The sequence below is a fragment of the Lithobates pipiens genome, unplaced genomic scaffold, assembly GCF_037356315.1.
Source record: "Lithobates pipiens isolate NorthernLeopardFrog02 unplaced genomic scaffold, aLitPip1_a1.2 Scaffold_22, whole genome shotgun sequence".
Lineage (NCBI taxonomy): Eukaryota > Metazoa > Chordata > Amphibia > Anura > Ranidae > Lithobates > Lithobates pipiens.
Window position 1 is genome coordinate 180,742,347 of NW_027507784.1, and position 144,179 is coordinate 180,886,525.

The 144,179-nt window shown below is 43.1% G+C and overlaps 1 protein-coding gene across 1 annotated transcript; it reads right to left on the minus strand.

The window, feature by feature from the left end:
* Positions 1-3,728: 3,728 nt before the first annotated feature.
* On the minus strand, positions 3,729-110,650 carry SLC40A1 (solute carrier family 40 member 1). Its single transcript, XM_077448700.1, has 8 exons — positions 110,345-110,650; positions 110,009-110,076; positions 66,872-67,031; positions 57,612-57,727; positions 55,467-55,593; positions 49,796-50,038; positions 35,548-36,213; positions 3,729-6,070 (listed from the first exon to the last, which is right to left on the minus strand). Exons 1-8 carry the CDS (start codon positions 110,382-110,384, stop codon positions 5,754-5,756), a joined length of 1,737 nt encoding a protein of 578 aa, XP_077304826.1. The 5' UTR covers positions 110,385-110,650; the 3' UTR covers positions 3,729-5,753.
* Positions 110,651-144,179: the final 33,529 nt, after the last annotated feature.

A 144,179-nucleotide genomic window follows, 5' to 3' on the forward strand; every position in this document is an offset into this window, starting at 1 on the left:
TATTATACTAGTGGCAATGTTATTGCCAAATCAGCAGGCCCATAGCAGAAAAGGCTAAATTTGTTGTGGCTCAGAAGTGTAGGAAGCTAAAGTGCAGACCTTGCTGTAAAGTGCAAGGTTCACTAATATACCTGTGCCCATTGCTTCATCATACATAGCAGTGGTAAAGTAAAAAAAAAAACTGTAGTCCAAAAAGCAAATAAATATACTTACTTTTCCCCTGGTTTCCGTAATGCAGGGGATGACATCACGTTCTTCCAACAACATCCCAGGAATTGTTGAGTAGCTCAATTCTCATGAGATGTTGCAACAGCGCAGTGAACACATGAAATCTGGGCTACTGAGAATTCTCTTGTTGGAAGGAATGTGATGTCACTCTCACTGCGGACGGAAGTCAGGGGCAAGGTAAGTCTAAAGGCACACTCCCTAGAAATTGTTGACTTTTTTAACATATTTGAAAAGTTACACATTAGATCTTTATTCATATAATGCCTACAGATAAAGACAACATACAGAACTTAATCAAATGACAAAGTGGCATCATATAACAGTTGGTGTCTTAGCATATGGGGTTGATTTAAATAACAGTAAAGGGAAGTTGCCCCAAAGCTTAGTGAATGAGATGAAGCTTTGCTGATTTCCATCATCCAATCCTTTGCAAGCAAAAATGCTTTTTTTCTTGCACACGATTGGGTATTTTTTGCAGAGTGAAACTTTGCCACATACACTAAACTCTGTTGCAAATTCACTTTGCAAAGTGAAATCCCTAGTTGCCTCTAGTAAATCCCTACGTATCTATATGTATGAAGGAGACTGTACTAAATATGCCAGAAAAAAGGCCTTTGCTGTTTAAAAAGAATATTAGATAGAGCAAGACTGCAGTTTGCCTTTGAACATACAGTATATGTTGAACATATAATATGCTGTGGACTGTGCAATGTTCAATCAAGGAAGGGTTAAAAAAAAAAAGACTGACTTTGAGGGTTATGTCCTGAGTTCAACTCCATTGAAATGTTGTGTGGGGATTTAAAAGGAGCAGTTCATGCAAGAAAAGCCACAATCCACTGTATGCCATTATATCTATTGACATTTTTGTTGAATGAATGATTTAAACGCAACCTTTCCTTATGTTTTTATTCAAGTTACCTTTGTTTATCTATCAGCAATATTTGAATGGAGATCTAATGTTTGCATGTTCAAAATTTGTTAAATAAAATGAAACAGAACCCACCTTACATCTCTAGATGGGAAGCTGATCTGGGAGTCAGCCTATCGAACCGACAAAAGGAGCATATTATTCGATTTAGTTACATGGCATCTATCTCCAATGCCATACAAGAAACTGGCTTTAAAATGTCCTGTTGGTACAAGGTTCCTACATCTCTTCACAGGAGCTTTCCTCAAATCTCCCTCCAAATGTTGGAGATGCTTTACTCAAGATGGCACTTACCTCCATATTTTTGGGGCTGCCCAGTTTTACAGCTGCTTTGGACACAGGTCCGCAAACTGATCTGCAACTAGGGGACGACCCTAGTGTTCTTTCGCTATTCATCTGCTTATTGCAGTCAAGGCATGTATTCTTTTAATCTGGAAGCAGATGACACCAACCTCTATGGGGGTTTGGCTTAGAAAAATTCAGGAAATCTGTACAGTGGAAGATTTTCTGGCCTCTTCTAATCACAAAGAACAATTCTGTGAAAATAGTTTCTATTGGTTTTGGCTATACCTTCTCTGCAAATGACCCTACTGATTTAGCTAGTTGATTCCCCCCCCCCCCCCCGATGATGGTGACCCTGGGGTCCTGTGGACCTAGGAAACGACCGACCATTCTTCTCACTCTCTATTTACCAAGACATTGGGGACCCACCGCCAGGAGGGCACCACATCAGGTACCTGAAGGGAACCTGACAACCCCCTTGATTCTTTTGCTTGATTTTTTTTATTTGTGAAAACTTTAAATAAAGAATAAAAAAAGAAGGGGGGGGGGCAATATCCATGGGATGTACTTACTTTATCACATGACTGTTTAACCAGTAGAGAAAAAAAACAACTATTTAATAAAGTAATAATGGGATAGAGGGCCCACATGCAGTATTGGGCAGACCTTGCATTTTTACAGCAGGGTGCACCAGTTGTAATAAGAGAATCATTAGCTCTTTTCAGCAATTTAATTCAGCAGTACAGCAAACCCTTGCAAATCAAACTGAGCATATGATAAAAAAACAAAAACAAAAAAAAACTGCAAAAGCAGACATTACAGTTGGTGAAAACCTCATATCTGGTGATCTAGGTATATAGGCAGCTGAATGTATATGTGCATGTCAAGCTTTCTTATAACAATCAAGCTTTGTCTCTCCACTTGCACATCCTGAGTGTCCCTATTAGTCACTGAGACCATCCACTTTATTAACTGCTTCAACCCCGGAAGATACTACCCCCTTCCTGACTAGAACACTTTTTTGGATTCGGCACTGCGCTGCTTTAACTGACAATTGCACGATCATAAGACGTTGCACCCAAACAAAATTGACGTCCTTTTTTTCCCACAAATAGAGCTTTCTTTTGGTGGTATTTGATCACCTCTGTGTGTTTTATTTTTTGCGCTATAAACAAAAAAAGAGCGACAATTTTGAAAAAAAACGCACTATTTAACTTTTTGCTATAATAAATATCCCCCCAAAAAATATAAAAAAAAATATTTTTTCCCTCAGTTTAGGCCGCTATGTATTCTTCTACATATTTTTGGTAAAAAAAATTACAATAAGCGTATATTGATTGGTTTGTGCAAACGTTATAGCATCTACAAAAAAGGGGATAGATTTATAGCATTTTTATTAGCATTTTTTTTTACTAGTAATGGTGGCGATCTGCGATTTTTATCATGACTGCGACATTATGGCAGACACAGCAGACAATTTTGACACAATTTTGGGACCATTGGCATTAATACAGCAATCAGTGCGATTAAAAATGCATTTATTACTGTAAAAATATCACTGGCAGGGAAGGGGTTAACAATAGGGGGCAGTGAAGGGGTTAAGTGTGTCCTAGTTTGTGTTCTAACTGAAGGGGGATGGGGACTGTGCAGGGAAGATAACAGATCGCTGTTCATACTCTGTATGAACAGACGATTTGTCACTTCTCCCCTTTAGAGAACCGGACACTGTGTGTTTACACACACAGTTCCGGGTTCTCCGTGTCTCAGCGGCGATTGCCTCCTAGTATCCACAGGGCGAAGCGCCGTTACATAACGTCGTTTCGCCAAGCTGTACCATTCTTCCGCAGTACAACTGTGGCGACTGGCCGGCATGCGGTTAAAAGGTACTAGAATTGGGAGGCTTGGAAGGAGGAAGGAGCAAAGCCAAGAGAAAACGTATAAAGTATCTATTAGGATTTGCGCTGTCATTTTGTTTGTTATTCATCTGATGTCTTATAATGGTTTGGTCACTTTTTGCATCTTGAATGCATAATTGTATCTTATATGCTTGTTGAACTATTCATTATATTTTAGATTTATAGATTCTCCCTCTAGTGGTTGTATATCAGATAAGGGAAGTGATCACCTTTGCTGCATGAAGCACATTGTTTTCAACCAGATATTGCTTCCTGCCCACCTAAAAATCCCACATCATCGATGTACTTCTCCCAGCAACCACTTGTTACAGTCAAGTATCAGCTCTTGGGCTGCACTTAACAACTTCACAAGAAAAGACACCACACTCCAAGTATTCGGCTAATTAAGTTTATTTATGGTGGCTGCTATCACCTTTCCAGGATACTAAATATTTACCACTTGTAGCCTGCAGGTGTTGCTCTATACAAGTCCTGGAAATTTCTTCCTCGCTCTGATGTACTGACAAGATATCTGAATGACACAGAGGAAGGACACACTCCTCCATTGCAAGCAATGATCTTACCTTGTAGATTAAGACATTCTGCTACAAATCATGAAGGTTTTGCTTGGATTTCATATTACAAAGCCCAGTATACTTTTAAAAAATAATGCCATATATACTTCCTATACGAACTATTTATACAAATAATTTTAAACATTATATAAAATATACATTTATAAATGTGTAAACCTAAACATGCAGTAAGTATCCAAAACCATCATAGTTTCCCTTTAATATGCTAGCTGAGTTCACACAATTTAAACTTGCATAACATCATTTATTTTAGGGTTAGTAATACACTGGTCTAAAACAAATATGCATTACACGTGACAGTACGGTCCATAACAGATGAACCATAGCAGAAAAAAAGGAGAAATCAGAAATAAAGTAAATGTTCCGGCTGTACATAGTGGGATGATTCCCATTTGCTGGTGTCCTTGATGGTTGCACTGTTCATTTGGGAACAAATATTGCTAACTTAGGGAACCAGCTAACAGAACAAAACAAAATCAATGACATATAATAAAAACAAAAGTACGGACATGGCTTCTATTATCTGAAAGTATGGAACCTTTAGATTTGCATTTAAAGGGAATGCTTCATCAGGAATACAGTATTTAAGAAAGTGAAGGAGGTAATGAAGAAAACTGTATTGATTCTTATGCAATAAAATGCTGGTGCTTTTATATAATCCAAGGCGTACTTTTCATACTTTTACTTTTACATTCAATTTGGTGTTAGGCGCATTTGGTGCTTTACTATTTTCTTCTTTGTTTTAAAAAGCTTTGCTGTTAGTTTTAGCTGTTGCTGAATATTTTGACAAATCCAGTACTTAAACTCCATTAGAAAAAATAATCAAAAATTCTAAATGTCTTTTTAACACCATCACTGTGTCTCTAATGCTACTCTAGAAAGGTTCTATAATGAGATCCTTTCATTCAAAATATATATATATAACATATACCACATATATTCTATAGCTACTACAGAAAACACTATTGTAGGATACAAAGCATGGCTACTCACTAGCTTACTGGGGCTTTAACTACATGGATGATTTTGATTACATGATTTCACCATTATAAGTTGACCATAGATATAACAATAAATGATCAATCATAAATTCATTCATTTCAAACTATTGTTTTTAATTGAAAGACTGATATGGTTAAAATGGAGTAGATTTGTCCTCAAGAGGACCATTCCTTTCTCTTTTTAAAGACAACAGTCTATTAATGCTTAACTCACCTACTTAGGACTTGTGTAAATTATACTTATATCTATGAGTGATGTCAGACAAGAACGTTTCATGCAAGCACATTTAATATAGGCAACCATCCTGTAAAAACCACAAAAAAAACTGTAGAGTAATGGCAGTGAAATAAATCTCACTGGACAGGACATAAAGTTAAAATAAATTCAATGACCTCCTAATTCAGTAATTAATTACATGTGGCAACTGCAACACCGGGGAATCTAGTTGCGACAAATCTTAGCAGTCTTTTGATGTCTGCAATCCTGCCGGAAGATTGAGAATATTGTCTCCCTTGCAGTGCTGTGTATTAAAGCCCTTGTACTGCTTCCCCACTGAGATGATGTACTGAACACGAACAAAATGCTAATTTTTTACAGGATGATTGTCCTCACCAACAAGAAAAGCTGTCATGTGACCTCGACACTGTGGCAAATCAATTGTGGATACTGGAGACAAAACATTCCTATGTCTAAAGGCTAATTTATTTCCATAGTTTTGACATTCCACAGCTGACTGCCAGTGATTTCAGTGGCATAAATGCATGGTCAAAAACAACCATGGTAGCTTAGCCCTAAAGGGTACCACACATACGTAAAGCTCACTCAAACAACAGAGGTATCCCTTTGTTGCTCACCTGAATCAATTTTTGGTTCAGTGTTAGAACAGGATAACAGCCATCTTCCTAGATTTTTATAAGCAAATCGAAAATACATCATGTGGCCCATGGCAACAAAGGAAACAGAAATTAGAACAAGTAGACCAAAAGCCTCTGGATTGGGTCCTAAGATCACCATAATAAAATGCAGAAGGTCAAGTAGATAATTCATGGAATTCTGGACACCATTGATGACTCCTCTTTCAGATTCAATCACATTTTCTTGAAGGAGCTGAGTTACTGTTAGATCAAATGACCAGAGCCCTGGGAAAAAAAAAAAGAGATGTTTATTTAATCTATAATACTTAAAAATACTGTTAAAACAGATTCTGAAATACATCAAGAGAAGGAATCCAAAGCTAAGGTATTTAAATTCCATATTATTAAAATAGAATTCCAGCTATAGCTTAAAGTGGAAGTAAATTATTTTTTTTTACATGTACCTACAGTTAAGCCTATAATAACGGGAGTGAGGTCATCGTGGCTCCTGCCACTAAAAGGGCCGGAGCCCGCGAACCCCGAAGAAACACCGGGGAAGATGTCAGCCGTCTCTGCGGTGTGCGGGTGCTGCTGTAGTGCTTTGTTCTAAGATAAGAATTTCATAATGCATTGCATACTAGCTCATTGTGCCTTTTTCTTACTGTTTTTTCTTTTTCCCCAGGGTTTACAACCGCTATAACTAGGTTTAAAAATGCCCCCCCCCCCCCCCCATCCTAACCTACACTTACTAACCTATGTAAAAAAAGATGTATATACTCACCTATTTTTGGCCTACTCTGATCCAGTTATGTGATCTGGCTACCCTGTCTAAGCCAGTGATGGCTGGAGGGGAGAAGAGGGACTGCCGACAATAGGTATACCATAGAAACCTATCGGAGACATCATCGTTCCTGGTTTTCCCAGCCATTGTTGGGCACTCTCCCCATTCCCCTGCAGCTGCCACTGACTGACACCAGAGATCATGTAGTCAAACCGAAGCAGCCCGAAAATAGGTGTGCATATACATTTTTTTACAAAGGTTAGTTAATATTCTAGATTGTAAGCTCTAACGAGCAGGGCCCTCTGATCCCTCCTGTACTGAATTGTATTGTAAGTGTACTGTCTGCCCTCATATTGTAAAGCGCTGCGCAAACTGTTGGCGCTATATAAATCCTGAATAATAATAATAATAATAATATAGGTGTTTGGAAGGGGAAGGGAGCATTTTTAAGACTAGTTAAGCTTTAGCTGGACGTTTACTATAAGCCCCTTACATACTAATGTGTTGCGATAACACATGGTGCGTTCATTTAGAATGGTACCCCAGTGCATAATACAGTAAGTGGCAATAGACCCACCATGCAGCATGCCACAACCATTCATAATGCCATGCAAATCATTGGACCAGATACTTCATGTTGATGTGATAAATCAAAGGAAGAGGTGGGTTTGAACGGGCCCTTGCAGCAACAGTCAACATTTTTTCTTGATATTTACTAATGTATTCATTGTGACTCTATGTAGATTTAAGGCTGTGCTAGAGAGATGAATCTACATGCATGTAAACATATTAAATATAGAACTAAACTCACAAATACTTCAATTTGAAAAACACTGTCAGTAAAAGGGATTGCATTTTTTTTGTTACTGAAATACAGTTTTATCCTATCTTTGTTCATACTTTCTTTTCCTGTGCTATACACATCCTGTAGACTCTGCGTATGAACTTCCTGTGGACGCGCACCCTCCAGCAGCAGCAAAACATCACAATTGTACTGTGGCGACTACAGCAGAAAATGCCAGCACACTGCGGGTGTATATGTACCTGAATGTTTTTAGTGTTGGGTGGAGTTGGGAAGGATTAAACCCCTGTTGGTTTATTTTTGGCTGTCCCAATGCAGGGATTTCCCTTCAATGCTTGCCCCGTAGCTAAGACAGGAAGGTGAATTAATATCTTAGATACTTGTTACTGGAAAACATGTTCCCTCACCTCTTGTTCTGATAACCAGAAATTTTGATTTTTCATCACTTTTTTTATATCTTATTGACAGATCACCAGAACAAATAAAGATGATAAATCTACTTAGCAGGGACACAAACAGCTATATAAACCTGACAGGGGTTCTAATAACCTACAACGTTAGCGAAAACGGCAAAAAAATTTTTTGTCTATAATACATGCACTTTAACCGCTTGCCGACCGTATAACTTACATATACAGTGGCAGTACCTAGTACCGCGTGATTCTGCGCGATCCAGATAGTGTCCTTAGTACAGTGAGTGACAGGGCATATTTTTTAGGACTGATCACTGTATTAGTGTCACTGATCCCCAAAAAGTGTCAAAAGTGACAGTTAGTGTCCGATTTGTCTGCCGTAATATAACAGAACATGGCCGCCATTACTAGCCGCCAACAAAATAAATAAATAAAAATTCCATAAATATATCCCATTGTTTGGAGACGCTATATCTTTTGTGCAAACCAATCAATACATACGCATATTGGGATTAAAAAAATAAAATAAAATAAAATATTTAATATTTATATTTAAATATTTAACCAAAACATGCAGCAGAAAACATAATGACATAAACATAAACTGACGAAGAATGTATATTTTTTTGAAAAAATTTTGTTAGATATGTTTTATCGCAGTGTAAAAAAATTTAGTTTTCTTTTCAAAATTTTCTGTCTTTTTTTGTTTATAGCGCAAAAAAAATAAAAAAATGCAGAGGTGATCAAATACTACCAAATGAAAGCGCTATATGTGGGGAAAAAAGGACATACATTTTATTTGGGTATAGCGTCGCACAACGGCGCAATTGTCAGTTAAAGTAATGCAGTGCCGCAACGCAAAAAATGGCCTGGTCATGAAAGGGGTAAATCTTCCAGAGGTCAAGTTGTTAAAGTATAACAATTAATTTTTCCTAGGGCCCATTTACATTTGGGCTGTTACGCTTTGGCCGCGTACACACGGGCGGACTGTTCGCCCAACTTTGTCCGCTGAACAGTGTTTGGGCGGACAGTCCGCTCGTGTGTGGGCTTTCAGCGGACAGTTTCAGCGGACAGTTGGACGGACAAGGTTTTTCGGAATTTCCGAAAAACTGTCCGCTGCAACCTTGTTTGAGCGAACAGTCCGCCCGTGTGTAGGCTTGTTCGTCAAACAAAGTTGCGCGCATGCTCAGAAAGGATTTTCACGCCGAAAGCTATAATGCAGTGTATAGGACGTCGTATTTTTCGTCCCGTTGTTCACGTCATCGCGCACGGTTTCAGCAAACTGTTCGTCCGTCGTGTGTGGCCATGTCCGTCCATGCTAAGTTTGAGCGGACTGTTTGCCGAAACTGTTGGACGGACAAAGTTGGGCGAACAGTCCGCGCGTGTGTACGCGGCCTTAGAGGCTTTGGTTTATAAATGTTTTCATCATATTCAACACCTTTTTACAATTCAATTTAATAGGAAAAATGTGCAAATCCAGGGCGAAATTGGTGTGAATCTCGGTTGAAAACATTTATAAATAGACCTCTGGATTTACACTTTAAGTGTCTGGATTTAAATACACTTTAAGACCCCTTTCACACTGAGGCGCTTTACAGGCGCTAAAGCACTAAAAGCAGCACCTGCAAAGCACCTGTAAAGCACCTCTCCTCTCACTCCAGTGTGAAAGCCCAAGTGCTTTCACACTGGAGTGATGCACTGGCAGGACACTCAAAAAAGTCCTGCAAGCAGCATCTTTGAGCCACTCCTGCCCATTGAGATCAATGAGCAGTGCCGCTTTGCAGGTGCTTTTAACCCTTTTTTGGCCACTATCGGGGTGCTTTTAACCAAAAAGCGCAGCTACTACTGGTTGAATCAAAAAAAAAAAAAGAAGATTAAGCTATGGCCAGCTTAAAGTGGTATTAAACCCCAAAAAAACCTTATTCCAAAAGAAAACTGTTTCTAAAGTATTAGCTGAATTTTTCCTTCAATTTGTTTGTGTATGTGCTAGCTAGTGCATGTAATGCCGCGTACACACGATCGGACTATCCGGCTGACTTCGTCCGGCGGACCAGAGTCCACCCATGTGTGCGCTCAGAAGAAGGCGGCAACAGAAGACCGGGCCACCGCTAGTAAAAGAGCTATAAGATAGCGGAGGCCCAGCAAGAAGAACCGAAGAGGGGGACAAGACCCCTGAAGAGGGGGGACAAGACTCCCGAAGTTGGAAGAAGACCCCCGGACGGCAGCGGTGACAATGAAGAAGAAAGTCGGGCTCCTCCGCTAGTAAAAGAGCTATCAGAAGATAGCGGAAGAGTCCGGCGAGTAAACCCCCCAAGACGGAAGACCACCGGAGCTGTCCAATAAATTATTTTAAAAACATGTGTTGTGTTTTTTTCTTTACACTTCTTTTCACCAGGTGAATGGGTAGGGGTACATGGTACCCCAATACTCATTCACATAGGGTCTGGGGCCGGGATATCTGGGTGCCCCCTTATTAAAGAGGGCTCCTTGATTCCGATAAGCCCCCTGCCCGCAGACCCCGACAACCAAAGGCCAGGGTTATCGGGAAGAGGCTCTTGTCCTCATCAACATGGGGACAAGGTGCTTTCCCCAAAGCACCCCCCATGTTGAGGGCACGTGGCCTGGTGCGGCTCAGGAGGGGGGGCACTCACTCGTCCCCACCCCCTTTCCTGACCGGCTGGGCTGTGTACTTGGATAAGGGTCTGATATCGACCCTGGGGGTACCCACGCCGTTTTTTTAAAGTAGGGCTTCCCATTTAAGTCCATACCAGGTGACGGGGCCAGCGAGGTGTCAATCTTGCCGATGGAGGCAGCGACAATGACTTCCTGCGCTAGTCCTGTCTACCTGGAGCCACGTTCAAAATGAACAGACTTTTCTCTGTGTGTGGGCAAGTCCGTTCATTTCAAAAGTCCGGCAAACTCCCGCCATAGTCCGGCGGTATGTCTGCTGGAAAAGTCTGGTCGTGTGTGGGCAGGTCCACTCGTTCGGGTGTTCCGCCGGATTAGGTCAACCGTACTAAGTCCGCCGGATAGTCCGATCGTGTGTACGTGACATAACACTCCCCTCCCTCAGACTGACAGAGCTGCTGTCCCTTCTGTGCTGATTCATCCAGATTGGAGGCACTTCAATACCGGAGGTGTGTTATTGGCCAGATCATCAAGTAAAAATAGACTTGACAAAAATAGACTAGAATAAACTAGGAAAAAAAACAAATGCAGCCACCACATCTAAATGATTGGGAGCCTGCAATATATTACATTTTGGTTTTGGGTTTAATACCGCTTTAATAGAAAGCTCCTATTAGTCAGAAGGTATTCGGTATGGCTTCATTTGACATGTTTTGCATATTGCTTCATCAGGAATAGGGTACTGAAAGTGTAAATCATAACAGTAAATATACACTTATACAAACCTGACAACATGTGACACATTGCTGAGGTGAGACAACAGCGTGAAGGAACAAACAGCCATGACTTACAGAACAATAAATGTAATGGTGATGTGTTGTGTCCGTATACTGGGGGGGTGTACACCGGAGATCCCCCAACACTCTAGGACCATAAATCCAAAAAAATAGGTAAAAGGAAGGGGAGGTGGTGGAGCTATGATGACCAACGACATTTTTAACTGGCCAATGTGGCCTGCTCCTGGCCGGAGGGGAAGATGACATTTTTCAGACTTTGCCTTTGTAGGATAACTTACCTACCATATATTATATGGGGGGGAATAAGGGTCCCATTTAACATACTTGGCTTGTTTGATTTATTCATTTATTGTATTATTTTTGTAGAAGTGTGTATCATCTTGTGCGGTGAGGTTATGACCTTTTCAACCAGGGTGGCCAGGCACCCTGGGGTGCCTTGAGGGTTCTTCAGGGGGCCTTGGCAAATGCCTAAAAACTAATCAAAAAGTGTATACAAGCCAGCAGGTGGATCAAGCCTGCCTTTAGTTACACAAAGTCACTGGTTTTCATTAGGCACCATTACGACTTTCTAGACACGGGCATCCTAACAACCAATGACATCATCAGTTAGTAAGGAGGTTGTCTGTTGCCTCCACATCCTCCTCTGCCTCTCTCCCTCAGCACTTGGGTGACATTAGCTGACTGATGGAGAGAAATTGAGGGAGAAGAGAAACATAGGAATACTAGTCAGTACCAGTGTGCAAAAATGTATTTGCTTTGGAAGCATAAATCACCTCTAGCGTTGGGCATCTTACGTGTGGATGTTGCTGCATTATATAAAGTTAGACAAAGAAAGAAAGGGTTTGGGATTTTAGATGAAGCATGTCCCTGGACGCAAAATGCACTGTGGGGCTGTAATGTGTTTTTTATTACATATACTAATACAGATAGTAAGTAAAACCACAATGCAGGTAAAATAAGTATTGATGTTACATATAATTCAATATATATGCATTGTAACATAACATGGAGGTGAAAATGGTGTTGCATGTAATGATGTAGCTGTGGCATCAGTATATGTAATAAAAAACACTTTACAGAACCACCATGGGTTTTTGTGTCCATGGACATGCTTCATCTAAAGTCCCAAACCCTTTCTTTCTTTGTCTCACATATCAGGGATGGACACATTGGACTTGCACGTCCTACACCTCATTTAAAGTCCCAAACTCCCTTCTTTGCATACCATTATTTAAAGCTATTACAATAGTTTTTTACATTTTAGAATGGGGTGCCTTGAGACTGTCCATAATTTTAAAGGGCACCTTGATTGAAAGAAAGGTTGAGAAAAACTCTGGGTTATGAGAATGAATCCCACTTTTTACTCCTATTAGGGAATGTAAATGTATTGCATACAGTATATCCCCTACTTAAGGGTAGGTTTTATATAACTATACTTGTATATCATATTGAATTTTAAAGGATTGATCTAGTTTTTGGATTTACCGTATTTTCCGGTGTATAAGGCGACCCGGCATATATGACGACCCCCTAATCTTACAGGACAAAAACGCTTTTAAAACTGTACTTACCGTATAAGACGACCCGGCTTTCGAGGCTTCATATTTCTTCCTTCTTCCTGCATTTGCTGGAGCCAATCACGGCGAGCGATGTATTCTATTAATGAATACAAAGCCTGCTTGGATTGGCAGAGGCTGTAAGATCATCAGCCCGCGCCTCTCTGACTCTCCAAGCCAATCCGAGCAGGCTACAGAGATTGGCGGAGGTCGTTACTCCAATCCGAGGTCGTTACTCCAATCCGAGCAGGCTTTGTATTCATTTGAATACATCGCTCACCAGGATTGGCTCAGCGGTATATACTGTATGTAGCCGAAGCTTCATACAGTATTACCGAACACCAAGCAGCCATCCGAGGGGCTGACCCGGCGTATAAGATGATCCCTGCTTTTTGGCCAATTTTTTTACATGTAAAAGGTCGTCTTATACACGGGAAAATACGGTATGTTTTTTTTATTATAATTTTTTTTTTTCTATGTGGCAAATATAGCATAGTACTGCCTTTCTCATCTACTCTGCAGGGGTTAGCTAGAGTGTTGGGGTGTCTCCTATGTACCCACCACCAGTATATGTAGTCCCAAAACCTTTCATAAGCATCACAGTTATGGTTATTGTTCTGTAAGTCATGGCTGTTTGTTCATCTACGCTGTTGCCTCACCTCAGCAATTGTGTCACATGTTGTCAAATTTTAATAAATGTATGTATCCTGTTATGATTTACATTTTCAGCACCCTATTCCTGATGAAGCAATATGCAAAACATGTTGAATGAGGCCATGCTGAATATCTTCTGACTAATAGGAGCTTTCCATTAGTCCTGGATATGTCATTTGTATGATTAATATGCAAATTGGTATTTGGACTCATTAAGGGCTTGTTAATAGCTTTTGATTGATGCAATAATCATTGTTGTTTTTTTTTTAAATAAAAGTCCCACCGTATATTTTCTTTCATTAGACATACTTGTTTTGGGATATGGTGTAATTTAAAATTCTCTGGGAGACCCTTTTTTATATCTGAACATGGGTAGTAAACACTATATAGGGACAATTCAGAGAATGCATCTCAACAAATAAAATTTTCTAATAAAGCATTTTTAGATATTTTGGAAATGTATATGTTGAATATATGGGTTTGCAATAGAGAAATTCTGTGGACAGGAGGTGTTAGGTTCATAAGCTTCTTGCACACAGTACTGATGTTTGAGCATCTGCTTTTTTTGGATATAATTTCAGGAGTCTGTTTTGCGCATTCGCGAGCACAACACATTCCTAGCGAAAATTAATTAATATCAATGCTCATATGCGTGTATTTGTGCACATTTGTGTGTGGCGGTGCAAAACACTGACCGAGAACTCAAGAATACTCATCGCTTGTAAACAATGGGCTGTATTTTAGATCAGTAAAAAAAACTGCTGTACTGAGCTTTTTCAAGCTGCAGTGTACAAGAAGACTTATTTACTGTATATCAAGTGAAGAAACTTCTTGTGAAAAAAAAGCAAATCTATTTTCGCACATGCTTTTTTTTATTTATTTATTGCAGGTATTTATATAGTGCCAACTATTTACACAGACCTTTACCTCCACAGTATATATATATTACACATTCACATCAGTCCCTGCCCTCAAGGAGCTTACAATCCAAGGTCCCTAAGACCCCTTTCACACTGGTGTGTTTTGCAAGCGCAATAGTGTTAAAAATAGCGCCTGCAAAACGCCCTATAACAGCTGCTCCATTCACTCCTGTGTGAAAACACAAGGGCTTTCACACTGGAGCCGTGTGCTGGCAGGACGTCAGAAAAAGTCCTACCAGTAGCTTCTTTGGAGCGGTGAACTCACCACTCCTCCACCGCTTCTTCCCATTGAAATCAATGGTACAGCGCTGCAATACCGGTCTGGCAGCATTTTGCGGGTGGATTTAACCCCCTTTCGGCCGCTAGTGGGGGATTAAAACCGCCCCGCTAGTGGCCGAATAGCGCCGCTAAAATGATGGTAAAGAGGCGCTAAAAATAGGGCCACTTTAGTGCTGACACCAGTGGCGGCTCAGTGTGAAAGGGGTCCAACTGACATTTATATATACACATACTAGAGCTAAATTAGACAGAAGCCAATTAACCTACCAGCATGTCTTTGGAGTGTGGGAAGAAGCTATATTGGTAAAGGCTGTGTACAATGGGGCTTAGAATACAATTTTTTCCAGCACTTCCTTGGGTAAGTTCTGAACTAAAGCCAGTGTAGAAGGAAAACTTGCAAAACTGCTCCATTAGAATGTTAAATCTCTTAAAGCAACATTACTCAAGTGAATAAACATTTTGGATAACCAAATTCAAGAATTGGCACTGAAAAATGCTGCACCAAAAACTTTACCTGAATTTGAGGAACAACAAATAAAGTCACAGGAATACACTGAGAAATATAATAGGAAGATTGTTTTATGTAAAAATAGAAAAATTTCAAGGGATCCATTGTCCTATAGTACGGGATAAGTATATAAACGCCAAAATACCCAAAGGTCAAAGACGTGTGTTCTGAATCGAATCTAAAGCATACTGGTCAAAGATACAGATTCTGATAATGATGTTTCCTCTATTTCCTTTTTTTATTCACAGCAGACCATGGTTATGGAATCAAAGGCTACAGAACACATGGTTTGAGGCAAATATAAAGGTGATGGGTATAGCGCACATAATACACACACCAAAAGATCTAATTTACAGAAAGAATCACCAAATTTTTCTTTTCTCAACCATTTTAACATTGAGGAACCATTGAAATAGCTTTCTACTCTATGGGAACCCCTCCTAAGCATTGCTATATCTACAATTCACAGTACACAGCCTAATGGTCAGTGAGAAGAATGCTCCTTATGTTGGTAGTTAGTGGGAAGAATGCTCCTTACATTGGTGGTCAGTAAGAAAAATGCTGATTATATTGGTGGCCAGTGCGAAGAATTATGCCTTCATTCATGGTCAAAATAAATTTAACAGTTTCCTCCACTCACACAAGTGAATGGACATATCCCACTACTGTGCTAGTTGATTCTGGCAGCCAATAGCGCCGGCTGTCAGAACACCTGAATTGTGCCTGCAGCTGATTTTCTGCAGGTTCTGTTTGGATGCAATTTTCATCCCAGTTTCTTGGACAAAAGTCAATCCAGTAATCAACTTTTGACCAGCCAGTAGGGCTGGTTAAACTTTTGGCTGATTACCTGACTTTCTAGCTGTGTATAGCCAGCTTTATTCCTGCTTCTAATTGTGACAAGGATGTCCCTTTAAAGCGGATCTCCACCCATTTGTGTGACTTGGCTCCTCTGTAAGTCATCCACCCTCCGCTGCACATTTAGGGTTTTTTCTTTTTCATTTCTGCCCACCTAGGCGAATGATGTTTGTGCCCCCAGTGCCTCCTGTGATATGTGATGTTCATATCCCAGGAGGCACCGGGAGCCGTGAATGTTACAAAATTCACTAACAGAGGAGGGGACGGACCTAACGGCACGACAACCCGAAAGCAGCCGGAGTAGCCTTCTGATGACATCACAAAGGAACATGAATGGTCCACGACCTGGCGACAGCTGCAGAGAAGAGGATCCCAGCAGGACAACACTGGATCCTGTGTGGGTGAGTATCGCAACTGCATCCATATCAGCATCAGCTAAGCAGTGGAGAAGAAAAAAAAATAATAGGGGGGAAGGGTGAAACGCCTCTTTAACTACATAAACGACTTAAATTGTGTGGACTTTAATGGCTTGCCAATGTATTAAACTAACAATGAATGTTTAACAGCAAGTGGATAACTACAGAACATTTAAACTTATTGCCAAACATCGTTATATAATATCTCTTCCTGACTTTCAACTTTGTTCCTTTTTAACTCAGTTTCCTGACTGCTGATTTCTGCAAAATTGTGCATGCCACGCTGTTACTCTCAGCGCCTTCTTAAAGGGCCCATCATATTTTTATTTTATTTTGCTACTGTGATTCCCTGATAAAAATATTTTTTTTAAATTTATAAACAGTTGTTACTTTATCCCTGTCACCGTGGTTGCAGGAAAGAAATTTGCTCCATCTATGGCCGGGCCTTAGAAATAACGGTAGTTGTTGCCTGACTAATCCTAGGGAAATTACTATATAGCCAATGGTTAGGAAAATGCAAACTGGCTAATTGACTTTTCTCACAATCAACCTGGTTAGGGATGCAGGGCCACAGCCAAAGGTGCTTACAGCGATTACTCTGCTTGTTTGCCAGCCATTCTCAACTAGGGCTCCTTCAAAGGTTGCTAGGATTTCCATGAGCTGTGGGTGATGAACCTCTGATCTGATGGTGCTTGTACAGTTCCAGGTCTAACGTCAGATAGGGGGTTAAGCAGCCATTATCAACCAGGGTTCCTTTAGAGGCTGTTAGGGTTTCCTTGAGCTGTGGCTGATGAACCTCCAATCTGATGGTGCTTGCACAGTTCAAGGTCTAATATCAGATAGGAGATTAACCAGCCGTTCTATACCAGGGTTTTTTCAGAGGCTGCTAGGGGTTCCTTGAGCTGTGGCTTATGAACCACCGATCTGATGAGTCTACATAGTTTGGGATCTAACACCATTTGGCAGAGCCAGCGGCATTAAACCAATGATCTATTTAGCTGACTGTAAGGGGGAATTCTGACAGCTAACGAAGGGGGCTTTCTTCCCACTGATCAACAATGGGGGCATTTTTCCCAATGATCCCAGAAAATGTATTTAAGCAGGGGTTTCCTGAGACCCTGAAACTCATTGTAATGGTTCTTCTGGGGTAAAAAGGTTGATACAAGCTGCTTTATGCTGTAGAGAATAAGAAAGTGTAATGGTTTAAGTAGTTTAGTAAAAATACAACTGGGTAGGGCTGACACCATTTAGACCACAAAAATGTTGTGTGTTGGGGACAGGCAGCCCATAGAGGAGTGAGTTTTTTCATTCAAGCAATGGGTTGAACAAGAAAAACTGCCTGGATTCCCCCATCCCCACACTTAAGTCCTCCCCACTGAGCTATAGTATTCTGATGCTATAGTATTCAGCCTGCAGTGCTGATTGAGCAAGGAAAATCCAATAGGGCGGTTGTACAGAAGTAGATTGGCATATCACCTTCTGTACAACTTCACCTGCCCATACATTGATAGAAATTCTGCCAGTCCCTGCTGAACTGGTCGAATTTTGATACATGTTTGGCTGGCTTTAGGAGTAGAGTGCATTTCTGGCAGATCAACAGATATTTTTATGTACTTGCATGAACTTTGTAATGATACAACACCGGGATATGTACTTGTATTTCAGTGATGTACTGTGGTTGACTTTTATTTTTCCCTGACATACACTTCAGAGCACCATTCCAGGCATGAAGGAAAAAATACCCCTGCAGTGAACATTGACGGGAAGGGTAAATTATGTACGTTAAAGGGTTTGTAAACCCTCATGGTTTTTCCCCTTAATGATTTCTATGCATTAAGTTGAAAAACCTTCTGTGGTGCTGCAGTCTACTTACCTGACCCCGATCCTTCTCTGGCTGGAAACTAGCACACCAGCTCTACCTGGTGTCTTGTGTCCTGACTGGATAGATTGATAGCAGCGCAGCCATTGGCTCCCGCTGCTGTCAACCAAATCCAATGACGCAGCACCGGGGGTGGGGCCAAGTCCTGCATTCTGTGTGAATGGACACAGAGGCAGGACTCGGCTGTCCACCAAGGAAAGTGCTTCTCCAACATGGACACTCAATGCAGGGAGGAGCAACCAGCACCACTGAGGGACCCCAGAAGAGGATGATTGGGGCCACTCTGTGCAAAACGAACTGCACAGTGGAGGTAAGTATGACATTCCTCTTATTCCTCACTCTGGAAGGCTTCTTCTGCGACCAGTCCCCTGAAGCCTCTTCTCTAAGGTGTTCCAGCTAGCGGTCACATCAATACAAAGCAGAACCAATAGTTCTGCACTGTACGTGAACATGCTGAGGACCCACCTACAAGCAGGAGCATCAAGGAGAGCTCCAGCAGTCAGCGGTAAGGTAAGCTCATACAAAGACATTAACCGTATAAAACTGCATTGTTCAAACTAATTTACTGTGCTAGCAAGCCCTGACATCAGCAGAATTCTGCATGTCTTTATATATTTCAATTCTGGCACACATTGGGAACCAGAGACAAAGCAAAACTATTCCTAAATTCCGAAAGGGGAAGCAAAATAGCAAATAATGACCTTACTCTGCAGACAGAACTAGGGTAGAGGTAAGAATCCTTAAAATGTATGACTGTTGGTCTTTATTCAGTAACGTTGCAAACATAAAGGTGATGCTGGGGCATAACATTATTGTGATTGACAGCTATCTTATTAGAAAGAAATTTGTGACATGGTTTTGTCTTGACATCCAGTATATGTAAATGTAAGCCCTGGACAGTAAGTGGTTATACCAGGAACATGACTGCAGCTGCAACCATGATCCTGCTATTTATTTATTTTTTTAGTTGGCAATTGGCTTTCTTATAAAAATGATTGGGTGGCTCTCCAGCTACCTCCAACTCCTTTGTAGCCGCTTCTCTACTGTGATAAATGAAGAAAGAAGCTCTGATCAGCTGCTTTGGAGGGCAGAGGAGAGATCAGGGGTCCAACAGACCCCTGATCTCTCCAAAAAGAATACCTGTCACTCTTCAAAGCTGTCACAAGCAGTCTTGTTCACCCCTTGTAATAGCAAAAGGGTAAATTAAAAAAGAGAGCGCAATTTTAAATATTGACATGTTTGGTATCTATTTACTTGATGCAACATCATCTTTCATATTTTACCAAAAATGGGAATTATATTATGCTTGTGCACACTAATATAGATTTATGTGTATTTTTAAGAAAATTTGCTTTTGATAAATGGCTGAAGGTTCCAAGTAATTTTCTAGCAAAAATACAGTGCCTTATAAAAGTATTCATACCCCTTGAAATTTTCCACATTTTGACATTTACAACAAAAAACGTACATTTTATTGGGAGTTTATGTGATAGACCAACACAAAGGTGAGCATTATCTTATAGAAATATAGAAGTGATCGAACACATAAAGTGCTAAGTGCATATAATGAACAAAACAGAAAAAAAAACAGCAAAAAAACACACACACAATAGTCCAACTGGGTGAATGTTGTAGTGAAGGTTCAAATGCAGAAATAAAGTGACTTAGTGCTTGCAACATGCAGAAAAAATGTATTCTTTCTCGACTTCAGTGATTCACCGTGTTTGCTAGGCACACCAGGTAATTACCTCACCGCTGTAAGGTATACAGCGTATCAATAGCCTTTTCAGAGACACACAAGGAATCAGGAAGGGGACTTCAGATACTCCTATTGTTATCACCATCCATAAAATTGCTCCATAGGTGGATTCAGATGTTTCTCAAGGAATAGATATAAAGACGACCATAGTGTAGTAAAATTAAACTTTAGCGAATTTATTCAACAATTAAAACTACTCACAAAACAGCAAGGTGAGTCACACATTAACAGCAGACTATGAGCAGACCGCTCGGGTGTAGGCGTCACTTCCGGTCTCCGTATCCTATGCGTTACGTCACTTCCCGTGACTTCAACTGGGATGAGAGGATGATAATCGGAAGTGGCATTAAGAGTACTGGGCGGGAGCGGCTCCGCCTAATATTTAAATACTAAATATCTAACGAATAACCCCATAAAAACTCAGGTAGTAACATCCAACAAAGTTGTACATAGTTCCTTAACCACTTCCCGACCAGCGCACGACGATGTACGTCGACAGAATGGCACGGGCAGGCATATTGGCGTACATGTACGTCCAATATTCGTTGCCGCCGTGCCATCGGGAGCGCGCCGCCGGCGGCGCGCTCCCGCGCTGGTCGGGACCCCCGTGAGTCCGGTCGCGGGACCCGCGGACTCGATCGCCGCGGGCATCCCCGCGATCGTCTCACGGAGCAGCCGAATGGAGGAAATGCTGTATAAACAACATTTTTCCATTCTGCCTAGCAACTAGTGACGCTGATCTCTGCTCCATGTGATTGGAGCAGAGATCAGTGTACACTAAATGAAAGCCCAACCCCCCCACAGTTAGTAACACACCCCTAGGAACACTTAACCCCTACACTGCCACCCACTGGTTAACCCTTTCACTGCCAGTGTCATTTACACCGGAATCACTGCATTTATATAGCAGTGATTACTGTATAAATGACAATGGTCCCAAAAATGTGTCAAAAATGTCCGATGGGTCCCCCACAATGTCGCAGTCACAATAAAAATCGCAGATCGCCGCCATTACTAGTAAAAAAAAAATAATAAAAAATTATTAATAAAAATGCTATAAAACTATCCCTATTTTGTAAACGCTATAACTTTTGCGCAAACCAATCAATAATCGCTTATTGCGATTTTTTTTACCAAAAATATGTAGAAGAATACGTATCGGCCTAAACTGAGGGAAAAAAATGTTTTTTTATATATTTTTGGGGGATATTTATTATTACAAAAAGTAAAATATAATGCGTTTTTTTCAAAATTATCGCTCTATTTTTGTTTAAAGCGCAAAAAATAAAAACCGCAGGGGTGATCAAATACCACCAAAAGAAAGCTCTATTTGTGGGAAAAAAAGGACGTTAATTTTGTTTGGGAGCCACGTCGCACGACCGCGCAATTGTCAGTTAAAACGACGCAGTGCCGAATCGCAAAAAGTGGTCTGGTCTTTGACCAGCAAATTGGTCCGGTCTGAAAGTGGTTAAGAAATAAGTCAGTATTCAACCCTCAGATTAATAATAATACATTTATAGATGTTTTTAAAAAGGTCGTAGTAGAAGACTTAAAAATGTTGGACATTAAGAAGAAACAGGAACCCAACCACATGAAATGTGGAATCAAGAGGCTAAGTGAACGTAAAGACATAGTAATCCATCCAGCCGATAAGGGAGGAGGCATAGTGATTCTGTCAAAATCCCAATATAATGAAACCATGGTAAACCTATTAAATGACACAAAAACTTACTATCAATTAGCAAGAAATCCTGTCTTTAAAGGTAGGAAGGAGTTAGAGCTGGTGGTTCACTTGGGCCTGAAGAAATAAATTTTGAATAAAAAGGAAGCTGAATTCTTGATACCCGAGTCCGTTAGAACCCCAGTTATCTACTACCTTCCCAAATTACATAAAGATAAGATGAATCCCCCCCCAAGGCCTATAGTGAACGGGATCGATTCACTCACCTCTAGAATGGGAGCATATATTGATAACTTCCTCCAACCTGTAGTGAGAAGCACCAAAGCTTATCTCTGGGATACGAAACATATCCTACAGATCTTGGGAGAATTTTCCAGCGAAGGTCCATACATTCTTGCAACAGCAGATGTATCTTCGCTGTATACTATAATCCTTCATCATGAGGTTTATGAAGCCGTGAAATGGGGCCTCAGAAATCATTCAAACTTGATTTGTGCACAGAGGAAATATCTGGTCAAATATTTAGACTTCTGTCTGAAGAATAACTACTTTTGGTTCAACAAAAACTTCTATCATCAAAGTACAGGCGTGGCTATGGGCGCCAAGTTTGCCCCAAGCGTAGCAGGCCTTTTTATGGCAAAATGGGAGGATGACATGGTTTTTTTCCGATACACCCATTGAGTTGGTCATGTATAAACGGTATATAGATGACATCATAATATTGTGGAAAGGTAGCACCAGTAGCTTAAAGGAGTTCCAAGAGAAACTAAATGTGAATGATATGAATATAGCACTCACATGAAACACTAGCGAACAACAGGTGACCTTTCTAGACCTAGAGGTGATACAAGAAGATGTATACCAAGACGCATTTTAAGAGTGTAGACAAGAATAGCTACCTCCCAATAACAAGCTGTCATCACCAAAATTTAAAAAAATATTTTAATATTCCAAAGGGCCAGTTTATGAGATTGCGCAGGAATTGCAGCAAACAGGATGCATTTTTGGAACAAGCCAGGCTTATGGGACAAAGATTTCAAGATAAAGGCTATGAGAAAGATCTCATTGATGAAAAAATACTAGAAGTTGAGGAAATGGACCGCTCAGATTTGATCAAGGATACAATGAGACAAGACAAAAGTCGCACATGACAAAATGAGGGGGCTATGATCTTAGATTTTAATGTCCAACATAAGAAAGTGGAAAAGATCATTAAAAGACACTGACATATCTTGTTAAATGACAAGGATCTACAGAATGTCTTGCCACCAAGGCCTAAATTTATATATAGGCGTGCCCCCACACTGCGGGACAGGATAGTTAAAACTATCCCAGATCCACCAACAAAGAACTTCACGTTCTTTACAGGCAAAGGGTTCTTCCCCTGTAAGCGGTGCTTCGCTTGTACGAGAACAGGTAAACCCAATAAAGTGGTCCAGTTTTCATCTACCAGCACAGGCAACATACACGAAATTAGAGACTTTAAATGCTGCAATACACAAGGGGCCGTATATGTGCTGGAGTGTAGTTGCGGCCTACAGTACGTGGGTCGAACGAAAAGGCCCTTGAGGGTACGATTAAAGGAACATGTGCAAAATATCATAAAGGGATTAGATAAACACAGCGTCTCCAAACACTTTGCGATACACCATAAGAAGGATCCCCGAGATTTAAAATTTTGGGGTATTGTAAAAGTGAGGACGCTTAGTCAGATTGAATCTAAGTGGATTTTTTCTCTCGACACATTTGCTCCTAGAGGACTTAATGTCGAATTCGATCTGAACTGTTTTATTAGTAATTTCTAAAGCTCTTCCCTCTCCCTTGGCCTTCTCTTCTGTCCTCCCTTCCCCCCCTCCCCTAGTTTAATTTAATTTAATTTATTTTATGTCTTCAAACTCTGTAATGTATGCATCACCTCCAAGATCCCAGTGTGAGATCCCATGCAGAAAATTAAGTTTTTTTCGAACTGGGTAATTCTAAATAAATTTTAAATCAATTTTAATATTTTAAGTCTTAGGTTTTAATATTATGATTATTTTGAGATTTATATATATATATATATATATGGTCCATGAGGATAATGATCTTATCCCATTTTTATTGCTTTAGGTGCTTTTTTATGTTTGTTTTCTTCTTTTATTTCTTTTTTCTTCAGTTCAGCATATATTGCTGACACCAACATGGCAGGTCTATTTGGAGAATTTTTTTTTCATGTTTACCTCCAAGAAAATGGCCGCAATGCGCATGTAGGAGACAGATATATGGTCTCCAAGAAAATGGCTGCGGTACGTGATCTGTAAATAATTGTACAATAGCCAATTCAATATAGGGCGTTGTTGCTAACTTCCTAAAGATGTACCCCATAAAGATTACATGTCTATTGTCCTTAGGATGTAGGATTGGGTGTTCCGTTCCGGCCCCCCCCGACCCTCCTCCCTTTTGTTTGCCTCTGTCCGAGACACTCCGCTGTGTTAGTTTACACGGGGAGTGTCCATATTTAAATATTAGGCGGAGCCGCTCCCGTCCAGTACTCTTAATGCCACTTCCGATTATCATCCTCTCATCCCAGTTGAAGTCACGGGAAGTGACGTAACGCATAGGATACGGAGACCGGAAGTGATGCCTACACCCGAGCGGTCTGCTCGTAGTCTGCTGTTAATGTGTGACTCACCTTGCTGTTTTGTGAGTAGTTTTAATTGTTGAATAAATTCGCTAAAGTTTAATTTTACTACACTATGGTCGTCTTTATATCTATTCCTTGAGCAACATCTGAATCCACCTATGGAGCAATTTTATGGATGGTGATAACAATAGGAGTATCTGAAGTCCCCTTCCTGATTCCTTGTGTGTCTCTGAAAAGGCTATAGATACGCTTTATACCTTACAGCGGTGAGGTAATTACCTGGTGTGTCTAGCAAACACGGTGAATCACTGAAGTCGAGAAAGAATACATTTTTTCTGCACGTTGCAAGCACTAAGTCACTTTATTTCTGCATTTGATCCTTCACTACAACTTTCACCCAGTTGGACTATTGTGTGTGTGTTTTTTTGCTGTTTTTTTCTGTTTTGTTCATTATATGCACTTAGCACTTTATGTGTTCGATCACTTCTATATTTTATCACGGACGATATTTTGTTAATTGTTTTTGCATACTTACATCGGTTATGTGTTTTTTTACATACACTTGAGTAATCTTATATATTCACTTGAGCACTTTAGTGGGGGCTACCCCTTTTGATAGTGGACTAAATCACGTTTAATATATGGTGTTTGACACTTTAATTTTAAGCGGATATTTTTTACCTTGGCTTTTAGATACACATGTATGAAGAGTTTATATATATGTTTTTTGGTTAGCCCAGAGTATATCTATACGTACCATAAGGGGTTAAAGGTTTTATATAAATTTTTCCTTTTTTTCACTTTGGTAGCGCAGCACTATTCCTTTACTATTTGTATTCAGCCCCCTTTACTCTGATACCCCTAACTAAAATCTAGTGGAAACACAGAAATCCAAAGCTCAATGGGTCAACAGCAGCAGTCCGCAACAAGTGAAAAAAAAGATGGAATAAGGAAGGGAGAAGGGGCAGCCGCCTAAACCCCTGCTGAGTTTAGGTGGCCGCGACTCACAGATGGGCAAACACTCACGGATGGACGAGCACACCAGCATGCAGATAGTGATCCGGCATATGGAGAGATGGACCATCCTGCACAACAGACTGGTGTTTACTATGGCCCATGGTAACTCTGGAGGAGCTGTAGAGATCCACAGCTCAGGTGGGAAAATCTGTCCACAGGACAAGTATTAGCCGTGCACTCCACAAATCTGGCCTTTATGGAAAAATGGCAAGAAGAAAGCCATTGTTAAAAAAAAAGCCAAAAGAAGTCCCTTTGCAGTTTGTGACAAGCCATATGGGGGACACAGCAAACATGTAGAAGAAAGTCCTCTGTTCAGATGAGATCAAAATGTAACTTTGTGGCCTAAATGCAAAAAGCTATTAACATTGAATTAAGATACCTGTGCAAAGTGAAGGAAATCCTGAACATATGATCGTTAGGGGGTACTTGAGGACTGAGATTTGGAACTACTGCTCTACAACATAGAAGTTAATTGTTCTGTGGTTCACAATAAGAATTGGGAGGGCTAATTACATTCCTTGAGAAAACACATGAAGTGTGCACAAGACAGCTCTGAATTTCTGACAAGATCAACAGGTATTTGTTTAACCACTTGAGATCCGCGCTATAGTCAATTGACGGCTACAGCGCGGATCTCCTTTTCCGGGACTACGTCTATTGAGGTCGTCCCGTGTACGAGCGGCCTGCGCGCCCCCCTGAGGGGCGCGCGCGGCGCGCTCTGTGATCGGCGAGTCCATGAGACTCGCCTGATCACCGATCCGTGCAAGGGGTCGATCCCGACCCCTTATCACGTGATCAGCTGTCAGCCAATGACAGCTGATCATGTGATATAACGGAGCCGGTAAGAAAAAAAAAAAGCCTATCACCAGCGGCCGTGATCGGGACATCAGTCCCGATCATGGCCAGCCCTGCTAGCGACCACCTGCCCCCTGCAGTGCCCCACTTATTAAAAGTAAGTGCCCCCCGTCAGTGCCACCCAGCAGTGCCCACAGTGCCACCTAGTAGTGCCCACAGTGCCACCCAGCAGTGCCCACAATCTGCCTCAAAGGTGCTGCACCCCAGTGCCGCCCATCAGTGCCCAGCAGTGCCGCCCATCAGTGCCCAGCAGTGCCACCTATCAGAGCCACCTATCAGTGCCACCTATCAGTGCCCATCAGTCCCATCTATCAGTGGTACCTATCAGTGCCCATCCGTGCCACCCATCCGTGCCACCCATCCGTGCCATCTTATCTGTGCCCATCTTTGCCCATCAGTGCCGCCTTATCTGTGCCCATCGGTGCCGCCTTATCTGTGCCTATTAGTGCCGCCTTAACTATGCCTATCAGTGCCCACCAGTGCAGCCTATCAGTGCCCACCAGTGCAGCCTATCAGTGCCCACCAATGCAGCCCATCAGTGCCCACCAGTGCAGCCTATCAGTGCCGCCTAATCAGCGCACTTCAATGAAGAAGAAAAATGACCCATTTGCAAAATTTTATAACAAACTATTAAAACATGATTTTTTTTTGCATCTTTTTTTGTTTGTTTAGCAAAAAATAAAACTCCCATCTGTAATTAAATACCACCAAAAGAAAGCTCTATTTGTGGGAAAAAAATGATAAAAATTTCATTTGGGTACAGTGTTGTATGCCCGCGCAATTGTCATTCAAAGTGCATCAGCGCTGAAAGCTGAAAATTGGTCTGGGACTGAGGGGGGTTTAAGTGCCCAGTAAGCAAGTGGTTAAACTTATCAAACAGATATAACAAAATGCTTTAATGGTATATTTAATGGACCAAAAGGTAGCAATTTGGAGAAGTTCATTGTTAAAGTGGATGTAAATCCGATTCATTAAATTTGAGCTGGGCACATATATCTGCAGTGTTTTTTTATCTCTCTTCAAAGCACTATGTCCTGTAGCCGTCTCCTGCCCCGTTCTTCTGTTATCAGCATTAGAACTTCTGACAAGCTCTCTGACACAGGAGATAAAAGCAGCTGTGAGTTTTGTGTTAGGAAGGATGCTATACATAGATTAGAAGAGTGCTGAACGATTCAACGAACATTGCTAAAAGTGTCTACCTATGAGGAGAGGGGGTGTGTACCTTTCCTCCAATCAGCTGTCTTGGCTGTATGCCCAGGCTTCACTGCAGTGCTAACCAGGAAGAGAAAATCTCCTAACACGATCTGAACTTTCTAAAGAATATATAAAGCTGAAGACAGCAGATATACAAGTAAAACGTATGTAGGGAGATTTGTTTCATCTCTGTGTACCATCTCAGGCTGTTCACTTCACTGGGTATATGTGAGGGTTTACATCCACTTTAAGGTTTACATACAATTTAAAGCGCATATATAGCCAAAATGTCTTTCTTTAGTTTTGCATTGTATGGGAGAGTTTGAAACCCTGTAAAGTTTTATTGTTCTGACCATTTCTTGTATAATGTTTGCAATCTCTGACCATCTCCTGTATAATGCCCACAGTCTCTGACAACTTCTTGTATCATGCCCTTAGTCTTTGACTATATCCTGCTGTCTCTTATACTGAATATTAACTGAATTCTATGTGCACCCCTTTGATGCCATGAACCGCACTTGAGGCCCCCAATATTAAGAAAGTTAACCATCACTGCCTTGGAGGGACAAATGGCTGCTACTGGTACATTTAATGAGGGTAATCATCATTACCAAAAGTCCTAGAAAAGCTGGCAGTGGCCAGTGTCAAATTTGAAATGTATAGTTTTGTTGCATCTGCCTTCTATTGGGTCACCACGGGACACCACTCGATTAATCTGGTGCACCCCAATCAATTGTACTTGGTACTAGGTTTTGAATAACCCAATACTTTTAAAGGTGGACCCAAGCTGTTTTTGTGGGAGCCCTTTGCTCTAGACCCCCCCCCCCCCATTTCAAGACTGAAAGCATAAGGACTGATTCCCACGCAACAAGTAGTCCTGCACAATCCTAGTCTTTTATATATTGTATAAATAGTGATAAAATATACTGTCTAGCCATGAATTAGTTGTCTCCAGGTCAGATCTGAGTGCATCCAAACTAGGATATCTCTGAATTATCACAATCTCGGTTGGCCACAGTTTTTTTCAATTTTTTTCTTTTTTTTTTTTGACCACATGCTGAACCTGCAGACTGTATCACTGTGCCAACATTGCTAAGTTTAGAACACAAAAAAAGGAAAAGGAAACAGTCTAACTATTAGTCAGATACTTGCCTTTGTATTCTAGTAATCTTTCTTGGTATTCAAAACTGTGATCACACGATTTAAAGAAAGTTAAATGAATTATACAAATGCAATAGATGTTGTGAAAGAACCCAGACTGGTATGATTGACCGCAGAAAAATATATAAAGAGGAAACCTTGCTTTGTCTTATTAGGCGAGTTTAAAACAGAATTAAATCTAAAACCAAACATATAATTTTTGCAGCTTACCAACTCTTATGCCGCGTACACACGACCGGACTTTTTAACAGATTTGGTCAGGGGGACAATTTCGACCGACTTTGCAGCTGAGGTCCGCCGGACTTTCAAACAAACGGACTTGGCCACACACGATCACTCCAAAAGTTAGTCTGTCGGACTAGCACACAGATGACCAGATTTTTCGACCAGACTCGGAGTCCGTCGGAAAGATTTGAAGCAAGTTTTATTTATAGGTCCGCCGGACTTTTGGGAAGAAAAAGTCCACTGGAGCCCACACACAATCAAATTGTCCGACGGATTCCAGTCCACTGGACCAAGTCCGTCGAAAAAGTCTGGACAATTAGATGTGGTGGCTGTATCAGTTTTCTGTTTTAAGCTTTTTTCTTTTATTTTCACCTGGTGATCTGGCTAGCAAGTCTGTTATTTTTCAACTTCTTTAGCAGACCAAGCTGCCCAGCAAAATTGGCAGTTAGAAGGTTGAGACAAACCATTTAACACTGATGTGGTATTTACAATGGTCAGCTTTTACTCATGTATGTAAAACCTTTGTCACATAAGGTAACTGCTTATAACCTGGAGTCTGGCTTTATTTGTTTGTCATGTTCATCTAAACCTGTCATCTAACACTACCCTCTCCCTAGACAAGCGATGGCGAACCTTGGCACCCCAAAACATCTGGGGTGCCAAGGTTTGCCATCTGCCCTAGACTGACAATGTTGCTGTCCAAAGGTGTCTTTATTGCTCTTCCATCCGTAGTGCAGGCACTGTACAGTCACCACATTTAAGAACTGGTAAATTACATTGTGGCTTTAATACCATTTATAAGTAACACTAAACAATATCCTCACTCTACCAAATAATCCATACACATGCACTTTTAAAGCGGGAGTGAACCCGGTGACTTTCTTTTTTTCTACACCTGTAAGGTAAAAGGCATAATGAGCTAGTATGCATCGCATACTAGCTCATTATGAAATACTTACCTTAGAACGAGGCGCCAGCATCTCACTCGGTCCACGCCGAGGGAGCTGACATGTTCCCTCGGCATGTCTTCCGGGTATCGCGACTCTGGCGCTGTGAGTGGCCGGAGCCGCAATATCATCACTCCCGACAGGGTCTGGCGTCTGCCAGACTTTCAGCCGAGAATCCCCGGAGCGCATGTGCTGTAGAAGTCAGCGGCTCATTGCAAGGGAAATATCTCCAAAACCGTACAGGTTTAGGAGATATTCTTTTTACCTACAGGTAAGCCTATAATAAATAAGGTAAAAGTTAAAAATATGACTATACAACCGCTTTAATGGGCCTGTAATCTATTTTTCACAAAATTGTTTCTTGCTGTGTTTTTTTCCCTCCTTGTAATGTCCTCTGTAAGCTCCCAAGCCTCTCTTTTTCCTTTCTTCCTTTTGTTCGGAATGAGCAGTGCATGTTAGTTGCAGTCATGTGCTCTATGCACACTACACACCTCCTAAAACAAAGTCCCATAGCCTCTAATCTATCTTGTAAGTAAAGGAAGAGAGAGTAATTACATTCCTACAAACAGTGGGACCATGGAGAACACAAATAGCCACACTCTAAGCCTTTGTACACACGGTCGGATATTCCGATGGACAATGTCCGATAGGACCGTGTTGTCTGATAATCCGACAGTGTGTGGGCTTCATCGGACTGTTTCCGTCAGAGTATCCGATGGACCAAGTTTTCCAGCTGGGCTATAAAATTTTCCGACAACATGATCCGATTGGACTTTGTCCGATCATGTGTAGAGAATTCCGATAGGACAAATTGCCACGCATGCTCAGATCAAATTCCTAGACCAAAGCTATTGTCTACTAGCCTGAACGTAGTCCCGTCCTAACGAAATAACGTCATCACGTTAAGTACGATCGGATTTTCTGACAACTTTGTCTGACTGTGTGTATGCAACAGTTTCGGACAAAATCCGACAAATTTGGTTGTCGGAATGTCCGACCGTGTGTACAAGGGCTTACAGGAAGTCAGATCATAACAGCATAAAAAATGAAATTTGGAGATTTGGAGGAGGCTGAGAGCATTTAAAATATACTTTTATTGATATAGGAATAAATAGTTGAATATAGTTTTTCCTTCAAACCAGAGTTTAGTGTCACTTTAGGTTGAATACCCCACTTTTATGTCTCGTGTCTTAGAGCCTTGAGCCGAGAGAGCGAACGTAAGGAAGAAGTCCCAGAGGAAAAAAAGAAACAAGGGACTGGATGCAAATCTTCAGCCAGTAGAAAAAGTCAACGTATGAGCCCGATAACTTGGTTTAGATGCTCTCCACAAAACAGGGGGCTCCCAAAAAGTGGAGGTTACCCAAACTGTCTTGGGAGCCCATTATTTTTGTATTATTTCCACAAGTGGCAACAAGAAAACAAAAGGCAGCCAACACATTTCAGGGGTCACAAAAGCCCTTCATCAGGGCTTAAGCCAATGTATTAAAGTGTTTGTTTAGTGGACTCAAAATACAGAGCTCCTGGCAAACCAATCTGTGTCAGGAAATGAGTCAATGAGTAATTTTTCCAACGTCAAAAGTAGAATATATCTTATAAACAAATAACAATGATAAAGTCAAAAAAGCATACTGGGTAAATCAAAACCTACTGAAAGTGTCAATATTATGACACAAGCATCCAAAAGTGCTACATATACACACTACAATGACAATCAATATAAAATAATATTATTTGGGTATTACACCCTGGAGGTCCTGGACCTGTACACCCCAACATCAAATGTCTGCTTGAGACACAACGCACAAACTCTCTACAACATATCTACTGGAAATATCCACTCATTAAAGTTTAACTAAAGGCAAAACTTTTTTAGTTTAGGGTAGAGTGGAGGGAGATTAGAACATCTGTCAGTTTTTATTGTTGTCTGTGCCCCCGTTAACCACTTGCTGCCCGCCCTATAGGCAAATGACGGCTGCAAAGTGGTTTCAAAATCCTGACTGGGCGTCATATGACATCCTCAGGATTTTGAGGCGCTGCGTGCCCCCGGGGGTGCGCATCGTGGCTTCGTTGTTGCGGGGTGTCAGTCTGACACCCCGCAACCACGATCTCGGTAAAGAGTCTCCGATGGAGACTCTTTACCATGTGATCAGCCGGAGAGCCGATCGGCTGCTCATCTGACAGGGGGGATCTGTGCTGATCAATTATCCCCCCCGAGGATGCCCACACTGGATCACCAGGGACGCCACCAGACCACCAGGCATGCCCAGCACCAGGTATGCCACCCTAGACCACCAGGGAGACCAGTCAGTTCCCACAATGGATGCCAATCAGTGCCCACAATGGGCATCACTGATTGGCATGCATTATTGTTTGGTACTGATTGGCATCCATCAGTACAAAACAATACAATGCCGCCTATCAGTGTCCATCCATGCCTCCTATCAGTGCCCATCCGTGCCACCTATCAGTGCCCATCAATGCCGCCTATGAGTGCCCATCCATGCCCATTGATGCCGCCTATCCATGCCCATCTGTGCCATCTATCCATGCCCATTGATGCCGCCTATCCATGCCAATCTGTGCCAGCTATCAGAGCCAGTTTGTGCCACCTATCAGTGTCCATCCATTTCGCCCATCAGTGCCGCCTATCAGTGCCGCCTATCAGTGCCCATCAATGCCACTTCATTTGTGCCACCTCATCAGTGCCGCCTTATCAGTGCCCGTCAGTGCAGCCCCATCAGTGCCCATCAGTGAAGGAGAAAACGTACTTATTTACAAAGTTTTGAAACTGCAACAAAAAAAATATTTTTTTTTTCAAAAAATTCGGTCTTTTTATATTTGTTTAGCAAAAAATAAAAACCGTAGAGGTGATCAAATACCACCAAACGAAATCTCTATTTGTGGGGAAAAAAATGATAAAAATTTCATTTGGGTACAGTGTAGCATGACCGTGCAATTGTCATTCAAAGTGCGACAGCGCTGAAAGCTCAAAATTGGTCTGGGCAGGAAGGTGTTTAAGTGCCTGGTATTGAGGTGGTTAAGGAGATTCACCCTCTCTATTTGTCCTGTTTACCATTATCATTGAAAGTGAAAGTAAAAGAAAATCCCAAATTTTGGGTTGTACCCAGTAAAGTAACAGAGGGGAAATATTCCAATGGGCCCCCCACCCCCCCCCCCCCCCCAAGGAATTCCCCTAATTTGCAAAGATTTCCTCTCACTTCCTGTTTGGCTATGGGACAGGAAGTGAAGCGAAATCTCAGCAATGGGACACAAATAGCGAATAAAAATCTGGCAGGTGTTATCATCCTCTCTTGCTCTATCCAAAATAGCAAAAAAAAGTTTTGCCTATAGTTCTACTTTAAGCCTGTCTACTAGAAGGTCCATAATCTATACTATATAATATATATAATATAGTAATATATATAATTTATTCAAGCCAAAGATACCCTTAGAACTCTTAGAACCCTTAACAAATTTTTTTGGACTTTCACCCAAAGACTTTGTCAATACATTAAAAAGACTACTAGGGCATATCCTCACAGCCACCCAGTGCTTAAAGCATGCCTTCACCTAAAAATTAAAGTATTTCTAACCCTCCTCCTAGCCTGTTACATAAGTATATACAGTATATATTAGGGTTGCACCAATACCGTGCATTTGCACGAGTACTTGTGCAAATGCTCAGCTGCCTAATCCATGATCAGTGCTTGTAACGGCCCCCACCGGCGCTCCGATCACCCTGGACTGTCCCCTGTGTCCTCCTCCATGCTCCTAAGGTCCCCCACTATGTCCTCCTCCGCTCCCCCTCCGTGTCCTCCTCTACTCCCCCTCTGTGTCCTCCTCTAGTCCTTCTCCACTCCCCCTCCGTGTCCTTCTCCAGTCCCCCCGTCCCAGATCTGTCAGGATGTAGAGCAGAGGAAGGAGCAGGTAAATCTGTAATTTACTGGCTCCTTCCTTTTCTGACTGCACACTGAGTGATCACTGACTGTCCATTCATAACTGAGCATTGTACACTGTTTATGATTTTTCAGTTTATAGTTACATAGTTAGTCAGGTTGAAAAAAAGACACAAGTCCATCCAGTTCAACCACAAAAAAAATAAATAAATAAATAATAATATCATATAATATCATATAATATGAATGAACAGGAGCCTCTTAAGTGCAGCCTCACTGCTAAGGCTGCTAAGAAAGGGACTAGGGAATCCTCAGTCCCTTTCCCTGTCTCAAAGGGGAGATATCAGGGGTTTGTTTAGACCACTGATATCTCAACAAACCCAACAGGGTTGATAAAAAAAACATTTAAAAAAAATATTTAAAATTAATATTTTAAAAATAATAAAAAATAAAATAAAAAACTGGCTATTGTCCAATCACTGTTATTGTCACTGTCCACCCACCCTTCACAAAAAAAAACCATAGTATATATGTATATATTGTAACAGTGCAAGGCCCTTCCTCCTGTGAAAACATAGGATGAAGTGACACACGATTCGCACATATACATAGTGTGACACTCCAAAATGTCAGCTCTAAGCAGAGAAAGGTGTTTTTTTCTTTTGGTTTGGTAGTCCTGCATCAGGGTCCAGTGTTTGGGGATATCAATAAGATTTAGGTTGGAAGAAGTCTCCAAGGTTGGAACCCCTGCAAGGCAACTTTTTTGTATGGAACTTTAATTTCATTTTCAATAAAAGTGGTCTGCCACACCCTTAAACTGAAGTTTGGACTGACACATCTCACTAAAAATGCATGTACCACATGAGCTAACAATCCACCATATCATAATATAAATATACTGTATATATATATATATATATATATATATATATATATATATATATATATATATATATATACACAGACACACACATATTACTAAAAGTATTGTGTTATTGTGTTGCCTGCCTTTACACGCATATGAGCTTTAATGGCTTAATGGCATACCAGTCTTAGTCCGTAGGGTTCAATATTGAGTTGGACGACCCTTTGCAGCTATAACAGCTTCAACTCTTCTGGGAAGGCTGTCCACAAGGTTTAGGAGTGTGTCTATGGGAATGTTTGACCATTCTTCCAGAAGCACATTTGTGAGGTCAGGCACTGGTAAGGACGAGAAGACCTGGCTCGCAGTCTCCGCTCTAATTCATCCCAAAGCTGTTCTAATGGGTTGAGGTCAGGCTAGGGTGCAGGCCAGTCAAGTTCCTCCACCCCAAGCTCACTGATTCATGTCTTTATGGACTTTTCTTTGTACACTGGTGCACAGTCATGTTGGAACAGGTTTGGCTTTTCTCCGTGTTTTGCACCTTGCTCACACAGATTGACCATTGTATTCTGTATATTTATAATGTATGTTTTATACTACGCATTCTGGCCACATATTGTTCTGATACCTTTCTCTTTTATATCAATAAAAAAAGTAGTTAAAAAAAAAAGTTTGTTTACATGTAAAGGCAGGCGTCCCAATACATTTGGTAATATAGTATATTATATAATACACAAACACAAACACCCACACGCACACACACACAGTATATATACACAGTTTCTATATTCTTTTTTTCAAGTATCTTTCTTTTTTAGTACTCTCTTCAACTTCCTTAATCCTCACCTAGCAAGGATTGCAACCAGAAAGTCTGGTCGAGAAAGTCTTGCTTCCAACACAAACTACTTGAATTCTTAAGAATTGTAATCTGAGTGCATTGATCTGTTCAATATAATAACTAGATCCAGAAGAGGACTTTAGTAAACCTGAAAATCACAACTAGTCAAAAGTTTGTTAATATCCAAAATCATAAGTATATTTAATTTCTACTTACCAACTCTGGCAGCAATAACACCAGCAAAGAGTAGAATAACTGAAACCAAAGGTATGGGGTTCTCTTCAGGTCCAATAGTAGTCGAATTGGAGCTAATCAGCAGATTTGGCATAGCAGTTGTAAAGTAATCATGAGAAACACCACCTGGAGAAACCGTAGGCAGAGATTCTCCCTCAAGGAAGCGAGTGCCGATGTCTTCAAATGGAGAAATAGAGAGATCCAAAGGACTTCCAGGCATGAAGACAGATACAACACAAAGAACAAGGCTGCTTAGCTGAGCTATCCCTGAAATTAATCCAGTACGAACTAGGCCACATTTTTTTCTCAGCCAGGTGAAAGCAACAGTTCCCATGATTCCAGAAATTGCAGATGCTCCCATGAGGAGGCTAAGAACAAAGCCACTCAATCCCTGTGTGTAAGCATAACCGGTAGTGATGCAGTCAAATCCAAGGACTGTCATGTAGAGGAAAGCAAGACCCATACCAGCCCAGAAGACAGACTGGTTGTAGTAAGCTATCCATCCATTTTTGAAGGTGAGGAATGGTTCACGAATTCTGTCACTACAGCTAGGCTCTTTAGGAATTTCAGCAGTGACAATCGCTTTCTCTGTCACAAGGCAAATATGTTCAGTTGGTTTTTCATTGTTGTTTGAGTTAGCATCTATAACTGAAAAAAACATTGTCACAATATTACATTTATATAAAATACTATTGCTATACAAAAAAAGAAGCCAATAACAAAGTATAGAACTAAATATGTTAAAGTGAATTAAAAAAATGACAATTTAAAAATTAGCTGGATTTTTGCAGGGAGAGGACATACAATGTCATGTTAACATATCACTAATGCTACTTTTACATACCACTTTAATACCCCTTCATTACCAGGCCAGTTTTCAGTGCTGTGATAATTTAAAGCTACGTGTGTACGCGGCTTTAAATTATCACAGCACTGAAAACTGGACTTCCCGCCAGACTGTCCGTCGGACTTTCCGAACGGGGTACTTGCCCACACACGGCACTTTTTCAGCGGACTAATACGGCGTACTAAGTCTGCCGTACTATCCGCCCTACTTTTGAAATGAACGGACTCGCCCACACACGCGGAGGAAAGTCCGCTCATTTCGAGCGCGTCTCCAGGTAGGCGGGGCCCGCGAAGAAGACGCCGCTGGCCCCGCCGCCTGGTATGAACTTAAAGGGGAACCCCAACGCCGAAAAAAAATCGGCGTGGGGGTTCCCCCAAAGTCCACAACAGACCCTTGTCCGAGCACGCTACCCGGCCGGCCAGGAAAGGAGGGGCGAGCGAGCGCCCCCCCCCCCCCTCCTGAGCCGTACCAGGCCGCGCGGCCCCCCCACCCCAAAGCACCTTGTCCCCATGTTGATGAGGACAAGGGCCTCTTCCCGACAACCCTGGCCGTTGGTTGTCGGGGTCTGCGGGCGGGGGGCTTATCGGAATCCGGGAGCCCCCTTTAATAAGGGGGCCCCTGGATACCGGCCCCCCACCCTATGTGAATGAGTATGGGGTACAATGTACCCCTACCCATTCACCTGTAAAATAAAGTACAAAAAAAAACACAACACACAAGATAAAATAATTTATTGCACAGCTCCGGGGGTCTTCCGTCTTTGGGGGGTCTTCTCGCCGGACTCCTCCGCTATCTTCTTGTAGCTCTTTTACTAGCGGAGGAGCCCGGCATTCTTCTTCGTCGCCGCGGCCTCTTCTTCCGACTTCGGAGGTCTTGTCCCCCTCTTCGGTTCTTCTGCCGGGCCACCGCGCCTTCTTATAGCTCTTTTACAGGCGGTGGCCCGGTCTTCTGTCGCCGCCGCCGCCTTCCGTTCTTCTTCTTCTCCTTCTTCTCCTGGAGATGTTGACTCGACGTTCTCTCCGGCCGCAATGCCAGGGACGCGCTGCGCTGCCACTTATATAGGGACAAGGGGCGGTGTCACATGGGTTGATGTCACATGGGTTGGTGTCACATGGCGACAGTCCCAGCATCCTCCGGGACTGTGACATCGTAAGGGGGCAGGGTCACCATGTGACACCAACCCATGTGACACCAACCCATGTGACACCGCCCCTTGTCCCTATATAAGTGGCAGCGCAGCGCGTCCCTGGCATTGCGGCCAGAGAGAACGTCGAGTCAACATCTCCAGGAGAAGAAGGAGAAGAAGAAGAAGAAGAACGGAAGGCGGCTGCGGCGACAGAAGACCGGCAGAAGAACCGAAGAGGGGGACAAGACCCCCGAAGTCGGAAGAAGAGGCCGCAGCGACGAAGAAGAATGCCGGGCTCCTCTGCTAGTAAAAGAGCTACAAGAAGATAGCGGAGGAGTCCGGCGAGAAGACCCCCAAAGACGGAAGACCCCCGGAGCTGTGCAATAAATTATTTTATCTTGTGTGTTGTGTTTTTTTTTTGTACTTTATTTTACAGGTGAATGGGTAGGGGCCTGGTACGGCTCAGGAGGGGGGGCGCTCGCTCGCCCCTCCTTTCCTGGCCGGCCGGGTAGCGTGCTCGGACAAGGGTCTGCTGTGGACTTTGGGGGGACCCCCACCCGGATTTTTTTCGGCGTTGGGGTTCCCCTTTAAGTCCATACCAGGTGGCCGGGCCAGCGGCGTCTCCTTCGCGGGCCCCGCCTACCTGCAGACCCGCTCGAAATGAGTGGACTTTTCTCCGCGCGGGAAAAGTCCGCTCATTTCAAAAGTACGGCGGACTGGCACACACACGGCCGGAATGTCCGCCGAAATGCGAGTCCGGTGGGAAGATTGGAGTGCAACACTACCTTCTAAGTCCGCCATACTTTCGGGTCAAAAAAGTATGCCGGAGGCTACACACGGGGGGATTGTCTGGCGGACCAGAGTTTGCCGGACTTTTCCACCCGCTTGTTTGATCGTGTGTACGCGGCATAACTGACACTTATTCTGTCATACCACACTATAGTCAAATTAATTTTATATCATTTTTTGAGACAGAGCTTTCTTTTAGTGTTTTTAAATAACCATTGTTTTTTTCTCAATAAAAATGAAAAATAAAAAAAAAACATGGCACATTTTTGTAAAATAGACCCCCAAGGTGATTTTTTTGTCAAATGTTTTGGAAATTAAGAATCATGTTGGTATTAGGGGGTTAAACACAGAGTTTGGGAATGGTGCACCATTCCCACTTTGCATGCAGCCGCTGACGTCAGCGGTGCATGCGCATTGAAGGCCCGGCTGAAGGTCCGGGAGATGCTGCTGGACCTTGCTGGGAAGAAGGCTCCCGTGCGTATGTGTGAGAGTGACATAATCGCGGCTCCAGCTACTCACAGCAAACCTGGAAGAAACGTGGAGGGTAAAATGTCAGTTCCCATGGAGTGGACCGGGATCAGATGCCGGCGCTTCGTTATATACTAGCTGTATACTAACTCATTATGCCTTTGCCTTACAGGTTTTGTTTTTTGCTTTGTTTTTTAAATTGCTGTGCGGGTATACAACCACTTTAATATACAGGACACAAGATGTTAAAGGCACAACGCTAAAGGCTTATCCAAGGGCCCCAGCATTATTTATCACATTTTTCCTATTTCTGTTACATTACTAGAATGTATTAGCTTTAGAATGTATTAGAACAAAATAGTTTAGATCACATGTGGGTTTATTCAGTAAAGGAAATATCAGTGTAACCAATCAGAATACTTTTCTGTTTTGATGATCTGACTTTTGGTAAGGTCAACCAGGTAACCTTTTTTGATTCCCCAAAGTTTATACCTGCATCTGAGAAATACTTAGTTGAGGAAAGATGTAGGAATGTTCTGGGTTTATCAGCTTGCCATGACAACGCTCTGTTCAATTTTCAGTTTGCAAAAATGAATAGGATGTTTTGTGTGGTGATTTAGACAAATATAAGAGAACTTGGTTTTGAGTAAATCCTTAGGTTACCAAGCATGTTGCACAACAAAAACTACCCATTCTCTTTAAATGCTAATGGAAAATCAGCCGCATACACATGATCGCACAGTCCGACTACAAAATCCATGAGATTTTTTCCGTCGGATGTTGGCTCAAACTTGTCTTGCATACACACGGTCGCACAAAGTTGTCGGAATTTCTGAACGTCAAGAACGGGGTGACGTACAACACGTACGAAGGGACTAGAAAAGGGAAGTTCAATACCAAGTGCGCCACCCTTTGGGCTCCTTCTGCTAATCTTGTGTTAGTAGAAGTTTGGTGAGAGACAATTCGCACTTTTCAATACGAGCAGCAAAACAACTTCGTTCTTCTAGCATTATAAAAAAAAAGAGAATGCGCTGCATTGAAAGATTTCAAAATTTGCAGCGTGACGAATGTGCTATCTCCATTATGAACGGTAGTTTTACCAGACCGAGCGCTTCCGTCTCATAATGTATTCTGAGCATGCGTGGCACTTTGTATGGCGGAATTGTGTAGACACAATCGAAATTTGCACGAACGGATTTTGTTGTCAGAAAATTTGAGAACCAGATCTGAAATTTTGTGCGATGGAAATTCCGATGGAAACTTTCCGATGAAGCCTACACATGGTTGGATTTTCTGACAACAAGCTCCGATCGCATATTTACCGTCAAAAAGTCAGACCGTGTGTACGCGGCATTAGTGTGAGAGTAGGCTTGCATAAAAGTAACTAAAGCACTGAAGTAAAGGGAGCCAAAGTGACAAACAGAGAAATTGTGCACTGTGACTCTTTGGAGCATGCAAAGCTATACTAAAGAACTAAAAGTTCTTTCCCCTTTGTGTATGTGCAGCTGCACTGCGGGAAATGTCCCGGACACAGTTGATTGGTCCAGGAATGAGAGCTTACTTCCAGGTCCAGCTGAATCCAAGAATCAGAACAAACTCAAGAATGTCACTACTCGCCAGAAGGTATTAAATCTAACTTCAGCATTTAATGTTTGAGTCTTGGTACAGTGGCCAGTTGCATGGGCAACAGGTTGGAAAACCATTTAGAACATTAATTTTTCCAGCGCAACATGTATGTCAGTTGTTAATTAATTCTAAAGAGGATTATAATGCCTTTTTTTTTTTTAAATAAAACATAATATTTATTGTGTGCACGATGCTGTGTAGTGCATCTACTGAATGCAATTGCATCTATGGTATGATGTTCAGTATGTATGTTCACTACTGACCATTAGGATTGCATCCCAGAAAATTTCTGTTTCAATGGTTTTTATTAATTGTTTACGTAGAATGTTAAAGAACAATCAGTAGAACAGCGAACAGTCCTCGCTTGCTCCATGTGTTTCAGATAAACTGTTGAACATGAAGGCAAACATCCAAGCATGGAAACAGACAAACAATCAAACAATTGAGTGCTAGGCTTAATACAGACAAATGTAGACCCGACTCGCAGGTTAGGCCCTCTTTTGCCACTCCCCCAACATATTTTAACTAAAATGGGAGGCAGGACAGTGTCTAATGCTGGAATACTGGCAGAACTCAGAATCTACCTGTACTCTGCGGTGCAATCATTCTATCAGCCACCCTTGCTTTGTGTGTATGTGGGACAACTTGGTCTCTGATAAACATCATTACTAGGGTAAAATCACAGCAAAATAATCTGAGTGGCTTAATAATGTAGCGGCTAAGATTCATTCAGCAATTGTTTAACATGACTGTCCCCCCATAGGGGATCCTATACTCAACAATATACCTAGGAGAGTCTTGGTTAGCCAAAAGTATGGAAAGCGAGAAAATCGTGGAAACCAGAATGCTAGCGGTAAGCATGAAAACAGAAAATTGTTTCATACTTACCGTAATTTTCTTTTCTTGGTGCCTATCCATGGCAGCATACCTGTGACAAGCTCCACCTTGGGTCCTCCCACAGGACCAATGAATATTATAACTGAAAAGGATTAGTTCACTCCCACCATTCTACGTAATACCAAAGGTGGGATTGTATGCTGCCATGGATGGGCCCCAGGAAAAGAAAATTACGATAATTATGAAACACTTTTCTGTTTTTCTGGTGCCTCCATGGCAGCATACCTGTGACAAATAACTAGCTGAAAAAGGTGGGATGATGCATAGTAAAAGATGTACTTGAAAAATAATTTAAAATAGTCAAATACTGGCCCAATAGCCTGTGTGCCAGTTTTTACAGATGAGAAAGCTGGGTTTACTCTGTAACATCTCGTAAATGCATGTTGGGATGCCCATGATGCTACCCTTTAGATTATTTTGATGGATATGTCTGCTCTGGCCATCCAAGAAGCAGAAAACAACCGGGTGGCATACAGCCTAACTAAAAAGGGGGTTCTAGTCCCCTATCCCTGTACACCTTCTTAATCAACTTGATTATCCATGAAACTATTGTACTAAAGCAAGGATCTGCAAACTATGGCTCCCTAGCTACCGCAGAACATGACTAGGCATGATAGATACTACAGTTCCTGAATGGCCGGAGGGCCCCAAATGATGCTTCTTTGCCCCTCTCTTTTTTTTTTTGGAGTATTACAAGATTGTATCTTAGCACCGACTTAATATCATCTTCATGAAGAAGGTCAAAATTGGATTTGAAAAGATTGGCAGGACCCAAGGCTCCGAGATAGTAGAGGAAGAGGAGAACTTAGGGATGAATCTATGTTCCACTCTATCTGAGTACAAAAAATAATATTATTGTCTTCTGATCCCAGAGCCTGAAGTTTTGATACTCCCCAGCCCGATGCCATCGACACAAAGAAAAATTGTTTCCAGGTGACATTCCACCAGTATGCTGAATCAGGGGAAAAAGGCTGTTTGGATAAGGGCTCCAGAGTGATAGAGAAATCCCAAGTGGGAAAGATTTTTAAGGCACAGAAATCATTTGGGAAAAATTTATCTAGTTTGAAAAATATTATTGGATGTGGCACAACCCAATGCTCAAACATAGCCGACTCACCACTTGCAAGTGGGAAAGATTTGTTTTAATGGGTAGGCTTATCTTCCTGACTGTTTAGAAGAATTGGATTATTAAAGGATCTTCGGCCCATCTCTTGTCACAGCAGAGATTGCCACCAGCTGTACCTTTAAGTTGCTTAAAGTGATTGTAAAGCTTTGATTTTTTTTTTTTTTTTTTTAAATAACAAACATGTCATACTTACCTCCACTGTGCAGTTCGTTTTTCACAGAGTGGCCCCGAACACCGTCTTCTGGAGTTCCTCGGCTGCTCTTGCGGCTCCTCCCCACATCAGATAACCCAATAGGAGAAGCACGCTCCTGTGGGGTTACCTTGCGGGCATGCTCCCGATTCCAGCATTCAGCATTCATAGCTGACAAATGTATTATTCCAAACCTTGTCACACGTATTGTTCATTGAAGGCTCCTGTGCTTTGAGCAGAGTTGAAACAACTCTGGAGGAACATCCTAATGATTAAAGCCTATGTTTTAACATTCTAATGTGAAGGTTCAATCTTTGAGGATTCTGATGGGTGTGATGCCTTGAGCCAGAAGAAAGGGTATCAGAGAAATATTTACCGGAGGCTGGACACCAAAAAATATTGCCCTAGGAAACCATGGGTCTCCCTGCAAATATGGCAGAACTGTTATCACCGTTTATTGTTGATATTGCAAGTCTCGAGAGAATTTGAGGTAGGAGGCCGGAGGAGGACTAAATTAAAATGCATGCCTAAGGACTTGGCAGGGCATCTATTGCTTCTGCCCAAGGGTGAGGTAGATGTGAAATAAACCTCTGTAGCTTGGGATTGCTTGCTGTAGCAAAGGATGCGGTTTAGGAAAGGTCCACTGGCCCACAATCCAACTGAATAAGTTTGGTTGTAGGGACCATTTGTTGAGATCCAGGAATCCTTGGGACAGGTGATCAGCGTCTGTGTTTAAGTGGGCTGGAAGACTACTCTTAAGTCCTTCAGATTCCCCTCTGCCCAAATGAAGATGGGTTCCACTTCCCTTATTAAGGAACTGTTGTTGGTTCCCCCTTGGTGGTGTATGTATGATATTGCAGCTCTATTGTCTATCTAAATCAAAATGATTTGTCCTTGCAAATGCTGTCAATGCGAGATAAGCCGCCTGGATTTCCAGGATATTTGCAATGATGTCTGCCGCACTGAATGCCCATCTCTCTTGAACCAACATCTGGTTGCAATGTGCCTCCTAGCCTATTGCATTGGCATCTGTGGTAACTGTGGTGCAGAAGACATGCCTTAATGGATGTGGCTTTACAGTCATCTCCCTCTTTGTCCACTAGTGCAGACCCCTGTGCGTCAAACTTGTATATGGACTGGGATAGACGGTTTACTCATTGCTTCAAGAATTCTAGCTAAAAAGGTGCCTGAGGTATCCATGTGTCCATGGGACCATCTGGATACAAAAAGACGAAAATCCCTATTAAGTTGAGTTAGTTAGAGGCTGTTATGTAGGACCATGTCCTCACTCTCCTTACTTTCTGAGATGGCAGGGACAATGTCCCTTTTGCAGTGTTGAATATGGCACCTAAACTGGAGAAAATAAGATTAGTTTGATGAGTTACCATCCAACCGTATCTTGATGGTGTAGGCTACAGCATCCACCTGCTCCACTAGTTGGGCTGAATCTTTTGATAAAAGGAATATCGTCTAGTTAGTGATAAGAACTGAGACCCAGTTCTCATAAAGAAGCTTGGATAGTGATCTGAGCCCTTGTGTTGTACAGTTGTAGTATGGGTGCATGCAAGTAAGCATCCCTGAATCCCCAAGTATGTCTAATTCTGCTGTTCTGGGGAATCAAGTCTGACTTTCCTCCTGTGACATGGAAAATGGCTTTCTGTAACCTTTCTGCAAAGAGTGATTTACTATAAAAAAGGGTATTTATACTAATTTTGTTTTGACGCAGTGTCAGCTGCCCGTAGTTCTGACCAAAATACCCATATGGCTATCACAAGAACAGACATTGATCTTGCGAAGTAACGAATTGTATCCATCGCCGCCCCACTAGTGAAGTCTGCCGAGAGCCATAATTCATCCAAAGCCTTGACTATATTTCCCCTAGGAACATTTTGATGAATCACTGTTTCTATGTTTTTGGTCCATGCCCACAGGGCTTTGGATACAGATAAGGCAATTACTGACTTCCAGGCGTTTACCCGCCATTTGGTAAGCTCCTTTAAGTCAGGGTCTATTCATCTGTCTAAAGGATCCTCAATTGAGGCTGCATTATCGATTTGTGAGATGAAACTCTTTGTTATACAAACCACCTCCGGCAGACCACCTGGCATTGCAGAATCTTGTTCCGACCATGGATAAAGTTTTCCTAGGCAATTGAGAGGAAAAAACAGTCGCAAGTCGCATGACAAGATGCACTTGTGGAAACTGAGCCCACAGAAGGAAACCTGCTTCTTTAGAAATGGGAAGTACATCTTTTGACTACTCAGATGTAGTGTCGGCTTTCTCCTAGCCAATAGCTGGTTTTACAGCCTGGACATAGGGTTAGGAAAAGGTTGAAATCAGAGGACCAAGCTCTTCTGGGGTATCCTCAGATGGCCCCCCATCATCCAGATGTCTAGGAGGGATACTTGCTGTGTGGTAAGGATTCTCTCAAGGATTAGCCAGGAAGAGTTAACTTCTCTGGAGGAGATTGAGCTAATTGCTGCAATGGAACTGCTGTTGCTTGTTCTGCTATGTATCCCCTGCCCATCTTTTGAGTAGGACAGCTTACCTGTCACCTGACTCTCTGTCTGCTGCATAGACTATAAACCAACTTTCGCAGACCAATTGGCTGGTAATGGGATGACCCTGCATGCTCAGCATTTAAGGATTTGAGAGTTTGTGAATGTGAAGAACTATGCCTTTTCACGGATGAACCCTCGCCGCTTGCATGGTATCCAGATCTGGATGGTGTGCCCTAGCTGGGGCCTTCATAGGCTTGTTTATGTCATCTTGATGGCCGCTTGGACTTCTTCTGGTGTATAAATACATAAATGTACCAGCATAAGTGCTCTCTTTTTTTTTTTTACTCACCTGGATGATGGTACATGCCTTAAATGTTGGAGAGGGTCTTGTTCGGGTGGCGTACTGCTTATTTAAGGCAAAAGACAGAAAAAGCAGCTAGAGAATGATAAAGGAGTTAGCGACTAGTATTTAAACTGGAGCAAGGAGACAGTATTCCCGGGTAAAGAAAGGGAAAGAAATTACATTTACTGTTGGCAAAAAAACAGGGTCCCCTCCAGGAGCTCACCACACAGGCAACCTCCTCAGATGACAATAGGCTGCCATGCTGAAAGCCCCCAGCAATAAACAATGGAGAGGGGAGGGACAACTGTGGAAGATACAAACCTTTAAAAAATTATTTTGACAAACAAGGGCAAAAAATTAAATATTTGCCCCTATTCAAGATGGCCACCACGACCTCAGGCCAGACCACGCATGTGCAGCCAGCGGCAATAGGACCTAGGTGGCCCACCCAACTCAGCCCGGCCCACCGAGCCAGATTCTGACGTCTGCGCATGCGCAGAGTGGGCAGGAAGACGCTGAGAGAAAAGCCTGTGCAAGGTGCACACAGCCCACTATAGTAACCAGGAATGAAGGTGCAATATCACAAGGAGGGGAGGGTGGTGGGGGAGGAAGAAAGTGAAAAAGAGAGAGAGGAACGCAAAGAAAGGAAAGTGAGAGAGAATGGATGACAGGAGGGAGAAATATAGGCTAAGTGAAAAATAGATATAGCTGCTTTCTCTGCTGCAGGCTGGAGCAAATGCCAGTATATAAATGCAGATAGGAGCTCTTAGTTAAGAGACAACTGCTGTCCCAAAAGACCCACAGAAGGGACCCCCTATCTTATCAGCACATTTACAGTGCCTTGCGAAAGTATTCGGCCCCCTTGAACTTTTCAACCTTTTGCCACATTTTAGGCTTCAAACATAAAGATATAAAATTTTAATTTTTTGTGAAGAATCACCAACAAGTGGGACACAATTGTGAAGTGGAACGAAATCTATTGGATATTTTAAACTTTTTTAGCAAATAAAAAACTGAAAAGTGGTGCGTGCAAAATTATTCGGCCCCTTTACTTTCAGTGCAGCAAACTCACTCCAGAAGTTCAGCGAGGATCTCTGAATGATCCAATGTTGTCCTAAATGACTGATGATGATAAATAGAATCCACCTGTGTGTAATCAAGTCTCTGTATAAATGCACCTGCTCTGTGATAGTCTCAGGGTTCTGTTGAAAGCGCAGAGAGCATCATGAAGATCAAGGAACACACCAGGCAGGTCCGTAATACTGTTGTGGAGAAGTTTAAAGCCGGATTTGGATAAAGATTTCCCAAGCTTTAAACATCCCAAGGAGCACTGTACAAGCGATCATTTTGAAATGGAAGGAGTATCAGACCACTACAAATCTACCAAGACCTGGCCGTCCCTCTAAACTTTCAGCTCAGACAAGGAGAAGACTGATCAGAGATGCAGCCAAGAGGCCCATGATCACTCTGGATGAACTGCAGAGAACTACAGCTGAGGTGGGAGAGTCTGTCCATAGGACAACAATCAGTCGTACACTGCACAAATCTGGCCTTTATGGAAGAGTGGCAAGAAGAAAGCCATTTCTCAAAGATATCCATAAAAAGTATCGTCTAAAGTTTGCCACAAGCCACCTGGGAGACACACCAAACATGTGGAAGAAGGTGCTCTGGTCAGATGAAACCAAAATCGAACTTTTTGCCCACAATGCAAAACGATATGTTTGGCGTAAAAGCAACATAGCTCATCACCCTCAACACACCATCCCCACTGTCAAACATGGTGGTGGCAGCATCATGGTTTGGGCCTGCTTTTCTTCAGCAGGGACAGGGAAGATGGTTAAAATTGAGGGGAAGATGGATGCAGCCAAATACAGGAGCATTCTGGATGAAAACCTGTTGGAGTCTGCAAAAGACCTGAAACTGGGACGGACATTTATCTTCCAACAAGACAATGATCCCAAACATACAGCAAAATCTACAAAGGAATGGTTCACAAATAAACCTATCCAGGTGTTAGAATGGCCAAGTCAAAGTCCAGACCTGAATCCAATCGAGAATCTGTGGAAAGAGCTGAAAACTGCTGTTCACAAACGCTCTCCATCCAACCTCACTGAGCTCGAGCTGTTTTGCAAGGAAGAATGGGCAAGAATTTCAGTCTCTCGATGTGCAAAACTGATAGAGACATACCCCAAGCGACTGCAGCTGTAATCGCTTTTCATTTTTTTATTAGTTAAAAAAGTTTCAAAAATCCAATAGATTTCGTTCACTTCACAATTGTGTCCCACTTGTTGGTGATTCTTCACAAAAAATAAAATTTTTATATCTTTATGTTTAAAGACTGAAATGTGGCAAAAGGTTGAAAAGTTCAAGGGGGCCGAATACTTTCGCAAGGTACTGTAAGGTACTGTAGCTGCCCAAGAATAGGGACTGCACCTGGGAGAGGCTTGAACACAGCTGGAAGCTGCCGACCACAGAGGTAAGGGACGTTCGGCCACCATTCACTGACCATGAGGTATGAGGGGGAAAAGGAGAATGCTGGGAGGCACTAATCCCTTTCTTTTATAATATTCACTGGTCCTGAGGGAGGAGCCAAAGTGGAGCTTGTCACAGGTATGCTGCCATGGAGGCACCAGGAAATAAAGCTATGGTAGAAGAGAAGAGAAGAGGGGAAGGTGAGTCTATCTGAGAATCTGTGGTCGGTCGTCTGAGTGGATAGCCTTATGTCTCGGGGCCTGTAGGTAAGTGAGCCAAGGGGGACCATATTTTATCAAAAAGAGGTTGTTTATCATGTAGACTGCTCACTATTTTCTCGTTCAACATGATACAATTTAGTTTGCGTTTCATCAATGCTATGTCTACAATGGGGCTTTTCCAAGCTGACGCAATGGCTATTTATATAATATATTAACGTCTGAGTATGTCTAGGTTTATTGACCACTGGTTTGTTTAGGAGGACTGAGGCTTCTTTAACAATATTAACCATCGTGATCGATAATATAAAGGCGTGGACCCTCATCCAGAAGCGACGAACCTTGGGCCAAGTCCACCATATATGGAGTGGTGATCCCACCTGTCCACAACCCCTGAAGCAGAAGGCAGAGGCTCCTGCATACATTTTGGAAAGGCGCTCTGGAACCAAGTACCACCTGGTATGTACCTTATATCCCTCCTCAATCAGGGCGACATTGAGGACGCCTTTGTGGATTTGTATGCTCCATTAATGCCAGTAGTCTGCCTCAGGGCTTATTTCCAGATCCCTCTCCCATGCCACCTGATATGAGAGCCTGGTTAGAGGAACAGTGAACTGTTTGTAGAGCCCGGAGAGCAGAATCCTGCATGCACTTATTCTCAAACATGGTGCTAGGTAAGACGGTTTTTCCGTAAAGATTGGAGAAAATGTTGGATTTGTTGTAGGTGGTAGCTCTCTGCGGGCCAAGCTGCCTGTGTAGTGTAAGGATAGACATATTCCGCTGTGATCTAGGTAGTTGCCTATACGGAATGGTCCCTTGTTCACCCACTAGCCAAACCTGACGGGTTGTTTGCCCAGGGGGAACAGGGGATCGCCGAAGTGCGGGGCCACTGGAGTGTGTGCGGACCTTACAACTTTTACAACTCATTTCCCATATGTTTAAGGAATGAGAGAGTGTCGGGCTCATAATAGCTTTACGGTGCTTTGGGGAAGTCCGAAGGATAAGGTCCATTGCTGATGGAGTACAACCTGAGCCTCCAGTGGGACCCCCTCAGTGGAATAATGATGGCTGTGCAGTTGGAGTAATTGGGCTAACTGTGTGGCTTTATAATACTTTTTATGGGCACCCCCATACCCCCCACGTCTTTGGGGTCATGCATTGTAGCCTGGGCTATTCTAGGACCTTGCATTCCAGAAAATTTCACAGGTACGGTTGGGTTCCCTCTAACCAAGAAGCATATTAGGGACATTAGCACAGAGCACAAGAGACACCTAATGTAGCTTTGCAACAAATGTTGAGGCGACTGTAGTGGCTCATATTGAGTATGTTTAGACACCTGCTGATTTGGCTTCTGTTCCAATAGTTACAGAATGCACCTACCTCATAGGTAGTTGTGCAGATGATCTCAGATTATAGATAATCATATAGCTGAAAACAATTGTTTCTGTTAAAAATGTATTTTATACAGCTATCTGTTAAGAAGACCCAAAGGCAGAAAATTAAAGCTAGCAGCGTGGAGAGGGGCATGATGGGGTTTGACACATAATCTTGAAACCAATTTTGGACAGAAAAAAATGATTCTGACTATTGCCAAAGTTAACTATTTCACAGTTTTCATTTACAGTACCTTTTATGTTCAGCTGCTTCAGTTCTTGGTCATCAGCTTTCTTGCCAGCTTTGATAGCCAAGGCTGGTGTCTTTTGGTAAACCTTCCACAGTAGCAGGTATTCTACACACATTGACATCAGGTTCCATCCAGCAATGAAGCCACAGCCCATTACAGCAGAACCAAAGGTCATAATCTGTCCAACAGCCATAGGAGCCAATATATTTGTAAGCTGGTCTATACGTCTTACTGTCGCATTCATATCTGTAATAAAACATGATACATGTGATTGTATAGAAGGATGTAAAAAGTATGTACAAGCAATAGCTAGCTATAATCATAAAGTAACATGGTCAAAGGCTACTTTATCTTGAAGTATAAAAATGTCACTGTAAATAAAGTGACAAATTAGTTCTAAGCTGTGTGTACACAAAGTGTGAAACAACTTATAACGTACTCATACTTTATTGAGTAATGGAACTGTAGTGTCATCAGTTCTAGTCAAATGACTCAAACAAAGGATAAAAGCTACTTCAATTTAGTAGATAAGCACTAACAAATGTTAAGATTAGCAGGTAGTCTATTGAAATATAATGAAAGACGAGAGCTTGACTGCTGGATGACTATGTTGATACAGAACAAAAGGCGAGATCAATACATATGACTGAAAATTATACCTTCATATAATTATATGTTCATGCCAACATGGAGGGAGAAATTATACAACAGCACAAGGTCCAAATTTTGTATTTATTCTTATTAGTATGTAGGATTACCATAAAATGCACAAATAGGCATTGAGTCTCAGTTCAGAATTATGTGAATCTGATTTGGTTTTGATGTCAAGTGAAAAAACATTGCTTTATATGAAGACTGTTCACACAGATGCAGTGTGATTCTGATGCGGTTCAAAAAAAGGTCCTGTGCAAGTTTAGTGTGGAGCTGTGCGATTTTAGGCTCTATAGAATGTGAGAATCGCATTTAAAAAGCACAAATCACACCAAAAAAATCACACTGCACTGGCACTCCAAGTTGCATGTAAAATCGCAGCACATCGCACCGCACCAATGTGAACTGAAGTTTAGGCGTGGCAATTTTTCCATAGTTACATAAGTCCAGCTTGGACCAATGCAAGCATTTGTGTGCAATATCTGTGGGATCCTTGTTGAAGCTGGAAATCACTTTAGTAGATACCACTACTACAATGATCTGTACTAACTTCAAGGTCCTTTGCCGAGAACACAGGAGGTCACTCATACTTGCTCAGCACAGCTGTTTAGGGAACACTTAGCATTCTCTCAATGAACGCAAAGTGTTCTCTTATTGGATAAGGTGTAGCAGCGTTACGGTGACTTCAGCACAGTTGCAGCCTATTTAATAGCATTAGTAGGTCAGGCACAAGAAAATGCACAAGAAAATGCAAATAAAATCTTGGAATGTGGAAAAGGGCAGACAAATAAATATGATGTCATTACAGTAGTGTTTCAAATAAATGACTTGTAAGGCCACATTTTATAATAGTAATTTGTAAGTGATTTGGGGAGGGTTAACTGCATAAACAACAAGGATTAGTGAGCTCGCTTAGAAAAGACAAAATAGAAAAGTGTATTTTTTTAAAGGTAAATATGCAATTTTTGTAAATAAAAATACATCCGATGTCAATTTAAAGCTTTGGCAACCAACACCAGGACATTTTAAAGGACAAGAATACATAAACTGGGTATAGAATGAAGACAGTTTTGTCCACTGTATATAAAAAACATTTTAAGTAGTGAAGGCAAACATTTTTTTTGAGGGGGGGTAACAAGCATCTTTGTCAGCAGATACTTACTCCCACATCCTCATTCTGTACTTAGATGAGGATTGCCTTGGTCCACTCTCAGTACTTGTAGCCACCCGCAGCACTAGTAGCAGCTGACTTTGAAAACAGGGTAAAGTTCTTCTTCAATTATATGATGTAGAAAAACCTGCACTGGGGGAAGTATAGAGGCTGCCATTGCTGACATCAAAAAATGTTTAGTTACCCTGGTAGATCTGACTTCAATAATTATTGGGTCACTGACATCAAACAAGTATGCATGCAGTGAAGTTCGAAATCCTGTAAATATAACCTGGGTCAGTGTCTTAGAAAGTATTAAAGCCAATGAACCAGACAGCAAGCATTTTCAGTAAAATAAAGACTGAATGTGTTTTTTACAACTAATGGTATCCACATTTAATATTACTAAAGGATAGTATGTTAACGATCAGGGTGCTGCCATTGAAAGGTCAGCAATAAAACTTTTCTCCATGATGAAAAATTTGTCACAGTTGCTGGGGTTTCAGTATTGACTTAATTTGCATCATATCTGCTAGGTTATGGGAGGCCACGTTTTAACAAAAAAAAGTTCAGTATTTTTATTTTTTTCCAAGAATCATAGTTACCTAGGTGTATGCAGCATCGGTCCGATGCTGCATCTGTCCCCCGTTGGCTCTAAGACTGAGTATTGAGCGATCAAATGCCACTGATCACTGAGTTCTCAGAGTTCCGAGAGCTGGTTACTGTCAGTTACCGGCTCTCTCCTCTGCCCCCCGCGCTCACTGGAGCACTGGGCTGTGGAGCACTGGGCTGTTGGGGGGTGTAGCGGTTGACTCAGGCTCTCAGCGGCTCTCTGAGAGGCTGAGCCAGGATCCCGGTCTAGGGTTGTGGGCAGATCTCAACCATATTGTTGCGATCTTGCCCCAACCTGGACTGACTCTGATGTCAGCTGGCAATGGGCTGAAGCCCACTGTCTGCTGAAAAAGGGTCACAGGAGTGCAGAACAAACTGCACTCCTGTAATCCACAGAATAATTACAGCAAAGCGAGCTTTGGCTGTACTTCTCCTTTAACGGATGTGACTTTTTCCCAGCTACAGTATGTATCCGATCAACTATTTCCTTTCCTCTATTGTCTCTTGGGAGCTCTACTTAAACTTTCTGCCAGTTCTGAATTTTTGGTTGATGTCTGAATCACGTGCAGGTTTAAACTGCAGGAAAGGTCAAAAAAAGCAACTTGGAAATCGTCTACAGTAGATGTACATACTTATTGCCCCAACTCATCTGCAGTGGTAAGCAAGGAGAAAGGAGATGCTGGTTATGCTCTCTTTACAAAACTTTACAAAAAATATATTTTTTTAAATTCATGTATGCAGCATCAACAAATTATGAAACGCTTTACAGAGTATACAAAATCATTCATATCAGCTCCTGCCTTGAAGGATCTTACAATTTAAAGTGGACCTGGCTTGAAGTTAGGATATGCTATATTACAGAGAACATCTAAAAAAGTTAATCATGCCTAAGCAGTACCCTGTAAGTTTTACCTTTTGTCTGGAATTCCTTCTGAAAACTAGCAGTGCACTTCCTGATATGTGATGGTGCCTATAGTCTTAAACCCCATACACACTATCAAATTTTCTGCTGAATTTTGTCTTCAGATTGACCTCATATTATATGGTTTTGGTAAATCTGAAGGAAAAAAATCAGCAGAAAATCTGATAGTGTGTATGGGGCTTGAGGCTGGATTCACATCTATGCAGTTTTAGTGCTTTTTGCATTTTGTAGATTTGCACTACAGTCCATTTACCATGGTTTCCTATGAAACATGTTCTGTAGTGCAAATCTTCAAAATGCAAAAAGCACTAAAAATGCATAGGTGTGAATCCAGTCTTAGCCCTTGTACACACGATCGGAGATTCAGACGGAATGTGTCCGATCAGAGCGTTTTGTCAGATATTCCGACTGTGTGTGGTATGCATCGGACTGTTTCCGTCGGACCAAATTTTCCAACTTACCGGAAATATTTTCCGACAAAATGCTCCGATCGGACATACTCCGATCATGTGTAGAGAATTCCAATCGGACAAAGTGCCACGCATGCTCAGATCAAATTCCTACATCAAAGCTATTGGCTACTAGCCTGAACGTAGTCCCGTCGTAACGAAATAACGTCATCACGTTCTGAACGATCGGATTTTCCGACAACTTCGTCCGACCGTGTGTATACAACAGTTTCGGACAAAATCCGTCGGACAAAATCTGACGGACAAAATCCGACGGATTTGGTTGTCAGAATCTCCGATCGTGTGTACAAGGGCTTAGAGTTGTATTTTGGCAGGCACTTATGCCTCTGACTACCGACGTCAGGAGATTTGAAGTGAGATTTGGTGATGTCACAACTGTGCTGCTCACTGTTCTCCTTGCTGGAGGCTCTGACATGAGGGTCACACTACTTTTAGAGAATAATTTATGATTATTATTATTATATAGCATTTATACAGTTCCAACAGTTTGTGAAGTGATTTACAATATCATGGAAGACAGTACAGTTACAATACAAGATAAGAGGATTAACAGGACCCATGCATGTTGTTCCTCTTTAATGCACCTTTCATTGATATATAAATCACATACATTGCCAATTTGGGTGGACGCAGAACAACATGCTAGCATGTTTTCAAAATTTAGGAGGAAACATATTTACACACATGGAAAAGTCTGTTAAGTCTGATATCTCTGGTGGGAACTGAAACCCAGACCTCAGCTTTAATTTCAATGATGCTAACCACTCAACCAGTATACTTCCCACCTTCCTAAAGGAATAATGATTTATGGAGAGGTTCCAAAAACACAATGGAATTTCAGCCTCCATCACTTACTGGCTCTCAAACTAAATATTTGATACAGGAATGTAAAAATGTTAATAAATGTGTAGACATGCTGATATTCATTCTATGTGGCAGTGATGGAAGAAGGATGCACTCAGCAAAAGTGTAGATGTTTTGTTTGTTTCTAGCTTGGTCAACTTCTTCAACACTTTGCCTGGGTACGTAGAAATGCTGATCCTAGCAGACGTGTCATGTTTTAGCTGTGGTGGCTGGTATCTGGATATACCCATACATAGAGGAACTGCATTAAAATCCTGTGGATTTTCCATGTACCAATTCCTTTTTGTACTCCATATGCACTTCTGCTGTTCAGTGTTTGTCAAGTGAGTTCCCGATACAGAGTGATGCTTGTTTCCCGTTATCCTCTGTCAGCCAACATCAACAGGGAATTTGCCAATTTTGAAGTGGACTCTACCTCAAATACCAACTGTTACACAATTCCTCTGAAAGTGTTTGTATCATGCATTGCATCATGTAACATTATGTCCACCTTTAGAATCTATACAAGTATTCTATCATTAGATTATAGGAAGTTGTATGTAGTACAAGCTCCCTCTTGTACTCCCACAAGTGTGGGAGAGGACACAGTACTTAAGCCAGTGCAGCTTTAAACTGCGGCTTTCATAGAAGGTATCACCATCCAGGGACTATCAGAGCTCGGTGTGCCTCCTCTTGCCTGGAACCAGCAGGCACATCTGGGTACACAATAATCAGTTTTTCCCTGTGGGTGTATAAAGTGTAATGTCCCTGGATGGTGATACCTTCTAGGAAAGCAGCAGTTTAAAGCCTTTGGGACCCACCTTGGTGCATACTAAAGGGGGTCAACTCCAGCGGGTGAGTGTAAACCCCTGGGGGGCACGAACAGGGTGGATTGGTGTAGAGGAAGTTGTACATGTAGATTATCCCACATTAATTATCAGTAAGGAGAAAGTCATGTAACTTTAGGTCAATATTGTACCGTCAACAAAATATCATTATTGCACCATCAAAAAAAAAAATAATTACCTGCCAATTTGCTTCTGTCTTCTCCAGCAACAACAACAATCCAGTCCCTCTGGATGGTAATGCCCATAGCTGTGCTAGCTAGATTTGCAATATTTGCAATGGTGATGACAAGGATATAGCACAGTGTCTACAAAAGAAAAAAATTAACTTAACATATAATTCATCTATAAAGCCATAGTTATCACTTACACCAGGCATGTCCAAAGTCCGGCCCGCGGGCCAATCGCGGCCCGCATTCCGGTTTCGGACGGCCCGTCTGGTCATGTTCCCATATATATCTTTTGTGGCCCCCAACGAATCCCCGATTGCCGGGGGCCACAAAAGATAGATGTGCTGGCTGCCATGGAGGGGGCGGAACGAGTGCCTTGGATACAGGACAGCGTCCTGTGTAAAAGGAAGTCCCGTCCTGCGCTGCCATTGGACAACCGTTTTGTCCATCACAGGAGGCGGGACTTTCAATTAAAGAGGCAGTCGATAGAAACAGGAGTTTCTCCTGTATGTCTGTCGGCGCTCATCCCGCCCCCCTCCCTGTCTCCTCCAAGGCTGCAGAGGACATGAATCAGGCTGCACTGATGGTAATGGTGAGTCTGCATTCATGAAAATGTGTGGGCTGCATTCATGGCAATATGGGGGCTGCATTCATGGCAATATGGGGGCTGCATTCATGGCAATGTGTGGCAATATGGGGGCTGCATTCATGGCAATATGGGGGCTGCATTCATGGCAATGTCGGGACTGCATTCATGGCAATGTGGGGGCTGCATTCCTGGCAATGTGGGCGCTGCATTCCTGGCAATGTGGGGGCTGCATTCCTGGCAATGTGGGGGCTGCATTCCTGGCAATGTGGGGGCTGCATTCATGGCAATGTGGGGGCTGCATTCATGGCAATGTGGGGGCTGCATTCATGGCAATGTGGGGGCTGCATTCCTGGCAATGTGGGGGCTGCATTCCTGGCAATGTGGGGGCTGCATTCCTGGCAATGTGGGGGCTGCATTCCTGGCAATGTGGGGGCTGCATTCCTGGCAATGTGGGGGCTGCATTCCTGGCAATGTGGGGGCTGCATTCATTGGGGGGTGCATTCATGGCAATACGCTGGGGGCTGCATTCATGGCAATACGCTGGGGGCTGCATTCATGGCAATACGCTGGGGGCTGCATTCATGGCAATACGCTGGGGGCTGCATTCATGGCAATACGCTGGGGGCTGCATTCATGGCAATACGCTGGGGGCTGCATTCATGGCAATACGCTGGGGGCTGCATTCATGGCAATACTGTGGGGGCTGCATTCATGGCAATACGCTGGGGGCTGCAGATGGGCACTGACCCTTATTTTGCTTCACATGTCTTTATTTAAAATGTAAGATTTTTTTATTTTTATTTTTTTCCTGAGACTTCCTTTTTAAAGTTAAGGTGCGTGGTATAAGCCGATTAAATACAGTATATCCAAATAACACACCCGAGCTCATCTGTTCACCACACACAGCACAAAGGCAAGATAATTCTTGTTGGGCCGTGTATTAGTGCTCGGATGAACACACTTAGATCGAATTTTAATGGTTTAAAGAATGTCAGACAAAATGGTCGGCCCTCGAGCATGTTCACTTCATCAAATCTGGCCCTCTTTGAAAAAAGTTTGGACACCCCTGACTTACACCTTGCTTTAAATACAAAGTAGAAAAAAAAAATCATTTGTCATGAAAAAAGCTTATTTTACTGGAGTCAGTTTGTAAAATATAGTAACGCAGATTTACTATAGGAATTGAGAATCTTCACTTCAATTATTCAATCCAAAAAGCTTCCTAGCTTCTCCATCCATAGAAGCCATACTACAGCTGAATGAATGGAGAAAGGGTGGATGATTGTTAGCTCTGCCAAATGCATAAACTGATTAAACATATTGCTAGTGAAGTATTACACAATTTTTAATGGTCTTAGATTTATTAGGCATTTATTTGATCTCCAGAGCCAGTATAAACTGCTCTCCCCTGGGCAGAAGGTAGTACCAATGCTATCTGTGAGAGCAGCCATCTTTCTGCCATAGTCTATCATGCCTCCTCCTGAGTCACACCTAAATAATTAAAATCAGCAGGGAAAAATGAGAAAAGGTGTATTATAAAATAACATAAAGAATATTTAAAACCAACCAACAGCCAGCCTTGATACATGGACAACAGTTCATTCTTGTACAAGAAGACCACCATCAAGATGATGCCACAGATAATAACAGAGACGTTCTGCACAATCAGCGAAGTCTGTGCCACTATAAAAGAAGAAGAGAAAGCAGACTGAATCTCTAACAGTATTAACCATTTTTATTATTAATCTTAAAAAAACACATTAGTCAGACTTAAATAATTTTAGGCTAAGAATTTTCTTGATATTTCTTTTCTTTTAAGGTAACCAATGACAACTGGGTTAATGCAAAAATTAGAATTTTCAGTCTTAAATTGTTATACTTGTGTAGGGTTCATTTTGATTTTCTTTCCACTGCAGTTTATATAATAATAATCTGTCTGTGATACTCACTAGTGTAATCTGCAGTAGATAATCAGTTTAATATACATCAGAGAATGTAAACACCCTCAGACCGCTTGGTGATTTTATATATATATATATATATATATATATATATACATATATATATATATATATATATATATACACAGAATATATACACACACACACACACATTATTGTGTAAGGTCTTTTTTTTTTTTAAATAACAAACATGTCATACTTACCTCCACTGTGTAGCTTGTTTTGCACAGAGTGGCCCCTGAACCTCGTCTTCTGGGGTCCCCGGCGGCTCTCGTGGCTCCTCCCCACATCTGATAACCCCCCTCAGAGAAGCACTCTCCCAGGGGGTTACCTTGCAGGTGGACTCCCGAGTCCAGCGTTTGCGTCTATAGACACAGAATGCTGGACTCGGCCCCACCCCGGCGCCCGCATCATTGGATTTGATTGAAAGCAGTGAGAGCCAATGGCTGCGTCGCTATCAATCTATCCAATGAAGAGCCGGGAGCCCGTGGAGAGAAAGACAGCTGGGGGGCCGGTGACTGCCAGGTGTTTTTTCACCTTAATGCATAGGATGCATTAAGGTCAAAAAACACAAAACGTTTACAACCCCTTTAAGTTTTCATCGTTTAAAATTATGCTTTTATATTGTAATTGTAAATAAACACGTGTTGTTTTAAATATGTTGAATCATTTTGCAGTAATAACATACTGACCTCTGCAAATCGCTTATCTACTTTTATAAATTTTCTAAGCAAATATACCCTTTTGCAAGTGCATGCCCTATATATAAAAAGTTAACAAGCTCTACTCCCTTAGTAAATTCTTCCTTTGTCTCCAACCTTCTGAGTATGCAACAGGGTCAACAAAAAAGTATTTTTAGAAGTAAAGTTAAAATACATCTCTAGCCATTGAGACCGTAGTGGTGTATAGAGAATGTATGGGGGAGAGGAAACATATAGTCAGCAGTCCCTAATGAAAGGGCAGATAGAACCCTGAGAATGGTAAGTGGGAAAATCTCTAATGTGGAAAAGTTCTGAAACCTGCTGCAATGGTACTTTGGTCCTTTCCTCTGCTCCAAAAAAAAGAAAAGGACTCACAAGTTGAACACTTTCCCTGTCCAATAATAATCACTTCCAGTTGCCAGAGACATTTGCCATTGCCTCTTACAAATTAAGAAACAACCAAATAATTGCAAGTTATACTCCAAAACATGTAGAATCGGGTTGTCCACTTTGAGCCAACAAAATTTTGATTCAATTTTTTTGTTGAAATTTTTAAATAATCAAATACATGAAATTGTGGTTTTGATCAACTGCAAGGAGATTGGATTGTGTTTGCCAGAATCAAAACATTAAAAAAAAAATTAGACCTTTTCCTGTTCAACCTTTCAAAACACTGTATTAAAGCTGTCTGTATTGCCTGATTTTGACTTTACAACTGACACAATTCTAGTGGTTTATTGAACTTGTTTGTGTTTTTAATAGAAATATTACATGCAAAAATAAAAGAGTCACTTCATTCAAGTAAAGAAAGTTGTGGTGAATAGTGCAAATTCTGTAAATATGTGAGGAAAGTACTGCAAAAAAATTGAGAAAAAACATTAAAGTCAAAGCACACATTTGTTATTTATCTCATGGTATAGGTGGTTTATTGTTTAGGAATGTACAAAATAACAATGAGCGGAACTCTGCACTGGCCGTTAAGGTAAAAGAACACAATGTGTGAGTGTGGTCATTTTATGGCCGTATCACAGAAACTTAAATAATTTGTAACATTGAACTAGAGGGAGATTGTTCTGTTAATGAAGGCACACAAGAATATTTTCACAATATTTCTGTGTGCTTTCATTCACAGAACAATCTACCTCTGGTACAGTGTCAGCCTGTGGGGAAAAAAATTGCAATAAAATAATGTAAAAAACTGTAAAAGTGCTAAATATCGCAACACAAATAAATGTAACTCATTCATTAGAAAAACAAAACACATATTTTCAGTGAATTCATTGCTTTTGAGATACACATCACATGAGTTTAACCACTTGACCTCCAGAAGATTTACCCCCCTTCAAAATCAGGCCAAGTTTTGCGAAGCGACGCTGAGTTACTTTAACTGACAATTGTGCGATTGTGCAACGCTGTACCCAAATAGAATGTATGTCAATTTGTTTTCCCACAAATAGAGATTTATTTTGTTGGTGTTTGATCACCACTGCATTTTTATTTTATTGCGTCATAAATGAAAAAGGCCAACAATTTTGAAAACTATATTTTTTACTTTCTGCTATAAAACACATCCAATAAAGAAAATTAAAAAAAATCGAATTTCTTCATAACTGTATGTATTTTGCTACATGTTTTTGGTGAACAAAAATCCCAATAAGCGTATATATTGTTTGGTTTATACTAACGTTATAGTGTCTACAAACTATGGGATATATACTGACATTTTTTTTTTTTTTTTTATTCTAGTAACGGCAGCGATCAGTGACTTACAGCGGCACTGCAATATTGCAGACAACCGGACACTGACACTTTGCGGGAACCAGTGATACTAATACAGTGATCAGTGCTAAATATATGCACTGTCATTGTACTAATGACACTGGCTGAGAAGAGATTAAACATCTAGGGTGAACAAAGGGTTAAATGTGTGCCTAGCCAGTGTTTGTGTTCACTATGTGTGCTGTTTTTACTAGAGGAAGAGATGGATTTGAGTCCTTGCTTTTCAGGAACACAGAATCGATCCTTACCCCCTGTCAGAACGTAACTCTGCCTTGGTTACATAGGTATAGCTCTGTTCTGAGTCTCTGCCCAATGATAAGTAAGTGGCATCAGACATTGAGCGCCCAGAACCTGCAGATTGGCTTCTGTTGTGAACAATCATAGCAGAAGCGGCATGCCACCAGCAGGCGGAAGTGTGGGATCACGTATATATACACACAATATCTTGCGCACAGCTGCCACCCTGTAACAGTAAAACTGCTATAGGGTGGTCAGCAAGTGGTTAAGACAAACCGCCAGTGGGTTACTTGTCAGTAGTCCCGGTCCTCTTCCTTCCCTCTCTAAGGCCAAGAGGTGAATTTGTTACTATCTGCCCAGGACTCCTTCACCACGTGGGCCCAAGAGTGTTTACATGTAATTGGATACTTGTTACAAATAAAGATATGTTTTATTACTGATTGGAGACTTTCTACTTTCCCTGTCAGTGGCATTTGGATGGCTGAAGTACATCTATCAAGTTCCTTAGAAGAGACACTGATTCAAGCAGACCTGTTTTGATGTTGCAGACTTCATTTGTCCACTTAGGAGTAAACTGTATTCTATTGTTGTCTAGATTAATGGACTATGCCCCTTTCCTTCTGGGGCCAAGCTAATAGTCCTACCCAAGGCTGCCAGCTGGCCTGTCAGCCCTTTAGATGCACGTATCCACCAATGAGGCTACCTACTTTTGTTCAACCCACTTGTGAGCCACTCCTACCTTTGCCTTTGGACTTCTTTTTGCCCTCTCCCTCTTGTTTCAAGACTTCAGCTCAATTTACACATTCTATGGGTCTGACCTGGTGTTGATGTCTTCCATGACCTTAGAGACAAGGTGTTCACCTCTGTTGAGATCTTTGAAAACGAAAGGACTTTAAATGCTTTAAATATGAGTTTTGTTTTCACAATTGGATGCTGCCGATGACAGTATTTGCTACACCTTTGTATACTCTTAGCCCTTGTACACACGGTCGGACATTCCGACGGAAAATGTCCGATCGGACCATGTTGCCAGATAATCCGACCGTGTGTGGGCTCCATCGGACCATTCCGACGGACCATTCCGACGGACCAAGTTTTCCAGCTTGGCTATAAAACTTTCCGACAACATGATCCGATCGGACCTTGTCCCATCATGTGTAGAGAATTCCGATCGGACAAAGTGCCACGCATGCTCAGATCAAATTCCTACACCAAAGCTATTGGCTACTAGCCTGAACGTAGTCCCATCATAACGAAACAACGTCATCACGTTCTGAACGATCAGACATTCCGACAACTTTGTCCGACCGTGTGTATGCAACAGTTTCGGACAAAATCCGATGGATTTGGTTGTCGGAATGTCCGACCGTGTGTACAAGGGCTTAGTCCTTGGGCCCATGTATCCACATTTCCCTTTAAATAAAGTGTTTGTGGAATTAAATTCATGGACTTTGGTTTCTACATTAGTTTACTTATTTTGTCACTTTACAAGCAGATCAGAGGCTCAGGGAGGTGTATTTTTAGTGCCGTCCACTGTTTGTTCATGTTATCTGCAATTCCTGGATGATGAGAATGTGTTAATATTGACGGAAAATTGCCAAGTATATGGCCAGTTTAAGATAGCAGCACATTTTAGAGGACCTGTATTGCAACATGAACAAAATTAACCAAAACAACTCTGTTGGTAAAGTATCGTTTGTTCCGGCAATGTATCCTTTAAAGCGGGAGTCCGTCGGGAGTTCCGCCGTTTTTTTTTTTTTTTAAAGTCAGCAGCTACAAATACAGCAGCTGCTGACTTTTAAAATAAGGACACTTACCCGCCCAGCGCGCCCGCGATGTCGGCACCCGAAGCCGATCTCTCGATCGTCTCTCGGGTGCTGCCACCGCCATCTTGGTTATGGGAATCAGGAAGTGGAGCCTTTCGGCTTCATTTCCCGGTTCCCTACTGTGCGTGCGCGAGTCGCGCTGCGCAATAAGGATGGACCCGCTGCCTCTGGGATCTGTGTGTTTCCCAGCAGGCAGCGGGGGACTTTCAGAAAGGGGCATAGATCTACGCCCCTTTCCGCAGAGAGCTATCCCGGAAGTGGGTGCAGATACCTGTACTGTACAGGTACCTGCACCCCCCTCCCCCCTGAAAGGTGCCAATTGTGGCGCCGGAGGGGGGGGGGGTTCCAATGAGCGGAAGGTCCACTTTAGGGTGGACCTCCGCTTTAAGAGGTTCTTTCATTGTTTTTGAACCCCTTATCCAGTGGCAGGAGAAAGGGAACAAGTTTGCTGGACACTCCTGCAGCATTGCCCTCGCTGGCTTTTACTGAGCCACCCACAACCTGCAAGCTCTGCTGGCAGGAACATGAAGGTTCTATACAAGGAACCTTCCTGTTCCTGAACAGCACAGGGTCAGGCAGCTGCCTGCATCTTCAGGAAGATTGTGGTGAGGGGCTGCATTGTTCATATGTGAAAAGGGGAGGGGGGTTGCAATGGTTGTATGTGTGAAGGGGAGGGGGGCTGCATTGGTTGTATGTGTAAGGGAGAGGGGGTCTGCACTCTTTGTATGTGTTAGGGGAGGGGGGCTGCACTGTTTGTGTGTGTTGGGGGGGCTTCATTGTTTGTATGTGTTAGGGGAGGGGGCTGCACTGTTTGTATGTGTTAGGGGAGGGGGGCTGCATTGTTTGTATGCTTGAAGGGGAGGGGGGCTGCATTGGTTGTATGTGTGAAGGGGAGGGGGGCTGCATTTGTTGTATGTGTGAAGGGGAGGGGGCTGCATTGGTTGTATGTGTGAAGGGGAGAAGGCTGCACTGTTTGTATGTGTTAGCGGAGGGGGGCTGCACTGTTTGTATGTGTTAGGGGAGGGGGGCTGCACTGTTTGTATGTGTTAGGGGAGGGGGGCTGCACTGTTTGTGTGTGTTAGGGGAGGGGGCTGCACGGTTTGTGTGTGTTAGGGGAGGAGGGCTGCACAGTTTGTATGTGTTAGGGGAGGGGGTTGCACTGTTTGTGTATGTTAGGGGAGGGGGGCTGCACTGTTTGTATCTGTGAAGGAGAGAGAGGAAGTCTGCATTGTTTGTATGTGTGAAGGGGAGGGGGACTGCATTGGTTGTATGTGTGAAGGGGGGCTGCATTGATTGTATGTGTGAGAGTAATGGGGCTGCATTGTTTGTACTGTATGTGTGAGGGGGAGGGGGCACATCTATGTGCTGAGTATACTGCATGCAGACTTAAGTCCTTATTATCTTTACCCCTTCAAGCGTTCCCACTTTTACCGCAGTGTGATCATGCCGTTTGTTCATCATGGTGCGCTATGCATTTTCTTCCATTTGCAGTTCTCAGAGACGCCTCAGGTATTTTACATTCCTTGCAATGCCATTGGTGCCCACCTTTATTTGCTCTCTGGCCAGTCTGGCACTATTTGCAATCTGCATAAGGAGACTGGCAGATGCAGAGAACACAACAGGGAGATCCTACAACATCAGTGCTCGGTTCTGGGTCCACGTGAATCCAGATTAGCTGTGCAGGGATGCTGAGACAAGATGTTGGCAGCTGGGTGTGAAATTCCAGTTGCAGAAAACATTTAGGTACACACACTGAAAAGTGGGAGGGGAAAAAAAAGAAGAAGCCGCGACTCACCATGGGAGGCACCCGCTGTGTGACGGGTCTTCGCTTTGACAGTTCTTATATAACTGAGGGTGGGGCCACACTGACGTACCCAGGTGACTCCGCCCCCTCTGACACACGGGGGACTTCCCAATGGTTTCCCCATGGCGTCAGAGGGGGCAGGGCCACCTCTTTTACGTAACCGGGTGGCCCCGCCCCCCTCTGACGCCCCGGGAAAGCCATGGATAAGTCCCCATGCACCAGAGGGGGCCGGGGTCACCCGGGAATGTCACCGTGTGGCCCCGCTCTCAGTTATATGAATGGACTTCATGTGACAATTTTATTTTGTAATAAAGGACTTGTCCCAAAGTGTGTTTTGTGTTTTTTTTTTACATCTTGAAACTTTTTTTGGTACGGGTACAACGGTGGGCGGGATCTGGGGGTCCCCTTGTTAAAGGGGGCTTCCAGATTCCGATAAGCCCCCCACAACCACCGTGAAAGGGTTGTGGGGATGAGGCCCTTGCCCCCATCAACTTGGGGACAAGGTACTTTGGGGGGCTATCCCAAAGCACCCTTCCCATGTTCAGGGCATGTGGCCTGGTATGGTCCCCCCTCTTTTCCCACGGCCTGCCAAGTTGCGTGCTCGGATAAGGGTCTGGTATGGATTTTTGGGGGGACCCCACAACATTTTTTTTTACATTTTAGCGCAGGATTCCCCTTAAAATCCATACCAGAACTGAAGGGTATGGTATGGATTTTGAGGGGGACCCCTACGCCATTTTAAAAAAAATACTGTCACAGGCTTCCCCTTAATATCCATACCAGACCTGAAGGGCCTGGTATGGAATTTGGGGGGACCCCCACGCAATTTTTTTTTCAATTTTGATTTGGTTCCCCTTAATATTCATACCAGATCCAAAGGGCCTGGTAATGGACTGGGGGGATCCCGTGACGTTTTTTCAATGAATTTTATCTGTATTGCCGGGACCGACAATTCATTATAGCCGCGAGTACTTTTAAATTACCCTTTTTCCTTTAGAAATGTCATTTTGTGCAGGGACTGTTCTAAACACGGGAAAAATGCACCACTTTACAGGCATACTACTTTTCGGTATGTTCTGGTTGCGAACCGAACCGGGGGGTGTTCGGCCCATCCCTAGTGTCTATAAAGGCAGGGATTTTAGATCTTGCATGGACTTCCACTTTAAGGTTCAATCAGAGCTGCATTTTGCATACCTATTTCAGCATTTTTTTGGGATTCAACCCAAATGAAAGAAAAAAATCAGTTGATGTCAATAATACTGTATATAATTTAGATCCAATCAGAAATAATAAATGAAACAACTGAATTGAAGAACAAATGTCTAATGCATCACACGTTAAAATCTAAATTAACCTCTTGCCATCCATGCTATAGCTGAATGGCGGCCACAGTGCGGACCTGAATTTCCGGGAGGCTATCATATGATGGCCTCCCCTTTGCGCGTGTGCGCTAATCACTGAGTCACCGAGACACGGGTGATCACACATCTGAGTAAGGGGCCAGTCCCAGCCCCTTACCACGTGATCAGCTTTCAGCCAATGACAGCTGGTCACATGATCTAAACAAAAGCTTGGCAATCGTTTTTTTTTCCACAGGCTTAACTGCAAGGGACATCGGTCCTGAAGAGGTAGATGCAATTCTGCCTCATCTGTGCCACCAGTACCCCCTGCCAGTGCCACCTGCCATTGCAACCTGCCACTGTCCCCAGTGCCCACCAGTGCCACCTATCAATGCCCACAGGTGTCACCTATTAATGCCCACCAGTGGTGCCAATCAGTGCTACCTAGCAGTGCTTGCCTAGCAGTGTAACCAACCAGTGCCCATTATTGCCACCCATCACTGCCACACATCAGTGCCCATCACTGCCACATCATCAGCGTACATCAATGAAGGAGAAAAATAATCTGTTTGCAAAATTTTATAACAAAATATAAAAAAATATTTTTAACAAAAAATAAAAACAGCAGAGGTGATCAAATACCACCAAAAGAAAAACATGATAAAAATGTCATTTGGGTACAGTGTTGTATGACCGCACAATTGTCATTCGAACTGCATCAGCGCCCAGTAAGCAAGTGGTTAAAAGAGTAGGACATTTTTCAAGCCTCTTCATCATCACATATATACCACTGTAGGCAAAATACTATATGTTGTTAATGTAATAATACCATTCGGTATGCAAATACTTTTTTACTTCACATGCCTTTTTATATTTTTCTCCACATTTAGGTCAAGCTGTCCAAAAAAGTGACAATTACATGGGTTGACATAACACTACCAGGGTTGTTGCTATAACTTTAATTTTCCACAAATCTTCTTCCGGGTTCGGACCTTCAGCCATCTTGATTGGCCCTGGCTGCGCATGCGCTGGAGATAATTTATCTCAGCAGATGTTAAAACTGTAAACTGAGCTGCATGTGCACAATTCAATGTACATTGTGAACAAACATATAAGTATATTACACATTATTTTATTAGTATTATAGAATGTAAAAAAGGACAGTTTAAAAAATAATACCTCTAAGCCTTGGGTTTTTGTCTACCCAATCTCCAATTATGGCCCCAAGGAGAAGGACAGAGCCTGCCACAACCAGGCCATAGACTGCAGTCAGTAATAAGCTGTTTCCATAGAGTTCTACCAAGAAGAGTGACACAGCAAAATGCCACATGCGATCACCCTGTAAGAAAACAAAAATAACAACTAAAAAAGCTGTAGCTAAAATGTTAACAGATTATGTTAGTTTCTAATGGCTTATTATAAGAATATAAATGTATAAATGGGTGCGAGGTTTCAAAAATAATGCTGGAAGTACAATATACACAGAAAAGGCAAGCAGTTCATAACATAAAAATAAAAAATAAAATTTTAGTAAAACAGTATTTTAATATTATTTAGATGTCATCTCTTCTGTACAAATCCAGAAACAAAAAGATTATTACTCATGTAAAATTTTGTGGATGGAGAAATATAATTAATTTCTGTATGTGTGTGTGGTCAGCGTGTACGTATACATAAAACGGTATCATACGCCATCATATTCTTTATAATTGAATAGCTCAGTATGAATGTTTTGGTAAATCCCAGATATTTATTAAAACACCACATTGATCAAGAAATGATGCATGTTCAATAACAATAGGTGAGCTTATTACTCAGTGCCATCATTGAAATATACAGTGCCTTGAAAAAGCATCCATACCCCTTGAAATTTTCCAAATTTTCTCAGGTTACAACCAAAAACCTAAATGTATTATATTGGGATTCTATGTGATAGACCAACACAAAGTGGCACATAATTGTGAAGTGGAAGGAAAATAAATGGTTTTCAATTTTTTTTTACAAATAAATATCTTAAAAGTGTATTCAGCCCCCTTTACTCTGATACCACTAACTAAAATCTAGTGGAACCAATTGCTTTCAGAAGTCACCTAATTAGTAAATTAGTCAACCTGTGTGCAATTTAATTTCAGTATAAATGCAGGTGTTCTGTGAAGCCCTCAGAGGTCTGTTAGAGAACCTTAGTGAACAAACAGCATCATGAAAGCCAAAGTACACACCAGACAGGTCAGGGATAAAGTTGTAGAGAAGTTTAAAGCGGCATTAGGTTATAAAAAGATATCCCTAGCTTTGAACATCTCACAGAGTACTGTTCAATTAATTGTCTGAAAACGCAAAGAGTATGGCACAACTGCAAACCTACCAAGACATGGTTGTCCACCTAAACTGACAGGCCCGGGTAAGAAGAGCATTAATCAGAGAAGCAGCCAAGAGGCCCTTGGTAACTCTGGAGGAACTGCAGAGATCCACAGCTCAGGTGGGAGAATCTGTTCACAGGACAACTATTAGTTGTGCACTCCACAAATCTGGCCTTTATGGAAGAGTGGCAAGAAGAAAGTCATTGTTAAAAGAAAGCCATAAAAAGTCCCGTTTGCAGTTTGCAAGAAGCCATGTGGGGGACAAAGCAAACATGTGGAAGAAGGTGCTCTGGTCAGATGAGACCAAAATTGAACTTTTTGGCCTAAAAGCAAAACACTATGTGTGGCAAAAAAATAACACTGCACATCACCCTGAACACACCATCCCCATCGTTAAACATGGTGGTGGCAGCATCATGTTGTGGGGATGCTTTTCTTCAGCAGGAATAGGGAAGCTGGTCAGAGTTGATGGGACGACGGATGTAGCCAAATACAGGGCAATCTTAGAAGAAAACCTGTTAGAGTCTGCCAAAGACTTGAAACTGGGACGGAGGTTCACCTTTCAGCAGGACAACAACCACAAACATACAGTCAGAGGTACAATGGAATGGTTTAAATCAAAGCATATTCATGTGTTAGAATAGCCCAGTCAAAGTCCAGACCTAAATCCAATTGAGAATCTGTGCAAAGACTTGAAAATTGCTGTTCACAGATGCTCCATCCAGTCTGACAGAGCTTGAGCTATTTTGCAAAGAAAAATGGCCAAAAATGTCACTCTAGATGTGCAAAGCTGGTAGAGACATACCCAAAAAGAATTACAGCTGTAATTGCAGTGAAAGGTGGTTATACAAAGTATTGACTCGGCACAACACACTTTTCAGATATTAGTTTAAAAAAAAAAAATGTAAAAACCATTTATCATTTTCCTTCCATTATGTGCCATCCTGTGTTTCTTCACTGAAATTTCTATTTAGGAAAGTTAGAATTCTTTTAAGTCATGCTGAAGCTTCCATCTATGCCATACTATTTCTGATGATATGAACAACAAAAAACAAAAACAAAAACAATATCAAGTATATTTAGGAGTTTTTGCCTCCAAAGTCTGAAAACGACGCGTCTGCCAAACACGTCACTCTTGTGCGTTTTTGTGTCTGAAGAAATGTTCATCTCCTATATAACTGCTTTCCTGTCTTTGCCCACCCCAGAAAGAATCGGAATCTTGATACACATGCAAAACATTTGCCCAAAACTTGTACAAAGTTTGTAAAAACACTTCAAAATCCAAACAATGCAATGCATTCAAAATATCTGTGTTATTTACACATAAATCATTTTTAATCTAGCAAGAAATGCCGGAAACACGATTGCTTCTTCTTACAAATCTTTATTTGGCACTAACAGCAGTGCTACATCTATAGTGCTAACGCGTTTCGGCTGTAGCCTTCCTCATAGCATACAGGTTTACAATAAAATCTAATTTATATAGAAAAATATAAATTCCTCCTAAAAAGGGGGCAGTAAAATCTAATTTAAAATCAATTGACAATTAAAAACATATGAGGTTGGTGGAACCAGAGAAGGAGGGGGGGGAATATGGAGACATAGACTGAAAACTCTAGGAAAGAAATTAACCCATAGTGAAATTAAATTGTATTATTTTAAAAACAAATTCACAACCATTCTACTATTCATTCCACTAGGGAATCGAATGTTCAATCTGTGCATTCACCACACCTCCCTCTGAAGTAGTGTTTGGTGTGCATCACCCCCCTAACAGATCTCATCACCTGTTCCAGACCGCAAATATATAGATAATTTTTAATCTATCTTTCCAACAATTAATCTTTCTGAGGAGTACTAATTATGAATACTAATCTTAAGGGATAGGTGTACGTTAAAACAAAGTATGCTAATTCTTGCAGAAAATATTAAATTTAAAGAAAAATGTGTACTTATAAATTTTTCCCTAGTGAATAAAACTACTGGTGTGTACCAGGCTTTAGGTTTGTCTCCACTTTGGATGAGGGAGACACTTTTGGACAGCAGAATTGTCAATCTGGGGATAGGATATCATTAGATGAACAAGCAGATTTAATTAGATTTGACTAATGAATGAAAACAATTTTTTTTAGCATTTTATTTTTTGTTTTGGAATATAGGTTTTACAAAAAATAAATAATAAATAACATAAATAAAAGCTGATTATTCTAAGCACCACTGTCAGTAGTAAATGGTTTGTCTCAACCATCTAATGCCACGTACAAACGACCGGACTTTCCAGCAGAAAAGGTCAGACGGAATCATTTCATTGGATTTTCCGATTGTGCGTGGGCTTCAGCTGACTTTTTTTTTCAAAAATTCTGACGGACCTAGAAATAGAACATGTTTTAAATCTTTCCAACGGAATCAATTCCTATCGGGAGGACCGTTTGTCTGTGTACTATGCAGACGGACCAAAAACGACGCAAGGGCAGCTATTAGCTACCGGCTATTGAACTTTCTTTTTCTATGAACAGATTTTGGTGTGATCGTGTGTAGGCAAGTTCGCTTCAGCGGAACTCAGTCGGAATTCTGTCGGAAAGACCGTCGGCGTTTATTCTGATGAAAGTCCGGTCGTGTGTACGCGGCATTACTGACACTTTTGCTGACAGCTTGGTCGATTGAAGAAAGTTATAAAACAAACTTAAAGGCCTGATCGCTGGGTGTAAATAAAGAGGAAAAAATAAAATAGAAAACCAATGTGGCCTCCACATTTATGGACTGGTAAGCTGCAATATAGCTTTTTGTTTTGGGGTTTAATATAATTTTAAATTGTATGGCAGTCTGGTGAAGGTCCCAGAAGCTGTCTTTTTAGTTCTTCTTTTAATTTGTATTCCAATTCACGTTTTCCTCTTAAAGCCTCTCACTAATCTTTAGGAGACTGGTAACTGCTCTCCTTACTGCCTTTACTGGAAATGTGATGTTCGTGAAAAATGTATCCCTATTCTCCTTGATATCATATCTTGGTATATACTTCTTTTACTATTTAGAGGATTTTTTTTTTACTTTGTCTTTAGTTTTATGTTGTTTCTTTTCCACCTCTACTGCGTGTAACCAGAACATTTTTAACAAAGGGTATCTTGTTGAGCTCATTCTCACATTCCCAATTCTTGCTATATAAGCCTATCTCCCCCTTGTCTATCATATGCCAGCAGTGCTTCCTGTACCGATAACAAAGGCATGTCTACTAAAAGCAGGAAGAGGGATTTCAAAGAGAATAAAAACTCCTTCAGGAACACCAAAAATAGAGGAGATGGCAATGCCATCTTTGCCTACTTGGCCAAAAAAATATTTATATTGCCTGCCTGTACCTCACCTACAATCTATCCAGCCACACACAGTATGGTAATTGTTCTTGTTTTCATCCTTTGAAATGATACAATGTTTAATGTGTTTGTTTTTTGCACAGGTCAGATAACACTTCAATTATTCTGAAATGCTTTGAACTATATTTGCACATTAGCAGTTGAAAATAAAATATAACCTGGATGAATTTTTTTAAAGTGCGCCTGCACAGACTATACACTTTAAAGTAAAAAGAGTAGATTGCTGGATTGATAATCTAATGAGTGTTTTTCCTTTCACTGTCTAGTCTAGTCAAAGGGTGGGGTTGGGATGAAGGTCGGGTCCTGTCTCCTGACAGACATGGCTGTGCTATAGCAGAACTGTGTAAATCTCAGAACTGGATGGACAGACATACAAAACCTTTGGCAGGTTAAACTACTACAAAGAAATCAAGGAAAAATAAAGACAATTGTATCTATAACATCAGACAATCTAATCAACACTGGGCACAATCCTTCATATCGAAAATATCTCTATTATGAATCAGCATTTGTTGATCCTACAAAGGTAAACTGAGCTCAAGATCTGGGACAAGTTCATTGGCTTCCATTTTTGAATACTGGAGGCGCATTACTGTAGAGAACCTTACCAACCTTCGAGAGCCGCTCCTATCACCTGGCACTATCAAATAGTGATATGTTTTGGAGGAGGATAGCATCAGCAACAGGTCTTCTAACTTGCCCAATCAGCTGTTCGCAAACACAACAGTCTCATATACACATAAGTGCCCGTTCACACAGGGGCGACACGACTCACAGACGCGACCTGCACACGACTTCAGCAGCGACTTTCAAAACAACTACTGTATAGAAGTCAATGCAAGTCGCCTGAAGTCCTTCCAAAAATAGTACAGGAACCTTTTTCTAAGTCGTAGCGACTTGACTCGCTCCTATTAGAACGGTTCCATAGTACAGAACAGAGCGCGACTTGTTAGGCGGCTAAGTCGCCTGACAAGTCACGGTAGTGTGAACGGGCACTCAGTCTTTCATCCAATACAGCCAAAAACATACTGTCAAAGTAATCTAATTTCTATATGAACCTTAACCACTTAACCACTGGGTACTTAAACACCCTTAATAACAGACCAATTTTCAGCTTTTGGTGCTCTTTGAATGACAATTACTCAGTCATGCAACACTGGACCTATATGAAATTTTTGTCCTTTTTTTCACACAAATGGAGCTTTCTTTTGGTGGTATTTAATCACCGCTGGGTTTTTTATTTTTTGTGCTATAAAAGAAAAAATACAGAAAATTCTGTAAAAAAATGAATTTTTCTTTGTTTCTGTTATAAAATTTAGCAGATTAGTAATTTTTTCTTCATAAATTTTGGCCAAAATTTATACTACTACATATCTTTTGTAAAAATAAGTACAAATTGGTGGATATTATTTGGTCTTTGTGAAAGTTATAGAGTCCACAAGCTATGGTGCCAATATCTGAAAATTGATCACACCTGAAGTACTGACGGCCTATTTCAATTCTTGAGACCCTAACATGCCAGAAAAGTACAAATACCCCTCAAATGACCCCTTTTTGGAAAGAAGACATTCCAAGGTATTTAGTAAGAGGCATGATGAGTTTTTTGAAGTTGTCATTTTTTCCCGCAATTCTTTGCAAAATCAAGATTTTTTTTTCACAAAATTGTCATATTATCAGTTTATTTCTCACACAGCATATGCATACCACAAATTACACCCCAAAACACATTCTGCTATTACTCCCGAGTACGGCGATACCACATGTGTGAGACTTTTACACAGTGTGGCCACATACAGAGGCCCAACATGCAGGGAGCGACATCAGACGTTCTGGAGCACCCAGGACAATTCTGACATTTCTCTCCTACATGTAAAAATCATCATTTATTTGCTAGAAAATTACATAGAATTCCAAAACATTATATATGTTTTTTTAGCAAACACCCTGGAGAATACAATGGTGGTCGTTGCAACTTTTTATCTCGCACGGTATTTGCGCAGCAATTTTTCGAATGCTTTTTTTTGGAAAAAAAACTGTTTTGTGCTTAAAAAAAAAAACACAGTAAAGTTAGCCCAATTTTTGCATAATGTGAAAGATGAAGTTACACCGAGTAAATCGATACCTAACATGTCACTCTTCAAAATTGCAAAGGCTCGTGGAATGGCGCCAAACGTCGCTACTTAAAAATCCCCATAGGCGACGATTTAATTTTTTTTTTTTACTGGTTATATGTTTTGAGTTACAGAGGAGTTCTAGGGCTAGAATTATTGCTCTCGCTCTAACGTTCGCAGCGATACCTCACATGTGTGGTTTGAGCACCGTTTTCATATGTGGGCGGGACTTACGTATGCGTTCGCTTCTGCATGCGAGCTCACGGGGACAGGGGCGCTTTAAAAAAAAAAAAATGTATTGTTCATTTTACGTTATTTATTTTAGTTTGACATTTTTTTTCCCAAAAATAAATTTTTTGATCACTTTTATTCCTATTACAAGGAATGTAAACATCCCTTGTAATAGGAATATGGCATGACAGGTCCTCTTTACAGTGAGATATGGGGTCAATAAGACCCCGCATCTCACCTCTAAGCTGGGAAGCCTGAAAAAAAAAAAAAAAAAAAAGATTCTGGATTTGATCGTATTGGCGAGTCGGTAGAAGCACCGGAGGGCGGCGGGAGGGGGGGGGGGTGTCTATGGCTGGGTATTGCAGGGTATCACCGACTATGGCTGGGTATGGCTGCGTATCTCAGAGTATGGCTGGGTATCTCAGAGTATGGCGTTGCAGAGTATTGCGTTGCAGAGCATTGCAGGATATTGGAGGGTGTTGCAGAGCATTGCAGAGTGTTGCACGGTATTGGCGAGTGTTGCAGAGCATTGCAGAGTGTTGCAGGGTATTGGTGGGTGTTGCAGAGCATTGCAGAGTGTTGCAGAGCATTGCAGAGTGTTGCAGGGTATTGCCGAGCATTGCAGAGTGTTTCAGGGTATTGGCGGGTGTTGCAGAGCGTTGCAGGGTATTGCAGAGTGTTGCAGGGTATTGCAGAGTGTTTCAGGGTATTGCAGAGTGTTGCAGGGTATTGCAGGGTATTGCAGGGTATTGCAGAGTATTGCAGGGTATTGCAGGGTATTGCAGAGTATTGCAGGGTTTTGCAAGGTATTGCAGGGTATTGCAGAGTAATGCAGAGTAATGCAGAGTATTGCAGAGTAATGCAGAGTATTGCAGAGTATTGCAAAGTAATGCAGAGTATTGCAGAGTGTTGCAGGGTATTGCAGAGTAATGCAGAATAATGCAGAGTAATGGCAGGGTATTGCAGAGTATTGGCAGGGAATTGAGGGGTTAATTTTGGGTGAGCAGCGATGTGGGCACTGCAGATGCAGCCCACATCGCTGCTGACACCGATCTCTTCCCCCTCCGCTGTTCCGATCGGTACAGAGAGGGGGAGGGAGGAACGGGCATCATAACATGACGCCGGTTTGTTTACAAGTGATCATTCCGTCTTTTGACGGAGCGATCACGTGGTAAACGGCCACTATGAGCGGCCGTTTACCGTGATCCGTGATGCACCGGGTCCTGTGGACCCGGCGGTCACGGATGCTCTCGAGTGCGCGCCCCAGGGGGCGCGGAGGAGCGGAATTCTGGGAGGACGTCATATGACGGCCTCCCAGAGTTAAGAAACCGCCCTGTAGCCGTCATTCGGCTATAGGGCGGTTGTTAAGTGGTTAAATTAAGAAATTAAGTCACAGCTGCTGAAAAATTTTGTAGGAAAATAAGACTTTAAACCTAGACACTATAAAGGTAAAAAAAAAGGTAATGCAGTACTTCACACACTATTCCCACAACTATTCCTCCACAGACGCTTCCTCCATTTTCCTCCCTTTGGCCACATCAGTGCACATTCTTTCAGTTCAGTGGTCAGACCATGACTCTGTTCCTAAAATCTGTAGATCGATCCTCCACAAACTGCCCACTTCTCTGTGGAAAGCGAACAATTCCTCACTCACATGTGAGCACATAGTATCCAGCCTCCGAATGAAGTCCACTGATTACTTTAAATTATCCAAGAACTCACTTGTTCCTCTATTACCCAGAAAGAAGCCTTCAAAGACATTATTAGAGGCCACATAAAACCACACACTTCTAATGCCCTGTACATACTGTCGGACTTTCCGACCACAAAATCGTCAGAATTTTTCCAGATTTTGTCCGAAACTGGTGTTGCATACACACGGTCAGACAAAGTTGTCCGAAAATCCGCTAGTTCGGAACGTTTGTTGCGCACAACGGGACTATGTAGAAGCTAGTAGCCAATAGCTTTGGTCTCGTAATTTGATCTGAGCATGCGTGGCACTTTGTCTCTACAAACGATCAGGAAAAGTCCGATCGGATTTTTTGGTCGGAACATTTTAGATCCTGCTCTCAAATTTTTTCCATCGGAAAGTCCGATAGAGCCCATACACGATCGGATTTTCCGACAATATAATCCAATCAGACCTTTTCCGTCGGAATTTCCGACCGTGTGTACAGGGCATTAGGCACAAATAGAACAAATTTAACAATTAGTGTCGGACTTAGAAGTAGGGATGCACCGAAATTTCGGCCGCCGAAACATATCGGCCGAAAATGGCCCTTTCAGCAAAAAGCCGAAAGAGAATATGGGGCGGGGCCTGCTGGACTTGGCCCCGCCCCTGGTGCCGCTCATCACAGGGGTGTCATTTCGTCTTTACTCTCTCCCCCTCCCCTCCCTCCTCACCCATGCTGCAGGCAGCTCGTGGGGTCTCAGTGTAAAGTCCCCCTCTCCTCAGCGGTAGCTGCATATGGCTCCTCAGCCGATGTGTAAATCGTCTGTGCAGGAGCTCGGCCACGCCATTTACTGTGAAAGTGAAAGCAAGGGAGAGATGTCTAGCAGTGTGTACTGTGCTCTCTGCCTCCCCCTAGAGTGCAGTACCCAGCATGGAAATTAAGGTACTGGAGCTGCAGCTGCCAACTTTTAAAAAGACAGTCTATATATATGTTTGTATGCCTCTGTGTGTGCATGTGTGTGTGTTATATGTGTTATGTTTATATATATATATGTATGTGTGTGTGTGTGTGTGTGTTTTTATATGTGTATGTTTATATGCACTGGTGAGGCACAGGCAGGCTACATGACGGGCACTGGTAGGCTGCTGAGCACAGTGAGGCTGCATATGATGTGCACTGGTGAGGCTGCATTGATCTCCTGTAGCATGTCCGCAGTGTCTTACCATCTCCTGTACCATGCCTGCAGTCTCTGACCATCTCCTGTACCATGCCAGCAGTCTCTGACCATCTCCTGTACCATGCCTGCAGTCTCTGACCATCTCCTGTACCATGTCTGCAGTCTCTGACCATCTCCTGTACCATGTCCTCAGTCTCTGACCATCTCCTGTACCATGCCTGCAGTCTCTGATCATCTCCTGTACCACGCCTGCATCTCTGACCATCTCCTGTACCATGCCTGCAGTCTCTGACCATCTCCTGTAGCATACCTGCAGTCTCTTACCATCTCATGTACCATGCCTGCAGTCTGATCATCTCCTGTACCATGCCTGCAGTCTCTGACCATCTCCTGTAGCATATCCTCATTCTCTGACCATCTCCTGCAGCATGTCCCCAGTCTCTGACCATCTCCTGTACCATGCCTGCAGTCTCTGACCATCTCCTGTAGTATGTCTGCAGTCTCTGACCATCTCCTGTAGCATGTCCCCAGTTTCTGACCATCTCCTGTATAAGAATATTTTTTAAAAACAGTCAATTTTGGTATCGGTGCTGTTTCGGTATCGGTTTCGGTTTTCGGGATCAAGGAAAATGTATTTTCGGTATCGGTTTCGGCACCAAAAAAACCATTTGGTGCATCCCTACTTAGAAGCAGCTTTGTTGATCTTCAAAACCAATACCACACAACGCAACTTTAAAACACTAGAGAATATCAGAATATCAGTTAACCTTTGTCTGACTGTCTGGGTGTTCTCTGTGTTGGATGAAGCAAAAATTTTAAGCCAAAAGTAATAAAGCAGATACTACACTAGCTTGCAAGTTGAGAAAATGTTCTACTAAACCCACTCCAAAGTCCCTAAGATTAAACACAACTTCACCAGCAACCCTAAAAAATTATTGTGGCATTTAAACATCAGCTGTCCACACACTCCTCCAACACTCCTCCAACACTCGCTGACAAAATTCCCAAATTCATATGGGGATTTACTAACCCCCTATTCTCCAATCTTGCTGTGAGCTTCTAAAAGCTGATATCTCTGTATCCGAAGTTCAACAAACCATAAAATAACTCAGAGTCAATAAAAGACCAGAATAAGTCAGATTCTTGGCCTTATTATTATAAAAGCTGGCAAACATAATCTAATCCTAGACTTTTATAGAGAGGATAAACTTACATCGACACTTCTAAGCCCTTGTACACACGGTCGGATATTCCGATGGACAATGTCCGATAGGACCGTGTTGTCGGAAAATCCGACAGTGTGTGGGCTCCATCGGACTGTTTCCATCGGAGTATCCGACGGACCAAGTTTTCCAACTTGTCTATAAAATGTTCTGACAACATGCTCCGATCGGACTTTGTCCGATCATGTGTATAGATTTCCGATTGGACAAAGTGCCACGCATGCTCAGATCAAATTCCTAGACCAAAGCTATTGGCTACTAGCCTGAACGTAGTCCCATCCTAACGAAATAACGTCATCACGTTAAGTACGATCAGATTTTCTGACAACTTTGTCCGACTGTGTGTATGCAACAGTTTCGGGACAAAATCCGTTGTCGAAATGTTGTCGAAATGTCCGACCGTGTGTACAAGGGCTTAGTGTCAGCTCATACTATTACAGCCAGATAATGTAGTAGGACAGACCCACATTAAAGTGGTTGTAAACCTCAGTCATGAAATCTGAACAAAGCACATATATCTGTAGTGTTTACTTGTCTCTCTCTGTTCAAAAGAACAGAAGAACAGAAGACGGCTCCGGCGGCAGCGGCGAAAGAAGACCGGGCCACCGCTTGTAAAAGAGCTAGAAGAAGGCGCGGTGGCCCGGCAAAAAGAACCGAAGAGGGGGACAAGACCCCCGAAGAGGGGGACAAGGCCTCCGAAGTCGGAAGAAGACGGTGGTGGCGGCAAAGAAGAAAGCCGGGCTCCTCCACTAGTAAAAGAGCTAGCAGAAGATAGCGGAGGAGTCCGGCGAGAAGACCCCCGAAGACGGAAGAAGACCCCCGGAGCTGTGCAATAAACTATTTTAACCCTTGTGTGTTGTGTTTTTTTTTTTTACTTTTTTTCACAGGTGAATGGGTAGGGGTACATTGTACCCCATACTCATTTACATAGGGTGGGGGGCCGGGATCCGGGAGCCCCCTTATTAAAGGGGGCTCACAGATTCAGATAAGCCCCCCGCCTGCAGACCCCGACAACCAACGGCCAGGGTTGTGGGGAAGAGGTCCTTGTCCTCATCAACATGGGGACAAGGTGCTTTGGGTTGGGGGTCCACCCCCCCTTCCCCAAGGCACCCCCCATGTTGAGGGCACGCGGCCTGGTTACGGCTCAGGAGGGTGGGGCGCTCGCTTGTCCCCACCCCCTTTCCTGGCCGGCCGGGTAGCGTGCTCGGATAAGGGTCTGATATGGACCTAGGGGAGGACCCCCATGTCAATTTTTCGGCGTAGGGATTCCCCTTTAAGTCCATACCAGGCTACCTGGAGCCGCGCTCAAAATGAGTGGACTTTTCTCCGGGCGGGAAAAGTCTGTTCATTTCAAAAGTACGTTGAACTGGCACACACATGGCCGTACTGTCCGCCAAAATGCGAGTCCGGCGGACAGATTGGTGTGCAAAACTACTTTCGTAGTCCGTCGGACTTTTCCACCGGATTGTTTGATCGTGTGTACGCGGCATAACAGGTAGCATACTCTTTATTTCTTGAATGTGTGTTTTATAAATAAGACTAGGGGTTCACGATCCCTTTTTCGTCTGAACACCATACACTTTTCTGAGCGAAGCTGAATCTTGCATAACACAATATCAATGTGTTTTTTAGACATACTAAGTGATCCCTACAACATCTTCAAGTTATCAAGTTCCTAGCCTGGACCAAGTCACTCTACACCAATCCACAAGCTAAAATGAAAATTAAAGTGTTACTAAACCCAGGACCCTGCATTCACTATATCTGGTCTCCCACAGTACACAGAGCATGGAAATATTATAAATCATTTTAGTAACTATAAACTGCTAAATACCTTTTCTCATCAGCAGTATATAGCAGTCTTGTGACTTCTACCAGTGACCGGCCGAGCACTGATTAAAGCTTGTAGGAGGCGTTTTCATTCTCCTCTGACTGTCCTATGAGGCTGCATGACCCATGACCCTCTGTCTAGACAGTGATGATTGGCCCTGTGCTAATCACATGCACCTTTCCGGAAAAAAAAAAAGACTCTCTAGCAATACACACCAACCTGAGCATGTGCAGAGTTCCTCCAAGGCTCTGTACTATCAACAGATGGATTGGGGACAGTAAAAGAAGGGGAGGATCAGAGTAGCTAGGCTCCAACAGCCTTTTTACACAATATGGAGGGTTAACCCCTTAGGTTCATGCATATACAGACTGATTTTACTGTTGTGGGTTTAGTAATACTTTAAGGGTCTGAATACAATGGTAATGAAGCACCTTTTTCTATCTGCCGAGGTACAAAGCAAGGATGTACCCTGTTCCCTTTTCTATTTATTCTACATTTTGAACTGCTGGCCAAGTATACAAGGCAAACCCATGATTATAAAAAGGGATTAAAATAGCAGGTTTAGTCCCTATGCTCTTCTTTGGTTGCTAATGATGTCCTCTTATCTCTGATTACCCCTAAACCTTGCCAAATCTTAAAAAAACCTTGATGAATTTGCTGCAGTGTTGGAACTATGGGTAAACCAAGCCATATATCAAGCAATTAGTATAACTTTATCCACCCAAACTAGGAGGACCCTACTACTATTCTTTCCATTTACATCCTAACACCCTAAAGCACTTGGGAATTACCCTCACCCCAATGAATTAACCTTCATATAAAGCTAAAATAATCCCATTACAGAAGATGCTGAATAAAGTCCTTTACACTTAGTAAAATTTTTACATATATTGGATTGGCAGAATCCACACCCTAAAAATGACACACCTTCCAAAACTTTTATCCATCTTCAGATCTTGCCATCCCTCTCCCCAGACACATAAGCCACATACTCCAAAACAAAACCCTACATTTATGTGGAGTATTGCTCCAAACTGTCTGATAGATTGGTGAGGGACAAATTTACATTTACATTTAGCCACTAACACAGCCCCCTGGCCCTCCTACATGTCACAAAAGAACTTCCTCTGTAGACGATCCTAGACTTCATACAATGCCACCTGATCCGCATGTCTATCCTTTTATGGTTGCCCCACCCAAGCTCCCACCTAAATGTAACACAGTCTTTACGCCGTTTTGACTCACTCTATCGTGGTATGAAACAGCTTTGAATTCTTTGGAAAATTAAATTTACCCCACCTACCAATGTTGGGATAATAAACTTCCCCCCTTTTTTTTTGCCAGGACTCAAGAATCCCATCCAATGTAGCTGGTAGACCATGTACATCTTTACTGACATATACCTTCTACTTGAGTTACAGTAAATCCTTCCCACAAGTTTGCGACGCAGATAAAATATGCCGAATGAACCTCATCATTATCATCTTCAGATACAAAACTACATCAAGATCATTGTAAAGACGTAGGCTTCATGTACACGGGACGTTTTTACAACCTCTCCTGAATAATTTAACTTGACAGATAGTAACCCACGTTTAAAACGTCTGTTTTACCGCTTACCAGCAGCAGTGTATACGAGGCCTAAAGCTCCATATACACTATCAGATTTTCTGATTTTTTCCTTCAGATTTACCAAAAGCATATAATATGAGGTCAAACCTTAGGAGTTTCAATGTGTATGCAATCAGGCAGGCCCTTGCACTACATGGTTTTGGTAAATCTGAAGTAAAAAATCTGCAGAAAATCTGATAGTGTGTATGGGGCTTTAGGCCTCTTATACACTGCTGCTGGTATAGGCCTCTTATACACTACAGCTTTTGAAGTGATTTTCCTGACCTACTCCCCCCTCCCCCAACCTTCACTCTCTATTTAATTACCACTCCCTTAGGCCCTCAGTCACTATGTGCAAATCCTGTCTCCACTTACCGTTAGCCCACCCGCCTCCCTGAGTTTACTTTCCACTATAAACTGTATGGATCTGTATAACAATTTTGCTATAAATTACTGAAACTCTTTCTTGACTTATTTGGCAATGTTTGTCCTGTATACCATAAAAAAATGAACTGAAAATTTTATGAAAGAAAAAACGTAGTCCATTTACCGTATATACTCGAGTATAAGCCGAGATTTTCAGCCTCTTTTTTGAGGCTGAAAGTGCCCCCCTCGGCTTATACTCGAGTCATCGCTGTCTGCCTGCTCGATCAGCGTGTCGAGCAGACAGACAGCGGCCATTCTATAATTCAAAAGCCGCGCCTCCGGCTCCGCCTTCGCCTGTGATAGGCGGAACACTGAATTTCCCAGCAGCCTGTGTTCCGCCTATCACGGACATCGTCTCATCCTCGTACTACGGACGAGGATGAGACGATGTCCGTGATAGGCGGAACACAGGCTGCTGGGAAATTCAGTGTTCCGCCTATCACAGGCGAAGGCGGAGGCGCGGCTTTTGAATTTTACAATGGCCGCCGAGGCGCCGACGAAGAGCGGCGATCCTGGCAAGGCACGGGACGGAGGCAAGGCAAGGCACGGCACGGCACGGGACGGGACGGAGGCAAGGCACGACACGGGACGGAGGCAAGGCACGGCACGGGACGGAGGCAAGGCACGGGACGGAGGCTCGGGACACAGGCTCGGGACACAGGTAGGCTGGACACACACACACACACACACACACACACACACACACACACACACACACACACACACACACACGGACACACACACACAGGGATGGATGGATGGAGACACACACACACAGGGATGGATGGATACACACACACAGGGATGGATGGATGGATGGAGACACACACACACAGGGATGGATGGATGGAGACACACACACACAGGGATGGATGGATGGATGGAGACACACACACACAGGGATGGATGGATGGATGGACACACACACACACACAGGGATGGATGGATGGATGGACACACACACACACAGGGATGGATGGACGGACACACAGGGATGGACGGACACACAGGGATGGACGGACACACAGGGATGGACGGACACACACACAGGGATGGACAGGCATGTCTCACCCTCGGCTTATACACGAGTCAATAAGTTTGCCAGTTTTTTTGGGGGTAAATTGGGGGCCTCGGCTTATATTCGGGTCGGCCTATACTCGAGTATATACGGTATGTATTTTTTGAAAAACAATAAATGTATTTTACATACAAGTAACAATACATATAATGCTTATTGAGAGTAATGATGTTATGTGCTAATAAGATCACTATGCAGTATACAGTATATGGTACCGCATGATAGATAGATAGATAGATAGGTAGATAGATAGATAGATAGATAGATAGATAGATAGATAGATAGATAGATAGAGCTCTAAATACAGCAATTCCCCTTATTCTATTGTACCTAGTTTTCCCCTACTTCTTATTTGAGCAAAACCCTAATTTTGCCCTCTTGATCAGATATGAATGTTATGAATTACCCATATTTATTGGCATATAACACGCATAGGCGTATAACACGCATATTCATTTTAAGAGGGAAGTTTCAGGAAAAAAACTTACATTTTAAATAAGTAACTTTGAAGCAAAATAAGAGTCAGTGCCCATCTGTAGCCTCACAAGTGCCAATAATGCAGGTTCATCAGTCCACTTCAATGCAGCCTCACAAGTGCCAATAATGCAGGTTCATCAGTCCACTTCAATGCAGCCTCACAAGTGCCATCAATGCAGAAGCCTCACCATTGCCTTCAATGCAGCAGCCTCACCATTGCCTTCAATGCAGCAGTTTTACCATTGCCATCAGTGCAGTCTGATCGACGCCTATCTGCAGCCTAGAGGGGACAGGGAGGGGGGGCAGGCCAAGCACCGACAGATTACATACAGTGAGAATCTGCTATGATAGACAGAACAGTGGTCCAAAGGCTTCCCAGGAGAGGGGACTTCCTATTACAGAGGCCGCCAAGTAAACAGGAGATTCTCACTGTGTGTAATCTGGCGGCGCTCGACCTGCCCCCCTCCCTGTCCCCTCCGAGGCAGCTAAAATTGAAGTATTGGCGTATAACACGCACACACTATTTGCACTCGATGTTCAGGGTGAAAAAGTGTGCGCTATACGCCAATAAATACTGTATTTAAAGCTCAACGACTAGGTATCTATGTTTTTTCAAGATACAGTACCATGATGCTATGGGCAAAGCCCAGTGTCTAAAACATTGAAAAAGTTAGCTCATGTTTTTTTGTAACTTTCTGTAAAGGGTCATTTCCTTGAGCATGCTAGCTTTAAATAATACTGTATTCTCCTTTTTCAAAATATGTATGTAGGCTATGCTTAAAGCTAAGCAGTTGGAATGTGTAGACAAGGGGAAGGGTCATTGAGAACTACATTCTGTTGAGTCTATTTTCTGCATAGGCATGTGGAGGGGGAGGGGTTGAGGACTAAGCTTAAACTCTCTTGAGTTCAGTATATTAAGTTCATTATGACTTAAGAACATGAAAGAGACCTTGAAAACAGGCTAAAAATGCTTTCTAATCCTAGGAAACATTAACTAACTGCTATGCTTTCTATCAAACCCATCTTTAACCTCCTTAAGTCCTAACTAAACCACCAGATAGCAACCTTACCAGGACAGGTGGACCTACCTGTCATTAGACAGCAAAGAGCATTGATTAAAGGACACAGCACCAATTGGAGCGGCTTTGTGCCATATTAACCACTGCGCTGACAATAACAGCAGCCACCAACGTAAACAGTGTAGTATTGTTTACATTGGTGAGCCTTCCCATTCCTATTTTAAATGGGGGAAGAAGATTAAATTATCGATTCATCAATTCATCAATAAAATCCTCAAGCTATAGGAAAGTAGAAGAGAACTTTATTCAAAGGCATATTATATTTACTTGATTTAACCTATTTGTTTACATTTCTTTAGTGTTGCTTCCTGGTTTCTGGCCTAGGCCAAAATGATTTCATACACAGCAGGAGTCTTCATGGGCATTTTTTCTGAGTTCTGAGCTAAGCACACCCTCCTGCCTGCCTGAGCCAAAGAGAAGATGGATTCCAGGAAGTAATGCTACATGAATCACATCACCTGACCTCACTCAAGATGGCTGTGGCTAGAAATGTAGGGGGGTGTTTTTCAGAGTGATGTCCCAACAAAATAAAGCTTGTAGACATAGATGGATGGGTGAGTTTGTTCTGAGTATAAAAAAAAATAATTAAATAGTGCTTTCAGTTTGTGGTGCTCAGATACAGTTTAGTTTTTCTTTAACCACTTAAGCCCCGGACCAATTTGCAGCCAAAGGACCAGGCCCCTTTTTGCGATTCGGCACTGCGTCGCTTTAACTGACAATTGCGCGGTCGTGCGACGTGGCTCCCAAACAAAATTGGCGTCCTTTTTTTCCCACAAATAGAGCTTTCTTTTGGTGGTATTTTTTTTCCTCAGTTTAGGCCGATACGTATTCTTCTACATATGTTTGGTAAAAAAAAAAATCGCAATTAGCGATTATTGATTGGTTTGCGCAAAAGTTATAGCGTTTACAAAATAGGGGATAGTTGTATAGCATTTTTGTTAATATTTTTTTTTTTTACTAGTAATGGCGGCGATCAGCGATTATTATTGTGACTGCGACATTATGGCGGACACATCGGACATTTTTGGGACCATTGTCAGATATACAGAAATCAATGCTATTTAAATGCATTGATTCCTGTGTAGATGACACTGGCAGTGAAGGAGTTAACCACTAGGGGGCAGTGTAGTGTTATGTATGACGTTATGTGTTTTTTTTATCGTAGGGGGGCGTGGCCTGGCATGCGACATCACTGATCGCCCTTCCCTATAAAAGGGAAGAGACGATTGTGACAGCCACACAGGGAAGCACAGGGAGAGGTTTGTTTACACAGATCTCTCCTCGTTCTTCAGCTCTGTGACCCGATCGCGGGACACCAGCGGCGTTCGGGTCCGCTGGTCCCATGGCCACGGTCACGGAGCACAGGACCACAGCTGGGCACTTAAAGAATCACGTACCGCTACGTGATTGTGCCCAGCCGTGCCATTCTGCCAACGTATATCGGCGTAAGGCGGTCCTTAAGTAGTTAATGTCTAAGAGCACCCAAAATCACAAACCGAAAAATCAGTCCAAGGGACATAACTTACAGTCTATGGAATAAGTCCCTTTTGCTGATTTTTCTTGTTAGTGAAAATATTTGTCCTGGCACCTACCCCCACCACCCCTGTAAATTTTCTTTGCGGTGGGGGGTTATTACAACTAACAGACTATATAAATAATAATGGTGCTGCTCTGTGAACTCGAAAATAGGTGCTAGTAGTAAACTGGAATAAAGTGTAAAATGCAAGAGAATTGTAGTGTAAAAAGCAAAGTTATTATGAAACAAAGTGCAAATATAAAATATAAATTGGATGACCCATGTAAAAAGGTATATACTGCAAATACAAGTGCTAAAGTGTAATGTGCAACGCAGAAAGGAAAAAACAACATTAGTATAAACTGACAGGCTGGGCAAGGAGAGCATTAATCAGAGAAGCAGGCAAGAGGCCAATGGTAACTCTGGAGGAGCTGCAGAGATCCACAGCTCAGGTGGGAGAATCTGTCCACAGGACAACTATTAGTCGTGCACTCCACAATTCTGGCCTTTATGAAAGAGTGGCAAGAAGAAAGTCATTGTTGAAAGAAAGCCATAAGAAGCCCCGTTTGCGAGAAACTATGTGGAGACACAGCAAACACATGGAAAAAGGTGCTCTGGTCAGATGAGACAAAAATTGAACTTTTTGGCCTAAAAGCAAAACACTATGTGTGGCAGAAAAATAACAATGCACACCACCCTGAACACACCATCCCCACCGTGAAACATGGTGGTGGCAGCATACTGTTGTGGGGATGCTTTTCTTCAGCAGAGACAGGGAAGCTGGTCAGAGTTGATGGGAAGATGGATGGAGCCAAATACCAGGCGATCTTAGAAGAAAACCTGTTAGAGTTTGCTAAAGACTTGAGACTGGAGCGCAGGTTCACCATCCAGCAGGACAACGACCCTTAACATACAGCCAGGGCTACAATGGAAAGTTTGGATAAAAGCATATTAATGTGTTAGAATGGCCCAGTCAAAGTTCAGACACAAATCCAATTGAGAATCTGTGGCAAGACTTGAAAATTGCCGTTCACATCCAATCTGACAGAACAGTGAAAGGTGGTTCTACAAAGTATTGACTCAGGGGGGCTGAATACAAATGCACATCACACTTTTCACATATTTATTTGTTCAAAATTTTTGAAAAACATTTATCATTTTCCTTTGTGTTGGCCTATCACATAAAATCCCAATAAAATAAATACATCTATGTTTTTGGTTGTAACTTGACCAAATGTGGAAACTTTCAAGGGGTATGAATACTTTTTCAAGGCACTGTAACTGGGTACTAACATTTATAGGTAAAGTTGATCCAGGGAATATCTGAATGACTCTCGTGGGATCAGGAAGGAATTTTTTCCCCTGCTGTAGCAAATTGGATCATGTTTTCCTGGGGTTTTTCACCTTCCTCTTGGATCAGCTGTGGATATAGGATTGTGTATATGGGATTGTATGAGTTTTTTTTTTATTATTGTTCTAACTAGATGGACTTGTGTCTTTTTTTGACACAGCGCCGGTCCTGAGTTGCTGCGGGCTGGAGTTTTTAGGTGAGGCTGGACGCTGCGGACTAGGCCGAAGCCGCGGCCTCGCCTAAAAACTCCTGCCTGCATCTCCTCAGGACCAGCACGGTGTCCATCAAAAAAAAAAATCTCGATTCGAATCGTGAATAGAGTTTTTTTTTTTTTAAATCGCAGATTTTTTTTTTTTGAAAATCGCCCAGCTCTAGTGTTGGCATGCTGTGTTGCATTTTGACATGCACATTGCTCCTCAGTGAGTTAAGTCCTGCATTACCTTTTTTATCTTCATAAAATCCAGCTTTAAAATCTTATTTTCCTACAAAATATTTGACCAGCCATGTTTTATATTCTTTAAATTAAAGGCATATTTCACCTTTACCAAAAACTGCCTATGCTGGCAAGGGGTGCCTATAGATAAAAACACATTGTGCAACTGTGCGGCTTTAATCAAAGTTAAATAATGCCCTTGATAGAGGTGTAGGCCACTTACGTACCAGCCCAGAGCCTGAAAAACCTCTTGAGACGGCATCATCCTGCCCTACCTTATTGCTAGGAACTTTCTAAGACACTCCCAACTGATTCAAACCCATTCGCTTGTGCTTTCCCTCCCCTGTCGAAGTAGATCTAAGCTCAGTGATGCTGCACCAGTGGAGACAGTGGACTAGGCATGTCTGGGGGTTTGACAGCTCACTCCTGTGATGGTGGGTTGAGTAGTAATAGTTGGAACCTAACAACAAGGCTGAAGATGATGATGCCCTCTCTGGGGAGGGGGTTTTCCGACAAGTTTTGGGAGGTACAGTATATAAATGGCCTACCCCTGTAGCAAGGGTATTATCCAACCACAGTCAAAGCTGCACAGTTTGTTTTTATCTACAGGTGCCTCCTAGCTGCATAGACACTTTTAACTTGTTTTAGGCACTAAACCCTTCTCATCTGAAAACCAGCTTCAAGGTCTTGGCATTGAAAACATACTATTTAAAATTACCCTATAAAATGGAATTTGCTAACTCAGTTATACTCACAACATCATTATGTACCATCTACTACCAAGGCAATGACTAATATGTTTTTGTGTCAGTGAAATGTTTTGACCGCACTTAAGTCAACCAAACTTAGTTAATAACTTTGTTATTTTGCAGAATTTAATTTTTTTTTTATAACTGATTCTGTTTGACAGCAAATATACTCAAAGGATCATCATTAAAAGTATTTTTAGATGTTACATATTTATATCATTGTTTCTAAGATCTCAATGGTACATAAACATCTATATCAGTTGTATCCAACCTAAGAGGGTGCATCAAGAGGAGTGGAGAGTCACGTGTCACCGAATAATTTTTTAATACATATAAAAAATATCAGCCAATGGCTATACATAACTAGAAAAAGGCATGAATTTTACAGCCCCCCCCCCCCCCCTTCCAGGAAGCTTTATTGTCAGGGGCCTTACCGCTCACCTGCGTACTGCTGCGTTATTCCCCTCTAACACCAGCCTATGGAAGCGATGTGCTGTATGTAACTGATGTCAATTACAGTGGCAGCCATAATAAACCCCCTCCCCCTTCATTGGTGTCTCTGGCAACAATATAAACCCTCAGCATTGGGGTCAGTGGCAGCAATAATAACCCTCAATTATGGTATCAGTGGCAGCAATAAAAACCCTCAGCATTGGTGTTAGTGGCTGCAATAATAAACCTCAGCATTGGTGTCAGTGGCAGCAATAAGAACCACCAGCATTGGTATCAGTGGCAGCAATAACAGCCCTTAACACAGGTGTTAGTCACTGCCATAATAACCCTCAGCATTAGTGTCAGGGGCAGCAATAATAATCCCCAGAATTGGTGTCAGTGGCAGCAATATTAACCCCCAGCATTGGGGTCAGTGGCAGCAATAATAAGGGTAAGACAGGTGTCACTGGCTGAAATAATAAACCTCATAATTGGTTCAGTGGAAGCAATTATGCCCCCCCTCCTTCATTGGTATCAGTGACAATGCCATCAATAATAAACAAACCTCTCTCCCTCCAAATTGGTGTCTATGAGATTGCAAGCAGTTACAGTGCCTTGCGAAAGTATTCGGCCCCCTTGGACTTTTCAAACTTTTGCCACATTTCAGGCTTCAAACATAAAGATATAAAATTTTTATTTTTTGTGAAGAATCACCAAGTGGGACACAATTGTGAAGTGGAACGAAATCTATTGGATTTTTGAAACTTTTTTTAACTAATAAAAAAATGAAAAGTGGGGCGTGCAAAATTATTCGGCCCCCTTGCGTTAATACTTTGTAGAGCCACCTTTTGCTGCGATTACAGCTGCAAGTGGCTTGGGGTATGTCTCTATCAGTTTTGCACATTGAGAGACTGAAATTCTTAAGCCGCGTACACACGGGCGGACTGTATGGCCAACTTAGTCCGTCAGACAATCCGACGGACAGTCCGTCCTACTTTCGAATGAACGGACTTGACCACACACGGATGCAAAACAGTCCGTCGAAAGTTTGCGTGATGACGTGTACAGCACGTACGACGGGACTAGAAATAGGAAGTCCAATACACAGCAATGCAACCTTTCGCCGTGTAAATACTTTCTGAGCATGCGCCATACGTAGTCCGTCGAACTAGCCTACTCACGAGCGGATTGTCCGCTGAAACCAAAGTCTGACGGACAATATTACGGAAATTCCGAAATACTTAGTCCGTCAGACTGCACGCTGAAAAAGTCAGCTGAAGCCCACACACGAGCGGACTGTCCGCTGAAATGTGTTTCGATGGACTAAGTTGGCCAGACAGTCCTCCCGTGTGTACCCATTCTTCCTTGCAAAACAGCTCGAGCTCAGTGAGGTTGGATGGAGAGCGTTTGTGAACAGCAGTTTTCAGCTCTTTCCACAGATTCTCGATTGGATCCAGGTCTGGACTTTGACTTGGCCATTCTAACACCTGGATACGTTTATTTGTGAACCATTCCTTTGTAGATTTTGCTGTATGTTTGGGATCATTGTCTTGTTGGAAGATAAATCTCCGTCCCAGTTTCAGGTCTTTTGCAGACTCCAACAGGTTTTCATCCAGAATGGTCCTGTATTTGGCTGCATCCATCTTGCACTCAATTTTAACCATCTTCCCTGTCCCTGCTGAAGAAAAGCAGGCCCAAACCATGATGCTGCCACCACCATGTTTGACAGTGGGGATGGTGTGTTGAGGGCGATGAGCTGTGTTGCTTTTACGCCAAACATATAATTTTGCATTGTGGGCAAAAAGTTCGATTTTGGTTTCATCTGACCAGAGCACCTTCTTCCACATGTTTGGTGTGTCTCCCAGGTGGCTTGTGGCAAACTTTAGACCAGACTTTTTATGGATATCTTTGAGAAATGGCTTTCTTCTTGCCACTCTTCCATAAAGGCCAGATTTGTGCAGTGTACGACTGATTGTTGTCCTATGGACAGACTCTCCCACCTCAGCTGTAGTTCTCTGCAGTTCATCCAGAGTGATCATGGGCCTCTTGGCTGCATCTCTGATCAGTCTTCTCCTTGTCTGAGCTGAAAGTTTAGAGGGACGGCCAGGTCTTGGTAGATTTGCAGTGGTCTGATACTCCTTCCATTTCAAAATGATCGCTTGCACAGTGCTCCTTGGGATGTTTAAAGCTTGGGAAATCTTTTTGTATCCAAATGCGGCTTTAAACTTCTCCACAACAGTATTACGGACCTGCCTGGTGTGTTCCTTGGTCTTCATGATGCTCTCTGCGCTTTAAACAGAACCCTGAGACTATCACAGAGCAGGTGCATTTATACAGAGACTTGATTACACACAGGTGGATTCTATTTATCACCATCAGTCATTTAGGACAACACTGGATCATTCAGAGATCCTCGCTGAACTTCTGGAGTGAGTTTGCTGCACTGAAAGTAAAGGGACCGAATAATTTAGCACGCACCACTTTTCAGTTTTTTTTTTTGCTAAAAAAGTTTAAATTATCCATTAGATTTCGTTCCACTTCACAATTGTGTCCCACTTGTTGGTGATTCTTCACAAAAAATTAAAATGTTATATCTTTATGTTTGAAGCCTGGAATGTGGCAAAAGGTTGAAAAGTTCAAGGGGGCCGAATACTTTCGCAAGGCACTGTATAAACCCCTTTAATTGTTATCAGCAATGATAAACTCCCCTTAATTGGGGTCTTTGGGAACTGTTTTTCAGCTTAAGGCTCGGTTCACACCAGATCTGCATCCATCTTACAGCAGGGGTCCGGTGCGTGCTAGTTCACCGCTTCAGATCCAATTTCAGCCCACATTTTGGGCTGAATTCAGACCAAAAGACGCACACTTTTTTTCTGCAAAACGCACTGGACCTGCTGCGGAGATATGTGAACCGACACCATAGAGAGCCGGTCACATTCTCCTGCTATGCGAACTGAATAGAAAACCTGCATCCAATTTGCATAGGTGTGAACCCAGCCTGAAGCAAAGGCAGCAATAATAACCCTCAGCATTGATGCCAGTGGCAGCAATAATAGCTCTCAGCATTGGTGTCAGTGTCAGCAATAATAACCTCCTTCATTGGTGTCAGTGTCAGCAATAATAACCCCCTTCATTGGTGTCAGTAATAATAACCCCCTTCATTGGTGTCAGTGTCAGCAATAATAACCCCCATCATTGGTGTCAGTGTCAGCAATAATAACCCCCATCATTGGTGTCAGTGTCAGCAATAATAACCCCCTTTATTGGTGTCAATGTGAGCAATAATAACCCCCTTCATTGGTGTCAGTGTCAGCAATAATAACCCCCCCTTCATTGGTGTCAGTGTCAGCAATAATAACCCCCTTCATTGGCGTCAGTGTCAGCAATAATAGCCCCCCTTCATTGGTGTCAGTGTCAGCAATAATAACCCCCTTCATTGGTGTCAACAATAATAACCCCCTTCATTGGTGTCAGTGTCAGCAATAATAACCCCCTTCATTGGTGTTCATTGGTGTCAGTGTCAGCAATAATAACCCCCTTCATTGGTGTCAGTGTCAGCAATAGAAAACCCCCTTCATTGGTGTCAGTGTCAGCAATAATAACCCCCTTCATTGGTGTCAGTGTCAGCAATAATAACCCCCATCATTGGTGTCAGTGTCAGCAATAATAACCCCCTTCATTGGTGTCAGTGTCAGCAATAATAACCCCCTTCATTGGTGTCAGTGTCAGCAATAATAACCCCCATCATTGGTGTCAGTGTCAGCAATAATAACCCCCATCATTGGTGTCAGTGTCAGCAATAATAACCCCCATCATTGGTGTCAGTGTCAGCAATAATAACCCCCTTTATTGGTGTCAATGTGAGCAATAATAACCCCCTTCATTGGTGTCAGTGTCAGCAATAATAACCCCCTTCATTGGTGTCAGTGTCAGCAATAATAACCCCCTTCATTGGTGTCAGTGTCAGCAATAATAGCCCCCCTTCATTGGTGTCAGTGTCAGCAATAATAACCCCCTTCATTGGTGTCAACAATAATAACCCCCTTCATTGGTGTCAGTGTCAGCAATAATAACCCCCTTCATTGGTGTCAGTGTCAGCAATAATAACCCCCTTCATTGGTGTCAGTGTCAGCAATAATAACCCCCTTCATTGGTGTCAGTGTCAGAAATAATAAACTCCCTCCTCAGTGGTGAAATTTTTACTTGCGCTAATTCAAAGCTCAGACACACTAAATATAGTGAAGTTTATTCTAAGATACAGAATTCTATGAAACTAAAGAAGGTATTTAATTGACCATACAGGAAATGCACTATAATCTTAAGTTACAGACAATGTGTTTTATAAGCGCCTAGTGATAACATGACATATATGATGTATGCACGTTCAGCAGATCCCAGATGTACTTGTCTCATACAGCTCTCATATAAAGTACAGATCAGTCAGGGTTACGGAATTTTATCACATAGCAAATATAGCCCAGTGTAAATCCACCATCTTTTGAGTGTCCACAAAAATATAATCATGGGTCATTTTCTAAATCACTTTCGAAGATCTGATTGTTTGAAGAAATCTCATGAAAAGTTATTTACTTTTCCTATGTGATAGTCAATAACATGACTGTTTTCTTAGGCCGCGTACACACGCGGGGACTGTTCGCCCAACTTTGTCCGTCAAACAGTTTCGGCAAACAGTCCGCTCAAAATTAGCATGGACGGACATGGCCACACACGACGGACGAACAGTTTGCTGAAACCGTGCGCGATGACGTGAACGGCACGTACGACGGGACGAAAAATACGACGTCCTATACACTGCATTATAACTTTCGGCGTGAAAATCCTTTCTGAGCATGCGCGCAACTTTGTTTGACGAACAAGCCTACACACGCGGGGACTGTCCGCTGAAACAAGGTTTCAGCGGACAGTTTTTCGGAATTTACGAAAAACCTTGTTCAGCGGACTGTTCGCTGAAACTGTCCGCTGAAAGCCCACACACGAGCGGACTGTCCGCTGAAACTTGGTTTCAGCGGACAGTTTCAGCGAACAGTCCCCGCGTGTGTACGCGGCCTTAGAGTAGGGCAAACCACAAAACTTTATTGTAATGGGTCGTGGCGTCACCTGAATAGCCACCCTGACCTCTACCCCATGAAATAAGGTTACAAGTGGTTTAACTCATCTTTCTTTTTGTGAGAAACTTTTATTACAGACTCTTATGTCTTACTATCTCTCTGTCTGTTTCTTTATTTTTGCAAAGCAAACACAAATGCTTTCTTATCAGCAATTGCAGCCTTCTCCTCAGATGATAAAATGGCTGGAGGTCAAACTGAGCACAAATATTGAAGGAAAAAATAGATTGGTAGTTTGTCCACATCAGCATTCACACTGATCAGAAAATCTGATGAAAAATACCGCTTTTAAATCAATCATCTGATCGTTAGTACATAGCTTTCAAGAGCCAATCATGACAGTTCATCCAAAATTATCCAAAGGGACAAACACGAACATTTTTCTCGCACGATACCAGATCATACGATTTTTGTACAGCGTTGGTCCAAAATAAATTGGCAGAGGAAAACCACGCATGCACAGAAATTAAAGAAAAAAATGACAATACACTACAACACATTACATCACTTCCAAAGTTGTATTCTGTCATACAAGAATTTTCATAAGTTTAGTAACCTCTTCATTTTCCATTTGAGACTAGCATGCAAAAAAAAAAAAAAAACAGACGATCATTTGGCCGATATTCTCATTGTGTGTACAAAGCTTTATGGTGGCCACAAAAGTCCAGTCCTGTTCCTGGTTCAACAGCCCACTACAACAATCATTCAACAATCGGGCACCTATTGGGTGGTTTAAGGCTATCCTAGGGAGCACCAACATCCAACATTACAAGCTCTCATTACTGGATACAAAAATGTTCTAGCTGTTGAAAAACCTATGTAATTTAGCAGATACCCTTTTACTCCTTACTGATACAAATGGAAGGAACTGACCAATTGTGTGCACCCCCCACCCAGACCTCCTCGAGTCTTCTCTCCATCCAGCACTGTGTTGGGAGTCATTGGCTCCTACAGTTGTCAGTCAAATCCTGTGGGGGGGGGGGGAAGGGGGGGAGGGGAGAGTGCTAAGCCGGGCTGTGTGTGTGTCTATTGATGCACACAGCACGGCTCATGACAGTTCATCTGATGAGACAAGCATGACAATTTTTCTTGTAGGATACCAAATCATACGTTTTCTGTTTAGTCAGTACAGTTGTCATTCGAACATACAATAAAAATACACTACAACACATTACATCACTTCCAAATTTTTATTCTGTCGTACAAGAATTTTCATAACTTTAGTAAACTCTTCATTTTCAATATGAGATTAGCATGCAAAAAAAAATTTTTAAAAAAGAAACGACGACCATATGTTCAATAATCTCATTGTGTGTACCAGGCAATAGGAGCTAGGTGCCAGCCAAGGAAAGCCACTTAAAAGAACATGACCTGTATCACTGCATACCATCTCCACTGCTTATATTCAGTTTTGTGTGACTCAGCACAAAGCAAAATCTTTCACAAAACATGCATGTGTATTGAGCAATTTGGCTCTAAACACTTTAAGATGATATGCCAAATATTACTTCATGGATGAAACAAGCTCTGTTTTTTGTGATTATGTGACACCCTTAGAGATGGTTCAGTTTAACACATTTTATATTAGATTCTGTTAGATGCTTAATAACTTGCTTTCACCACTATGAATAATTAGGCCAGCTACCAGGGCTCAACCATTGTTTTTCCAGAGGTTGCTTGGGATTCCTTAAGCTGTGGTTCCCATTTGCCTCCATAGTCTTGGGGTCAAAGCTACTTGGTAGAGCCAGCAACATGACCAGTGATCTTTAAATAAGGGTGGCATTCTTACCACCACTGAAAGGTGGGCCCTTTTCCCACTGCCCCAATAGGGTTCCCTGAGACCTAAAAGTAATTTTAGGGGTTCATCTGGTTTATGGCACCGCCCCAAGTTGAGGAGATAATGGGCTTAAATGGCTTATAGGGGATTACCCTACCGGTTGAACCCCTCAATGTGCCTGCTAGGCTCTGTCGATTCATCCCCCATGGATCTTAATGTAAGAATGACTGTTTCTTGAGCTTTATTTGTTGCCCGTAGGCTGATTGCATTTAAATGGACCTTGCCTCGTCCACCTACCCTCTCTGAATAGGATAAAGGAACTTAATAGATGCATCTTCTATAAAAAAAAAAACACATGTATTTTCTCAAGAATTATATGCAAGTTTGATGCTATATGGTCCCAATAGACTGAATAACTCTGCTCTTTGCTAGGTCTCCGTGTACCATATTATAAGTGTTCTAGACATACATTTTCCATCTTGCTATGTTTCATTCCACAAATGCACCTGCTTAGGTCTAGGGTACTTGTTATTTTATAATTCTGCTCTCCTCCTTATTGGTATGGTCGTTCCTTCTTTTGTATTCTTTCTGCCCTGCGTGGCGGCTTGTTTCTGTGTCCTTATGTAAATTAAACTGAAAAATGTCTTGGCCATAGGCTTCCTGACTTAAACTAAACCTGGCCAAACATAAAAATTCAGCTAGTTCAGCAGGAACCAGTCGAATTTCATTCCACATATGGGCAGGCTGGTTGTACAAAAGATGATCTTGCTGTCGACTTCTGTATAACCATCCTGTCTATTTTTTCCCGATCGATCAGCCGGCAGCACTGAGTGCATTCTGACAGCCGGAAGTCTTCCGCTGTCAGAATACAATAACTCAGCAGGAAGGATTCCCACATCCACCTTGAATGTGTGGCTGGCAGAATTGAGTAATTTTGTTAACATTCAACCAGCTGCTCAACTAATGTAAGGGCTGTAAGGGTCGACAAGTAAGGGCTGCCTTACCTGTCAACTAGTGCTAGCTGGAAAAAAAAAAGCGGGATACAGCTTCTGCATCATGTGACTTATGGTCAACTTCTCATCACAACCAGCAGGACCCTCTGATTCCACCTGTATTGAATTGTATTGTAGCTGCACTGTCTGCCCTCATGCTGTAAAGCACTGCACATACTGTTGGAACTATACGAATCCTGTCTAATAATAATAACAGTATGCCTGTCAGATAAGTAGTTCTGAGTGGGGGGAGCTTTCTGATTAATGATTGTCCAGTTAATGTAAAGCATAATGGGTTGACACTACACTAGGTTATTTTTTTGCTATCATTTTATGTTTCTTTCTGTGCTCGTTGTTATTTTACACAATTGAGTCCTATGGATAGATAGTTCTTTGGCTTATATTTATTGATTTCAACATTACCAGAAATAAATGTATGTGAGCAGTGCAAAAAAAAATTGGTTTGGAAAACTATAACTATTTGAAAGAAAAAGCAAGCACCTGAAACTTTTACAGGCACTCAAAGAGTGTTTGAAGAAAAATAATTATCTGGAATATTTTTCCTAAAGCATGCACACGCAGGGTGAGTGCTGTAAGGCCGCGTACACACGGGCGGACTGTTCGCCCAACCTTGTCCGCTGAACAGTGTTTGGGCGGACAGTCCGCTCGTGTGTGGGCTTTCAGCGGACAGTTTCAGCGGACAGTTGGACGGACAAAGTCTTTCGGAAATTCCGAAAAACTGTCCGCTGAAACTGTGTTTGAGCGAACAGTCCGCCCGTGTGTGGGCCTGTCCGCTGTACTTTCGAAATGAGCGGACTGTTCCCGCTCGGAAAGTCCGCCCATTTCGAGCGCGTGTACAGGTAGGCGGGGCCCGCGAGGGAGACGTCGCGGGCTCCGCCGCCTGGAATGGGCTTAAAGGGGAACCCCAACGCCGAAAAAAATCGGCGTGGGGGTTCCCCCAAAGTCCACACCAGACCCTTGTCCGAGCACGCTACCCGGCCGGCCAGGAAAGGGGGGCGAGCGAGCGCGCCCCCCCTCCTGAGCCGTACCAGGCCGCGTGCCCTCAACATGGGGGGGTGCCTTGGGGAAGGGGGGGCCGCGCGGCCCCCCCACCCCAAAGCACCTTGTCCCCATGTTGATGAGGACAAGGGCCTCTTCCCGACAACCCTGGCCGTTGGTTGTCGGGGTCTGCGGGCAGGGGGCTTATCGGAATCCGGGAGCCCCCTTTAAGAAGGGGGCCCCCGGATACCGGCCCCCCCACCCTATGTGAATGAGTATGGGGTACAATGTACCCCTACCCATTCACCTGTGAAATAAAGTACAAAAAAAAACACAACACAGGGAAAAAATATTTTATTGCACAGCTCCGGGGGTCTTCCGTCTTCGGGGGTCTTCTCGCCGGACTCCTCCGCTATCTGTGTGTAGCTCTTTTACTAGCGGAGGAGTCCGGCTTTCTTCCTCCCCGCCGCCGGCCTCTTCTCCCGACTTCGGGGGTCTTGTCCCCCTCTTCGGTTCTTCTGCCGGGCCACCGCGCCTTCTTGTAGCTCTTTTGCAGGCGGTGGCCCGGTCTTCTGTCGCCGCTGCCTTCCGTTCTTCTGTCGCCGCCTTCGGTTCTTCTGCCGGGCCACCGCGCCTTCTTGTAGCTCTTTTACAGGCGGTGGCCCGGTCTTCTGTCGCCGCTGTCGTCGTCGCCGCCGCCGCCGCCTTCCGTTCTTGTTCTTCTTCTTGTTGTTCTTCTTCTTCTCCTGGAGATGTTGACTCGACGAGCTCTCCGGCCGGAATGCCAGAGCCGCTCTGTGCGGTCACTTATATAGTGACAATGGGGCGGTGTCACATGGTATATGTCACATGGGTTGGTCACATGGTGACCCCGCCCCCTTACGATGTCATAGTCCCCATGTGACATCAACCCATGTGACCAACCCATGTGACATATACCATGTGACACCGCCCCATTGTCACTATATAAGTGACCGCACAGAGCGGCTCTGGCATTCCGGCCGGAGAGCTCGTCGAGTCAACATCTCCAGGAGAAGAAGAAGAACAACAAGAAGAAGAACAAGAACGGAAGGCGGCGGCGGCGGCGACGACGACAGCGGCGACAGAAGACCGGGCCACCGCCTGTAAAAGAGCTACAAGAAGGCGCGGTGGCCCGGCAGAAGAACCGAAGGCGGCGACAGAAGAACGGAAGGCAGCGGCGACAGAAGACCGGGCCACCGCCTGCAAAAGAGCTACAAGAAGGCGCGGTGGCCCGGCAGAAGAACCGAAGAGGGGGACAAGACCCCTGAAGTCGGGAGAAGAGGCCGGCGGCGGGGAGGAAGAAAGCCGGACTCCTCCGCTAGTAAAAGAGCTACACACAGATAGCGGAGGAGTCCGGCGAGAAGACCCCCGAAGACGGAAGACCCCCGGAGCTGTGCAATAAAATATTTTTTCCCTGTGTTGTGTTTTTTTTTGTACTTTATTTCACAGGTGAATGGGTAGGGGTACATTGTACCCCATACTCATTCACATAGGGTGGGGGGGCCGGTATCCGGGGGCCCCCTTCTTAAAGGGGGCTCCCGGATTCCGATAAGCCCCCCGCCCGCAGACCCCGACAACCAACGGCCAGGGTTGTCGGGAAGAGGCCCTTGTCCTCATCAACATGGGGACAAGGTGCTTTGGGGTGGGGGGGCCGCGCGGCCCCCCCTTCCCCAAGGCACCCCCCCATGTTGAGGGCACGCGGCCTGGTACGGCTCAGGAGGGGGGGCGCGCTCGCTCGCCCCCCTTTCCTGGCCGGCCGGGTAGCGTGCTCGGACAAGGGTCTGGTGTGGACTTTGGGGGAACCCCCACGCCGATTTTTTTCGGCGTTGGGGTTCCCCTTTAAGCCCATTCCAGGCGGCGGAGCCCGCGACGTCTCCTTCGCGGGCCCCGCCTACCTGTACACGCGCTCGAAATGGGCGGATTTGCCTCCTTACGTGGGCGAGTCCGTTCATTTCAAAAGTTGAGCGAACTGTTTGGCAAACAGTGCGCTCAAACAGTCCGCTCGTGTGTGGGCAAGTCCGCTCATGCAAATTTTGAGCGGACTGTTTGCCGAAACTGTTTGACGAACAAGGTTGGGCAAACAGTCCGCGCGTGTGTACGCGGCCTTAGTGTAAGATCAAAGGGATAGACCTTGCAAAACCCAAATTTCAGCTTTCAGTAGGAGGTTCTGGTAGCTTCAATCTGACACTCCTAATATATGCACCTACGATATAGCCTAGTAAACTTTTTAACTCTTAAAGTAATTTTAAGGTCTTGGGGAACCCTGCTTAAAACAATCATTGGGGGGGGGGGGGTCCTTTACATTGGTGGCCAGTAGGAAGCATCAATGATGGTGATAATGCCACAAGACAGCTAAAAAATATCATTGATATCATGAAGGTGGCATTGGCTCTGGAAGTATGCAGTCGCCATCACATGAAAGGCAAATTAGCCACACCTCAGGGAACCCCTAATAATGTCTGCAGAAACCCTGTGGTTTCATTGAACCCTGGTTGAGAATGGCTGTGAAAGAGTCTCATACTCATTTCCAGACTAAAGCAGGGTAGACACTGCAGGTTGTTTTTGTTTTTTGTTCAACTAACAGGCTGAACAAACAAAACTAACAGATCCCCACATCCACACAAGCAATGTGGATGTAGGGATCTCACCTGCCAAGCTATTGTATTCTGACGAGGACCCCCCCCCCCCCCCCACAGATTACACTGATCAGCACTGCGGCCATTGGCTGCATGCGCTGATTGAATGCTGGTTTTCCAGCAGGACTGTTTCAATAGAAGCTGGTCTGGTCTTCTGTTGAACAGACAATGATACACATAGAGTAATAAAATCGACCAGTTCCTACTGAACTAGCTCATTTTCAGTCCGAGTATACCCATCTTAACTCGTTTATTATGGACACCACAATAGAGGGAGACTCTATCTTCTGCAGCAGGAAGAGTGAGCACAGCCACAAACTCTAGCAGTGACATTTTGTGATGGAGCCCAAAATAGATAAAAGAATGAGTGAGTGACTAGGCTCATCACTTTGCATATAACTGAAATCATATAAATAATATAATATTATAAAAGCAGAAAGCGGATCCTTTCTTTTGCCTTCCTCATGAGCATTAGAAACAGGTAACAGCTGTAATCCGTGTTCTATGGGCAACTCGCACTCTTTCCTTTCAAACAATGGTGATACATGAGTATCTTGGAGAAGACGGCAAACAAGACGCTCCGTCCCCAGGGAGAAGGTGCATGGAGCAGGATCGTATAACCACCTTCAGTATCCTCAAGCAGTACACATTTTAAAACTACAATATAATGTTTTACAAGGGTAAGGGTACATAGGATGCTGGAAACCTCCTGCATGGCTTTGACTGTTCTTCCCTTCCCATTTTAATAGATTGTAAGCTCTTCTGAGCAGAACCCTCTTAATTCTCTTGTATTTTATTGTACTGTAACTGTATTGTCTCCTTTTTATATTGTAAAGTGCTGTGTAAATTGTTGGCGCTGTATAAATCCTGAATAATAATAATAATATTTTAGGGTTATTGAATCCTAGAGCTAGATGTTTTCTCTGCTTGGATTGAAGAAACTGATTTGTATTAGCAATTAGCGTATCCATGGTGAAAATGTACAATCATATATTCATTTCCACACTGCATTTCAATTATTGCTAGCCTATTGTGTCACACATTACATAGAGCCTGCCTTCTGAAAAACAGAGGTGCTAAGTGGAGGAGTTTTCAGGAGGCGGCGCCAGTACAGGAATCACTGTTTGCAGGCAGCAAGGCACTATGGGATGTGTAGCTCTTATGCTGCTTTCACACTGAAAGCATTGGGCGTTTCGGTCGATAGCGGGACACTTTTAACCCCCAAAAAGGGGTTAAAAACTGCCATGGTGAGGCGCTTCCAAATCGTTTTTCAGGCGATTCGGAAGCGCTGCTCATTCATTGCAATGGGCAGGGGAGTTTTGGGAGCGCTCTATACAGCGCTCCCAAAAATGTCCCAAAGATGCCACTTGCAGGACTTTTCAGAATGTCCCGCAAGCGCACCGCCTGGGTGTAAAAGCACCCATTGTAATGAATGGGAGGCAGTTTTCAGACGCTTTACAGGCGCTATTTCTAGCGCTAAAATACTTGAAAACTGCCTCAGTGTGAAAGGGGTCTGAGAAATGCAAAGTAAACAGCAAAGGAGAAGCTGAAAAGTATGCATGGAATCCAGGAAGGTGTTGACAGATATGATCAGCAGACCTCACAACATGAAACTTAAATGGGGTTTAAAAATACCTACTGTTTGTATTGCTATTACAATTCAGATTTTATCAAATGAAAATGTATGCTGTGACCATAGAACTCTTAACCATTTGCCCTCTGGAAGTTTTACCCCCTTCACGACCAGGCCATTTTTTTGCGATATGGTACTGCGTTAATTTAACTGACAATTGTGTGGTCGTGCGACGCTGTACCCCAATAAAATTTATGTAATTTTTTCGCCACAAAAGCTTTCTTTTGGTGGTATTTGATCACCTCTGTGGTTTTTAGTTTTTGCGATATAAACAAAAAAAGAGAGACAATTTTGAAAAAAAAACAAACAATATTTTTTACTTTCTGCTATAAAATATACCCAATAAAAAAAAATGTAAAAAAAATCTAATTTCTTCATGAATTTAGGCCAATGTGTATTCTGCTACATTTTTTTGGTAAACAAATCCCATTAAGCACATATTGATTGGTTTGCACAAAAGTTATACCGTCAACAAGCTATGGGATAGATGTATGGAACTGTAATTAGTAATGGCAGCAATCAGCAACTTATAGTGGGACTGTAACATTGTGGCAGACAAATCGGTCACTAAGTGACACTTTTTGGGATCAGTGACACCAATGCAGTGATCAGTGCTAAAAAAAAATGCACTATCACTGTACTAATGAGACTGGCAGGGAAGGGGTTAACATCAGGGGTGATTAAATTAAATGTGTTCCTAGGGAGTGCTTTCTAACTGTGTGGGAGTGCTTGTACTGTGGGAAGGCGAAGATGCTTAGCAGAAACACAGGCTTACTACCTCTCCTTCTCACAGAACAGTGATCTGCCTTGTTTACATAGGCAGGCCACCATTCTGTCTCTTTTGGGAACGATCGGCGGATGTCCGCCGGACCCACTGATTGGCTCCTGCTATGTCCAATCACAGCAGAAGCGGGTCACTGGTGGCGCGCCCCAGACCAGGAAGTGCAAGATCACATACAGATATGTGATTTTGCACAGGAAAGCTGCCTTGCTACAGTATATATACAGAATACAGTTGGCAAGCAGTTAATATATATCTAACTCCAAAAACAAAAATATAATATATTGCGGCTTACTAGTTCTTAGATGCATGACTGCATTATTTTTTATTTTTTTATGTTTCTTCTTTTTTTTTATCCCGTCATCCTGCCAGCAACACAATAAATGTCCTACAGGTGACAACGCTCGCTTTCTGTACTATATCTATGGGGGAGCAGTGTTGTTACTTGTGGTTACCTCCTTCTGATTTGGTCTACAGAACTCCTCCCCCTCCCCTCATATCCTATATCGATAACATAGGAGGGAAGTATTCTAAAGTTCACAGACTGGAAATGTTACAAGCTCACGGGATTTCTGATAAGATCAATAGACATTTCTTTCTGTATTGTAGAGTTAAAGAAACTAAGCAAGGGGAAACATTCATACCTAACATACACATTGTTGAAGACTAAGCATGGGAAAATACGCATACCTGACATACACGTCAATATAAAAATTCCACTCTTATGCTGCGTACACACGACCGGACTTTTCGACGGACTTGGTTCGGCACACAATCCGATGGATTTTGCAGCTGAGATCCGCAAGACTTTCAAACGAACGGACTTGGCCTCACACGATCACTCCAAAAGTCAGACGGATTCGAACACGATGACATAGAATAAGGAAGTTCATAGCCAGTTGCCAATAGCTGCCCTAGCGTTGGTTTTAGTCCGTCAGACTAGCACACAGACAAATGGATTGTCTGCTAAAAGCCGAGTCCGGCAGTCTTATTTCTAGGTCCGCCGGACTTTTGGAAAGAAAAAGTCTGCTGGAGCCCACACATGACTGAATTGTCCGATGGACTCTGGTCCGCCGGAAAGTCCGATCGTGTGTACACGCATTAGGTGAAATAGCAAAAAAAAAAAAAATCGGGTTTATTGTGGAACTCAGCAGAAAACCTTAACTATTAATGCTCAAAGTTTCTATAGTAACAAACAGACCACTATATCACTAAGGTATAGGTCAGCCATTCCTGATTATAACACATGAGTTCTTTTATAGACGAATATGTTACTTCTATGTTTTATCAAATAATCTAAGAACACCATTGGGTATATCCAATAAAGAGTGCGGACATTTTTCTGACCCTGCCAGCTAATTCAGTAGACAATGAGGAACTGTAAGCCTCCCGACTTCCTCCAATCAGCTCTCAGCTGCCCATCTTGATCTGACTCTCCACTGTCCTCCTGTTCCTCCACCCCTGGTTCCTTCCATACCAGTCCATGTGTCTTCCCACCCTGCCAGCCTAAATTCAAGCCAAATATTCACCCATCATGGCCCCCTCCCTAGTTCAATGGGGGTGGGCACCCCATTCACATAATGTTTAAGGCCCCTTTCACACATGCGGACGATATGTCCGTATTTCATCCATCCGTTTGCGGATGAAATACGGACATACATTCATCCCTATGGGATAGCGGGTGTCTGCGGATGAGCATCCGCAGACACCCGATTTCGTCCGCCTCCGCAACAGTCCGATTCTGCAGACGGAGGAAAATCCTATTTTTCTATCCGTCTGCAGAGCGGATCGGACAAACGCGGACAGACGGTCCGTGCTCGTTCGATCCCCATAGAGGAGAGCGGAGAGCTGGCAGGGCGGTCTCCGCACAGTGTGCGGAGACCGCCCTGTCCGCAGCCAGCTCAGCGGGGACAACGGAGCGATCCCCGCTGAGCGAGCGGATCTTCACGGGGCGGATCATTACTGATCCGCCCCGTGTGAAAGAGGCCTAACTCATGTCTCAGACTTCAGCTCTCATGTTTTCAGATAAGGAACAATGTAAGAACTAAGAAATTAAATTGTAGCCCTAGGGGCAATCATTTCATGTGCACAACTAATGCCCTCTAAGCATGCCAACTACTCGCTCTACAAGTCAACACGCTTCACTCAGCTGCCTTAAAATGAAGCGATGATACAAACTTTAAACACTTATAATTGTCAATATTATAATTGTAGCATTTATTAGTAAAATATATACACAGTAATATACATTTTGGGCTTATTTATTTCAGTCACATAATTATATATACAGTATCTTATGATTCAATGGTTTCTGGACTAAATATGTTTTTATTTTGTGACAGTCTTCTTGTTTGGTGCTGTGTTAGGGCTCGTGCACACAGGACATTTTTACAGCTGCTGTTAGGGGCGTTTAACATTTCTTTTTTAACTGCTTCTAAAAGCCCCTCCATGTTAGCCTATGTGTCCATACACACATAAACTGTCAGAGGTGTTTGAAGGCATAAGCGTTTAGGGGCAGTAGAAAAAAAAAATGACAGCCTGTGCTTCCCGGAGCAGTAAAAACGAAAAACGCCCAAAAACACGGCAAAACTTGACAAGCCACGTTTGAAGTTTTTAGGTGTTTTTACATTATGGGGGGTGTTTTTAATGAAAAAACTTGCAAAGACGCTAATGTAAAAACACGGCTAATTGTGAAAAAACTAGCGTTTTTAGCGCTGCTGTAGCGCAGGTGTTTTTAAAAGGTCCTTTGTGCATGACCTTACTTGTTAATGGGTTTTTATTTAAAGTTTAGGTATGGTAACTTTTACATTGCTCCCACTTGGACGTATCTATGTATGTATGTTTGTATGTATATACCATACCTGTGGGATCCTCCTGGAAGCTGGAAATCAATATAGTAGGCACCACTATTACTGGGACTGCCACTGGCTTTTGGGTCCCATGCCGAATGGCTGCCCTGCTGCTTGCTAAACACAGGAGGTCACTTGCTCATCACAGGTGCCAATCAGAGAACACTTTGCATTTTCTCAATGAAGTCACCATCACCACCTCATCCAATCAGAGAACACTTTGCATTCAGTGAGAAAATGCAAAGTATTCTCTGAATGGTGCCCATGCCAAGCGATCTACTTCCTATTTTCAGTAAGCAGCAAGGCAGCCACTCGGCATTCACTGTAGCAGCAATGCCTACTACAGTGATTTCCGGCTTGCACAGGGATTCCACAGATATGGCAAATACATACTTACATTGGTCCAAGCTCAACCAATGCAACTTCCACTTGCAGCCAAATCGGAATAATACCTCCTTTATGTTTGTTACATGTTCCCATTCACATAACATACCTTTAAAAAATATTTAACAATTGCTGCTTACCTTTGTAAATGTTTTTTTCCTCTTTTATTCACTGTAATGTTTAAGAGCAGGCTGGGGATATTTACCATAACCAACCCTAAATGTACTTTGCTAACAGGTCTCATTATTAGTAGTAAACTAGATTGGCACACTGCTGGTTCTAACAGAGGGTTAAACAGAGGGTTAAAAAAACGAGACGCTGACCTGCTTTGTAACAATCTCTTGGTCAGTGGGGACAGGATCACTGAAATTTAACAAACATCCAAAAGGTAGGAAATATTATTTTTTAATTGTCTTTAGGTATGTTATGTGAATAGGAACACAAAACAAACATATAGCTAGTTTAAAATTTGACTGCAAAAGTGGAAATACGCTTTAAGATCATGTGATGTACCTGGAAGTCTTGTTACTCCTAACAGTTTTATTGTTCTCATTCTCTATATTTCAAAAAATAAAATGTTCATAATGTTAAAATAATATGTATATTAAAAAAGTGTCGTGGGTACATAAGTGCCCAGTGCCATGATTATTACAATGTCCAGTGATGGTGTCCTGCTCCCATGCTCTCCATTGCATTATATATAATGCAGAATGAACAAATATTTGAACAACCAAGCTGCAAATGAGTGACACCTTTGTCATGGATTTGTACATGGGTTAGACACAAACTGCTGCGGGGAAATCTCACCAATGAAGTTTGGTAAGGCTATACAAAAGGAGCTGGCAGGTCCTAAATATTTTAAGTGGAGGCAACTTTTAAGAAGAAATTAGAAAACCACATTAAGGGGGGATTTTACTATAATTAGAGCAGACAGAATCTGGTGCTACTGTGCATGTTAACCAGTCAGCTTCTAGCTTCAGTTTGTTCAGTTGAGCTTTAAAAAATAAAAGCTATAAGCTGATTGGTTGCCATGCCCAGCTGCTCTATATTGTAAAATCCCTTTTACATATATAATATAGGAGCAGATATTAAGGGGAACTTAATAAGACTAGACCAGGACCAGACTGAATCTGGAGCAGCTATGCATTGCAGCCAATCAGCATTTATCTTTCATTTTCAAAGCTTAACTGAATAAGCTGAAGATAGAATTGATTACTATGAACAGCTGCTCCAGATTCTGTCTACTCCAGTTTTAGTAAATGTCCTTCTATGTATATACCATAATATAGGATCAGAGATGAACTTCCCACTGTCAAATGATAGGCAAGAGAACAGAGTAATTGACATGATCATGGGGGCAGCTGAGCATGGCAACAAAGCTTAAAGCGGTATTAATTAAACTAAAAAGCAAACACGTATTATATTGTAGCTTAACAATTCTTAAATGTGGTGGCTGCATTGGTTTTCTTTTTAAGGCTTTCTTTCCTTTATTTTTACCTGGTGATCCTGCTAGTAAATCTTTTAAAACAAAACAAGCTGTACTGCAGATGTAGCAGTTCAAAGGCTGAAACAAACCATTTTACACTGAAAGGTGTGCTTACAAAAATCTGCTTTTATTTATTCTATGTAAAAGCCTTAATCCCAAATGGTAAAAAAAAACTGTTGCTGTAGCTGCTTAAAAAGTGTGGGCTAAAGTTTGGCTTCAATTTGTTAGTGTATCTAAATCTTCTAGTTCATCTAACACTACTCTCACCTCTCACTGACAATGCTGCTTTAGAAAGGTGCCTCCTGTGCTCCTTCATCCAGATACAGGAGTTGTGTTACTGGTCAGATCACCAGGTGAAAACAGAGGGAAAAAAGCCTAAACAAAAAAAAAAAAAAAGAAAACAAATGCAGCCACCACATTTAATGATTGGTAAGCTGCAATATATTACATTTTTGGTTTGGAATTAATACTACCTAAACTGAACAAGCTGAAGCTAGAAGCTGATTGGTATATAATATATAATAATGTATAATATAATATAATGATAAGAATAAACTTTAGTTTATATAGGACCTTTAAAGGTGGCTTCTCAAAGCGCTTTACAAGGAAAACACAAGAAATACACAGGATAACATAACATAAGGGAAAAAGGACAGTTAAGTGAAAGCTTGTCTAAAGAAAAACCTTTTTACATTTGATTTGAATGAGTTTAGAGAAGACAACTCTCTGGTGTTCTTAGGAAGTGAATTCCAGAGTTTTGGAGCATAGCAGGAGAAGGCTCTGTCCCCCATTGAGTGTAGGTGAGTAGGGGGGACACAATGTAAACCACAATTTGAGGATCGAAGGTTACAAGAGGGGGAGTACATTGAAAAAAGTTCAGAGAGATAATAGGGTGCCACGGCATGAAGAGCCTTGTAGGTGAACATGAGGATCTTGAATAGGATAGGGGTAATATGATCACATGTACCAGACCTTTTCAGGATTCTTGCTTCAGAATTTTGGACATATTGAAGTCGATTTATAGTGGATTTAGGTACACCAGCGAGTAGAGCATTGCATTAGTCAAGTCGTGAGAACACAAATGTATGGATCAACTTTTCAGCTACAGTGAATGATAGCATAGGACGGAGCCGAGCAATGTTTCTTAAGTGGAAAAAAGATGTTCTGACAGCATTTTGTACATGTGGCTCAAAGGTTAAACTAGCCTCAAATATCATCCCTAGACTATACACAGCTGCTCCAGATTCTGTCTGCTATAGTCTTAGTAAATTCCCATATAGATATATAATATAGGATTAAGGCACGTACACACAATACGAAAATCGGAAAGTCAAATTTTGTCCGAACAATGATCTGACGATTTTTGGATCGTTGGTACGGTGATTTCGACAGCCAATCCCAATTTTTTGTCTGACAAAAGCTGGATGTGCAGACTATAACATTTTTGTTGGATGTGAATTCAATGGGGTTTATTTACTAAAGTCAAATCCATTTTGCACTGAAAGTGCACTTGGAAGTGCAGTCGCGGGGGGGACATGCAAGGAAAATAAAAAACAGCATTTTAGCTTGCACATGATTGGATGAGAAAATGAGCAGAGCTTCCCCTTATTTCAGCTCTACCCCTTAGATTTAGAGTGACTACACTTTCAAGTGTACTTTCAATGCAAAGTGGATTTACCTTTTGTAAATAACCCCCAATGTCAGATTTTCATTTAATCAGTATGGTTTTCATCCGAAAAATATCGTAAGAGCAAGATGCATGCTCAGAAACGAAAGAACACATAATAATTCAATAAAAATCATTTTAAAAAAAATAAAAGAAAAAAAATAAAAGAAAAAGAAACGAAAGAACACATAAAAATTCAATAAAAATCATTGAAAAAAAAAAAAAAAAAGAAACGAAAGAACACATACAAAACTATTTAACAAATGACATCACTTCTGAAGTTGAATTCTATCGTACGAGAATTTTGGTATGGTGAGTAACCTCTTCACTTTCGACATGAGAATAGCGTGCAACAAAAAACGGACGACCGTTCGTTTGGAAATACTGGTCGTGTGTACGAGGCTTAAGATATGTTCGCACTGACAAATGACGGGCTGGGAACAATCAGAGTAAATCATCACAGAGAGTTTTCTTCTACATTGCTTCTGCCCTTTTTTCCCACCTGCACTAACAGGGAGGAAAAGGTAAGGACCGATGTCGGCTCACATGTAATTCTGTACGGGAAGTTTATCAAAACGGGAGCAGACAAAAATCTACATCAGCTTTACATGGCAACCAATCATATTCTATATTTAATTGTCAAAGCTTAGCTGAACAAGCTGAAGAAAGAAGCTGATTGGCTGCGAGGCACAGCTGCTTCAGATTCTGTCTGCTCCAGTTGCCCCCTTGTGTATGCAATGCATGTAAACAAAAGAGTGACATATATGTATTTCCTCTCTCCCCAGAGTGTGTGAGAGAGAAGACAAAGGAAGCCTATGTACAAATAGATGATAATATTATACTCACCCATGTGGATAAAGAGTGTCCCAGGTACATAAGAAACTTTGCAGATGTCAGGTAGTTGGCACAGGATCCTACAACACCAGAAGGGAAATGACATAAGTGGAAGAAGAATGTACATATCCTATACAATGGTCCTATATAATCATTTTATATACAATGACCCTATATATGATGATCCTATATATGATGCTCCTATAGAACGATTCTATACAATGATCCTCTACACTAATCATACACAATGATCCCACATATAATGATCCTATATAATGATCCTATACAATGTATACAATGACATATGCAGAATCCCAGAGGAAGACTGTAAGTCCCCTAGACACTTACCGCAGCATCCTGAGCTATTCGGCTCCACTGATGATGACATGATGATGATTGTAATACACTAACAATATCCGATCGTTCTCTCTCTCTGTGTGTCAATAGCCAATAAATCAGGAAAGGGATCGAACGAAATTACTCTTTTTTTTTTTCTTTCCAAACTTAGCTATCACTGTAGCTGAAGTTGGAAAGTGGAAGCCTTATAGAAAGTCCTTGTATGAAGGGGATCAGGACAGTGTGAAGAACCCCCTGTCCCCCCTTCCTCCTGTCACCCCTCACACAGCGATCCTCGCTCTTCTGTTTACAGCTCTCCCAGTTCTCCTTTATAGGACGTCTCCCGGCTCCTCCAACAGGCTGCTTGCACACGGCAACGGCACTGGCCAATCACAGAGCGGAGATCTGCATAGTTCCCGCCCCCCGGAGCCGACCCTGCATTGCAGACTGCGAGTATTGTCGGCGATACCCTGAGGGGTCATGTGACCGGTGCCTTAGGCTGTGCAGTCCGGGTGGGTTGTCGGCTGAGGTGATAAGTCCATAGGAGAAGGGATTAGCGGGTCACTATCAGACATTTGTTTTTTTTCTAGGCAGCTGAGGGGACCATGTCACCTGGAGCACAAGGTTCACCAGTTCACCTGTCTGTCAGCTTCAAGTTGAAGGGTTCAGTTGGGGTGGATAGTGTGAAGGTCCAGCCATGGAAGTGGGGTTCTGTGGAAGAGTAACTGAGTGTGGCTAAGGCCTGAGGTGATGGTTCGGGGAACTTTACAACAGCGAATGTCATATAAATGTGTGAGTGGGGCTGTAGTACAGGGGAGAATGTACCCCAAGTGTTTATATATATATATATATATATATATATATATATATATAAATAAAGTATATTTTTTCAACAAAAAAAAGTTTGCTTAAAAGAATAATGGTGCCCACACACTAGACAAAAAATCGTTTGAAAATCTGGCATTTGCACAATTCATTAATTTTTCATCCAGTTAATGGACACAAATCGAAAATCTGTTGTGATTTTTTTTTAACCAAAAAATCAAAGGAAAAGTTTGGAAAACTGCCAACCAGCCAATAAATTGTAAGGTTAATTTGTTTCTCATACGTTAAAAATGGAACTCTTGACACTGTGCACACATGACCCAGAAGAAAAAAAAAAACGAGAAACTCATCCATTTATGTCCATTGAATGATTTAGCATTCCAAATTCGGTCATGACATGGTGGCAATATCATTTTCTCACACCACTGTGTAGCTATAGTGCAGGCTTACTTTTCCAGGAGGGCCTACATGGACAATCAATAGATGACAGCGCACTCTATGATTGATGAGTCCTTCGGACCCAGCTGATCACAGATCAGGGTAAAGGGCCAGTCACAGTGGCCCTTTACCACGTGATCAGCTGTGTCCAATGACAGCTTATCATGGATGTAAACACAAGCCGGTTATCAGCTTTTCTTTCCTCACTCTGCCGATAACCAGCTTGTGTTAAAGGGACAATGGCACTGATAATCAGTGTCCTGATTATCAGTGCAGTCCCAACAGTGCCGCCAATCAGTGCCTCCTCATCAGTGTCACCTATTAGTGCTGCCTATCAGTGCTACCTATCAGAGTCAGTCAGTGCCGCCTATTTGTGCAGCCTCATCAGTGCCTCCTCTTCAGTGCCGCCTCATTAGTGCCACCTATCAGTGCTGCTTCATCGGCGTACATCAGTGAAGGAAGAAAATAACCCTTTTGCAAAGTTTTAGAACAAACTATGAAAATTAGTTTGTGGGTTTTTTGTCAGCTTAGTAAAAAATAAAAAAAAACAGTGGTGATTAAATACTACCAAAGAAAGATCTATGTGTGTGAAAATATGGGTACAATTTTGGCTAAAATGAGAATCACATTTTTTTTGCTTAGAATAATGATCACAATTCTCGCGGTGTAACATCTTTCACATTATACAAAAAAATTGGGCTAACTTTACTGTTTAGTTTTTTTTAAATTCCTTAACCAGTTGCCGACCGCCGCACGCCGATGTACGTCGGTACAATGGCACGGGCAGGCATAAGGACATACATGTACGTCCCTTGCCTCCCGCGGGTCGGGGGCCCGATCGGGCCCCCGCCCGGTGCCTGCGGCGGTCGGTATTCGTACGGGAGCGATCCCGGACGAGGGGACGGCCATTCATTCATGGCCACCCCCTCGCGATCGCTCCCGACGAATAGAAATCCCCGGTGACATCACTTCCTCTCCTGTAATGTAAACACAGGAGAGGAAGTGATGTATTCTCTCCTCCGTGTCGGTATTTTTCGTTCCGACACGGAGGAGAGCGGATCAGTAAGTTGCACCAACACTCTACACACACAGTAGAACATGCCAGGCACACTCACACCCCCCCTTTACCCCCCGATCACCCCCCCAATTACCCCTGCCCCCCAGTCACAGTGACACCAATGTCATTTTTTTTTTTTTTTTTTTTTTTTTTGCATTGGTGTCATTTGTGACTGTAATAACTGTTAGGGCAGTTAGAGTTAGCCCCCTTTAGTTCTAATGTACCCCCCTAACCCCCCCAATAAAGGTTTAACCCCGTGATCACCCCCCGTCGCCAGTGTCACTAAGGCTGGGTTCACATTGCAGCGGTTTATGAGAACGAATGTGATTCGCACCGCACTGCAGTGCAAATCACATCCGATCTCTGTGCGATTCGAGTTCAGCCATTCGCCACACCCGCCGCACCCGCCGCAAATTCGCACGGGACCCTTTTTTTGGCCCGCAGCAGAATCGGATCGCATGGGTGTTCACACCATGCGATCCGAGTTTGCAGATCGCACTGCGATATGCGAACTGATCTGGGGGTGTCAGTAACATTTCACTGACACTCCCAGCAGTTCGCATAGGGCAGTGTGAACTGCCGCCGGGAGGCATGCGATGCGGGAACCCGCCGCGGATTCGCGGCGTTTCCGCATCGCTCCAGTGTGAACCCAGCCTAATAAGCGATCATTTTTCTGATCGCCGTATTAGTGTCACAGGTGACGCTAGTTAGGCAGGTAGGTATTTAGGTTCACCGCAGCTTTTTATAGCGCCAGGGACCCCCATATACTACCGCATAAAGCCCCCTGATTGCCCCCTAGTTAACCCTTTCACCAGTGATCACCATATAACTGTTACAGGTGACGCTGGTTGGTTAGTTATTTTTTTATAGTTTCAGGGCACCCGCCATTTATTACCTAATAAAGGTTTAACCCCCTGATCACCCGGCGGGTGTCATTTGTGACTAATAACTGTTAGGGCAGTTAGGGTTAGCCCCCTTTAGTTCTAAGGTACCCCCCTAACCCCCCCAATAAAGGTTTAACCCCGTGATCACCCCCCGTCGCCAGTGTCACTAAGGCTGGGTTCACATTGCAGCGGTTTATGAGAACGGATGTGATTCGCACCGCACTGCAGTGCAAATCACATCCGATCTCTGTGCGATTCGAGTTCAGCCATTCGCCGCACCCGCCGCACCCGCCGCAAATTCGCACGGGACCCTTTTTTTGGCCCGCAGCAGAATCGGATCGCATGGGTGTTCACACCATGCGATCCGAGTTTGCAGATCGCACTGCGATATGCGAACTGATCTGGGGGTGTCAGTAACATTTCACTGACACTCCCAGCAGTTCGCATAGGGCAGTGTGAACTGCCGCCGGGAGGCATGCGATGCGGGAACCCGCCGCGCATTCGTGGCGTTCCCGCATCGCTCCAGTGTGAACCCAGCCTAATAAGCGATCGTTTTTCTGATCGCTGTATTAGTGTCACAGGTGACGCTAGTTAGGCAGGTAGGTATTTAGGTTCGCTGCAGCTTTTTATAGCGCCAGGGACCCCCATATACTACCGCATAAAGCCCCCTAATTGCCCCCTAGTTAACCCTTTCACCAGTGATCACCATATAACTGTTACAGGTGACGCTGGTTGGTTAGTTATTTTTTTATAGTTTCAGGGCACCCGCCATTTATTACCTAGTCTCACTAGTGTACCCCTAAATTTAGGGGTGTCTACTTTCCAAAATGGGGTCATTTGGGGGGGTTTGTGCCATCTTGGCATTTTATGGCCTTCAAAACTGTAACGCCCTTAGAAAGCCTGAAGGCGGTGCTTGGTTTTCGGGGCCCCGTACGCGGCTAGGCTCCCAAAAAGTCCCACATATGTGGTATCCCCATACTCAGGAGAAGCAGCAGAATTTATTTTGGGGTGTCATTTCACATATGCCCATGGCATGCGTGAGCAATATATCATTTAGTGACAACTTTGTGAAAAAAAAAAAAAAAAAAAAAAAGTTTGTAATTTTCCCGCAACTTGTGGCAAAATATAAAATATTCCATGGACTCAACATGCCTCTCAGCAAATAGCTTGGGGTGTCTACTTTCTAAAATGGGGTCATTTGTGGGGGTTTTGTGCCATCTTGGCATTTTATGGCCTTCAAAACTGTAATAGGTAGTGAGAAGTGAACTCAAAAATTTACGCCCTTAGAAAGCCTGAAGGCGGTGCTTGGTTTTCGGGGCCCCGTACGCGGCTAGGCTCCCAAAAAGTCCCACATATGTGGTATCCTCGTACTCAGGAGAAGCAGCAGAATTTATTTTGGGGTGTCATTTCACATATGCCCATGGCATGCATGAGCAATATATCATTTAGTGACAACTTTGTTAAAAAAAAAAAAAAAAAAAAGTTTGTAATTTTCCCGCAACTTGTGGCAAAATATAAAATATTCCATGAACTCAACATGCCTCTCAGCAAATAGCTTGGGGTGTCTACTTTCTAAAATGGGGTCATTTGTGGGGGTTTTGTGCCATCTTGGCATTTTATGGCCTTCAAAACTGTAATAGGTAGTGAGAAGTGAACTCAAAAATTTACGCCCTTAGAAAGCCTGAAGGCGGTGCTTGGTTTTCGGGGCCCCGTACGCGGCTAGGCTCCCAAAAAGTCCCACATATGTGGTATCCCCATACTCAGGAGAAGCAGCAGAATTTATTTTGGGGTGTCATTTCACATACGCCCATAGCATGTGTGAGCAATATATCATTTAGTGACAACTTTGTGTAAAAAAAAAAAAAAAATTTTTTTTTTGTCATTATTCAATCGCTTGAGGCAAAAAAATAAAATATTCAATGGGCTCAACATGCCTCTTATCAATTTCCTTAGGGGGTCTACTTTCCAAAATGGGGTCATTTGGGGGGGTTTTGTACTGCCCTGCCATTTTAGCACCTCAAGAAATGAGATAGGCAGTCGTAAACTAAAAGCTGCGTAAATTCCAGAAAACGTACCTTAGTTTGTAGATGTGACAACTTTTGCGCAAACCAATAAATATACAATTATTGACTTTTTTTTTACCAAAGACATGTGGCTGAATACATTTTGGCCTAAATGTATGACTAAAATTGAGTTTATTGGATTTTTCTAATAACAAAAAGTAGAAAATATCATTTTTTTTCAAAATTTGCGGTCTTTTTACGTTTATATCGCAAAAAATAAAAATCGCAGAGGCAATCAAATACCATCAAAAGAAAGCTCTATTTGTGGGAAGAAAAGGACGCAAATTTTGTTTGGGTACAACATTGCATGACCGCGCAATTACCAGTTAAAGCAGCGCAGTGCCAAAGTGTAAAAAGACCTCTGGTCATTTACCAGCAAAATGGTCCGGTCTGAAAGTGGTTAAAGTGTATTTAAAAAAAGAAATGCGTTTGAAAGACCGCTGCGCAAATATGGTGTGACATAAAATATTTCAACAACCGCCATTTTATTCTATAGGGCCTCTGCTAAAAAAAAGATATATCATGTTTGGGTGTTCCAAGTAATTTTCTAGCAGAAATGAATGATTTTTACTTGTAATCAACAAATGTCAGAAAAGGTTTGGTCTTTAAAGAGGGATTCCACCTAAAAAAAAAATATTAAAAGCCAGCAGCTATAAATACTACAGCTGCTGACTTTTAATAAATGGACACTCACCTGTCCCGGGTTCCAGCGATGCCGGCAGCTGAGGCCGATCGATCGCTCGGCTCTCGGCTGCTGCCGCCACCATTCTATGTGAGGGAATCAGGAAGTGAAGCGAATCGGCTTCACTTCCCGGTTCCCTACTGCGCATGCGCGAGTCACGCAGCGCAATAGGAATTGTCTGCGCTGTCACTGGGACCCGTGTGTGTCCCAGCAGACAGCGCGGCAGGACAGGAAATGACATAGACTCCCACGGGAGTCTATGCCCGGAAGTGGGTGTAAATACCTGTCTTTGACAGGTATCTCCACCCCCCTCCCCCCTGTAAGGTGCCAATTGTGACACCAGAGGGGGGAGGGTTCCGATCAGCGGAAGTTCCACTTTAGGGTGGAACCACGCTTTAAATGGTTAAACTTCCTTCATTTACACGCTAGAGTTCTTTCCTTTAATAGTAGAACAAAAAATACTTTGTTTCTACCTATTCCCATGTTGTGATTAACCACTTGACCACTGGGCACTTAAACACCCTTAATAACCAGACCAATTTTCAGCTTTCGGTGCTCTCACATTTTGAATGACAATTACTCAGTCATGCAACACTGGACCTATATGAAATTTTTGTCCTTTTTTTCACACAAATGGAGCTTTCTTTTGGTGGTATTTAATCACCGCTGGGTTTTTTATTTTTTGTGCTATAAAAGAAAAAATACAGAAAATTCTGTAAAAAAATGAATTTTTCTTCGTTTCTGTTATAAAATTTAGCAGATTAGTAATTTTTTCTTCATAAATTTTGGCCAAAATTTATACTACTACATATCTTTGGTAAAAATAAGTACAAATTGGTGGATATTATTTGGTCTTTGTGAAAGTTATAGAGTCCACAAGCTATGGTGCCAATATCTGAAAATTGATCACACCTGAAGTACTGACGGCCTATTTCAATTCTTGAGACCCTAACATGCCAGAAAAGTACAAATACCCCCCAAATGACCCCTTTTTGGAAAGAAGACATTCCAAGGTATTTAGTAAGAGGCATGATGAGTCTTTTGAAGTTGTCATTTTTTCCCACAATTCTTTGCAAAATCAAGATTTTTTTAACTTTTTTTTTTTTTCACAAAATTGTCATATTATCAGTTTATTTCTCACACAGCATATGCATACCACAAATTACACCCCAAAACACATTCTGCTATTACTCCCGAGTACGGCGATACCACATGTGTGAGACTTTTACACAGTGTGGCCACATACAGAGGCCCAACATGCAGGGAGCGCCATCAGGCGTTCTAGAGCACCCAGGACAATTCTGACATTTCTCTCCTACATGTAAAAATCATCATTTATTTGCTAGAAAATTACATCGAATCCCAAAACATTATATATGTTTTTTTAGCAAACACCCTGGAGAATACAATGGTGATCGTTGCAACTTTTTATCTCGCACAGTATTTGCGCAGCAATTTTTTTTCGAATGCTTTTTTTTGGAAAAAAAACAGTTTTGTGCTTAAAAAAAACACAGTAAAGTTAGCCCAATTTTTGCATAATGTGAAAGATGAAGTTACACCGAGTAAATAGATACCTAACATGTCACTTTTCAAAATTGCATAGGCTCGTGGAATGGCGCCAAACGTCGCTACTTAAAAATCCCCATAGGCGACGATTTAATTTTTTTTTACTGGTTATATGTTTTGAGTTACAGAGGAGGTCTAGGGCTAGAATTATTGCTCTCGCTCTAACGTTCGCAGCGATACCTCACATGTGTGGTTTGAACACCGTTTTCATATGTGGGCGGGACTCACGTATGCGTTCGCTTCTGCATGCGAGCACATGGGGACAGGGGCGCTTTAAAAAAAAAAAAAAATTATTGTTCATTTTACTTTATTTATTTTAGTTTGACATTTTTTTCCCCAAAAATAAATGTTTTGATCACTTTTATTCCTATTACAAGGAATGTAAACATCCCTTGTAATAGGAATATGGCATGACAGGTCCTCTTTACAGTGAGATATGGGGTCAATAAGACCCCGCATCTCACCTCTAAGCTGGGAAGCCTGAAAAAAAAAAAAAAGATTCTGGATTTGATCGTATTGGCGAGTCGGTAGAAGCACCGGAGGGCGGCGGGAGGGGGGCGGTGTCTATGGCTGGGTATTGCAGGGTATCACCGACTATGGCTGGGTATCTCAGAGTATGGCTGGGTATCTCAGAGTATGGCTGGGTATCTCAGAGTATGGCGTTGCAGAGTATTGCGTTGCAGAGCATTGCAGGATATTGGAGGGTGTTGCAGAGCATTGCAGAGTGTTGCACGGTATTGGCGGGTGTTGCAGAGCGTTGCAGAGCGTTGCAGGATATTGGTGGGTGTTGCAGAGGATTGCAGAGTGTTGCAGGGTATTGGCGGGTGTTGCAGGGTATTGCAGAGTGTTGCAGGGTATTGCAGAGTGTTGCAGAGTGTTGCAGGGTATTGCAGGGTATTGCAGAGTATTGCAGAGTATTGCAGGGTAATGCAGAGTATTGCAGAGTATTGCAGGGTATTGCAGAGTAATGCAGAGTATTGCAGTGTAATGCAGAGTAATGCAGAGTATTGCAGGGTATTGCAGGGTATTGCAGAGTAATGGCAGGGTATTGCAGAGTATTGGCAGGGAATTGAGGGGTTAATTTTCGGTGAGCAGCGATGTGGGCACTGCAGATGCAGCCCACATCGCTGCTGACACCGATCTCTTCCCCCTCCGCTGTTCCGATCGGTACAGAGAGGGGGAGGGAGGAACCGGCGTCATAACATGACGCTGGTTTGTTTACAAGTGACCACTCCGTCATTTGATCCGTGGACCCGGCGGTCACGGATGCTCATGAGTGCGTGCGAGAGCGGAATTCTGGGAGGATGTCATATGACGGCCTCCCAGAGTTAAGAAACCGCCCTGTAGCCGTCATTTGGCTATAGGGCGGTTATTAAGTGGTTAAACTTGGCAGGATGCCTGGATTTTTTTTTCCCCCAGCTGTGAAAACTCTCTGCACTTGTTAGAAAGAATGGTGACATGCTGTTTTGAATATCAGGAAAAGAAAAAGATCGCAATTTCGATTCTTAACGATTAATCGTGCAGCTCTAGTACAGTTTTGCATTGCCGCGCAATTGTCATTCAAAGTGTGACAGCGCTGAAAGCTGAATATTGGCCTGGGTAGGAAGAGGGTAAACGTGCCCAGTAGGCAAGTGGTTAAGGCTGCATACACGCCCGAGCAGAGTAATTTTCAGGTGCTTTTATTTGAGCATTTTTTTCTGCATAATTTACGCATATAAGTACACATTTGTGTGTGATGTGCTGCGCTCAAATGTAAAATTTTTTGTATTTTTTACAGTTCTGAGCACGTCTGAATTTTGGACCTTTAGCCACTTTAGTACCATGCTATAGCCAAAAGACAGCTACTGTCGTTTTGGAAGGGTGTTCATAGATATCAGTGCAGCCTATCAGCGCCCATCAGTGCAGCCTCATCAGCATACATCAGTGAAGGAGAAAAATTACTTATTTGCAAAATTTTATAATAGAAACTAAGAAAAACGTTTTTTTCAAACTTTTCAGTTTTTTTTAGTTTAGCAGAAAGCTGAAAATTGGCCTGGGCAGGAAGGGGGTGAAAGTGCTCAATATTGAAGTGGTTAAGCACCTGTGTGCATTGCCCCATAGACAACAATGCCCTTAGAAAAATGCTACATGGCTACACATGAGCCCTATGGTAGCAATAGTTAATATGGAACTAAATCCACTGATTTCAAGTGCTCAAGTATCAATGCGTATTGTAGTTGATTTCCCATTGGTGGCAGTGATTCCGATCTTTCTTCAGACTACATCTCCCAGAGTGCTGCAGCCCAAAGTCAATCACAAGCTAAAGAAAGTGCACTTGCTGGTGCCATCTTGTGGTTAAAGAAATAAATACTGCAGAACCAGTAACGTAACCTTCTGTTACACACTCCCCCCACTAAATCTCTTTGGTCCTCAAAGAAGAACAACATGTACAGCCAGTTATAAGCAGTTGAATAACATTAACTATGAGGAACGCAGATTTGGACAACTTACATTGTAGTACAAACTTAAAAGTGGAATCTCCCACCAACTGTGGACATAGGTGGAATAGTTATGGTCAAAGTGATTTGGGGTCTACCTGTCTGATGGTTTCAGGAGGTGGGCTCTCATCACCCTGCACGTAATGTGTCATGTAGGGGGTTGGCTCATCAAGAATCCATTGGCTTGAATGGATGATTTGTTCAGAGCTCTCACCCAATAGATCATACTTAAGTGTTTTTGGGCTCTCACGGTACATTTGCTACTTGGTTCTAGAGACTGTACAGGTTCATCCTCAACCTCTGTGACCACTTCCTCATCTGGCTCTTGCTCAAAACTAATGGTCTCTGCAACTTGCAATTCAGCTGAGTCTTCAGGCCTCCCCTGAAAATGCTTCAACAGACTGGAGGTCAGGTACATCAGAATTTGAGGGCTTAGCTTTGATGCTAGAACTGGTTGCACTGGGTGCACTCTCTTCAACGGGGGACAGGGCCCACTGCCATTCATACCTTATCTCTTCTTCACCTAACTTTTCACTCCCCTCTTCCTTAGTGACAAGAGGGGTGTCTGGGGTTGGGGATCGAGATCGAAACCCAGTTGAATCCCTTAGGCAAGTAGAGTCTGTTGGTGTTGATGTTCTAACAGCATCTGTGATAGGTAGCAAGTGATTTTGGTGCCACTTTTTTTTTCTGGGCAGATTTGATATATGGGTAGCCCAGGTAGCTGTCTGCAGATTATCAAGGGCTGAAACTTCCAGCGATAAGCTATTTTATACTTTCCTGGAATTCCAAGTTTCCTTCCTGGGAGGGGCCTCACTTTGGTTGTTGACCACTACTTGTGGCAGGAAAGATGACAAATACCTTAGCGGTTCACTTCTGTGGTTTCTCCAGCTTGCCCGAACAGCGATGACCTTGGTCTTCAGCTGGCGATTCAGTACAGGTATTGAAGAAGCCAATTCTGCAGCAAAGCTTATCTTAGTCCAGCCACCTGGATCAGGATGCAAGAGCATCCAGCCACTCGCCAGCTCCGTCCGCTCCGAGCAAGACGCAACACAGCACTTCTTCCTCTCTTCCTCTTTCCAATTGGCTCTCTCCCTAACTGCCCTGCTCCTTCCCGGGCATTTTAATTTATAAGGTATCACAGATGGCAGTGATTCCAATCTACCTCCAGACTACATCTCCCAGAGTGCTGCAGCCCAAAGTCAATCACAAGCTAAGAGAAAGTGCAATTGCTGCTGCCATCTTGTGGGTAAAAAAAAAAGTCTTGCAGAACCAGTAATATTACCCTCTGTTACACATTTTTATAGTGCTTGTAAGAGTCTATAAACTTAAAAAAACATACAAGGATAGTACGTGGATGGCAATTCCCAGGTTTTCACCTCTGCACACGTACCAAAAGTGCATGATCTCGCAGTCATTAAATACGTGCAAACACTATACCTAGAGGCCAGTAAAAATGATTCTAGGTGCATGTGATTTTCACTGTAAAATATCAATAAAAATGTGTCAATAAAAACATGCAACACTTTATAATGTTAAATTCTTCCAGACCAGCCCAGGCATCCCTTTAAATTAGTGATTATGCGGGGTGTGGAGGGGTTGTACTTACTAATCACATGACCACTGTGGGTGGCTGTCACAGTGGTCACATGATTGGGAGTTTGTACAGAATGCATCCGATCATAAAGCCCACACTCTTTGCCACAACATATACTGTATGCATTACATGTTTAGCACCCTCCTAGTTAGGTTACTAGGGAAATTTTGTTTTGGCTCACTCTGGAGCCATAGATGCTGGATTCTTTGCTTTATTTAGTCTGTGGCTTCACACACTGTGGGATTGATTGTTTTCACCCTGGCTTTGTTGAGAAACTTCCAAGGCTTAGGGTGGAAATTCAATTTCCCAGCCTGAATATTCACTACCCCCTGATCAATATCTGGGCAGGTGTGCTTGGTCATCCTCCCTTTAAGGATGGACTGCTGATGCTCAGGGCCATCTTTAACCACTTCAATACCGGGCACTTAGACAACTTCCTGCCCAGATCAATTTTCAGCTTTCAGCGCTGTCGCAATTTGAATGACAATTGCGCTGTAATGCTACACTCTACCCAAACAAATTTTTTATCATTTTGTTCCCACAAATAGAGCTTTCTTTTGGCGGTATTTGATCACCTCTGCGATTTATATTTTTTGCGCAACAAATAAAAAAAGACCGAAAATTTAGAAAAAAAAAGATTTTCTTTGTTTCTGTTAAAAAAAAATTGTAAATAAGTACGTTTTCATCTTCAATGACAGGCACTGATATGGCTGCACTGATGGGCACTGATGGGCACTCATAGGTGGCACTGCTGGACACAGATGGGTGGCACTGATTACACTGATGGGTGGCATTGCTGGGCATCACTGATTTACACATTTTCACATATGTTACATGATGGTGCCAGTCAGTACCCATTTGTGGGCACTGATTGGCGCAGATTGGGCATTTATTTGCACATGTGAATGGCCATAGGGTACATACCTGGCCATCCACATGTTGCCACCTTCCCTCGTGGTCCAGGAGGCTTCCCTGGTGGTCTAGTGCGGGAATCCGAGGGGGGGCTGCGCTGATAAACAATCAGCGCAGACCCCCCCCTGTCAGGAAAGCCACCGATCAGCTCTCCTCTACTCAGACACGAGTGAGGAAAAACCAATCAACGGCTTTTTCTGTTTACATCATGATCAACCGTGATTGGACACAGCTGATCACGTGGTAAAGAGCCTCCGCCGGAGGCTCTTTACTGAGATCGTGGAGCGGTGTGTCAGACTGAAACACTGCTCGACCGATCGCCGCAATGCGCACCTCCAAGGGCACAGCGGCTGTTATCCTGAAGGACGTCATATGACACCTAATCAGGATAACTGAACCACTTCCCGGACGTCAATCTGCTATTGACCGGGCGGGAAGTGGTTAATATTGATTGGACCCTGGGCAAACATTTTCTTTGTCCTCTCCCCCCCTCAAGCACACATTATGGCTCACTAATTATTTGATAGTGGTTACAGTACATGACTTCTGCTTTTTGATTAGTTGCTAGAGAATGAGATTACTGTACATCAATACTGCTTACTGATTGGTTGCTAGAGGTTACTGTACATCCTTACCACTCACTAATTGGTTTCTAGAGGTTACTGTACATTATTACTGCTCACTGATTAGTTGCTAGAGGTTACTCCATATCCTTACCGCTCAATGATTGGTTGCAAGAGGTTAGTGCACATCATTACTGCTTACTGAGTGGTTGCTAAAGGTTATAGCACATCATCTCGTCATTACCTGTGCACCATGGACTGAGGGGGGGGGGGTGAGGGGACCCACCAATAGACAGAAGACTCCTAGGAATCCTAGGACTCCTGGAATCAGTGGCAATGCTGGGGAAAGGGGTGAGGGGACCCACCAATAGACAGAAGACTCCTAGGAATCCTAGGACTCCTGGAATCAGTGGCAATGCTGGGGAAAGGGGTGTGTGATTAGTGGCAAAGCTGGGGGTTGATGGATCAGTGGCAGTGGTGGGGGGGATAGGATTTGTTAGGAGGCAGGACACTGTGACAAATTCTGAATCATGTAGAGCACAGCTGGAAATCTTTGGAAAGTATATATTGGGGGGTTCTACACTGATCACCAATCTAATGGGGGATTTAGAATGACCAGCAATGTAAGGGGGGATTTACACTGACCACCAATGTGAGGGGGAATTTACAGTTACAACCAATGTGAGGGGGAATTTACACTGACCACCAATGTGAGGAGGAATTTGCACTGACCACCATGTAACAGGGGATTTTACACCACCCACCAATATAAAGAGGTATTTTTACACTGGCACCAATGTAATAGGAGCATTTACATCAACCATCAGTGTAAGAGGGGATATACAATGACCTCCATGTAAGGGGGAATTTACACTGACAACCATTGTTGAGATTTGTACTGACCACCAATGTAAGGTGACACTTCTATACTGACCACCAATGTTAGGCCGGCTTTACATTGACCGTCAATGTAAAGGGGGATTTACACTGACCACTAGTGTAAAGGGAAATTTTACGTCAACAACCAATAAAGGGGGATTTCTACACTGGCCACCAATGTGAGGGGGGATTTACACGCGCCACCAATTTAAAGGTTGCTTCTACATGGACAACTAATGCAAGGGAGAATGCGACCACAAATGCAAGTTTGGATTTTTTTACCAATATAAAGAGCAGTTTGTACACTGGCCACCAATGTAATGGGGATTTACAATGACCACTAATGTAATGGGGATTTACACTGAACACTAATGTAATGGGAGCATTTACAGTAACCACCAATGTAAGGAGGGATTTACTCTTACCATTAATGTAAGGGCAACCGTGACACTGGCCACTAGTGTGAATGAAAGGATTGTGCATCAAGCCCCAATGTAACTGACACATTTGTGTGTGTCGGGAACACATGCAAAATCGCTTTCCAGACACCACAGTCCTTTAGCAGATATACAGCAGAACAGGCTGATATAAGGCTTAACGACCACAGTTGTAGGAAGGACTTTCAAGCATGCCCCCTTACCTCCCCAGTGGGCAGCATTCAGAAGAGGTGATGGTGGATATGACCTCGGGGGGGGGGGGGGGGGCATGAAATACATATACATGCCGCCTCTATTTACATATCAATGCAGCTGGTCTGCCGCCATTTACATTTTAATGCAGCCGCTATTTAAATATCAATGCATGTTATTTACATGCGTTGTAACAGAACTTCACACTGAGATATTGGGACACAGCACAGGACTATATCTTCTTGGGACAAGAGCATTTAAACTGGGATAGTTGGCAAATATGAGGCAGCTGCTTTGGGCCCCACAACAATGATGGGCCCAGGGCAGTTTCCCCTTTTGCCCTGCCTTAAAGATAGCCCTGCTGATGCTCCAGGGGGCTGCTTGCCCCTGGAGCCTTCCAGGACTGGCTGTTGGACATGCACAGAGCCCACAAACAGAATCTATCCTGGGTCTGTGAGTAGAGCCTTAACACTGTGCTACAGTTTTCTATGGTCCCCAGCTGTAGATGTGGGATTGTTCCAGCTCTGGCGGCATTTTGAGGGCGGATTTAACCCCTTTTCGGCCACTAGTGGGGGGTTAAAACTGCCCTGCTAGCGGCCAAGTATCGCTGCTAAAACTATGGTAAAATCGTAGGTATGGTAAAATAGGGCCGGTTTACCGCTGACGCCCTAGGCAGCGCAGTGTGAAAGGGCTCTTATAGAGAGAAGTTTCCTCAGCTTAAAGTGATTGTAAAGTCTTAGGCCGCGTACACACGCGCGGACTGTTCGCCCAACCTTGTCCGCTGAACAGTGTTTGGGCGGACAGTCCGCTCGTGTGTGGGGCTTCAGCGGACAGTTTCAGCGGACAGTTGGACGAACAAGGTCTTACGGAAATTCCGAAAAACTGTCCGCTGAAACAAGGTTTCAGCGGACTGTTCGCTCGTGTGTAGGCTTGTTCGGCCAACTAAGTCTCGCTCATGCTCAGAAAGGATTTCCACGTCTGAAGGTTGCATTGCAGTGTATAGGACGTCGTATTTTTCGTCCCGTCGTACGTGCCGTTCACGTCATCGCGCACGGTTTCAGCAAACTGTTCGTCCGTCGTGTGTGGCCATGTCCGTCCATGCTAAGTTTGAGCGGACTGTTTGCCGAAACTGTTGGACGGACAAAGTTGGGCGAACAGTCCGCGCGTGTGTACGCGGCCTTAGGGTTTTTTTAATAAAAATAACAAAGATGTTATACTTACCTGCTCTACTGCAGTGGATTTGCACAGAGCAGCCTGGACCTCCTTTTCTCAGGTGCCTCTTTTGTGCCGCTGGCCCCTCCCTCATGTTGAGTGCCCCCACAGCAAGCAGCTTGCTATGGGGGGGTGGGGCACTGGAGCCGAGCTGCAGCTACCTGTGTCCATTCAGACACGAAGCTCCAGTTTGGTCTCGCCCTCTCTCTCTCCTGAATAGCTGACTTTGATTGACAGCAGTGGGAGCCAATGACACTGCTGCTGTGTCTCAGTCAATCGTCAATCAGGAGGGCGTGTTGAGGACGGCTGAGACACTCGTGGACATTGCTGGACAGAGATGGGGCTTAGGTAAGTATTAGGGGGGGCTGTGAGGGGGGCTGCTGCACACAGAAGGCTTTTTATCTTAATGTATATAATGTATTAAGATAAAACAAACCTGGTGTCAAAAAGACTGGGAGGAGAAAGGCAGAGCTGCTGTGCACCGTGCATGTGGATGTAAGAGCACCAAGATGGCTGTGCACATTCGGGTTTTCAGATATTGAGCAGAGATGTTCCCCTGAAGAGACATGTTGGTGAGACATGAGAACCGGTTGGCAGAGCAGTGGGAGCAGGTGGTGGACACAGGAGTGCAGCTTGTCCACCAAGATTGATTTGCGCTGGGCGGTATAAAGGGAGCTGAGCAGCTGTGCCTGGTGTGTGCAAATTGTAAGAGACTAACAGCACTGTTGAAGGCGTGGGTACATTGTGGCGACCCCTTATGGGACTATGCTCTGCCACCTACTACCTATGTAGTGGACTGGAGCACCAGCTACTGTGTGGAAGTGTCAGTTATTCCAGCCGGGTGGATTGCACTGTAATGCAGTGGGCACCTTTATCACTGTGCAGCAGGAGAGAGTTGATTGGGCCTCAGGGCTGGGATTAAAGTCTGGCAGTTACACTTGTGGCAGTGGAAGAGGAGCCATTAGGAGGGAGGAGAAAGTGTCTGCATTAAACACCAAAGTGGAAGTTTCAGCACAGTGCACAGCAGAGAAGCCAGCAGCAGCAGTGGTCCCAGTGGCCTGTACAGCATAGGATCTCTAACATGTCAAGGAGACAGGTGAGAATGCTGGGGAAGAGGGAAAGTTGAAATCAGACCCCGAGTCTCCAAAGTTCACCAAAGAAGCCAGTGACAATGATCTGAGTGACTGGGATTCAATCACCCGAGGGTCCCAAACAAAGTCACCTGCAAGAAGGCAAGAAGGAAAGGGCAGCAGAATTTGTTCCCACCTTTGACCTTGAAGAAGCAGGACAGAGAGCAGACAACCCACCAGTATTTGGTGCTGTGGGGCTGCATCTATATCAAGTGTATAGAGAGTGGGAGGCTAAAGCATCCCCACCCCGCACTTTCGCACGGGCCTAAGCTGAGGATGAGGCCTTTGCTAAATTCGTATGGAAGGCTGACAAAGCTACAAAGGTTCTCTAGGCTAAATAGAATCTTGCAAAAATAGGTAGCCCAAGATCAGTTGAGCTGATGGAAAAGAATAAGGGAAAATTTGGGGCTGGTTTGACAAGGAAATCTGTAACTTTTTGAGTGCTCCCAAACCCCACAGAAATTCTAGCTCCACCAGATTTCGGCAAAGGTTTCTGGACATCAAAATTAGCTGGAACCTGGAGAGATTAATGTATAAGGACAGAGTGGTTATCCAGAAGGCTGGTCGGAGAGCCAAGGTGAGGTAATTACCATTTGGGGTCTTGACTGACGCATGGTTCAAGAACCTGACCCCGGAATTTAAACATGAAGCTGGGCATAATGCCTTTGAGGGTAGCAAACCCTACGGCCATCTTGAAAAAGCAGGAGACTGAACTGTTGCCTAAGGCAAGGAGCAATTCAGCTTCCAGTTAAGGATGAGCCTAGAGATGTAAAATTTCCATAAATTTTAAAGCCATTTATACATGAGAACAGGTAACCTACCCCCCTTTGCAAGCTTGACAGATGTACTCCTGATTTTCAGGTATAATTTTATCAATGAATTAAGATACAATCCCAACAATCACCCAGCTTTAGGAGGTACAAGATGGAGCCCACAAGCAAACTAAATTGGAGCCTTTCCCCTGCAGTGTCCCCTAGTGGCAGAAATGCATATTTCTCTTGTTTGAGAACTGCATTGAGAAGTACAGTTTTACTTGAACTGTATTCCAGGATTTTCTTGTCTTCAGCTGAGAGAACCTGCAATAATTTAAGACTTTACCTAAAATCCCAGAAATCTTTCATGTAGGTCTTCATGTTATATAGTTTGAATACCATGTCATAGATATTTTACTTATCATTGTAAAAGAACATATTCCACACTTTTTCTTTTCCAATTTTTCTGGAAAAAAACGACTTTGAAAAAAAGGGGAAAATTTGCTCCCCCCAATTCTTATGTTTTTTTTTCTGGGCCTTGCCACCTATAGATGAGCCACATAGTGCTATAACTTTATATCTCTCCCGCCAGTTACAGTTTATTGAATGTTTGAACTTTCTGACGGTTGTGGGAATTTTTTTTTTTCCAGCGATATGGATTTTTTTTTACTTTGGGACTTTGGGTTTACTACTATATGTACAGTATCTCACAAAAGTGAGTACACCCCTCACATTTTTGTAAATATTTTATTATATCTTTTCATGTGACAGCACTGAAGAAATTATACTTTGCTACAATGTAAAGTAGTGAGTGTACAGCTTGTGTAAGCCCTTGTACACACGGTTGGAGATTCCGACGGAATGTGTGCTATCGGACTGGTTTGTCGGATATTCCGGCTGTGTGTGGTCTCCATCGGACTGTTTCCGTCGGAATATCCGACGGACCAACTTTTCCAACTTGCCGGTAAAATTTTCCGACAAAATGCTCCAATCGGACATACTCCGATCATGTGTAGCCTACTCTGACGGACAAAGTGCCATGCATGCTCAGATCAAATTCCTAGACAAAAGCTATTGGCTACTAGCCTGAATGTAGTCCCGTCGTAACGAAATAACGTCATCACGTTATGTACAATCGGATTTTCCGACAACTTAGTCCGACCGTGTGTATGCAACATCACTTCCGGACCTCTTCCGGAATTAATCCGTCGGAATTACTCCAACGGATTTGGTTGTCGGAATCTCCGACCGTGTGTACAAGGGCTTACAGTGTAAATTTGCTGTCCCCTCAAAATAACTCAACACACAGCCATTAATGTCAAAAAATCTGGCAACAAAAGTGAGTACACTCCTAAGTGAAAATGTCCAAATTGGGCCCAATTAGCCATTTTCCCTCTTCAGTGTCATGTGACTCACTAGTGTTACAAGATGTGTTAAATTTGGTGTTATCGCTTTCACTCTCTCATACTGGTCAATGGAAGTTCAACATCGCACTTCATGGCAAAGAACTTTCTGAGGATCTTAAAAAAATAATTGTTGCTCTACATAAAGATGGCCTCGGCTATAAGAAGATTGCCAAGACTCTGAAACTGAGATGCAGCACAGTGGCCAAGACCATACAGTGGTTTAATAGGACAGGTCCCACTCAGAACAGGCCTTGCCATGGTCGACCAAAGAAGTTATGTGCACGTGCTGAGCGTCATATCCAGAGGTTGTCTTTGGGAAATAGACATATGAGTGCTGCCAGCATTGCTGCAGAGGTTGAAGGGATGAGGCAGCCTGTCAGTGATCAGACCATACACCGCACACTGCATCAAATTGGTCTGCATAGCTGTTGTCCCAGAAGGAAGCCTCTGCTAAAGATGATGCACAAGAGCCTGCAAACAGTTTTCTGAAGACAAGCAGACTAAAGACATGGATTACTGGAACCATGTCCTTTGGCCTGATGAGACTAAGTTAAACGTATTTGGTTCAGATGGTGTCAAGCGTGTGTGGGGGCAACCAGGTGAGGAGTATAAAAACAAATGTGTCTTTCCTACAGTTCCGCATGGTGGTGGGAGTGTCATGGTCTGGGGCTGCATGAGTGCTACCGACACTAGGAGCTACAGTTCATTGAGGAAACCATGAATGCCAACATGTACTGTGACATACTGAAGCAGAGCATGATTCCCTCCCTTTGGAGACTGGGTCCAAGGGAAGTATTCCAACATGATAATGAGCCCAAACACAGCTCCAACCACTGTCTTGCTAAAGAAGGTGCCTTGCTAAAGGTGATGGACTGGCCAAGCATGTCTCCAGACCTAAACCCTATTGAGCATCTGTGGGACATCCTCAAATGGAAAGTGGAGGAGCGCAAGGTCTCTAACATCCACCAGCTCCATGATGCCATCATGGAGGAGTGGAAGAAAACTCCAGTGGCAACCTGTGAAGCTCTGGTGAACTCCATGCCCAAGAAGGTTAAGGCAGTGCTGGAAAATCATGGTGGCCACACAAAATATTGGCACTTTGGGCCCAATTTTGACATTTTCACTTAGGGGCGTACTCACTTTTGTTGCCAGTAGTTTAGACATTAATGACTGTGTGTTGAGTTATCTTGAGGGGACAGCTAATTTACACTGTTATACAAGCTGTACACTCACTACTTTACATTGTAGCAAAGTGTCATTTCTTCAGTGTTGTCACATGAAAAGATATAATAAAATATTTACAACAATGTGAGGGGTGTACTCACTTTTATGAGATACTGTAGTTGCTGTTGTGTGACTTCTTAAAATCCCTAATTAGGGGATTGTTGCTGTGATGCAGAATGAAAAGCATGTTCAGTTTGGATTAGTTAGATAGGATGTATCTCCCTCTGCTTTGTTCCAGGGTTCTGGGGACTTGACTGCAAGGCAAGATCATCAACTGTCTTTCAATCATTTAATAGACTTCTTAAATTATGTTTCTAAGAGAGTTTAGGGTTAATTAATGGGCTTCATGGCATTTCTTAGAGTAGGACATGATGTGGCGGATCATCATTATGGGGAGGATGTTTCACTCTTTGACACTGTGTTTGCTAGCCATTTGATTAACGGTGTGAGGAAATCCATGGTTGTTACCAGGGTCACCAAATCTAGTGTCCCCATTGGAAGACTTCACCTCTATTCCTGTTCTCGTAACAACTCAAAATTTGGCAATTTCTTTTACTTTCACTCTCAGTGTTATAGGTAAACAGGACTAATAGAGAGGGCGAATCTACCTAATGGGGGCACAGACAGTAATAAAAACCTGATGAGTGATCTAATTTGTCCCCGCTCTAATCCAAAACTGCCTTTAGTTATACTTTATAGTGTGTCTGAACTGCAGGCAAAAGCATTACCTGCTTTTGCCTGCAATGCAACCTTTTTTTGCCAAGTGCTGCATTTTCTATTTGAACACAGCTGCGCATGTTTGAATGGAAAATGCATGTTTGACTAAAATGCCCACTGAGATCAACCTTTAGGCTGTTTTGCATACCAGTGTTAATTTCATCAACAAAAAAATACTTTTTTACTTAAATATTTTTATCTTAGTTTTCATCAGCTACATGTTTTCAGTGATGTAAAAACTAAACGAAAATAAAATTAAAATTGGATCAGTTGATGAAAAAACGATGAAAATCCAGTTTACTTTTAATTTTGTCAATTGAAATCTCCAGTACATTTTAGTCAAATAAAATTTAATGTATTTCGTTAAATTGTAATGCATTATTTAAGCATTTCTCTAGAATTTCCAAACTCATATACTCCTGGAGTAAAAATCTAATAACGTTATTTATTGTACTATTATTGTACTGAGGTTTGAACACACACTACAGACACAGATTAAACCATTATGATATAACATCTTTATAAATAAATCCAAGTTTCATAAACAAACAAAAATATTGATTTTTGACAAACATCAGTGCAACTTTAAAATATAAAAAAAAAACAAAAAAAAAAAAACCTGTAAACTTTATTGGCTGTAATGCTAGGCTGCAAGTGGGGAAGTAAATGGAAGTGCACAGGGAAGAGAACTGGACAGTCTGGGGAGGCTGCTATTTTACACAGTGCTAAGCACTGCTGCCTTGCTAGAAGGGGAAACACTCATCATATCACATCCAGACAGACATACAGTGGTGTGAAAAAGTGTTTGCCCCTTCCTCATTTCCTGTTCCTTTGCATGTTTGTCACACTTAAGTGTTTCGGAACATCAAACCAATTTAAACAATAGTCAAGGACAACACAAGTAAACACAAAATGCAATTTGTAAATGAAGGTGTTTATTATTAAAGGTGAAAAAAAATCCAAACCATCATGGCCCTGTGTGAAAAAGTGATTGCCCCCTAAACCTAATAACTGGTTGGGCCACCCTTAGCAGCAACAACTGCAACCAAGCGTTTGCGATAACGTGCAATGAGGCTTTTACAGCGTCCTGGAGGAATTTTGGCCCACTCATCTTTGCAGAATTGTCCTAATTCAGTTACATTAGAGGGTTTTCGAGCATGAACGGCCTTTTTAAGGTCATACCACAACATCTCAATAGGATTCAGATCAGGACTTTGGCTAGGCCACTCCAAAGTCTTCATTTTGTTTTTCTTCAGCCATTCGGTGGTGGACTTGCTGGTGTGTTTAGGATCATTGTCCTGCTGCAGAACCCAAGTTCGTTTCAGCTTGAGTACACGAACAGATGGTCGGACATTCTCCTTCAGGATCTCTTGGTAGACAGCAGAATTCATAGTTCCTTTTATCACGGCAAGTCTTCCAGGTCCTGAAGCAGCAAAACAGCCCCAGACCATCACACTACCACCACCATATTTTACTGTTGGTATAATGTTCTTTTTATGAAATGCAGTGTTCCTTCTACGCCAGATATACTTGGACACACACCTTCCAAAGAGTTCCACTTTTGTCTCATCGGTCCACAGAATGTTGTCCCAAAAGTCTTGGGGGATCATCAAGATGTGTTGTGGAGAAATTGAGACAAGCTTTGATGTTCTTTTTGCTCAGCAGTGGTTTTCTCCTTGGAACTCTGCCATGCAGGCCATTTTTGCCCAGTCTTTTCCTGATGGTGGAGGCATGAACGCTGACCTTAACTGAGGCAAGTGAGGCCTGCAGTTCCTTGGACGTTGTTGTGGGGTCTTTTGTGACCTCTTGGATGAGTCGTCGCTGCGCTCTTGGGGTAATTTTGGGCGGCCGGCCACTCCTGGGAAGGTTCCCCACTGTTCCATGTCTTCGCCATTTGTGGATAATGGCTCTCACTGTGGTTCGCTGGATTCCCAAAGCTTTGGAAATGGCTTTATAACCCTTTCCAGACTGATAGATCTCAATTACTTTCTTTCTCAATTGTTCCTGAATTTCTTTGGGTCTCGGCATGATGTGTAGCTTTTAAGGATCTTCTGGTGGACCTTACTGTGTCAAGCAGCTCCTATTTAAGTGATGCCTTGATTGTGAACAGGTGTGGCAATAATCAGGCCTGGGTGTGGCTAGAGAAATTGAACTCAGGTGTGGACAACCACTCAGGTGTGGACAACCACAGTTATAGTATGTTTTAGCAATCACTTTTTCACACAGGGCCATGATGATTTGGATTTTTTTTCACCTTTAATAATAAACACCTTTATTTACAAATTGCATTTTGTGTTTACTTGTGTTGTCCTTGACTATTGTTTAAATTGGTTTGATGTTCCGAAACACTTAAGTGTGACAAACATGCAAAGGAACAGGAAATGAGGAAGGGGGCAAACACTTTTTCACACCACTGTAGATCCAACAGGGGAGTTCCTCTTCTGTGGTTTGCAGGGTATTGTTCCAGAACTCCCAGGCAGCAGGCACACAGAGGGAGCCTGCGTCTCTCAGCCAATACAGCCTGCCGATAGAGTCAGGGTGCTTTAACAGACAGGTCGAGCTCCAAGGAAAGTGGAAGTTCAGCTGGATACTGGATTAGTCGAATAAAATTAACTGGAGATTTTAGTTGACTAAAATATGATTAAAACGAAAACAATTCAGATGACTAAAATATGAATAAAACTAAAATGGCGTTTGAAGTGATTATAAACCCACTTTGAAAAACAAAACAAAAATTAACACCTGCAAGACAAAGGCATAATGAGCTAGTATGCATAGCATACTCAGCAGATGTCAGCAGATGCATGTGTATCTGCTAAAGGACAGCACATTTCTGTGGTGTCAGGAAAGTGATTTTGCATGCTTTCCCAACACACACAAATGTGAACGCAGGCTAAATGTCTCAGATTCGTGTGTAAATCTTCTCATTACATTGGTGCTTATGTAGAATCCTTTCATTCACACTAATGACCAGTGTGAATGTTCCCCTTACATTGGTGGTCAATCCCTCCTTCGATTGGTGGTTACTGTGAATGTTTCTATTACATTAGTGGTCAGTGTAAACCCCTATTACATTGGTGGCCAGTGTTAAACTCCTCTTTATATTGGTAGTCATTATAAAAAAAATCTGCATTGCCATTGATCACACCCTCCCCTCCCCCAGCACTGCTACTGAGCCCAGGAATCCTAGGATCACTAGGAGTTTTCTGTGTATTAATGGGCTCACCTCCCCAGTCCATGGTGTGCAGGCCGTGAGGAGATCATGTGCTGTAATCTCTAGCAACCAATCAACAAGCAGAAATTATGTGCTGTAACCTCTAGCAACCAGTCAGTGAGTGGTAATGATACACTGTAACCTCTGGCAACCAGTCGCAATCGCTGTCTGATCTGATTCAGTAAACTGATTTTGAGTCTAGCTGCTTTTTATTGTATGTCTCAAAGCAGGCAGAGAGTGAAATTGCATGGGGGGGCAAAATGTTTTCTTGTCCAGGGTCCAATCAATATTAAAGATGGCCCTTCTCCTAATAACTCATATACAGTATAACACCACTATGCTGTTCTCTGGAGGTGTAAATCATACACAGAATAGGACATGCATCTTTTTTTTTACTTTTATGTATGTATAGGATAAAAATACATACATAACAATATACACTTAAAGATCTGATAACAGTACACTCTGCAAGACTAAGGAGAGAAAAGCCACAGTAAATAAAAGAGCAGAGCTGTTTTAATTACCAAAACCTAACCTACACTCAATTCCTATTAAAAATGTAAGAATATACTAACTGCAAAAGCTACCTTTGAGGTGATATTTTACCTGTCTTATCTTGAATTTTAAATATGAGTAGAGACAATAAAATTAGAAAAATAATATAAAGGAGCGGGCAGAAAATCAGTTTGTACAACAAGTATAGACTAGGGATGAGCCGAACACCCCCCGGTTCCTTCAATATTCAGTCCTTTAAATATCGTGCCTGGTGGGGCATCTATAGTATGCCTGTGAAGTGGCACATATTTCCCATGTTTAGAACAGTCCCTGCACAAAATGACATTTAACGGAAAAAAGTAATTTAAAACTGCTTGGCGCTTTAATGTCATGTCTGGTTTCGGCAATACAGATGAAAATAATTGAGAAAAAATGCCATGGGTAGCCCCCCTGCCCATTACCAGCCCCTTTGGGTCTTGTATGGATATTAAGGCCTCCAGGCCCTATATACTCAGAACAGCAGTATACAGGCAGTGCAAACAAGACAGGGACTGTGTAGGTTTGTTGTGTTAAGAGGAATCTGTTTGTAATTTTGAACTGGTACATTTTTAAAGTGTAGCTCCAGTCAAAAAATCTATTTTTAAGCTTTTTGGAAAACATAGGGAAGGGTTATCACCCCTGTATAATTTTTTTTTCCGTCCGTCTTTTTTCATCTCACTTCCTGTTGTCTCCTTCCGTTTGCAAGTAGGAGACGTTTGTAAGTTGGATATTTGAAAGTAGAGGCCTGCCCTATATGCTCTGCAGAAATGGGGGCCTAAGGTGTTGGTGTTGCCCCAACACTGTAAGCCCTCAAAGTGACTCTTGGTGGGTGCTGGAGCACCTTGCTGTGAACGATTATATCAAGAATTGTAATTACATGCCATTGTTGAACAGTGGTAGAAAAATTGGGCCTGTGGTTGTGGTGCCACAACACTATAATTCCTCACAGTTACTCTCGGTGGGTGCAGGAACGGGACCTGCTGTGAAATATTATATCAAGAATTGTAATTACGTGCCCCTGTTAAACAGGGGCTGAAAAATTGGGCCATAGGCACTGCTTGCTGGTGCCACGACACTGCAACCTCTCCCAGATACTCAATTTGGAGTGCAGAAATTAGTCCTGCTGCAAAGCATTGCATCAAAAATTGTAATTACATGCCCCTGTTAAACAGGGGCTGAAAAATTGGGCCTTTGGCACTGGTGCTGGTGCCATGACACTGCAACCTCTCCCAGATACTCTAGTTGGAGTGCAGGAATGAGCCCTGCTGCAAAGCATTGCATCAAAAATTGTATTACATGCCCCTGTTAAACAGGGGCTGAAAAATTGGGCCTTAGGCACTGAAGCTGGTGCCACGACACTGCAACCTCTCTCATATACTCTAGTTGGAGTGCAGGAATGAGCCCTGCTGCAAAGCATTGCATCAAAAATTTTAATTACACGCCCCTGTTAAACAGGGGCTGAAAAATTGGTCTGGTGGCGTCACCCAGAACCAAAAATGTGCTTCCAAGCTATCAGCAGGATCATTGAGGAGGAAGAGGATAGTCAGTCAACATAACAGGACAGTCACTCAGCATCAGCATAGGCAGTCTTGAAGGGATGTGACATTTAAAAAAAAAATATTCGGTTACATCAGCTTCAGGTGCTTGGTAGCTGGTGGTGATCCAAGACTGATTCATCTTTATGAAGGTCAGTCGATCAACTGAGTTGGTGGACAGGCGCACCCTGTGATCGGTAGAAAGCCTCCAGCAGCACTGAAGGTGCGTTCCGAAAGAACGCTGGATGCAGGACAGGCCAGTAGCTCAATTGCATACTGTGCAAACTCTGGCCAGTAATCCATCCTCAAGACCCAGTAAGCCAGAGGATTTTCGGTGGGAAAGGTGTCCAAGTCTGACCTTGCCCCTAGGTATTCCTGCACCATGTAAATCAGACGCTGGCGATGGTTGCTGGTACCGATCATACCTTGGGGCTGCGGACTAAAAAATTGTCTGAACGCATCGGTCAGATGGCCACCTTCTCCACCACTCATTCTGTGACTGACTGAAGCCTCAGCAAGACGTTGTCTAGGACCAAGAGTTAGTAACCTCCCAGTCTCTGGGAATGCGTTGCACAGACCTTTCTGCAAGGCCTCCCGGAGATGTCTCATTCTCTGCTCCCTCTGCGACAGCAAGATAAGGTCCGCAAACTTACCCTTGTACCGTGGATCAAGGAGAGTGGCTAGCCAGTAATGGTCCCTCTCCTTGATCCGAAGAATACGAGGATCCTTCCGCAGGCTTTGCAGGATCAGGGAGGCCATGCAGCGTAGGTTAGCTGAGGCATTCGGTCCTCTGGGTCACTAAGGACAACATGATCCACAGCCACCTCCTCCCAGCCACGTAGAAGTCCACAGGTCTCTTGGGACTGTAAATCATCCCTAAAAGACTGCTGATGCTGAGTGCCAGGCTCCACCTTCATGCTGACACAATCCTCCTCCTCCTCGTCCTCTTCCTGTGTGATGGGTGGGACCGCGGGACCACTGTCTGGATAAAGGGGGCCTTCAAAGGCAAGGAAGTCCTCCTCTTCCTGCCTCTGTTCTGCCTCAAGTGCCCTGTCCATTATTCCATGCAGCGTATGCTCCAACAGGTGGACAAGAGGTACAGTGTCACTGATGCATGCACTGTCACTGCTCACCATCCTTGTGGCCTCCTCAAATGGTGACAGGACAGTGCATGCATCACTGATCATGGCCCACTGGCGTGGTAAAAAAAAAACAAGCTCGCCTGACCCTGTCCTGGTTGCCGTAGTTGCACAGGTACTTATTGATGGCCCTGTGCTGCCTGTGCAGCTGCTGCAGCATGGCCAACGTTGAGTTCCACCTGGTGGGCATGTCACATATAAGGCGGTTCTTGTGCAGGTTCTCCTCTTTTCGGAGCTCAGCCAGCCGAGCACTGTCATTAAATGATCGGCAGAAATGCACACAGACTTTCCTGGCCTGCCTCAGGACATTCTGTAAGCCCGGGTACCTGCCCAAGTACCGCTGCACCACAAGGTTAAGGACGTGAGCCACACAGGGCACATGGGTCAGTTGTCCCTGTTGGAGGACGGAGAGGAGGTTGGTGCCATTGTCGCAAACCACCATTCCTGGCTTAAGCTGGCATCGCGTCAACCACCTTTCGGCCTATCCCTGCAGAGCTGACAAAATATCTGCCCCAGTGTGGCTCCTGTCCCCCAAACAAACCAGCGCAATCACGGTATGGCATCTTTTTGCCTGCGTACTTGCATAGCCCCTTGAACGCCTATGGAGCACCGCTGGTTCAGAGGACAAAGTACTGGAAAAGGCCATGGAGGAAGAAGAAGAGGAGGGGGTGGAGGAGAGAGGTGTGTCACAACCAGTAGTATCATTTTGGAGGCGTGGTGGTGGAACAACCTCCAACACTACTGCACCTTGTCCTTCATCCTTCCCAGCTGCCAGAAGAGAGACCCAATGGGCCGTGAAAGATAGGTAACGTCCCTGTCCATGCCTGCTGGATCATGAGTCAGCAGTAATATGCACCTTACCACTGACCGCCCTGTCCAGCGAGGCATGGACATTGCCTTCCAAATGCCAGTAGAGCGCCGGAATTGCCTTCCGTGAGATAAAGTGGCTTTTGGGGACCTGCCACTGAGGAACTGCACGGAAGGGGGCTGAGTCTACCAACTGAAAAGGCAGCAGTTGAAGTGCTAGCAATTTAGCCAAGCTAGTATTCAACCGCTGGGCATGTGGATGGCTTGGAGTGAACTTCTTTCGACGGTCCAGCAGCTGGGGCAGGGAAATTTGCTTGCTACAATTGGACGTGGGTGTTCTGCTAGTAGAGTGCCCGCAAGCACTTGGCTGTGACACACCTAATTCTACACCTTCATTCCTCTCAGTGCAGGTTTCAGAGAGGACTGAAGGTCTAGTGGGGTTGGAGATCCCAGCTGATGAGGAGCAAGGAGAGGTCCGCTTTGTTCTTTGGTGTGGGTCTTTAAGGTACGTTTGCCAACAAGCTGCTCAACATATGTCTGGTCAAGCATGTGGTGCCCAAGCGGCTGATATTTTGGCCACACGAGATACGCTTCAGACATATGTTGCAAATAGCAGCGGTGCGATCTAATGCACTCGTCTCAAAAAAGGCCCACACCAAAGAACTTTTAGAATAACGCGCAGAGGCAGCGCTCTGCACAGGCGGAGCTCTGCACAGGCGGAGCTCTGCGGTGTGATTCAGTCGATGTGCTGCCCCTAAGCTGGCCCCCAGAGGGCATACTGCCTTGTTGGAGATGTGTCTCCTTCTCCTCCTCCTCTCTCCTATCAGGCACCCACGTGGAGTCAGTGACCTCATCATCCCCTCCCTCTTCATCACTGGAGCAAACCTGGCAGTATGCTTCAGCTCGTGCAACATGACTGCCAGATTGCTGTCCTTCTAGAGTATCCCCTCTCTCTGCGCTCACGCTACTGCCTTCCTCTAGCTGGGTATCATCATCAGAGCCTTCAAAACGCTGGGCATCCTCCTGGATCATGTACCCAACACTGTGCTTAGTTTGGAGGACTCCTCAGGAGGACATGGTGGGTCTAGGGAAGGAGTGACTGATGACATTGAGACGAGGGAAGAGGACACATTGGCAGCTGCTTTGCTAGTCCCCTGAGCCTGGATGAGAGAGGATGAGGAGGATGAGGAGGGCTTGGTCATCCACTCTACCAAGTCTTTGGCATGATGCGGCTCAACACATCCAGCTGCCAAAAACAAGCACAAGCGTGTCCCATGGCCACGTGCTGATGACGATGTACCACGTCCACGATCAGCACTGTTGCCTCTAGACACAGAGCCTGCTTGCCCTCTTTTATTGGCTTGTGACTGCCTCTCCTTGTTGGTGTTCCAGACATAGTAATGGCCTGCAGGGAGATGGGAAACACAACACCAACTTTTTATCTCCTGCAGATCCCTGTATTAGAGAACACCAGCAATAAAGGGTAGCTACAGGTGTATACTGTGCTGGAGGCACACAACACCCACTTTAACTCCTGCAGATGCCTGTATTAGAGAACACCAGCAATAAATGGTAGCTATAGGTGTATACTGTGCTGGAGACACACAACACCCACTTTAATTCCTGCAGTTTCACAAGAAAAGAATACACTGTCCCTGCCTATCCTTCTCTCCCTGCACCCCGGAACACACTACACAAGGTCGCCGCGCTGGCAGCCTTATATAGTGTGGGGCATGTACTAAACCCCCTGAGCTATAATTGGCCACAGGCATCCTGTCTGTGGCCAATTATGGCTCTCCTCGCTGCCGTTGCTGTGATTGGCCAAGCATGCAGGGTCACAGTGCATGCTTGGCCAATCATGTGCCAGCAATGCACTGCGATGGCGCAGTGCATTATGGGTCGTGAGCGCCATGCGAATTTGGCGCGAACTGCCCATAACGTTTGGAATTCGTCGAACGGGGCAAACAGCCGGTGTTCGAGTCGAACATGCGTTCGACTTGAACACCAAGCTCATTCCTAGTATAGACTAAGCCCAGGCATTTTTGTCATTATCTTGACTTGCTGATCCTGCCATCAATGCACTTTCAAGGCTGGCAACACTCATTTCACTTTACTTACAGGTGCTGCTCTCTTCATTTCAATTACATAGAGAGCAGGGGATTTGTAGTTTACAGGAGGTCGCTAAAAAGGCAGCTAATATGTAAGAGTTTTCAGTTTGGTTCATAGTAGTTGACTAGGACAATGTATATGTGACAAAATTATCATGTATTTTCTGTGCTTGCAGAAGTCTAAAGCTGCCAATACACTATATGAATTCCTGAGGAACTGGACCAAATTCCCTCAGTGGTTGGCCCTGCTCAATTCAACAATATTACATTTTTTCTATCACCTTTTGCCAAAGGAGCCTGTTGCAAAAAATATGGTCAAACAGCAGATGCATCCAAACAGATGTAAAGGTATTTTGACAGCCCGCCGGACGAGCTTTTATGTGCCGCCACCACAACTAAGAACTAATAAGCTGCAATATATATTACGTTATTGTTCTTGAAATTAGATATACTTTAAGCAGTCTATTTACATTTCTTTGGATGAATGTCATAATGTCTCAAGTTCTGGACAAAAATTCTCTGATAGATTTATTCCTATCTCCTAGCTGCATCTAGTGGCCAAAATCTGGTATTGTTTTTGAAATATTTGAGAAAACTATACTGCATTTTGGCCAATAGATAGCAATTATGATATAGGAATTGATTTATTCGAGAAATTATAACCAAAATTCATTGGGCGTGCATGAATGTATGTGACATTTGTTCAATTAATGTTTTATAAATAGACCCCTAAGAGTGGAAGTGTAATTTCTTGCTTTACAGGTATTGTCATCACAAAGTTCAACATTGTGGAAATGGCATGACTGCTCAATTTTGTGAATGGACAGCACTAAATATAGTACTAAAATTCAAATTATTTCCTCATATATCCCAAACTAAAAAAAAAAAAAGGTTTTGGCACTTTATAAGAGAAGTACGAGATTCAAAAATAACAATTATTCTTACTCACCTATGTAGGTGCATCAGAGATCCGATGCTGCAGCTGTCCCCTACCACTGAGAAATGAGTGTTTAAGGCTGCTGAACGCTCAGTTATCAGGTCCGCTTTGAGCACAGAGTGGTGACTGTCAGTCACCATTCTGTGTCTGCCCCTCCAGCGCTCACTGGAATGCCAGGCTGTGGAGGAGGTGGGAACGGCTGGCTCGGGCTCCCAGTGACATGCTGAGAGGCTGAGCCAGCTGCTGGTCAGGCATGTGGGCAGATCCCAACATTATTGTTGGTATCCCTGCAGAGCCTGGACTGGCTAAAGCCCACTGTGAGCTGAATTTGGATGCACTCCTGTGACCTACAGAAGTATACACAAAAGTGCTTTGGTCATACTTCTCCTTTAATCACTTGCCGACTGCTGAATGACGACTTACGTCGACAGAATGGCACAGGCAGGCCTATAGGCGTACCTGTATGTCCCTGCCTCCCAGCGGGCCCCCCGATGCCTGCGGTGGTCGGCTTTGTTCCAGGAGCGATCCATGCTGAGAAGGAGGCCACCGATTCATGGCCACACCCTCGTGATCGCTCCTGACGAATGGGCTTCTTCCTCTGCCTGTGAACTGTAAATACAGGTCAGATGAATTGATGTCATCTCTCCTCGCACTTCTTTTTTCATTCAGGGGCCATGGAGGGAGGACGTGAAAAGTGAGTTGCACCAACAGTTAACTAGTTAACCCCTGAACCCTCAGTCACAGTGTCACCCATTGCAGTGTTTATTTTTTTACTGATCACTGCATTTGGTGTCATTTGTGACTGTAAAAAGTGTTAGGGCAGTTAGTGGTAGGCCCCTTTAGGTCTAGGGTACCCCCCTAACCCCCATTAATAAAGGTTTAACCCCTTCATTGCCCCAGTTAACCCTTTCACCCCCTGTCCCCAGTGTCACTAAACAATCTTTTTTCTGATCGCCGTATTAGTGTCACAGGTGACGCTAGGTAGCCAGTTAGTTATTTAGGTTCACCGTCAGGTTTTTATAGCATCAGGTACCCCCATATACTGCCTAATAAAGGTTAACCCCCTGATTGCCCCCTAGTTAACCCTTTCACCCCGTCACCAGTGATCACCGTATAAGTGTTACGGGTGATGCTGGTTAGTTAGTTTGTTTTTTATAGTGTCAGGGCACCCGCTGTTTATTACCCAATAAAGGTTTAACCCCCTGATCACCCGGCGGGTGATATCAGTTAGGTTTTAGGGTCAGTCAGGATCTGCGTCGCCCCAGGTAGCGGCAGATTTGTGGCAGTAGAGCTAACATCCACGCACGCAGCAGACACCTCCATTAGTGGTATAGTATATGAATGGATCAATATCTGATCTGATCAGATCTATACTAGCATCCCCAGCAGTTTAGGGTTCCCAAAAACGCAGTGTTAGCGGGATCTGCCCAGATACCTGCTAGCACCTGCATTTTGCCCCTCCGCCCAGCCCAGGCCACCCGAGTGCAGTATCGATCGATCACTGTCACTTACAAAACACTGAACACATAACTGCAGCATTCACAGTGTCAGGCCTGATCCATGCTATCACGAACAGCTTTTTTGGTAGCGTTTGATACAGTTTCTGACAGACTAGGTGCTTTTTTCCTGTGAGTCTCTCTAGTGTACCAGTAAATTTAGAGCCCAAAATGGCAAAACGAAGGTACACTAGTGAAGAGGGCTACACATTTCTGAGCATGACAGATAGTGAAGAGGAAGTCACTCATCTGTCAGATTCAGGCTAAGAATACAATCCTGTAGATGACAGCAGCTCCATGACAGATAGCTCTAATGGCGGAGTTGTGGTCCCTGCCAAGGTCAGGTGTACCAGACCCCGATCTTCTTCTGCTGTTGTTGAGGTGCAAGAACCGCAGGGCTCTCGTATGGAGCAGAGAAGTACTAGTTCCGCTCATCCTTCTGGTGAACTGGCAAGCGCCAGCGGCCTAGTACACCCTGGTTGTACATCCAGCACCGCAATATCACATGGTGATGTGGCGAGTCCTATAAGTGCAGTTCAAGCTGGTGAGGTGGCAAGCACAAGTAGTGTCCCGCTGCCACCAAGAAGACAAAAGACAGGCCCGTCGTGCCAATAGTGTAATTCCTGCAGAATTTGCCAATCCTAATTGTGAACCCACCACTTCTGCAGCACCCATACTTCCGCCATTCACTGGCCAACCCAGAATTCAGGTGGAAACAGTTGATTTTATGTCACTTGATTTTTATTTGCTGTTTTTCACTGAAGATCTCTATAGCTCTATTATGGACCAAAGTAATTTGTAAGCTGGTCAATTCATCGCTGCTAATCCCCAGTTGTCCCTTGCCAGAGATTGGAAACCAATTACGGTTTTCAAATTTAAGACCTTTCTGGGCCTATCCCTTGACATGAGCATAGTTAAAATAAGTATGTTGCGGTCATATTGGTCCTCTGACCCAATTTACCATATGCCCCTGTTCTCTGCCTCCATGGCTAGGGCGCAATATGAGCAGATCTTGCGGTTCATGCAATTCAAAGACAATGAACTCTGTCATCCTCGTGGAGACCCTG

Coding starts and splice junctions, on each gene's coding strand:
- SLC40A1 (XM_077448700.1), bottom strand. CDS start 110,384: ATGTCATCATCAGTGGAGCCGAATAGCTCAGGATGCTGCG. Junction 67,032..110,008: donor GACACTCTTTATCCACATGG/GTGAGTATAATA, acceptor GTTTTCTTACAG/GGTGATCGCATGTGGCATTT. Junction 6,071..35,547: donor TGTTATTGCTGCCAGAGTTG/GTAAGTAGAAAT, acceptor TTTTTTTCCCAG/GGCTCTGGTCATTTGATCTA.